Source organism: Cricetulus griseus, chromosome X (genome assembly GCF_003668045.3).
Source record: "Cricetulus griseus strain 17A/GY chromosome X, alternate assembly CriGri-PICRH-1.0, whole genome shotgun sequence".
Classification (NCBI taxonomy): domain Eukaryota; kingdom Metazoa; phylum Chordata; class Mammalia; order Rodentia; family Cricetidae; genus Cricetulus; species Cricetulus griseus.
This window is the reverse complement of record NC_048604.1, coordinates 115,779,581-115,919,347: the sequence shown is the minus strand read 5'-3', so window position 1 is coordinate 115,919,347 and position 139,767 is coordinate 115,779,581. Positions and strand designations below refer to the sequence as shown.

At 40.1% G+C, this 139,767-nt stretch overlaps 2 protein-coding genes across 7 annotated transcripts in view; both read left to right on the top strand.

Annotated features, from left to right (window-relative positions):
* Nucleotides 1-24,060, top strand: part of Rpgr (retinitis pigmentosa GTPase regulator) — a 47,824-nt gene extending 23,764 nt beyond the window's left edge. For 2 of the 5 annotated variants that reach the window (XM_027433138.2, XM_027433139.2), the window contains exons 12-18: nt 1,190-1,287; nt 6,168-6,233; nt 7,688-8,548; nt 18,084-18,470; nt 19,935-19,992; nt 20,690-20,778; nt 22,795-24,060. In XM_027433138.2, coding sequence (XP_027288939.1) covers nt 1,190-1,287; nt 6,168-6,233; nt 7,688-8,548; nt 18,084-18,470; nt 19,935-19,992; nt 20,690-20,778; nt 22,795-23,001 — 1,766 coding nt within the window. In that variant the 3' untranslated portion in view covers nt 23,002-24,060. The remainder of the gene's footprint in view (nt 1-1,189; nt 1,288-6,167; nt 6,234-7,687; nt 8,549-18,083; nt 18,471-19,934; nt 19,993-20,689; nt 20,779-22,794) is intronic. The other 3 variants (XM_027433140.2, XM_027433141.2, XM_027433142.2) reach the window with 3 other exon arrangements.
* Nucleotides 24,061-56,501: 32,441 nt separating this feature from the next.
* On the top strand, nt 56,502-133,185 carry Srpx (sushi repeat containing protein X-linked). 2 transcript variants are annotated; one of them, XM_027433278.2, is made up of 10 exons: nt 56,502-56,743; nt 106,386-106,445; nt 110,929-111,120; nt 113,110-113,286; nt 121,142-121,268; nt 123,100-123,221; nt 123,861-124,040; nt 125,701-125,834; nt 128,300-128,421; nt 132,626-133,185. In XM_027433278.2, exons 1-10 carry the CDS (start codon nt 56,641-56,643, stop codon nt 132,807-132,809), a joined length of 1,401 nt encoding a protein of 466 aa, XP_027289079.1. In that variant the 5' UTR covers nt 56,502-56,640; the 3' UTR covers nt 132,810-133,185. The 2 variants fall into 2 exon arrangements, with proteins under 2 accessions (XP_027289079.1, XP_027289080.1); XM_027433279.2 differs by lacking the exon at nt 106,386-106,445.
* The last annotated feature ends 6,582 nt before the right edge of the window (nt 133,186-139,767 follow it).

Sequence of the window (139,767 nt, the reverse complement as noted above, 5' to 3'; positions counted from 1 at the left end):
TCATGTGGCATGCAAGTGAAATCTTTCCTGATTCCCAATGTCCATATTAAGGATTAACAGTTACATTACCATTTCTTAATGAACACACACACACACATACACACACACACACACACACACACACACACACACCATCTGCCTCATGCCTTAAATATAGATAATTGAAACGCAATTAAATTTTCTTTGCATATTATCTCATGAAAAGAATGTAAATTAAACAATGTACATTTATTTATATTTAATTACAATCAATTGAAAGGATTTTTTAAAAAGAGCAATGAGTTTATACTGACATTTTTAATGGAGATTTCAAATCAGGGACCACCCCATAGATGTTCAGGTGACCAGAAAGGGCATAATGACAAATGGACAAAAGTATAAGTTCAATAGAGCAAATTGGTTTGAAATTTTCTCCTTTGTGATATTACCATTTTTTGAGTTCTAAGTGCTTATATTAATTTTTCATTGCTACATTTAAAAATGACCAAAATTTAGCAGGTCAAAATCATAGATATTTATTATTTGATTCATCTTCTAAGAGTCAAAATTTCAGGAGCAGCTTGGATGAGCATTTTATGCTCAGGCTCTTTCATGGACTTGCACTGTTAAATGGGATGGTAGCATCTGGAAGCTTGACTTCTAGCTCATTCATCTTACCGTTATCAGGGCACTTCACATCCTTGACATAGGTTTCTCCATAGAAATGTTCACAATATGGCTTCTCTTAGAGCAATGAGTCCAAAGCGAGAAATAAGGCACACATGTGTGACTAAGAAGCTATAGTCATGGCACAGTTATGTCCACTTTATTTGATTCATCATACACATTGAACTCAACCGCATATCATATGCATGGGGAGCTACCAGAATAGTGTGCATCACTGGGACTGTCCTAAGGCAGTACTTGATATACACAGCTCAGCTGAAAAGTACTTATTCCAAAGGAATAGTGTTTGCATGCCCTTGTAGATAAAGTTGTTGCTACATAATTGGCAACAGAGTAGTTAAACTTTCCATATGAGATTTGAAAATGTGCTGCTCCTGTGAATGACTGCCATTCATCTCCAACCACAATTAAAGAGCCTTGGATGCAGTTATAGCCCAGGATGTACTGAAGAGCAAGTTTTTGTTCACGTGCTTTTCTCATTTCTGTTAGATCTGAGCCTGACTTTTTGCTTTTATTCATTCAGATTATTTTGAAGATAAAATGAACAAAGAGACAGAGACAGAAAATTCTTCAGCAGTGGATTCAGAAAACCTTGGTGAAACTACTGATATCTTAAATATGGTAATTATTTCCTGACTATTTAGATATGAGTTATGTGAATTTTAGTTTCTCATAAACTTGTGTGTATATACCTTTTTATATTCCTTTATGTGTTAAAAGCTTGTTTTTGTTAATATTTAATAGTGCATACTAACCGGGCGTTGGTGGCACACGCCTTTAATCCCAGCACTCGGGAGGCAGAGGCAGGCGGATCTCTGTGAGTTCGAGGCCAGCCTGGTCTCCAGAGGGAGTGCCAGGATAGGCTCCAAAGCTGCACAGAGAAACCCAGTCTTGAAAAACCAAAAAAAAAAAAAAATAGTGCATACTAATATTAGTGGGTTTCACTGTAACATTTCCTTACCTTCATAAGCCAAGCTTTGACATGTGTATTCTCCCTTTGACCCTCTCTTACCCTACACTTACTCCCCTCTGCCAGCCCCCTCCCTTTTCCGTAACAGTCCACCTTCTGCTTTCAGGTTGTCTTTCCTTTTAGTTTCTGTTTGTGAGAGAAAACATGTAATATTTGTCTGTTAGATTTATAACGTCTGTCCTACAGTTACATCCATTTTCTGAAAATGACATGAGGTAATTATTCTTTATGGCTGAACACACCTCTGTGGTGTGTGTGTGAGAGAGAGGGAGTATTTTTCTTTATCCATCCATCTGTTGACAGAGTCTGTAACTTAGCTAAAGACTTCCTGCACTAAACATGGGTATACAGGTATTTCTTTGGTATTCTCACTTCATTTCTTTCAAATATAAACCTCAGACTAGTAGAATTAGATTACTTTAATGATTAGTAATACTTAATTATTAGTAATTTAATAATAGTTTAGTTCTTTTTAAATAATAAATAGTTCTATTTTTAGGTTTTTGAGGAACCTTCATACTGTTTTCCATCATGACGATACTACTTTCCATTCATATTAAGGTTTTGTGTTGCGTTTTCTCCACATTATCCCATTTTTATCTCTTTTTTTTTATTTGGATCTGTTTTCTCTTTGGTTAGTTTAGTTAAGGTGTTGTGCATTTTATTTATGCTTCAATCGTGTAGCTCTGTTTCATAGATCTTTTCTGCTGGTGGTTTAGTCTCCATTTAATTCACTTCTGATCTGATCTTTATTGTGTATTATTTCTTTCCTTCTACTGGTTGGATTGTGCCCTTCTTATTTTTCTAAGGCCTTGAGATACATTGTTAATTTTTGTGATCTCTTTGGCTATTTTGTTTGATTGTCTTCCTTCAGCACTCACTGCTATAAACATTCCTTTTGTACAGATATCTCTGTAGCCTACTGAAAACTATTCCACCTCCAAGTATTTGTGTAATGGGTATAATTTTTCTTTCTACTGATTTCTGTTATTTTCTTTTTATTCTGTGTGGTCTGATAAGATGTAAGAAATTAAAATGTTTTTGAATTGTATAAAATTTCCTTTATGGCCTATTTTGGAAAAAGTTGAATATGCTGATGCCAAGAAATGTACATTCTACATCTGTTGAAATATATGTAACATTAATGTGTTGAGTATTTGCTTGGGTAAGAGTAGAGTACAGAAGTCACCACTAGTATTGTGTTGGAGCATATCTTTCCCTTTATCTATAGTTGTATACTTTTCATAAAATTGGGTCCTTCAGTATTATATATATATATAATATATATATATATATATATATATATATATATTATATATATATGTGTGTGTGTGTGTGTGTGTTTGTGTGTTTGTATGGTTAACATATATACACATATGTATGTATTTAATGTCTTATTCATAAATTGTTCCCTTGATCAATATGTAGTAACAGTCTTGGTTTCTAATTTTTGACATTCAAAACATTTTGTTAGGTAGTGAGTAGTGTAGCTATTCCTGCTTATGTTCAGATTGTATTTACTTTGAAATAAATTTGCATATCTTTCAGTTCTCTGTATGTTTTCTTGATGCATTTTTTGCATAAAGCATATTGCTGTTTATTTTAAAGTACAGTCACCCAATTGGTGTCTTTTAATTGGTAAATTAGCACCATTTATATTAAAGTTATTATTGAAAGGTATGTATATGTTACTGACTTACTTCTTTCCAAAAAAATTATTTCTTCTTGACTTAGAATGTCTTCCTCCCATCCTAGAAGTTGTGGTTAACTATTTCTCATATGTATGCCTAGTCTTACAACAAGATGTATTCTTTTCAGTGCTCTCATGATGGTGCTTGCTCTCCTTTCCCTTCTAGGTGGAGGATTGCTTTATTGTCTTCTATGATGCTGGTCTATTAGTCATGATTTCCATTGGTGCATACTTATCTTGGAAGGTCTTTGTTTCTCCTTTGATTTTGAAGGATAACCTTGCTATGTGTCTTAGAATTACTATTGCTGTGATGAAACACCGTGACCAAAAGCAGCTTTGGGAAGAAAGGGTTTATTTCACATTTTACTCACAGTTCCATATAAAAGTTTATCATCAAAAGCAAGAGGACAGGAACTGAAGTAGGGCAGGAACCTGGAGGCAGAAAATGATGCAAAGGCCATGGCTTGCCCAGCCTGCTTTCTTATAGAATCCAGGATTAACACCCCAGGGGTGGCCCCACCCACAATGGACTGGGCCCTCCTCCATAATCATAAATGAAAATGCCTACAGGCTTGCTTAAAGCTGGATTTTCTGGAGGCATTTTCTCAATTGAGTTTCCCTCCTAGTTTGTGTCAAGTTGACATAAAACTAGTCAACATACTAGGTATGATAATCTTGATTGGAAGTTATTATTTTCTATTAATTGAAACACATCATTATTCCATTCTCTCTAGTCTTTAGTTTGTGCTGATAAATCTTGTGTTCTAATTGATTTGCCTTTAAATGTAACCAAGTGTTTCCTCTCATAACTTGTTTGTTTGTTGTTGATTGTTTTTGAGATGCAGAATGTAGCCATTCTGTCTGAGAATTCACTCTGTAGTTCTACCTGGCCTTGAACTTATGATAGTCTAAAGGTCACAGCCTTCATAGTATGTTTCTATGTTGAGATTTGCACATTTGTTATGAATGTGAGTTACACTATTGTGTGAATCCTCCTCAGTTAGCACCCCTTTCCTCATATATCTTGGGGTATCAGTTTGTCCTGTAGTGTTGAATTTAGTTGCAATTGGACTTCCTGCTATGAAGTTTGTGTGGAATATTTAGCAGTGATCAGTGAGCTTTGACATGATGTGTACAATGTGAGTCTGTGCACACACCTGGCTATCATGCTGAATCTCACACAACTCTTTGGTTCTCTAGTTTCTGAAAATTGGGGCTCCTGCTTTCAAAGAAAGCACCTTCTTTCTACTCAGCATTGCATTCTAATTTCCCACTGCACAAAATTCTCAGGGGGATTGTGTCAGAATATCTTCCCCGCAGGCCAACCTACCTAGGCTGATGCCTGTCAGACTAATGCAATATTGCCCAAAAACTGTTGTTCAGCATTTGTTTGGGACGCATAAACAAACACGTAACCATTCCATACAGGGAACTAAAAACAGACCAAATTAACAATACCACCAACGTCCAACTTGATAAACCAATGGTTTATTGTGGGCTACTTACAGGAATGTGTGTGAGAGGTCACTTACAAGTACATAGATGACTCCAAGGTCATCTATGAAAATCTTACCTCTGAAAATCCCATCCCAGTACATGTGACGCTGCCCCCAAATCCCCTCCTTGGAACCCCCTATATAGCTTGAAGGCAACTCAACAGGTCAGAGAGCCTCCTCTCACCAGTAGTCCTTATTGCTTATATAACCTGGAAGGAGGGACTGTGTGAATCTTACATGTTTCAGTGACTTCTTGAGACTTGTGATTTGTTTAATTCCTTAGTCTTAGTGAGCTTCCCTTCAAGATGGAATGTTTCCATTAGGAGGAAATTGCTACGCAACATGGTTGCAAAGATGGGAAATTATAGGAACCTTCGATTCTCAGAGCAGTTAAGCATAGACAGTAAAAGCCATCACAAGATGACTGCCCAATTACAGCACGCTGATAATAATCTTGGAAACACAGATAAATTCTCCAGAATGAGCTTACTGTGCTGATTTTAAGTGGCTTGTCTATCTAGACTATCTTCCCCAGCCCACGCAGTGTAATTTCTTATAGTTCTAAAGCTGATTGGTGAGTGGTAATTAGTGCCACAGCTTAGAGGAAACCAAATATAAGCCCACAAACTTAGAAAGACAGATAGCGCATTTTGTCACTCATGTGTGCAGTCTTGACTGAAAAGAAGAAACTCTGGCATGAAAGAGGAAGGAGAACTATGTTAGGGGGACAGGGACAATGGGGATAAGAAAGGGTGGTAGAGGGGGAAGTGTGGCTGAAGTCCATACTAGGCATGTACAAGAATGTTATGAGGCATAGTATTTTATTGAATTAATAAATAGTTTTATCTTTTTAAATCCAGGCCTACAGAGGCTAAATTCAGAAGTCTGTTAGCTCATGCCAGGATTTCCATAAACCCCGAGTACAAAATTCTCCCCTAGCATTGCTCACTGAGGCATCTTTGTCTTTCACTCTCACCATCCCTTTGTATGGCAGTTGGCCTTGAGACACCGCTTTTCTCACAGTTCTGTCTCCAAACTCCAACCATCTCTAAGACTCTGTCACTCCAGTATTACATTCCACCACTCTCCTTTACTCATGCATCTATCTACACAAGCAGGAAGGGCTCCTGTTTTGCTGCTAATATGGAAAAGCTGAAAGGCCCTGGGTCACTTTAAGCTGTGTCTTGAGTATCACCAAGCGTGGAGTTCTCAGCAGCCTTCCTATCCTGACATCATTAGTATGGCAGTTGTAAATATATTGTAGTAATGTCTGAGTTTCTTTGCGTACATTATTCACACATAGTTTTTCCATATGATCTAGAACATATATTTTTATTTATTTCAGACACATGTGATAGACCTGAGTTCCAATGAGAAGTCATTAAGCTTTTCAACAATTGAAGAACCACAGGTATAACATGTAGAGTTATTAGTATGATTATGGTGGGTAAGAACAGTTTTAATTTCCTTTCTTTGAAAATTTTTGGAAAGAAGACAAAAAGGTAAACATTCACTTATATTAATAATTAAAAGACAGGAATGCAATGTAGATAACTTCCATTTGGTTTCTTTTATTGGTACATATTTTCTCATAGAATTTTCTGGCTAGAACTTGCTCATCCACTTATTGACCTAAGTTATAATTATCCTTTTCTGCCAAGCAATAGATAGTCATCATAGCTCTTACTTGGGGAAGAGGCTACTGTTTATCAAAGTGTATCTCTTAATTTGGTTGTATATGACTTTGCTTGAGTCACTATGCAGACTTTGCTGGATAATGCTCACATCTTGCTAGCTCTACAATTTTGTGGATCTTTTTAGTGTAAACTATATAATCATTTACAAGATTTTGATTGGACTTTATTTATCAAGGAAGGATTAGCATTAAGCGAGATTTAAAGGAAAATTAGAAATTAGTAAGCAGCTGTAGATAGGTAAAAGTGTCAGAAGCAAAAACAAGTCTGTGGTTTGCACAACCCTAGATAAATGAAGACCTGCTCTTCATTATTTTACTTGTCCCGACGTTAGGGGCCAGTGACATAAAAATGGGAGGGTATTTAGAAGTTACTAAAATAAAGCAATTTACTTTAGAGTTTTGACTTTGGAAATCATCTAATTTCTATTTTCTGCTGCCTTTGCTACATTGTTAGTTTAAAAATTCTTAAAACCAGGTCCTGTAAAATGCAAGAAGACCTTGCTGAATTATAAAAAAACATATAGACAGCCCACTAAAATGAGAGGCATAGCAAATGACAGCCCATTTTTGAACATGGGAGAGCTATTCTCTTGACATGGCTGGCTAAGCTTATGAGAGCTCACTACCTCAATGGCTTACTGTGCCTCAAGCAGCCATTTTCCTGTGTCTTTCCTTCCCACTGTCTTAGATGCTAGGCTTGAATTTTCCTGGGTTGCTGTGAAAAGAAAGGCATATGCGGTTAGAAGTAAGGTCTGCCAGTCCAGTCTGTTTCCCTGAGAATTCAAATTTCAAAGCTTTCTAAAGAACAGACCTAGAAACAGTAGAAATGGGAATCTCTTCTTTGTAAATGGAAATGTAGTTCATATTTCACATACTTCTTTTATGTTTGCTCTGTCAGGCCTACTTTAGTGAGAAAAAATAGTTGTATTTGTTATGCTATTTCTGTATATTAGCCTGTTCATTTAGAACTCATGTTGAAATAATTTATTTGGCAAACTAATGAACCCCCAGGCCTAGTATCTATCACAGTTTGTAAAGTTTAAATTAGTGAGCCTTCACCACGTGTTAGCATATAGATGCAAATGTAAAATCTTTACAGTGATTTATATATAACTGTGACACCTTTGTCAACTCATAATGGTTTGATGGTTGCTTTAAACACTTTACAGAATCAAGACATGGTTGAGAAAGAGATGGAAAGTGCAACTTGTACTGAAATTGATGATAGTTATGAATATGAAGAGATGTCAAAAATAAAAGAAGGGACAGTATACAAACAGTATTTAGCAAAAGGGATTTTCATGATACGCCCACAGGAGATTATGGGAGCATTTTCAGATGAGGAAGTAGGTAATGACATAGACCTGGCAGAGCTTCAGCTCAACACCGATGAAAAGAGTTTACAAAAAGAGGAACTAGAACAGGAAAGTATTGAAGAAATACTCCCTGAGAAGAAAATGGAGGTGATGGAAATAGCAGGTATGACAGATATTAGCGAAAGGGAAGACGATGCAAAGTCAGATGCATTTTTTGATGAATTACAAGATACAGATGTGACTGCCGAGAGTGAAGAGAATAAAGATACTACACAGGAAAGGGACAGCGATGAGCAGAATTTGATCTTTGACAGTGAAACGGAAGTGTTAGAAGAACCAGACAGTTACGTGGAATGTGAAGGGCCAAGGCAGCCAGACAGAGCTGAGGAGCTGGAAGAGCCCAAGCCAGTAGAACCTAGTAGTGATGATAAAGATGACGATGAAGTGGAAACTGAGCATTGCTTATGGTACAGCAGGAAATGTGCTGAACAAGAAAGTGAGAGTGAAGCCAGAGCAACCAGATTTGTTGCAAAATATGATCTTAAGCATGACCACTTGTCAGGGATACCCGAGGAGCAGGAAGGACCAGAAGACATAGAAGGAATTGCAGTAGTGGAGCAAATGATTGAGGTACAAGAGGAAAATGTGGAATTGGAAGGAGAAATAAAAGAGGCGGAAACAGAAACCCTGTCAGATGTCAGTACAGAAAAAGAGGTGAGTGGAAGTGAGGGAGAGTCAGGGGGCGAGGTGGAGGATGAATCTGAGGATGAAAGGGATCAAATGTGTGAAAAGGATAGTTTAGGAGCACAACAGTGGCAGAGGGTGCAGGCAAAACAAGAGAGGAAGACAAGTAGGAGGAAAGGAGAAAGGCGCATCTTAGGTATGGAAGAGAAAACCTTAGAGGAGGAGGAAGGATGGGAGCAGGGTGGTGAGGGAGGAGAGAAAATGGAGAGTGATGAAGGAAACAGAGAGGAAAGAAACCAAGAGATACAAGAAAGAGAAGCAGCGGGTGAAGGAAGTGGAGAAGAGGAAGACGAGGAAGAAGGGGAGGAAGAACCAGAGGAGGGGAGGGAAGAGGAAGAAAGAGAGAAAGAGGGAGGAGAAGACCCATCAGAGGAGCAAAGTGGGGGGGAGGAAGGGGAGGAAAACAACAAGGAAGAAGATAGGAAAGAGAAAAAAAGAGAAAGGGAAGTGAAGGGAGGTGAAGAAGATGAGGGAGAAGGGTTGAAGGAAGGAGAAGAGGAAGGGAAAGGAGAAGAAGAGGGGGAAAGAGATGAAGAAACAGGAGAGGAGGAGGGGGAAGGAGAGGAAGAGTGGGAGAGAGAGGAGGAAGAGGAGAGAGACAAAAGGGAAGGAGAAGGGAAAGGAGAGGAGAAGGGGAAAGGAGAGGGAGACGAGGAGGGGGAAGGGGAGGAAGAACAGGAAGGAGAGGAAGAGGGGGAGGGAGAGGAAGAAGGGGAGGGAGAGGAAGAAGGGGAGGGAGAGGAAGAAGGGGAGGGAGAGGAAGAGGGGGAGGGAGAGGAAGAGGGGGAAGGAGAGGAAGAGGGGGAGGGAGAGGAAGAGGGGGAGGGAGAGGAAGAGGGGGAGGGAGAGGAAGAGGGGAGGGAGAGGAAGAGGGGGAGGGAGAGGAAGAGGGGGAGGGAGAGGAAGAGGGGAAGGAGAGGAAGAGGGGGAAGGAGAGGAAGAGGGGGAAGGAGAGGAAGAAGGGGAGGGAGAGGAGGAGGGGGAAGGAGAGGAAGAAGGGGAGGGAGAGGAGGAGGGGGAGGGAGAGGAAGAAGGGGTAGGAGAGGAGGAAGAAGGGGAAGCAAATGGAAGGTGTGATGACTGTGAGGAGGAGGAAGAAGCATATGGTGAGGAAGAAGGGGAATACAAGGAGATAGGTGGAAGAGAAGATGAAAATGAAAGTCAGGAAGATAGAGAACAGTCCCCAAAAGTGAGTAAAAGAAAAGGTTCTAGGACACATGGCAGATATGGGACCTATTCGGAAAAGCCCATTCCTAACCCAGGGAGAAGGGGAAAAGAGCAGAGGTCTAAAATGCCAGTGGAGTCAAAACAACTTTCAGATAATGGTTCCAAAAAATTCTGGAATAATGTTTTACCACTTTATTTGGAATTGAAATAACAGACTAAATTTGACCTGATTATGGACAGTGAAGTCATTTGCACGCCTTATGTATAATAGATATACTCACTCCAGATTATGAAACTGATCTGTTACTATGGTACTTTTACACATGGTTATAAAACAACTGATGTCAGTTGTATTAAGGTATCAAAGACAACAGGAGGCAATGTTAAGTCTTGATTCCTCCTAAACTCATATCTCCCCCCCCAAGTTACTAACCTATAACTAGAAACTATTACAAAGCTGTTTGTTATAGTTAATAATGTATATACCTCATGGATGATAGATATCTATACTAGAAGCATACTATAAGTACTATGTATATAAAAGTCTTTTTAAAACAATACAGATGCTTAAGGGCTATCAAAACTTCTGACTTTTTAATAAGTATTTTAAGTACCCCTCTTCAGTCTCTGTCACCTAGAATATTTTTATAATAATTGATAATGTTGATGGTAATTGAAGATAATCAATGATAATTGATGATAACTGAGGTGAGAATTTCCTATTTCAAAGGAATGACATTTCCCTTTACTTTTTTGTCCCTTTTCATGAAGATCTATGAAGCAACAGCTGTTTTCAGGCCTTAGAGGCTAATGATGTTATCTCTTGCCATTGCTACCTAGGCATATGACAGCATAGCTCATGAAATGGCAGTCAACTTAAACACATAATATAGGGGCTTGTATGAGTTAATGTTTCAAGGAAGAAAATTATATATTAAAATTCATTCTTCTGCTCTTAAAAATTATAACTTTAGTGTCTCTTGTGTTTTGTAATTGTAAATTTCTGAATCCAAGTAATTTCTGTTTTAACTCTACTGTCAGAACTTTCATTCTCCATGTGTGTTATGTGTCCTCAATGGATTTTCATTGACTTTTGTAATTCTGTTTGTCTGTTGCTTATCAGAATGTTTCAAGTCAAATAAAAATTAAATGTATATACTCAATATTGTTTGTGGAAAGAAAAATGGTCTAGTATTAGATAGTGAATTTTTGAGAAGCCAGGCTCCACTAGATTTATATAATGTAGCTAGTTTGGTTGTGTAATCTTAACTTCTTTTTCAATTGATTTCCTTTCTCATCCTGTTCCATACCTTGGGCATGAGTGATTTCTTATACATTTTTCAAGGAAGACTTTCATAGTAACATTTTTGAATTTTGTGTAGTTGAACTCCATACATTTGATTCTCTGTGAGAACGAGCATGAGATAAATTACAAGAATCACATGATATAGCATTTCCTTAGAGAAATCTGTAAATTATAAGTTGCTGCAAAGATAGTTGGTAGCATCCCCCAAGTAGTGGACTACATTGTTTTGACACTGCAGCCCTTGACCAAAGTCTGCCATATTCATTTTTTCTAGAGTAGAATTAACTGTATGATAAAGTACGTCTACCAAAGGTGATTATTTAAAAATAGATTTGAAAAGATTAAATAAGAGGGATGGCAGACATGATAGCCATAAAAGAAATTCTAAGAGAATTCCAAGGAGATGAGAAGCTAAACTTCGAGTTATTCATGGCTAAGGCATGGTCTTTCAAGAAGAGAATCAGCCAGCAATACTGAAGTCATGTTCTTGACTGCACCCATTTCACCATTTGAACTGATACAGATTGCTGCTTTTGAGCAGCATTTCTTACCATTTCTTTGTATTTCCCTGCCCCAAAACTTGGTGCACCCTTTAGAAGTAGTAGTTCTTAGAAGTTACAGTCAAGAGCACTTACATAATCATTTTGAGTTCAAGTCCCTATTGGTGTGTGCTTTCAAGCTGTGTGAAGTTACTACCTCTGTAAGGGTCCATTTTTTTTCTAGAAACATACAGAATTGGAATGGGAGACCTAATTGACAGGAGCAGCTTTGTTAGAGCTTTGTCACACCAGAATTTCTGCTATCCCTCTTCCTCAATTTAAAAAAGGCATGTTTAGTCCCCCAAATCACCCTAAACAAAGCATGCTAACTTTCTCTGTCCAGTGTTCAACTGCCACATACTAAATCACACATGTGGCAGGCCTAATACCCTCTAAAGTTTATGGATAGGAGTTTGGTGGTGGTTAGTGGTACATTGAGACAGCGTGAAAAAGAACATAAGCTTTCATAAGAAGAAGTTATTACATATGCATAAATCTCATCATTAGAAAAAAAGAAAAGTGAGGAATAAGACCACTTGATCCCTTGAGACTTGACAGCTGGCTACATAGATTTCAATAGCTAGTTGTTTCTCATTTATTTTGCTTTTGAGACAGAGTCTCCCATAGCCCAGGTCTGCTTAGTGTTTTGCTCACTAAGTAGCCAAAGGTGGCCTTGAACTTCTGATCCTTCTGTCTCTACTCTTCCAATGCTGGGTTTACAGTCATGGTAAATCTGCTAATTGCTCAGGTATTTGCTATAGTTTTCTAATCATTGCTGTGGGGAATGTGAGGTATTGTATATGTAGACTCCCTTGAGTTACAGTTTCCTAATGCAGACTCTGGCAGAAAGAGACTTTCAGGTAAGCTGGGGGGAATTTCTGCAGAACATCTGTGACTGCTCAACAGCAGCCATCAAGGTGAGTGACACTGAAGTATGCTTTGTTTGGTAATGATTCACTGTACAGATCAGCTTACATGGCATGTGCTCTCTCCCACCAATGCAGTAGTGAAGGAAGGTGCTCTAATCTTTTACTTCAATCTTTTCATTGTGAAAATTCAGTGTCATATGGTATGATTAGTTCCTATCATATAGTTTAATAGCTGGTATAAATACTTGGATAAAGTATTTATGTATCTGTCACCAAAAAATTGAGTGGTCTTCCTCAAGTCAGATAGACCTCAAGAAGTGAGGACAGGTTATAGTCCACTTCCCATGGCCCTCTTTTCCCCCATCGTAACTGCAGAAAGACTAAAGATATATTTCTCCAAAGAACATTTGGAAATGTCTCTGTCATGATTATTTCATCATTTATCATGTTTTTTCTTAATTATATGCATGACTATTTCTTAACAGTGCTGTTTGTTTTTCTATTCCCGTGTCCTTAGCCAAAGTCACCCTAAGATGAAAATTCACCTGCAAAATACATCCATGGCTTGCTTTTCAAAAATGAGCTAATTAAAGAAAAGAAAGGTTTTGTGTCTTGGTTCTATAAGACATGAGATATGCCCCCTGATGTCAGAGGACTCTATAAGCCAACAAGAAAATTCATTAGTACAATAGAGAGTATTAGCCGAACCACTTCAGCTCCCATGTGAAAGGGTTGAGAAGGAACTTGCCAGGAGTGAGTAAGGAAACTTTGAAATGAGTCGTGTTAATTAGAACTTAACAGGCAAAGGGCCTTACATATACATACATGATGTTACAGGAAAAAGAATAAGGTTTTATAAGGTTATTCTTGTGGCAATACAAAGAATGATTTGAAGCAGACAGGACCACAGGGATGGAAGTTAAGAGCCAATTATAGTAGACCAGGTAAAGAATGAAATAGACATGGGATAGGATAGTGGGGGTGAAGGATGTGGGGATATATATCAGGCAGTTGGAGGGCTTAGAACAAAGATGTAGCTAGCATGGAGAACTGAGTGAAAAGAGTGCTGTTCAGGGTGACTTCGAATAAGAGAGTAGGAGGAGTCCAGAAAGACAGTTCTGCATTTGCTAGCTTTTGATGGTATCCGGCAGATGTTCATGTGTCTGGAGCTCAGTAGAAGTTTCTGGGGATCACTAGCTTATGTGTATAATTAACTGGATCAAGTCAAGCAACCCTTTTGCGAGGAGAGCGCTTCAGACAGGATTCAGGGAAAACATCAGGAAGTGAGTGGGTAGAAGCAGTGGTTCTCAACCTGTGGGTCATGACCCATTTGGGAATCACATATCAGATCTCCTGCATATCTGATGTTTATATTATGATCCGGAACCAGAGCAAAATTACAGTTATGAAGTAGCAACAGAGTTTATGGCTGAGGGGTCATTGCAGCATGAGGTAGATTGAGAACCACTGGGTTAAAGAATAGTAATGAAGTTGAGGAACAAAACTTAGAGAAAAGATGTGGGGTAGATTCTAGGAAAGAAAAACGCTACCCAGGCTAAGAATGGGTTTCAAGGAAGAAGAATTGATAGTAGCAAAAGAGCGCTGTGGCCTGATAGACGGCTAGAGCTAACATTAACAGAAAAAAAAAAAAAAAAGCAAAAGAAGCCCAGGAAGTTTGCCTTGCAGAAAAATAGAATCCAAACTACACTTTACATTCTGAAAATGATCAGCCAGAGCTGCTGGCATGGTTCTCAAAACAGGATGGGAGGATGTAAAATGGATACTGCAGATAAGACTTCCTAACTTTTAATTTGCAGTTGATATAAACAATGAAACATGAGATGGGATGTCCTTGTTGGGAACTTAGGAAATAAAATAATCTGCAATGTTTGAAACATCAGTGAGTAGAGAAAACATGGCTTTTATGGTCTTTAAAATATTTGGACAGAATTGGTGAAGAACAGAGCCTTTACAGTCCAGCAGTCATGAACTCAAGCCCAGCCCTCCTTGTAGGTGGTACTGGGAAAGAGTTTTAGTTTTTAGTGCTTGAAGCACAGAGAAGTTGATCCCACTCATGTGGTTAGCATAAAATGCATGACTACAAAAAAGGAAATAAATTGTCTAAGGAAAAACAATGAGAATGGCATAGAATAAATGTAAATATTGGAATAAAAATGCCTACCACTGCAGGGTACAGTACTCTGAACATTACATTCACTTTTGTAGGCTTGCTTCTCCATCAAACTGTGATGTATACAGTAGTTACAGTAAAAGATTAGCAATGAAATAAGGAATTGTGTGTAGAAAGAAACAAGACTTTTTTGTGTATAAAGTCATGTCATAGGAAGATAAGAATCCAGAGATCAAACTGGTAGCTGGTAGGCCTAATCTGGCCTGTAGACTATATTTTTGCTTCCTGTACAAGTAATTTCTTTTAATTCAAATTGTTTGCCAGTATTGAAATAAAGCAGATTATATAATATATAATTTGAGAACAAATATTTAAATGTTTATTTGTTTTGTTTTCAAATAAATTATTGTGATAAATCAAGTCAAATTATTTTTAAAAGCAATGTTCTATAGATCACCTAAGCAAAAAAATAGCAAGTAAAATAAATGTTTGTTTGACTTAGCTCACCATCTAAAACACTGTTTACAGCAACAATGAGATGTTACTGACACTTGTTACAATTTCCTATAGCAAAAAAGCATTATGCTGAATGCTAGCAAGGATGAAAAGCCAAAGTAGCTTTGATTTTTTCATTAAAATACAGATTTTAAAATGAACAATTTGATACTTCTCTGCAAAATCTCATTTGTTGCCTTAAGCATCAAGTCACAATAATCAGTTTAAAAAATTGAACCTATAATAACTTCATTTTAAAAAACAAAGATTTCATAGTTATATGCCAAAAGTCTACAGTGTGTGATAGCATGTTAAAAAGCTTTAAAAGAAATTCCATAACTTTTCCCAAACTATTTTAAATTTTTGATTACAGAATCACTTTTTTGAGATTTTAAAATAATCACAAAATTTCTCCCTTCCTCTTCCTCCAAAACTTCCCATATACCACTCCTTACTCTCTTTCAATGTCATGGATTCCTTTTTCATTAATTATTAGTATATTATATTAGTATATTATTATTAATACATATAACCTGTCAAGTCCGTATAATGATACTCATATGTATGCACTCAAATGTATGTTTTCAGGGCTGACCATTTGGTATTAGATAACCAATTGGAGTGCACTTTGTTTGGGGAGACTAATTCTACTCTGAGGATTTCTCAGTTTCTTTGTGTAGGGTTGAGGCCTCGTGGACTTTTTCCTGTTCATATTGGCATGTCTATTGGTGTCCTTGTCCAGCTCATGTTTAAGCTGTCATGTTGGTGAGACTTTCTGGGTGTCACTTCTCACATTACAACAGACACAGTCTCAAAGAAACCTACCTGATCCTCTGGATCTTTTGGTCTTTCTGTCCCCTCTTCGAAAATGTTCCCTGCCCCTTAGGTGTGGAAGTATTTTATAGATATACCTGTTGGGACTGGGCTCGCCAACAGTGGGTTTTGATTGGTTGTGTTTTTTCTGTAATGGTCTCTCCATTGGTTTCAAAGAGAATTTCCCTTGACTAATGGTGAGGACTACATTTATCTGTGGGTATAAAGACAAATGTCTATATTGCTGTTAGTGATGGTTAATGGTTAGTTTAACAAAGTAATGCTTATAGGTTGTCCTCTAGTATCCGTGACTGTGCTAGCACTGAGTAGTTGGCTAGGTTTCCAGTATCAGCCATGCTTTCCCTCCTATTGATCAGGTCTTAAATCCTATTAGAGAGATGTTGGTTATTGCTAAGGTATGCATGCCACTATAGCACCCTTAGGGGGTTGTGGAGCCATGCTCATCATTGTTCTGGTTCATAGGCATCATAGCTGTCTAAGAATGTTGGTTACTTTTCCTCCTTTGGAAACTTGCTTGGTACCTTCTGGTACTATGAAAGCTCGTCCTCATGAAGTGTTTTCAAGTCGGTTCTAGCTCTGAGGCCTCTAAGGCCCTGAAATTCTGGCATCTTCAGCAATAGGAACTTACATTCCATTGCTTTGAGGCGAAAGGAAATAGCAACAGCCTATATATTTTGGGATTCTCTTGGGCAGCCCTGGCAAACAGTTCAAAGGAGGGCTTCTCATGTCTGGTATTGGGATTTTTGTTAGTTGAACGTTGACTCTCAGAGGGAGCATTGTCAGCTCAAATGAGAAATTTTCATTTAACATATGTATATATATATATATATATATATATGTGTGTGTGTATATATATATATATATATATGTGTGTGTTAATGTGTATATGTGTGTATACACATAATTACATGTATTGTAGATTCTTTGAGTTAATGGTATGATTCTTTTGATGTTTTCAGACATCCTTATTGTTGGTTTATCCCCTATTTCCTTATGTATTTACCTCTCTTCCCTTCTCCCTAAAGATCCCTCTCTTGGAGGGCTTCGGCCTCACTGAGCACTAAATTTTAAGGCTCCTGTGGCCTAAAGCTCTATCCCAGTGTACCCTATCTTCGTTGGTCACTGAGGTCCCATTGCCTTCTCCTTGCCTGTCTTAGCAGCCAGGGTACTAATCTAGAATAAGGATTTTGGAAATGAAGGGAGAAAATCTGAGTAGATAACTGACCCATTTTATAGTGATAAGATCTGGGACATTGTGGCAAACTAAATTATCAAAAGGAACATTGACATTTTTGATATCCCTCACAAGAAATACAAAGAATATTGCCCTGAGCCAAACCAAAGACCAGAGCTGAGTGTGACCAATGAAGTGATGGTTCAGTTGTATTTGTCTGACCCATTGACTTCTTCACTGTGATCCTAAGACAAGGCATGTGCTTGACCATTCTAGACTATCTTTCTAAGAATATACTTAAACTTTACCTTTTCTTTTTATAAAATGACAGTATTCTGCCAATCTCTCCTAAGTTATCTCAGTTTTAAAGGTAAGTGTTTTCTGTGGTTTATAGTAGTTATACAGGTATGTTTAAAATTTTAAATGTACTTAACAAGTTCAAAGTACTACAATCTATGTGACTTTTAGTGAAAAATACCATGTTTAATAGCATTTAAAGTATGTTCATTATCTTTTTCTGGGTCATAAGTAGCTATGCTTACCTCACTTATAAAAAATGAATTATAAATTGGGGATGGGAGGAACTCCAAATCCCTGTTGTAGAAAATGAATGTAATTCATAGATTTGACTATATTAGATTGTTGCAGTAAGGGAAAAGCTTTTTAATTTCTCTCAAACTTAAGATCATTCTTTGCATAAAGTCAAGAAGACATATTTATTTCCGTGTTGGCCTTACCATAGTTACTAACAAATTTTCAGGAACACTAGTAATTGTCATACAACAGCAGACATACCCAGAGCAACAGCCATGAAATCATTAGTGATGCAGTATCGTGATGTTCAGCATGGATTCTACATTATTTCATGTCTTCAGCTTCTAAATGCCATTTAGTAGTGTATACATTGATTGAGATTATCATATAAGTTACAAGAGCATTATCATATCTATTCATTAAAAAAGGAAATTATAATAATCACTTTTGTCACAGGATCAGCAAATTTCAGAAACTGTGGAACCCGAACCCGAACCAGAACCAGAACCAGAACCAGAACCAGAACCAGAACCTGAACACGAACCAGAACCTGAACACGAACCAGAACCTGAACACGAACCAGAACCAGAACCAGTACCAGTACCAGTGCCAGTGCCAGTGCCAGTACCAGAACCAGAACCAGAACCAGAACCAGAACCAGAACCAGAAGACATGGATGACCAAGTTAGTGTCCCAAATGTGGAAGCCATTGTAGAAGAAGAAGTGAAGGAAGAAGAGAAGGAAATTGTGGAAGAAAGCTTCCCTGAAGATAGCCCTCCTGAAACAGAAAGCTCAGAAACTATTGATGCCCTCGATGACAACCCAGATGAAATCATTAAAGAGGTATAATGACAAGGTTTTCTGTCCTAAGATAGCACCTAAGAGAAAAGAGAGGATGAATTGCAGTTTCCCATGGAGCAGAAGTATATCTATGTGTCATTTCATTTAAACTGAATGAGTAGGTTTATCTAGTCTAGGAATTAAGCAAACCTTGTCTCTAGCACACTTGCCACACTGCTAGGTAGTATTTTATTCCTACATGAGTAGAAATAGACACTGATAGTATACTCTTGGGAAGTGAACCAGAAAGTAGGGTATCTGTCTTTGAAATGCTTAGAATAAAAAGTTGGGAACCTAGGTGCTGGCTGCAGAAACAATATTTATTATGTGCATATATTCATGCATACACACATGTAAATGCAGAAGGCTGCAACAGTATTTAAGTTCATAACCTGTTTGTCATGAATGCAGTCTGCCAACATTACTAGGATTAATTTCAGAGGTGTGGAATGCTGAAAGCCAAATGGAATGGCATTGTGTTGTTTTTCACCTTTCTGACTACTTTCAGAAAATACTGAGTTAGTCATGGTTTCTAGTTAATGATATACTCTCATTCCTGCTCCATCAAATTCTTAAAAAAAAAAAACTCATTCTCTTTCTAACAGAAACAACTACCCAAACATAGGTAACCTTAAATTTGGATATGTACTTTAAAAGCATATATTGTGTTCCTATTTATTTTATTTTATTTTTCAATAGTGTCTCATAGCTCAGGTTGACACCAACCTCACTATGTGGCTGAATATGGCCTTGAATTCTTGATCCCCATGTCTCCACCTCCCAAGTGCTCAGATTAAAGATATGTTCAGCTATGTGCCTGCCATTTTTAATTTAAAAGCTGCTATTGTAGTGTAGAAGTTGTCTTTTCTTCGTTTCTGTATTTCTCAAGACTCTTTACTTTCACTGAGGAAAAAATTGTTCAGTTATGGCTAAAAAATTATTCTGCTTGTGGGAATTTTTGATAACTCAGGTTTTGGTTGTCAGTAAAAAAAAAACATTAAATACCCATTTCTTATTACAAATTTTTGACAGAAATTGTGTGCCATCTAGCATCCTTTAGTCATCTTATAGATGATGAAATCATACAATTTTCTTAAGTCCATAAACTTTTTATTTTTTAAAGACAAGATCTCGCTGTATAGCCCTAGCCATCCTCAAACTTGCTATGTAGACCAGACTGACCTTGAGCTGTGAAAACTACCTTCTTCTGCTTCCTGAAGATTACAGGCATGTGCCACTGTGCCTGGTTTAGAGTCACTGAGGGCATTAGCAATCACTGAGCATCTGAGGCTTCCTATTTCATAGTAGCCTAGCAAAGTGAAGCATTTATCACATACCTATGGTATTAATTAGAGGCAGGCTCTGGAAATGTGCTTTTAAACCAAAACTAGGGTTTCTAACAGCACAAATATGTGAGGAAAGTTCTTTTGTTAGTGTTTGGTCATACTGTTTCTTTATTGTTTATAGGAAGACAGTGTCAGCCTACTCAAACGGACTCTTCGTGAATACAATGAAAATCCAAAAGGTATGAGCACATTTGATTTGTAAATGGTATCTTAAATTCATCTTAATTTTAATTACATGTATATGTATATGTGTCTGTGTGGAAATCCTCAGGACCCAGACTTTCAAATGGGTGGACGTTGTCTGATGTGGCTGCAGAGAGCTGGATCTGAGTCTTCTACGAGAGCAGTATATACTCTTAGCTGCTGATCCATCTCTCCAGCCCCTCAACCCACTTAAGAATATTATTTTTGTCATCAGAAAAACCTGTTTCAACCTTAAGTGGAGAGCATAAAGGGAGACATCAACCATTGTCCTCTGGCCTTTGCACACACATACACACATGCATGGATGCCCCCACCCACAGACCTTTGAAAATGGTTTATATTTACACATTTTCTTCTAGTACTTCCAGTACATATATTTCACATCTCTAGAATTTCCTGATAACTCTTCATAGTAGGAAATATTTGGATACTCACAATCCAAATGTTTTTGTGTGTGTGTGTGTGTGTGTGTGTGTGTGTGTGTGTGTGTTGGTTAAGTTATTTTGGGTGCTGGGCATTGGTGGTGCACGCCTTTAGTCCCACCACTTCTCCAGTAGTGAGCTCTTTTTGTGTTATCTCACAACTTGATAGAGTTGATAGAGTTTTCCTGAAAACATCAAGACTTTTCTTTCTCTTTAGTTAGAATAATTTTTTACATGTATTTAATTGTAGGACACATGTACGATCGTATAAAGAGCAGTTCTTCCGAAATTCTGGGAAGTGTTGAACCAACAAGTAAAGACATAAAAAAGTCTAAAAAGGTAAGTCGAATGAATTTTTGCATTTTGATGTTAAGACTGAAGTATTGAATTCACATTCTGCTTTTCCTGTGCTAATCCACATAGTATGAGTTCCTTAATGAGTTTTATAACCCCAATATATACAAAGGGTTTAAATTGGTGATTTATGTGTTTAGTAAGTTACCTTTCTTTTGTTATCATTTGCCTGGTAGAAATATTTTACCCTTTTTTTTTTGCTTGTATTTTACATGTGTGCATTGTAAGCAGCCTAAACAGCTGGAATTTTACTTGGAATGTTTTCCCTGCACACCTAATGTCTAGAACTAACCAATATTCTTTTTTTTTCTCATCTAATAGCAAAATCTTAAAATAATCTTCGGCCTTGACATCCCTCCTTTCCTATTTTACAAATTACTGTACCCACAGTGTTTTGATTTTATTAATGTTACAAACCATGTTGTTACCTGTTTTTTTATACCTTTCAGGAATGCCACATTATGTAAGGGTTGGCTCAGTCCAATTCCCTACATTTTGTGAACTCAGAATTCTCAAAATCCCAGGATCTATGTTACAAAGTTAACAAATGCTGTTTCAATGCTCACCCCAAAGCTTGCTTCTTCTCCTTTTAGGGCCCATGGAGACTGTCTTTAAACTTTTAAGAAATTGCCTACATATTAGAAAGTTACACTTTGCTAACTTAGTGAGATTTTTTGTTGTTTTATGGTGGAAGTTTTTCAGGATGGGTACTCGCAGTATAGTAAGTAAAGCAGTGCCTCCACTTTAATCCATAATGCTTTTGCTAGAGGTCTTTATAGTTGCATTTTACTCTGGTTACCACCATCTTAATGTTAAATGTAAATTATTATTATTATTAGTATTATTATTATTATTATTATTATTATTATAATCTCCATGTTGATTTCTGAAAGAGCTGCACATATCCTCATGAAGTTTTCATTTCCTATGTTTTTCCTCATTTTGATATCTCATCAAAAGCATTTGTTTTGTTTTTTTGAGGCAGGGTTTCTCTGTGTAGCTTTGGGGCCTATACTGGCACTCACTCTGGAGACCGGGCTGGCCTTGAACTCACAGAGATCCACCTGCCTTTGCCTCCCAAGTGCTGGGATTAAAGGCATGAGCCACTAACGCCCGGCCAAAAGCATGATTTTTATGATAGCTCTTTGAATGATACTAATTTGGTCCTGGATAAATCTTCAAATGTCCTAAGTCAGATGAGACCTTTGTCCTCAGATGCCAGTCTTCCCGCTGTCTCATGCACATGGCCCCCTAGGTCATCGACTTCTTATTATATGTTCCTTCCCTGACCTCCAAGCTGCTTTAGTTTTCTAATTTTGACCCCACAACCTTCTGTCCTCAGGGCCAGATTACCACATCTGCCTGCCTCTCACTCATTGCTCCCCATCAACCTTCCTTAGAGTCTCCTCTGTGTCTGCCAAGGAGCCCTCCTGTCTTCATCTGTTATCATATTCTCTATGTCTCAGTGCTGGCCTCCCAGAGCAGTCCCCCATCTCTCCCACTGATGACTCACACCCACAAGCATCATACAGCCTTCATCTGGCAACTCTTAACAGTTTCTCAGAACTTCTAGCCTCAGGAATATGGACTTATGTCTTCCATTTCTAGAATATCATAGCAGAAATTATCTACAGTTAAGGTACATCAGTGATACCAGAAAAGTCCCCAAATGACCCAGTCTTCTCACATTTAAATGTCAACAGTGACTGATTTCACCCTTGTAGAAACATGATGGTATATTCTGAAGATATTTTTAGTGTTGAAAATTATATCCTGAAAAATCTTATTTTAGTCATGACTGCATTCTGATAAAAGGGAAAAAAATCTTAGTTTGGATGCTAAGGACATATCATATAATATATATATATAATATATATATATATATATATATATTAAATTGACTAATTTATGCTCATACCTGTTAAAAATTATATTCCTGTGTACTTTCTGAATATTTCACTTACTGAAATGAAATCTTTTTTGTTTGTGTGTTTTTGCTAGATTTCCTTCTTTAATCGGATGTCATTGACAGGTCAGAAAATGATGCAGAATACTAACGATCCACTTCCAGAAATAAAGCCAATAGGAGATCAAATAGCCTTACAAAATGATAAGAAAGATGCCAACCAGAACCACATGGGTCAAAATCTTCAGGATACTGCACCACCAAATATGGAGGGAAAGTCCAAATCCTGTACAATACTATAAATGTATGTTTATGTTTCCATGGTCACCGAGCACATTTGTTCTTCATACTTGAAAAATGTTATGTCTTCTGAAGGAAATTTCCTGATAACACTGTTAAAAAAAAAGATAAAATTAATGTTTGGCTTGGTTTAAACAGTTTTAATATTTATTTATGCTCATATTCTTAATAAGCGGAATACTTGTACCTCCAATCTTCCTTGACGTGTTTGGCCTTAACTGTTCAGTGTTGCATAAAACAATATATTTTTATATTTGAAAGCTGAATGAAGATATTTCATAGTTTTGCTAACACAGTTATCATTATTTGTAATTTCCTAAGCCAATGTTTGTGGTCTTACAACACTGGAACAGTTTTGAGTATATTTACAACATTTAAAAACAGGCATAAAATGTGATGCACTTATTTTAATAAATTATAACTGTTGGGTCTGCTGTTAAAATGGACAAGGTACTTGAACTTAACAATAATAGGCAAAAAAATCTAATTTTGAATATCAAAGGAGGGGGCTGGAGAGATGAGGCATTTGATGCTCTTACACAGGACGTGAGTTTGGTTCTCAGCCCCTACATGGGGCTCACAACTGCCCATAACTCCAGTTCTAGGGGATCTGATGCCCTCTTCTGATCTCTGCAGGTACCAGTCGGGCACATGGTTCACAGACATACATGTAGGTAAAACAATATAAAGAAAACAAATCTAGATTTTTAATCAAAAGGCACAAAATATCTTTAATCCTTAACAAAAATGTGGATCATCTGTAAAATTTGACCTGCCACCAGTTGCGATCCTGAGACCCCAAAACAGTCAGGCTTGCACATTTCATCTGTCTCTACCCATTTAATGACACATACTGCCTCATGACCTGAGCATCACAAAGTGCGCAGGACTGATCCATCTACCAATCTGCTCTGATGGGAGCTTTGCTTCCTTGCTAACATTGTATATTTAAAACAAATGGACCACACTCACTTCCCCCATCCTCCCTTGTAAATGAAACATGTCACTCTTTAGCCACAGTGACCACCTACAGGGTAAAAAAAAAAAAAAAAAAAAAAAAAAAACTGTTAATTTGGAGTAGATATGGCTTTAATATCTTAAAAATAGTTTTCTGAGTGGACATTACACTTAGTAGATTTCTTATTTTATTAAAGGTAAACACAGTTTCAAAACTTGTGTTGTTGAAGCTACAGTACCAGTAGGATGTTACAGAAGTATATGAAACATAAACTCTAAGGGCTGAGTGGAAGTAACTCAAAAATGCTACTAAACCATGCTATTTGTGGGAGGTAGAATTCTAAGGTGAGCCCAAGTTTCATGTTGGTGGCACATGCCTGGAATAATCCATTCCCTCTGAGTATGGGTGAAACTAGTGACCATGCTAGGACATCACTCCCTTGCTTGTGTTACCAGGGTCTCTTAGAAAGATTTTGCAGATGTAATGAAAATTCAGTCACTTGACTTTAAGTTAGACTTCCAAAGGGAGTTCATCACAGATGGCCCTGACCTAATCAGGTGAACCTCATCAAAGAGTCTTGAGAGGACCAACATAGAAACAGAACAATTCAAAGCAGCAGAGACCCTGCTGTCTTAGCAAATGCCGACTGCCATATTTATGGAGAACACATTATACCAGGGAGTATGGGGTAGCCTCGAGGATCTGAGGGCTTGCCATTCCGCGATAGTTGGGAACTGAATTCTACCTACAGCCAGTGAGCCTAGGAGAGGAACACAGTTCTCAGACTTGATCCTAACCCTGGCTGGCACATTGACTTCAGCCTTTTGAAAGAGACTCTGAATAGAAGACCCAGTGCAGCAGTGCCCACACTCCTGATCAACCAAAGTCGTGAACCAATAGGTACATGTTGGGAGCTTTCACCTACTAAGTTTATGGTGACTTTCTTTAAAAAATTGTTATAAAATTCTCTCTCTCAATCTCTCTCTCTCTCTCTCTCTCTCTCTCTCTCTCTCTCTCTCTCTCTCTCTGTGTGTGTGTGTGTGTGTGTGTGTGTGTGTGTGTGTGTGTGTGTAAACTTAGAAAGGGCTAAACTATAGTTACATACCAAATTTTGTCTGTCAACTTGTGATCTCTTTTTTGTTTTTTTTTCTTCTCTGTTCTAAGTGAAGTGCATTGCTTTGGTAAGAGAAAACACATTTACAAATAAATTTTGTTGAAATAATTAGGCCTTAGTTTTATCTTGGATATAACAATCACTAATTTGACATAAATTTGAATCAAGAAGTTATAATTTAGTAACCAACTAGAAAAATACTGATTCACCTGTAATATTTTCAAAATTTTCAATGCATAAAATACATGGTTAACTTCAGGCCAGTCAGGACTATCTGTAGTGATACCCTGCCTCCAGAACAAACAAAAGAAAGCAAATATAGAAGATACACCCATAAAATCTCACCAATATGATTGTATAAATGTGAGCTGAACAAAGATGACATCAATGAATATGCCAAACTGTACAGGGGAAAAATGTCCATGAGGCCTCAACTCTACATAAAGAACTATAGGCAACTGAGGAAAGCTGGGAGCGGAAGAGCTGGCCCTGCCCAGGGAAGAGCACACCAATTGCTTCATCAGTAATTGCCAAGTGATCTGCCCTGAAAACATACATACTAGTAACATTATAGTATCTTCATTCACAATCCCCAGACCCAGAAAGAACCCAACACCCTTCAACAGTGAATGGAAAGCAAAATGTAGCAGGTCTGTAGAACAGAGTACTTCACTGTAGAAAGGCATATACACTCTTGACATGAACACCCATCTATGCAAGTGAATATGAAAAGTATGCTGGCTTAAAGAAACTTTCTTCACAGCTTACCTCCTATATGACTCTGTTTCTGTGAGATTATCCCAGATACAAAACTGTAACAATGGGAAACAAATCCTTGGGCAAATGGGACTAAGGATGTGACTTCAAAAAGCACTGGACAGTAGTATTTTGGTGAAACTGGTCCCTATTCTGACCTGGCTGGTTACTATATGAAACTAAAATGTGTGCACTTCATAAAACAATAAAGCTAAACTGTTCCACTGGATAACATATTGATTTGAAAATCCATAAAACAAATAAAACCTTAAATAACTCAGTTCAATAAAGTAAATCAAATGGATCCAAAGCAATGAGGTCAGCCATAAAGCTCAAGGAAGTGACAAACATCTATGCCTTGCTTGATTCTAATCCAGTAGACAAATGAGTCATTTAGAAAATGTGTTCTTTGCATTAGCTTATGATGCAGCAATGTGACTAGAGAATCACCATGAGCTTCAAGAATGTTGTATCTCACAAGCTGACTCTTACTAATAATTAACAAAATGTCCATGTTATTGTCCATGAAAAAATACTTGTTGCATTAATGTATGTTTAAATGCTGTAACAAAGTATTTCCAAATCTGAGTTGTTTAGCATTGTAAACTTTGAAATGTGGGATATCATAATTCACCAAAGGTAAGAGCATGGCCTGGTCATTCAGGAACCTGGACTTTGATCATCCAGTAACTTTGGCATTTTCAAAGGGCTTAATCTACAGGCCTGAAAGTAGCATGTGTGCTTTTGTCCACATTACATGGAAATCTGCTCAACATTCTGCATGGAAAATCAGAAAACTTAGTCTCATTTGTAAGTTCAGGAAGACAAGAAAATTGTCATATATATTCTTACTCTATGTGCCAATGAAAAGTGAATCCATGTGCTTTCACAATAAGTTGAATAAAGTCGTACAAAATTCTCACTTTATATTAACTTTTACGACTTAAACTGCATTTTAAACGACAAAACATATGATGGTTAATTTCTAAAGCATAATTGTATTGTTGTGATTTTCCTCAAATTTGATTCTGAGATCTCTCTGGAAAACGACTGTAGACTTAATCCCACCGTCAAGCAAAGATGGCCATCGTTGTGTACAGTGTGCCTTTCACTGGATACTTCCTATTTGACCATGTGTTGTTCTAGAAGCTTGTTTATACTAGTAGTTATATTGGTGGCTCTAGTCTGACCTGTATCTTATCTGTAATTAAAAAAAAGCCACTCTTGGGGAGAGTCTTGACCTAGAAAGTTTTGGGGCTAGATGTGTGGCCTGGTGAGGCTCAGAAGGGGCACATGACAGATTGCATGCACACTTACAGACCCTCCAGAGAAGAGGGCAGTACACCCACCATCCATCCATAGCCTATGTTTTGCCAGCAATGAGAGAGAGACAAAGGGCCATAAGGACCACATCCTTTATTGGGGTCAGGACATTATCACCAATGCAGCTTTCCCAAAGAGAATGTGATAGATGGGGTGAATAGACTCAAATTCTTTGGAGTCCCACAATGGCTGAGCTGATCCCTGTAGCCTATCTGCACAGTTCCTGTAGGGTATGTGGGTGAGTAGAGCCATTCAGCAGCTGTATCTGGATGCCTCAAAACCAACAGCTATTTAAGCAGATATCTGGGTCAGCCACCCCATGGAGCTCTCTGAGGTATACAGGAAACTTGACATTGTGAGGTCTGAAGCCTACTAACATAACACCTGATTATTTCCTAGTACTCACGTGAAATATTTTACCTAGCAGGGTTGGTTGTTTGTTTTTCTAGCTGTTTTGCTCCAGGGTAGTCAATGAATATCCAAACAGATGTGTTTCCACCCTCTCTACCTCCCACACTGAAAAATATCCCACTCATTGCTGTTATTATAAAATGCAAGGGGAACCTTGGCAGATTCCATGGTAGATGAGGGTGGCCTAGAAGGAGGGACAAAGATGCCAGGCAGACAGCTTAAGTGAGAAGTTTTATTAGAAAGGCCCTATCCCAAAGGGTATGACAGACTCTGAAGATCCCCCATGGAAAGCCTCACTCTCCCTGGGCAGCAGAAATGGTATTGGATAGGTAGGCTGTTAATGGAGGACAGGGGAGGAGGGGAGGGACAGGGAACGGGGATTGGCATGTAAAACAATCTTGTTTCTAATTTAAATAAATTTTTAAAAAGGAAAGGGGAAAGGGAAGAGAAAAGAGATAAAGAGACACAGAGGACAGAAGAAAGAGGAAGACAGGAAAAGTCCTGTCTGCCCCAAAGGATCCGTGGGGGTGGGGGGAAGAAAGGGAAAAGAGAGCGTAAGTGAGCAGGGGTTTTCTTTTAAAGGGGTCCTTTACACCTGCATGCAGACTAGTACTCATGGAACCCTTGGCTGACCAGAGTACTACCTGAGTGCATTCTGACAGGTGAGAGGGGCAGGCCAGCATAATGCCTGAATTTTACAATTATTATTATAGCATGTGAAAATACGCCCAACACAAAACATGGACCATATGTCTTAGTGCACGTGGTTGACAGGATGAGCATCTCGGTAATACCCCAAGAAAATATTTTGGATATCTTTTACCTTATTCTTCACTCTCTCTTGAACCACCATAAAACCAATTTTTGGCTTGTATGGGAAATGTGAAAAACATATTGGGAGCACATAAAAAGAGACAATCCTGGAAATTGACTATATTCCACCAAGGAGGAGAGAGAAGAATAGAAATTGTCTATTCTCTGATCATTAGAAGACCCTGTGGCTTCCCTTGACTTCAACAGACAGCATTCACGGTGATTTGAAAACAGATTTTTATACCTGTATTCCAGGTTGAAAAGAGAAATGGAAAGAAAGCATGCCCCACCTCCAGAAGCTGGAGGAATGACTTTCAACATCTCTCATTGGCAAGAACATGTCATATTTCTACAAGGGAAGCCAGAAAGTGTAGACTTTTGTCTTGAAAGCAGTGTCCCTAATTAAAAATAAGGGATTTGTGTATTTATTTCCTGACAGAAATCAAAACCACTGCCTGTGCATGTACTCCAACTGCACAGCTAGCCCCTTAAGACTCTGATTAAGCTGAAGTCTTTGTCTTGCTCATCTTTCAGCTTAAAAAAATCCACAGATGTATGCAGTGACACACACCTGTTATTCCAGCACCCTGGAGACCAAGACAGGAGGATTGTTAGTGCAAAGCAATCATCTGGGTCACACGTCAAGACCTTGGCCAAACACACACACACACACACACACACACACACACACACACACACACACACACACACACACTTCATTGGTCTGATTTAAGCTGAAAAGTTAAAGAATGATAAAGTGGCAATATTTATTCCTGCAGGCATAATAGTAACAAGAGGTCTCCTTTTAAACAACCAATGAGAGATGGAATCCATGATTATCACACCCTAAAGAGCGACCCCCCCACACACACACACCCTATAGACCTTGAAAAGAATCCAGATGTGAGTCTGGATAGATGCAGCCTTCTGATTTGGGATATACTGAAGAACTAGCCTCCTCCATCTTAGGCTTGAAAGCCATCTGATAGTAAAGAAAAACTAGGTTCCCTCCTGTTTATGATTAAACCTCCATTTCTTGAGGCTTGGGCTCTGCCCCACCTGTAACCTTAACTACAAATGGTTCTGTACTGCCTGTTCTGGGAATGGCAATCATGTTTCAAAAGTTTGTTTATAGCCATCTTGCAACCATACCTTTGTTTCAAAGGTTTAAATGACAACCTATGACTACCTTGTCATGAACACTTTGCAACCATGTCTTCATTTCAGGATGTTGTTAGGGTTAACTTGTTAAATTTATGTTCTGCTCTTGTAACCCTGCCTATTTTGCCTACCAAATCCCCCATTTGGAAACCCCTACTGCTGATCTATAAAAACTGTCTTCTTCACCTCCAATGCTGACCTCTCAAACCCTGCCTTAGGAGAGGCAGCCTGTATGAAAAAAAAAAAGCTTGCTTTAATTAATTGCTTGTAGTAATTAATTTGGCCATGATGATTTGGGTCAGTGGTCTTTCTCCTCCCATCTTTGGGATTAACAACATCATCAGACTTCTCATATTTGATGAAATAAATGGGAAAGACCTCGCAACATCTATGTTAACAAAAGGGAGAATGGCCCCATGAAAGCTGTCTTAACCAGTTTTGTCTCGTCTAAATGTGGCTCTGCAGTTCTAAACTGCCCAAAAGCACTGGATGCATTAAAGAAAGAAAATATATTCAACCAAGTTGGTTGTAAAAATCTACCAAATATAAACTCTGATCCTAAACATTCAATTGCACACAAATGCACAACACACACACACACACACACACACACACACACACACACACACACACACACACAGCTAATGAAAATTAACCCTAGGTCTAGAGCTGAGCCTGATGAAACACACCACACTCACTTGAATACTTTTTTATCTATCCTATGTGGAGGGAAAAGCCTTCTTTGTACCCACAGGGCAGATTTGATTTGATTTTGTTGTCATACGGGTACTGAACCTAAGGCCTAGCAAACGCTAGATGTATGCTTTACCACTGAACCATATATCCATGGTTCCATGGAAGGCTGTAGAAGACTTAGTTGTTTTGTCCTCTAAGCTGTTTTGGCTTTGCTCTGATTACTCACAGATGTGAACACATCTGTTATTTAGCTTAGGAATCCTGTGTCAGTGACATATTTGCATACAGAGTGGGTGGCAGTGTGAAGGCTATTGCATAGCTGGCTGAACCGTGCTCCACTGGAAGTGTATTCCCGCCCAAAGCCCCAGCAGCAGTGCTCTGGTTTTGAGGGACACCACCTCTCACCTACCACAGACTGCAGGACTGCGGGACACCACCTGTCAGCTACCACAGACTGCAGGACTGGCTCTATCTGTGCTACCATCCCTGGGACCATGCTTCATCATCATGACGCAAGCTGACAATAGGGCATCAGCTGCTAAAGACAGGCCAAGTATTCTGTGATTGGCTGAAATTTGAGGTCTGGAAATGCTCTATAATCCGAGACTTTCTGTTGTAGGATGGGAAATTGACTACAAATCTTCATATCAAAAGCAATGACAGAACCTTCACTCTTAATGTTACTGTCACCATGACTACCCAGACATCTTGGAACTCTTATTTTTTAAGATTATTTTTTTCCTGTATGTGTTTGCCTGCCTGAGTTAACGTGCACCATGTGCTCACAAGAACTGGTGTTACTGGCACTCGTGTGCTGCTTGATGTGGGTGATGGGAATCGAACTTGTGTCCTTTGTGAAAGAGCAATTAAACTCTCTTAACCACTGAGCTGTCTGTCTTTCCAACTCCAACTTGGCCCTCTTGTTTGCATAATAAGGAGTTTGAATGGTTTTATTGAAAAGAGATCGTACAAAATGGCTTCTCTCCTATAGGGGAAATGAAACTATGTATCCCTTCCCACTTCCCACACTACTCACAGCTTTTGTAATCTCTCCTGCCACATAGACCATTTTATCTGTAGGTCATTCTCCAGTTCCCTTACCCCAGACCTCATTGTCAGGAGAATTTTGCCTGGATAGACACACACCTCCTCTTACCTAGAACCCTCATGTATGTCTTTGAGAAATGTTGAATGTTTCGTTCTTTTTAATAGAGAAGAATCTATTAAGAGAAATACACGTGATAATTTGGGTGACATGTTATTTATTATGTATTAAAGCTTGCCTGAGGGTACAGAAAGCAAAGTTAGCCACAAGCTATAGAGTTCAGGCAGTGGTGATACACACCTTTAATCCCAGCAGCCATTCTAACTAGCCATAGAGCTAGACGGTGGTGGCACACACCCTTAATCCCAGGATTCAAGAGATAAACAGATGGCTCTCTGTTAATTTAAGGCCACACTGAGCTACATGAAATTGATCCAGTCTAAAAGAGAAACAGCTCATACAAAGGTGATCTCAGCACTTGGGATCACAAACCTTTAATCCCAATAATAGGGAGGAATGAAAAACAAAGGGTCTCATGTAAAGATTTAATCTCCAGCTACGTTGAGGAGAGGCAGCAGTCTGAGGATTTATGGAGCCAGGATCACCTTTTCAGTCTGAGGTAGAGGTAAGAGTTTGTAGCCAGCTGCTTTGCTTATCTGATCCTCAGCTTGAACCCCAATATCTGTCTCTGAGTTCTTATTAACCGTGCTACAATAATTAGTGCTCACAAGGTGAAGCATTTATCACTGAGACTGCAGCCCTGGCTTTACCCCTTCTCAACATCAAAATCTTTGTCTACGGATGCTAAGCAGAGGTCCCCATTCCGATTTTCTAGTTGCTGAAAAAAATGGAAGCAGCAGTTCTCCCAGACCCTAATGAAGCCCACTTGGAGGTTACTGACAATCAATCTGTGCTTTGTTTGAAATTAAAATCATAAGAATATGATTTTATATTCTTATGCAGCAGCAACAGCATGTAGTTCTCAGTACTGTCTCTATAATAACTCATTTAATGTTCCCAACAACTCCATGGGGAAAGTTTTGCTATCCCCATGACTCACAGAGAGATAAGTAACTTGTGTAAGAACACACAATATATGTGTTTGGTTTCTAATTTTAAGAAACCTGTCCTCTTTTTATGAAGATTCATTTATTTATTATTTATACAGTGTTCTGCCTGCATGTATGCCTGCAGGCCAGAAGAGGGCGCCAGATCTCACTACAGATGGTTGTGAGCCACCATATGGTTGTTGGGAATTGAACTCAGGACCTCTGGAAGGGCAGCCAGTGCTCTTAACCTCTGATCCATCTCTCCAGCCTGAAACTTGCCCTCTTAACCAGCACATTTTATGTGGTGAACAGCACTATTTGATTTCTACACTGTTGTACCTCCTGCTTTTCTCAGTGAAAAATTGATGGTTATCCTAGCCAGACATTGCTAAAGAACTTATCTTCATTTTGATTCTTCTGGACTTAATTTGTGTTGTCAATGTCCAAATGATAAATCAACTTCTGAGTGTCACATTACCATCCCTGTTGGGATTTATTAAGATACGGTGTGTGTGATAGCATCATTTATCAACATAGCTAGCCCAAAGCTACATTTCCAAGAATTTCTTGTCCTGTGTGGTTCTTTCCTTATAATCAGCCACATGACTGGTGAACTTCTTTGATTTTTTTATTCTTTGGGAATTTCACATGTGAGTAGTGTATCTACATTATTCCCCTCTCCTTCTCTCTCCTCCAACTCTTCCTCATATTCCCACAACCCCCCAAAACTCATGACCTCTTACTCTTTAATAATGTTACATATACCACATATGTAGATACACATTAATTGTCGCTATTTTCTAAACATAAGTGTAAGGTGTTAGGCAATGCTGCAGGTTGTATTACTCCTGATATGCTAGCTGATTTTGTTGATACAGGACAGCAGCTAGGCTTATGAAATCTTCAACTCCTTCCTAACATCCTTCAGCTTCCTTGAATCGTGAGTCAGACATGGTCAGTTCACGACCTTCAGTCTACCAGTGTCTGAAGATGAAGATGATTCACAGCATTGAAGCTGGGGATAATGTCTAAAACCTAGTTTCCTGTTTGTCCTTATAGGTTCCAGATTGTCCTTGCTCTTTCTTACTCCATCTGTAACTTTTCTTTCTGACCACTGGACCCTACTATCTAGAGGGACCCCAGAGTTGTCACCATGTGACAATAAATGAGTATGTGGAACATCAAGGGTGTGCTTGAGGGTTGCTGTGATGCATTACTCACTGAATGACACAGGATGATAAAAATGTTGGCATCTTGATACTTGGGCTTTATTACTGCTAATGCAGGGAAACAGAATGACCATACGGCTCTGAAATGCTTTGCCTTGAAAATGATAAATGTATCCATGCATTTGGCACAAGCCTTTAGTCATGGTAAGGTAATTAGGAGTCTGAGGCAAGAGAACGGGAAGTTCAAGGTTTGCCTGGGTTACACAGTGAGCTCCAAGGCAACCTGATCTACATACCATTTGCCTATCTCAAAATAAGGGAGTGAAGTCCGGCAGAGCGGTGCCTGCCTTTAAATCCAGCACTTGCAAGGCAGAGGCAGAAGGATGTCTTGTGAGTTCTAAGCCAGTATGGTCCATCTACATAACAAGTTCAGAAAAGCCAGGGCGACATAATGAAACCCTGTCTCAAAACACCAAAATATAAAAAATAAAAAATATAAATCGGTTGGGGATTAGAGGATGGCTTAGTGAGTAAGAGAGAACTTGATGCAGCAAGTATAAGAAACCAAGTTCAAATCCACATAAAAACTCAGGTATGGTTTTACATGTGCTTGTATCCCTACCACTGTGAGAACACATTGAAAACGAATCACTAGGGCTTGGGAGCCAGACAGCCTAGCTTGAGGTTCAGTGAGAGGTCCTGTCTCAAAGGAATAAGACAGGTGTGACTGCACAGGAAACTGATAGCCTCCTTTGAACCCCTTGTGTCTGTGGGCCTGAGTACCAGAATACACACATAAGCACATACAACACATATCATGACATGAATATGAATACACAAAAGATCTCTCCCCCAAAGAAAACAATATTATTTCTTCAAACCCTTTGAGCATGTTGTCTTTACCCATAAAGGGTACTTGGAATCTCAGGGAACAAAGTATTCAGTGAAGAGTAAATCTCTCTGTCACGGTTTATATTTCTCCCAGTATTGCTTGCCCCCCCTTTCCCTGTAGCATATGCCACACTACATGTACTACTCCATCTTCATGCCTTTTATTGAACAGGCGCACACATTTCTCAGCCACAGTAAGTGTTGGAAAATGATTCACAGGAGATTCTGCTTATGGAATGTTGCCATTGTCCAAAGAAAAGGTCTACACTGACAGAAGATGATATGTGTGTTCTTTGGGGGGGGGTGAACTTCTACTGGACACTGAATAACATGAGGTTCTGCACATCTCTCCTTCACTATGTGTAGAGTAGAAACAACTAATCCAGGATTATTACACACTTCAAACTGAACTACTTCTGTGTAATGTCACATTTTCCATTTAAACCTTCTCCCTGAGTAATGCTCTTTCCTTACATTCCTTTATCCAGAGAAAAAGACTCCCAATAAATTATTTGAAATAAATTTAGATGATATTTCCAGAAAACATGATCTGAAACATTTCCACATACAAACTGCCTTCTGCCATCTCCTAAGAGAGTACACCAAGTACCACTTTGTAGATGAACCTAGCTCATATTTTTTTCCTTTTTAAATTAATTTTATTGAAATCAAAAACAATCTTATTCTACGTACCAATCCCAATTACCTCTCCCATCCCCCCGTTCCCCCCACAACCCCCCCCCATTTCACCCCATCTACTCTTCAGGGAGGGTGAGGCCTCCCTTGGGGGATCATCAAAGTCTGTCCCATCATTTGGGGCAGCTCATATTTTTTCATCTCTGGGTGATGCGTGGATGTCTTTACAGTAGAACCATTACTTGTTTTTCTTGGTGCAGAAAGCAAAGAAGAAAAACAAATTATCTGGCCTTTCTCTCCACCATATATTTAGCATGATGGTAGCAGTAAACATTGTCCCTACTAGGAAAGGAAAGGGACACGGAACAATCATTAGATACACTAGTTCCCAAATCTTATCCTGCAGATAAGTGGAGGCACTTTTGGTATAAGTGAAGAAAATTCTGAATCAGGCCCTAACACCAGGGGAAATCCTATTACCCACTAATCTTTATGGTCCTTAGATCTTCCTTTTGGCATTTCTTTCTTACATTCTGCTCTTTGTCATACATAGATTAGTTATTGAAGGTCATATATGCCATCTTTCCATATGTATAGTTTTTCTGCTGAGGTTTGACAACTAGTTAACCAACTGTAGTGTTAAATATGTATATACATATATAGTGCATATATATATTTATTTAAGTATATATGTTTGTGTATATACTTAAAAAGAAAATTATATATGCACATGTATACTTAAAAGACAAAAATTATAGTTTCAAGACAGTTATTAAGTCTTTAGTAGTCAAAACATTCTTTTACTGTTTCATTTGTTTTGCCAAAATTTGTGACTACTCCAGTAGTATACAACTCTTAAGTACCTGGTAGAAGGGCTGGAGAAATGGCTTAGCAGTTAAGAGCATTTGATGTTGTTGAAGAGGACCAAGGGTTAGGCCCCAGAACCATATAGAAGTCTGTAACTCCAGTTTATTAGATAATAAACAACAATGTCTTTTGAAGAAGAAAAAAATGTTCAGGGAGGGAACTCAAGGCAGGAACCTGGAAGCAGAAACTGAGGCATAGACCACGGAGGAGTGCTGCCTGCTGGCTTGCTTTTCATGCTGTTCTCAGTTTGCTGCTTTCTTGTGCATCCCAGGACCACCTGCACACAGGCAGTATTACCCACAGTGGGTTGGGCCCTCCTGCATTAATGATTAACCAAGAAAATGCCCCACCGAAATGCTCACAGACCAATATGATGGAGACAATTCTTCAATATATGTTCTCTCTTCCCAAGTAACACTAGTTTGAGTTGAAAAAACCCTAACCAGTACAGAGGAAAATGATTTTTTTCTTCAAGTATGGTATCTTTACTAGATTGAAGTTTCCTTCTAGTCTTATTTTGCTGAACTGTCTTACCAGAGATACAATATTTTGCATATGTTGATAGCATAGATTTCTTCTTTATTGATTTGTTAACATGGGTAATTATTTTGATTAAGTAATGAATAAAAATTTATTTTTATTACCAGATAAACTCCAATCGGTCATAATGATTCATTTTTATATTAAATATTTTTGTTTAATTTCCAAAAATTTAAGAAATTTTATGTACAATTACATAGGGTAAATTGGTCATGGTTTTCTCTTTAGTAATGTCTTTTGCTATCAAAATTACTCTGGGCTCCTATAACGAACAGAGAAACACCATTCCCTCTTCAGTTTTTTTCTGAGAGTTCATGAGAATACAAATCGTGCTTTAAATAATAGGTACAATTCATGAATAAAGTCAATTGGGTATGAGTTTTCCTTGTGGAAAGGCATTTAGCATCAGAACCATCTGTGTGGTTCCATTTAACTGAACATCCAGAAATATATGAGCACATGGATTCATTAAGTATCTGGGTCAACAGGCAAGAGTATTTATTGTGTAATTTGAACTCAAGACCTAAGTTCAAATCTGCAGCATCAGTGTGAAAATCCATGTATGGTTGAACATTCCTATAACCCAAACACAGTAGAGGTCAGAGACAGGTGTATCACTAGGGCTTTCTGAACATTAGCCCAGCTCCAGAAATAGTGAGAGATCCTATCTTAAACCAACAAGGGTGGGAGTGGTGGAGTATGATGCCCAATTTCCCCCTCTCGACTCTGCAGGAATGCAGAGTCCAACATAACTGTACACATATGTGTGTATGCACCACATGCATGCATACATGAACAATTTAAGAAAATTGTAAAAAAGAACACTTTATACATGTCTGGAGATGTATAAAAAGTTACACACACATTAGAAATTTCTCAGAGCTTGCTTTCATCTCTGCTGGTTTAGATCTCTGCTGGTTATTATGTTGATTTCTTCCCTCCAGGGCTCTACCAAAAGACCATACTTTTAGCGTGCAACTCTGAAAATAGCCCATTTCCTGAGCTATGGCTCTCTTCTCTGTTCAGTGGAAACTCAGTTTTCTACTCCTATGGCTTCTGCTTGACATTTATCAAGGACTTTATCCAAGTTTGGCTTTGGCAGGAAAAGAATTCTAGAGTAGATCCAAGATTAAAAAAATGGTTCCTTCATTTTATGGAAACACAAATACCATGATTCTTCCTGCCTTCTACTATAAATATTCCAGTGTCTGTGGCAGCTTCTCTTGGCTGCAAAACTGTTTAAATATTTCATATCTGCCAATATTTGGGCTCAAAAAGCCCACAGATATTTAAATGTTATTAATATTTTATGTTATTAATATTGATTTATCGTTCGTGCCAGATACCTTTATTTGCTCATGACTGATACTATATTGGAAACTGTCTTACTCAGGTATATGGCATGTGCAGCAAAAGGGATCCACTGTGTCTTAGGTTTCTGTTGCTATGATAAACACCATAACAAAAAAGCAACTTGGGGAGGAAAATGTTTATTACATCTTACAATTCCTAGGTCACACTCCATCACTTAGGAAAGTTGGGGCCGGAACTCAAAGCAAGAATCTGGAGGCAGGGACTGATGCAGAGACCATGGAGGAATGTTTCTTCCTGGCTTGTTCCTCCTGGCTTGCTAGTTTGCTTCCCTATACATCCCAGGACCACCTGCCTAGAGCAAGAACCACTCACAATGAGCTGGGTCCTCCCATTTCAATCATGAATCAAGAAAATGCCCTGCAGGATTGCCTACAGGCGAATCTTATGGAGGCATGTTCTTAATGGAATTTACCTCATCCCAAGTGATTGACTTGTGTAAGCTTGACAAAAAACTATCACACTCTATTTAGTTGCTTATTCAAGATGTACAATATATGCCTAGTAAATCTACTCTGAAATCCTCAATTTAGGGCATCCATTTCTGTTTGCAAGACTGCTGTTTGTCACCCATTATGTTCCAGCTAAGAATAAAGGGAAACACTCAGGAACACATATAGCATGGATAATAAAAACCCAGATACAGATATTGGAGTTCAAGCTGAAAATCAGAAAAGCAAAGCAGCCAAGTCAACAGAGAGCTCTTAACTCTACCAAGGCTGGGGAGATCCTGTCCTCAATGTCGATGGAGACTAATTGCCCTGAGACTGAATGCCAGCTCTGAGACCCTGCTCCTGTCTTGTATACCTCTCTAGTGCTGGGATTAAGGTGTAAGCTCTGTTTCTCTTTTAGATTGATTCACTTTCATGTAGCCCTTGGTGGCCTTGAACTCACAGAGATCCATCTGCCTCTGTCTCCTGAGTCCTGGAATTAAAGGTGTGTGCCACCACTGCCTAGCCTATATGACTGTGGCATTCTGATCTCCAGGAAATTTTTATTAGATAATAAACAACATATGACCATAAACACACATGAACTTCCTTTGTGGGGTTTTGCATTGGAAGTAGCATACTTTTGCTTACCTGCAATGACCAAAATTCAGTCTCATGAGCACATTAAATTTCAAAGAAGTATGAAATACCATCATGAGTTGAGAAACCTAGTGGCTGGCTAAAACAAGGGAGTTATGTTACTAAAGAAAAGGAGACTGGATATTAGTGAAATGAAGTAGGATTTCAGGAGTGTACAATGTTGACAGAAAAGCAGAGGGGAAGCTCTGGTGGGAGGGAGCATAGGACTGTTATGTAAGATCTATGGGAATAATTGAGGTGCTGCTATAAAAGTTCAAGGCAGAAGCACATGTCATTTCTTGGTTTGGGACCTAGATTCTAAGTCCAAGTGGCCAAGAAAATGTAGCTGCCTTGTGTAGTATAGGAGAAATAAGGAAAACTCAGATAGATGCCACCTTTCTGAAAATCCCTAATCTTTGGGGCGACAAACATTGTTCATCAATTAAGAATACATGTTGCTCTATACTCAAAAGAAGCACATTCATACAACAAGGACATCTGTTCAACGATGTTCATAGCATCACTATTTGTAATAGCCAGAAACTGGAGCAGCCTAGATGACCCTCAACCGAACAATGGATGGAGAAATTGTGGTACATTTACACAATGGAGTACTACTCAGCGGGAAAAAAAAAACAATGGAATCTTGAAATTTGCAGGAAAATGGATGGAACTAGAAGAAACCATTCTGAGCCATGTAACTCAATCGCAAAAAGACAAACATGGTATTACTCACTCATATGTGGATTTTAGACAGAGTAAAGGATTACCAGCCTATAATCCACACTGCCAAAGAAGCTAATAAACAAGGAGGTCCCTAAGAGAGACATACATGATCCCCTGGAGAAGGGGAAAGGGTCAAAATCTGCTGAGCAAATCGGGAGCACGGGAAGAGGGAGGAGGGAGCTAGGAGAATGAGAAGGGGAGAAGAGGAGGGATGCAGAGGACATGAGGGAGCAGAAAGGTTGAGTCAGGGGAACAATAGATGATAACAAGAAAGGAGATACCATAATAGAGGGAGACATTTTTGGTTTACAGAAAAATCAGGCACTAGGGAAATGTCTGGAGATCTACAAAGATGACATCAGCTAACAATCTAAGCAATAGAGGAGAGGCTACCTTAAATGCCCTCCCCTGATAATGAGATTGATGACTAACTTATATGCCATCCTATAGCCTTCATCCAGAAGCTGGTGGAAGTAGAAGCAGACACCCACAACTAATCACCGAACTGAACTGAAACCCAGATTCAGAGAAGGATGAGTGAAGAGCATAGGGGTCCAGACCAGGCTGGTGAAACCCACAGAAACAGCTGACTTGAACATCAGGGAACTCTTGCTCCCCAGACCGATAGCTGGAATACCAGCACTGGACTCATCCAGACCCCAGGAACATGGGTTTCTGTGAGGAAACCTCGGAAATCTACAGGACCTCCTGTAGTTCAGTACTTATCCCTAGCATAGGTGTGGACTTTGGGAGCCCATTCCATGTAGAGGAATACTCCCTGAGCCAAGACACATGGGGGTGGGCCTAGGCCCTATCCCAAAGGATACAATAGACTCTGATGACACCCTATGGAAGGCCTCACCATCCAGGGGGAGCAGAAAGGATATGTGATAGGTAGGGTTTTAGTTGGGGGGTGGATGGTAGGGGAGGACAGGTGGGAGAAGGGAACTGGGATTGTGGTGTAAATCAATCCTGTTTCTAATTCAAATTAAAAAAATGTTGAAACAAAAAAAAACAAAAAAAAAGAATACATGTTGCTCATCTTAAGGACTCAGGTCGATTCTCAGTTCCTGCATGGAGGCTCACAACCATCTGTAACTTCAGTTTCAGAGCATCTGGGATGTCTTTCTGGCCTCTACGGGCACTGTACACACATGTCACATAGACACAGATGCAGGACAAACACTTTTGCATACTCATAAAATAAAATAAATTACATTTAAAAGGTTTTTTATCTTTCACAGTTTAGAGAGAAATAAATTTGAGTTCCCATATCACCCTATTTTTGTATAACAAGGAGAACATTTTTTAAAAAGAACTGAGACACATTTGCAAGAGGCATATTACTATGACCAAATACATATCTGTTATAGCAACCACTTAAGATAGCTTCCAGAAGAATGAATGTATTGTCCACTTTCTTTGGTAGCTCCAAATACAAGTAAGATTGGGGCAAAGACATGACTATTGTACCACTTATACTGCCACAAACGAGATTTGGCTGAGGTTACTGTAATGATTTTTGTATTTTCCCTTTCTTCCCCTCAATTTTTGTATGTTTCCTAAGTCACATCATATTGGACTGATGATTTTGGCTAGAATCTTTTTTTATTATTTTGATTAATATTTTCCTATTTTTTGTTTTTATTCATCTATTTATTTTAGATTCTGCCCGCAGTCCCTGCCCCATCCTCCCTTTGAAGTCCCTCACTCTCATTGCTCCTTCTCACCCCATAATCCCCTCCTTGTAGTTGTTTTATTTTACTCTTTGGGGGCCCCACCACCCAGTCCCAAATAAATACAAGGAGAATTATTCTTATTTATGAATGCCCGGCCTTAGCTTGGCTTGTTTCTAGACAGCTTTTCTAACTTAAATTATCCCATTTCTCTTTAACTATGCTTTGCCTCTGGACTTTCTTTATTCTGTATATATTTCTCTCATTCTTATTCCATGGCTGGCTGTGTAGCTAGGGGACTGGCACTTGGCATCTCCTCTACTTCTCCTTTTTTTCCTCTCCTTGCTCTTTTCTAAGGTCTAGATTTCTCCTATTTATTCTCTCTGCCTGGAAGCCCCACCTATCCCTCTCTGCCTTGCTAGGGGCTGTTCAGCTCTTTATTAGACCAATCAGGAGTTTTATATAGGCAAAGTAACACAGCTTTACAGAGTTAAACAAATGCAACATACAAGATTACATCACATCTTTGCATCATTAAACTAATATTCTACAGCATAAACAAATGTAGCACATCTTAAAATAATATTCTACAACAGCTCCTCTTCTGTCTCCATCCAGGAAAGGGCAAATCTCTTATGAGTACCAATAAAACATGGCACATCAAAGTTGAAGTAAGATTAAGCATCTCCCCATGTATCAGGGCCAGACAAAGAAACCAAATATGAGATGTAGGATCCCAAAAGCCAGTAAAAGAGTTGGAGACAGCCCCTGTTCCTGCTGTTAGGAGTCCCATAAGAGGACCAAGCTATACAACTAATATATATATATATATATATATATATATATATATATATATATATATCTCCTAGGTCGATCTCATGCAGGCTCCCTGATTGTTGGTTCAGTGTCTGTGAGTCCCTATGAGCCCAAGGTTAGTTGATTTGTGAGCCTTCTTGTGATGTCCTTAACCCCTCTGCTCCCAACTCCTTCCTCTCCTCCTCCTCCTCCTCCTCCTCCTCCTCCTCCTCCTCCTCCTCCACAGTATTTCCAAACTCTGCCTAATGTTTGGTTGTGGGTCTCTGCATCTGCCTCCATTAGTTACTGGATGATGCCTGTCTGATGATAATTGGGCTAGACACCAATCTGGTCCCGGGAAATAACCAGTTCAGGCTACTTATTCACTATTGTTAGGAGTCTAAAGCTGGGTCCTCCCCATAGACTTCTGGGAGATTCCCCTGAGCAAGGCTTCTGCCAGACCATGAAATGTCCCCCAACAGTCTCCCTCAGCACTCTCTGCCTCCATGCCCCCAAAACAGATTGCTGATGTTCCCATCCCCACCCACCCTCAATCCACTCACAAAACCTCTTCTATTTCCCCTTCCCAGGGAGATCCAAGCATCCCCCCATGAACTTTCCTTGTTACCTCATCTCTCTGGGTCTGTGGATTGTAGCACAGTTATCCATTATTTTACAGTTGATATTTACTTGTGAGTAAGTACATACCAAGTTTATCTTTCTCAGTTTGGTTTACCTCACTCAGGATGATTTTTTTCTATTTGCATCCATTTGCCTTCAAATTTCCTGGTGTCCTTGTTTTTAACAGCTGAGTAATACTCCATTGTGTAAATGTGTAAATGTACCACATTTTCTTTATCCATTCCTTGGTAGAGGGGCATCTAGATTGTTTCCAGGTTCTGGCTATTACAAATAATGCTGCTATGAATATAGTTGAGCAAGTGTCCTTGTGGTAGGAGTGTGCATCCTTTGGATATATGCCCAAGATTAGTATAGCTAGGTCTTGAGGCAGAGTAATTTCCAGTTTTCCAAGGAAGCACCACATTGATGTCCAAAGTGTCTGTACAAGTTTACACTCCCACCAGCAATGGAGGAGTGTTCCTCTTGATCCACAACCTTTCCAGCATAAGCTGTCACTTGTGTTTTTGACCTTAGCCATTCTGACACGTGTAAGACAGAATCTCAGAGTTGTTTTGATTTGCATTTCCCTGATGGCCAAGGATGTTGAACATATCTTTAAGTATTTCTCTGCCATTTGAGAATCTCCTATTGAGAATTCTTTATTTAGATCTCTACCCCATAGCTATATTTATTTGAATTATTATTTCAAGTTTTCCGATGGAAGAGTTTTCAGAACTTATACAAACAATAGAATTGCTAACTAAATAAGTAAGTAAGAAAAATAGTTTTGAGGACCACCACATTCTCTTCACTGATTCTGAGTACAAGGACAATGATGAACAAATGGGACACTGTCTCAATTTGCAACCAATTTAGTACATTGGGAAATGCAAAGAAACAAATTCTATGATGGATTCAAATAGTTTGTACAAATAGATTCATGCTACAAACAGGGATTTTGGTTATCTAGTGCTGTGTATGAATCAAATGAAAATTTAATCATCACTGAATATTTCTGGACTGTAGGTCACTTTGGCTTACTTGGACAATTTTTACTCATAGCTTTTCATGCCTCTGCAGTGGAACAGTGATTGGAGTTAAGGTAATCTTGAGTATTTCCTTGTTCCCATGTCTCAATACTACGGAAAAGAATATAGAAACACTGCATAAGAAGAGTGGCAATGTCACACAGTAAGAATAGCATAAGGAGCTCTAGTGATAGCTACAGCCACTTTGGAAAATACACAGCATATGGCATACTAGCATGACCTGCTAGGATTAGGGCAGGTTTTCTGAAGAAACTTAATTTAAGATAAGATCTGAAAACAAGGAGATGTTATGCAGAAAGGGGAATAGGAAAAAACAGACAAAATACATGCAAAGACCTGGGACAGAGAGAAGGTGCAATATAGAGGTGGAAAGGATGGGTGAAGCAAGTTGGTGTTGTATAATGGGCACACAGACTCCAGATTAAACAGAACTTTCTTGTCTATGTTCGGAGTTTTGTTCTTTATTAACATAAACATATCAGAGTCCTAGTCAGGCACGTGGCTCTGATTAAACCAAGTGGAGAGCATACTGAGGTTGCAGTAGGAACAGAAATGGATGCAGAGAATCACTTAGGTGGCCATGGATGGCACTTCAGGTGAGACATGATTGGAGCTAGCATTGGCTAAATGCAAGCACTGTAAAGAAGAAAAATCAATGGGACTTACAAATGGGTTTGTGGATGGGATGTAGGGGGAGGCAGGAGTCAAGGGTGGATTGTGGTGCCAGCCACAGAGACACAGAAAAAATGTAGATTTGAAATGTTAAGGTTCAGTATATGTGGAGTTGGAGGCAAGCTTAAACAATCAAAATGAATATAATCAGTAGAACCAAGAACACAGGTGAGAGCCTGACTATACATATTTATGACTGCTTGTTGTCTAGCTGGTAATTAATGGCATAAGTATGGATAAGATGATGTAAAGAGAAAATAGACAGTATTTCTTGTGCAATACCTTTGATGCTTTTCCAGAGAATGATGGGTTGACAAAAAGAATGCAGAGGGAATAAATAGTATAGTTCGGTTTACTGAGAACTTAAAGCTGGTCATATTAGAAGTGGTAAGTTGTTCTCAGTGGTGAAAGCTCTCAAGGGGTATAGAAGAGTAATGATTAAAATATGTCTATGGGAATATCATAACAGCAGGGTTTTTTCTTAGGAGTATGATGCCAGAAGTTATTTTGCCATTTTTTCCTGAGGAAATGAACAGATGTGTATTCATTCCAGACCAGGCACTATTTATTGACAGACCAAAGAAACAATTCTATGCAAGTCCAGCTTGGTAAGCCAATGAGTTTAATTAAGGTTATTTAAAAGAGCATGCATGAGAAGTTGTTTGCAGGAGGCTAGGAAATTTGGGAGTGGCTATACCACTGGGAGTGGGGATCTCTTCCTTCCCTGGCACTGGTTTGCTGCTTGTAGATCCTGTGGGAGATACAAGATCTTGTGAGTCCCTTTCCCCTCCATGAAGGCATGCTAGTGGACCAAATTTTGTGCAGGTATTCACAGCTGCTGAGAGATGAAGAAAGTAATGGTCATATGTCATGTCCTAGAGACAGCCTTTCACAACAGAAACAAGGAGTTTAGACTGCTCCATTTAGGTATAGTTGAAGATGAACTGAGCAATGAGGCTATTGGAAATAAGATATATACAGACCCTGGATTTCATAGTACTAGATCATATGTGCTAAAAACATCATGGTATATTCTTTTTTAAAACAAAAGAGCATGAGGAAAATGGGGAACTGCATAGTATCGTATGTGACACAGACAAATGTAATATGGACCCACAATAGCCCTGGGCAAAGGTTGGATATACAGCAAATTATGGAAGCTTTAGGCCACTATATGAAAAATATTCTAATGTCAACAAAGATAACACCAAATCTTTATTTGGCTTCAGTGAGTTCAACTCTTGTGCAAATCATGTAAGTGTTCCATGATTCAACTTTGCTTTGGCTATTTACTAGGATCAGAGAACAACTGATCCTTGGAAAATGCTTGGAACAAAAAGTCCCACAGGATTTGGTTAAATGAAGCATTTGATTAGTTATCATTAACATCATGGTGCAAAGCCAGGAAGGACTATTAACTCATTGTTTTTAAACTTGGCTTCAGTTTTGTACTTGGCTTCAGCCCTTGGAGCTCTGTCCAAACAGCAGTATTTCTGTGTGTCATCTGTCTTCCCTGAGGACCTCCCAATGAGTCAGAGATATTCAACATCCAAGGAAAGTCTTTAGGAAAAAGGAGGAGAAAGGACATGGATGCAAGCATGAGTGGCAGCCTATAAAACATGCATACAGAGGAAGCAAGAAGAATGGAGTAAAATGGTAATGTACATTGCCTGTTGTTGCAGCTAGAAGCCCTTTTATATATTCTACAACTAATTTTCTAGCATAAGACCCAGAACTGATGATGACTTTTGGATTGATTACATAAAGGGGCATCAACATTTTCCATCTCCTCCAAATCATCTTTCTTTGACTTCAACTATGTAATAAGACTGTTGCTTCCAGAAAATTCTTTCTGGATGAATCATCATTCTAAAATGCTAAGCTCCAAGGGATGGACCAAAGCATCACCAGAATCAGGAAAGCTTAGGGGGAGCAGGGAGTTCGGGCTGCCAACTGAAAACAGTGGAGCTGCCTTCCTACAGAAGGCTGCATCCAACTGAGCCAATCCCATTAGACCTACAAATGTGCTTTGTATGAGTGTGGGGTGTGCAAATCAATATAATGATATCTACATTGAGACATACCTCTGAGAAAAGGCTGTATGCATAAAAGTCCTTTTCAAATTCAGAGCCCCAAGGGCACAAACTGATTATTTTCTCATTGCCATATTAAGCTATTTCTGCCTCTGAAGTGTTCTGACCTCCTGTTTCATTGCTATTATGATAAGAAAGAGGAGTAACTATGCTAGAAACCAAATTACAGCCTAGGTTGTATGAAGTCTTTGACGTTACAGTGCTCAATCTTTAATCAAGAAAGCATTTAGCCTACATTTCTTCACTTTAATCCATTTTTCTTTTATCCTTCCTGGCCCTAGACCATGCTCCCACATGTCCTTTGTCCTGAGTCATGTTCCCTTGTATATATTTCTTCGAGTCATATTTGGAGCCACACTGATATGAGATCAGATGTTCCTCCACTGTTGAGATACAGAAGTTGGTACTCATGATACCTTTCCTGTTTGGCTATCCTACTTTTCCCCTATATCTTTTCCAACATTTTCAAGGATCATGTGCACTGTGATGAGGACAGCTGTGACCTTCATATCAAACATTTCAAATATACGACCTTTCCCCATTCTACTGAATGTCAATTTGTCTTATTTCTAGATAGTCCCACATGGTTGTTACTTTGCATTGTAATCTTGAAATGTTCAGAATTAAATGCATCTTTTCTTCCATGGTGGCTCCTTAATGGCTTCAGTCCTAGACCGACCAGAAGAGCAAAATCAGTAAGAAGTACATGAAGCCAGTCTAATATGGGTGTGCTAAAGGCAACTGTTTTCAAAGAACTGTGAGAACTGGCTGGCAGGCCTCTGTATGGCCATTGTCTCTCTATTCAATGCCGAAGCTTGAAGATCATGGGACGAACAGTAGGGGAAGAAAGACAGTATAAAGTGGAGGAGATCAAAAACAGGTCAGAATGAACAAGGATAAGCTGGGACCCCATAAGGAAGAGCTGGAAATCAGGTTATTTCTCATTTCTGGTGGAAGTGGGATTGTATCTTGTCTTAATGATAAATGCATACTATGGCCTAGGAGTCTGAGACACAGAAGGGTCTATCTGGGAAAGGTAGATCATTTACAGGCCCTGTTGTTATTTCATGCCAATGAGCAGAGCAGGAACATGTGCATCTCAGAATGCCCAGAGCTTCTCCAATAGTTTCAAAATCCCTGATCCTTCCCCCCCCACCAGCTGATAACTGGAAACAAACAAGAGAGTGAATTCTGAGAAATGTACCTCAGATTAGGCTCGTTGATACATTAGGAAACCATTAAAATTTACCCCTAGTCAACCTTCAGTCCATACACATCTCCTAAATATATGTTTAATCTCTGAATAAAGAGTATTAGGGCCTTCAACTGCCTGATACAATTTTCCCTTACACAACTGAGAAAAAGTCTCTTTCCCTAAAAGAGATTACAAAATTCATTTTTATCTTTGAGTCATGCTCATTTTTTTTCCAAGCTGATTCACACTTTTCCTACGATATCTTGTCCCTTGCATATCTAAGTTGTGATGTCTTAAATAAACTTCCTAAGATTTTATTTTCTGCTAGTTAATAAGGTGGGGGAAACTGAAAGAAAATAAAGTATATGACTACTATATATGTAAATATGTTTGCATTAAAATAAAGAAGTACAATATTCCTTATCTCTACAATGCCCATATGCTCATCGATGATATCAATAAGTGCTTTCTTCCCATATTCCCCTTACTCCTTTTTGTTTTCAGCAAGTACCTCAGCTATTCATTGTTTTTCTTTTAATGGATCAGCAGGAAATATTGTTCCCCAAAGCTCTGGGCATATTAGCAGTATTGACTGAGTTGAATTATAATTTTCTATTGATTTTAATATATGACATGGGACTACTAAGAGACACAATTGAGAATATCCTATATTCCAGGCATGCTGTGTTATACACCTATTGTGTGATAATAGCAATCTAATAACCTCTGGTAGCCTTAAACACCCCATCCGGACAGCAACTTTCTTTCCTGCTTATTAATTCAATGCTATGCTTGCTGTATCTAGAGTGGCCAGGCAACAGTCTCAGCTTTCACTAAATGGAATTTGTGTTGGTCCCTTTGGAACTATAATCTCTTGACCAGCAGATATGGGAAGGTACATTTTGCTAGCAGATCATTAAAGGTAAATAGTAAATGGTGTCCAATTTTCCTTTCTTCCCTTCCCTTCCTTTCTGATCTCTTTCTTTTCTTCTCTTTTCTTGAGAGTCTTCCTTTATGTAGCTCATTCTGACCTGCAACTTGCAAGTCTTCCTGTCTCCATCTCTCAATTTCAGGGAATGTACCATGCACTGACATAATAACTCTCCCACTTTCAACCCTGGCCTCCTGGATTTATGAATATTGGCTAAGTGAGAAATAGCATAGAGTTCTAACTCATCTGAGAAGACATTGTCCAGGCCTGTAAGGTGATGTCCCCTATCTCATGCCAAAGCTATGTCTTCAGAGGACTAGTCCAAAGCTATGAATCCAGGATAATGAAAAAACATGATAAAACCCTTATATGAATATGGCCCATGGCTGAACCTCATTTGTTGTTATTTGAGTTTGAGTTTGGTATAAAACTTTTGCTCTGTAGAGGGTGACAGTGATCAAAGTATTCCATCAGCTTATAAATGGTAGTTTTGGCAGAAGCATTATGGGTAGAGAAGGTCAATCTGTGTCCTGTAAGAGACCATTCAAGTGACCAGGCAGGTATTCAAAATAGTGCTTATTGAGAGGAATTCTTCTGTTAAAATAAATCTTTCCACCAAAAGCCACCCGAGCCCCACCACCACGTGGGCACTTTCCGCCAGCTGCCCGAGTTCTGCCCGCCGAGTTAGGGCCCCAAATAATACTTAGAGCCTTATATTAGGTACAAATGCTGCTTGGCCAATGACTAGGATTTCTCATTTGTTAGCTCAGTCTTAATTATCATAAATCTATATATTTTATAAGACTTATCTTATTTAGGATTCCTTCCATTGGCGTCCTCATCCTGGGATCACATGGTGACTCTGGAGGAAGAAAGAATGGGCCCACTTCCTTCTTGCCCTTGTTTATGGGTCTTCCTGCTATGTTACTTCCTGCATGGATCACCACTTCTTTACTACATTTCCCAGAATCCTCCTTGACTCCTAGTCCCGCCTAACTTGCTACCTCATTGGCAAAACAGTACTTTATTTATCATCCAATAAGACAAACACATACACAGAAGCACTTGCCCCATCATTCTTCTGTCTGTCTCTCAGAGATGCTGTATAGGGATATAAATGGTGCTCCTATTTACTTTCAAGTAATGCCCTCAAGTCATTCAGAACCACCTGTGAACCGGACCTGCCATTCTCACCTTCAGTCAATTTGTCACTTGAACTCTGTGTAGCAGAAGTAGGGGTCATGAACATAGAGCTACTTCTTTGTGCACTTTACTTATGCCTCAGATCTGCTAGAGCTTCGTATCATTTTATCTGTGCCTTCCAGGCCTGCTGGAGTGTTATACCATCTATGCCTCTTCCATTTGATGCTGGAGTGATGCTAGGCATACGTAGACTTACTTCTTGGTCAGTTTAACAGTATTCCATTTATGATAGAGTTTGTGTAACTTGCAGAGTCATGTTCAAGCCACATACTTTCAAATGCATCAGTCTACCACTTCTAGCACTGCATCTTTTGGGGTGCGTGGCCTGGAATCATCTTGCACCCTGGCCTATACAAAACTCTTTATCTTCTTTTGAGCCCCCATTTAAAACCAGCATTTCCTAGATCACAGCCAAAAAGGAAGGTAAAAAGCATTCACTCAACAGTTTCTATTTTAAAGATCATTGAGCAAGAGTCCATCTATCTGGTACCTGGCCTGGAAGCCAAGTTATATTAGTTACCTGGAATAATTTATGTGTCCACACTTATGACAAGGGTTTGAAGGATCTGTGGTTGAAGAAATTCATAAATGGCATTGTCTTGGAAAAGAAATCAAAGTCTACCTGAGCCAGGATTAAGCTCCTACTCATCTTTACTCTCTTCATTCATAGAGACAATGTGTCTCCATTTCTTTAAGTCCTCCTCGAAATCTCTTAGGTAAAACTTTGAGAAAACACACAGGTTGGTTATATAATGAAACTGTTCATCAACATGCATTTTCAACTTGTATGCTTTACTGAACTGACTGTAATAGGCAGAATTCTAAAGTTGTTGTCTTTACCATTTCCCACTGAAGCTACTCCTATGCCTATGCTATCTTATGTGACAATAGGAAATGTTTTTGTGTAATTAAGATGACAAAGCATGTCCTCTGCTGTAAAGATGAAGCCGTCTACAGGATAGGATTCTGGTGGTAGAGTCAGCTTACTATGATAAGTTCTAATGTTGTCTTTAAATGGAAAGGACCTGACTGCCTTGGACCTGGGCCATGACCGATGTTTGCTGTAGCCACTGATGCTGGATGCATTTTGTTTTTGTTTCCTTTCTTGACTTTGTGCTTCCTCAAACCTCTTCGCTGTTTCATCAGCTCAGCTGAACTCCAAAAGCCTTGTGCTGCTGTCCTTTTGGTGTGGTGGTAATGTGTGGGGAGGGCATGTGATGTGTCCTCTGAAGGTTCAGTCTCAGACTTGTAGTGTGTCTGTGTCCTTGGGCTGCAACCTCACGAGTGTTTCTTGCTTTTTGTTTTGGTTTGCTTTGTTCTCTCATAGGTAATACAAGATGTAGCTAAGAGACCCAAAAGCAGGAATACACCCTTCCCTGCATGGAGTACGGCTGTGGTTGATTGAGCCTTTCCCTTTTATATAGAGTCATCTCTGGACACTTGGAATGTCCTGCCAGAGTAGGAAGGCACCTTGTTAGACCTCCATCATGGAACTGGGGCAGGACTCAGTTGCTATGATCCCCCACCCCCACTCAGAGCTCTATTCTCACGTTATCCGGTACTAAGTGCCCAGCAAGTTTTCAATTTGTTATTTAAATTATGGCCACAACATGTCTTCTGTTTCAGATTTCAGCTGTGATTCTCTGACTTGCCTGTCTTTTCAGGTGTTGTTGAAAGATGGCAATTTGTCCGGAAAACGCAGTTCTCTTTAGGGTAGAAGAAAAGTTGTCCATTTTTAGAGTATTCAGCCCTCTTTGGTTGAAGAGGTAACTATGACCATTTGTAAGCAAAAGACAGCCATCGCCAAAAGTTATTTACTTTTTTAAAAAAATATTACCTTCTTGCATGTCTCTATTCTCTGTATGTTTTCTTCCTTGTCTTTTATAAACAAAAAACATTTTTCTCGAATCTTCATAAAAACATCAACTGTTTCTGAAATTGATTTTGCTTCTCTGCTTTTCTATAATTTATTTTTATGTCACAGGTCTGTTTCCTTTGAATGTAATCTCTATGTCTTGTGTTTGGTCATTCTAAGTATTAGAGAAGAGAAGTCTCTTTAAACCAGAAGATTGTAAAGAGGTCTAACCCTTAGATTGGCATTAATTACTTTGAGCTGGACATTGGCATTCTCACCATAACCTCTCAGAGCTGGGGTTTTAAACAGAAACCAATAATCACAATATCAACCTAACTCACCCAATCTTGGTTTTTTAAATTTACTTTTTCAATTTCATTTTACATTCCAACCACAGTTCTCCCTCTCTCCCCTCCTCCTCTTCCTCTCACCTCCCCCCTAGCCCATACCTCATCCACTCCTCCCAAAGGGTAAGGGCTCCCATGGGGAGTTGACAAAGTCTGGCACATTAAATTGGGGCAGGACCAAGTACCCACACTGAGTTAAGTCTGAGCATAATATCCCCTCATAGGGGGTGGGCTCCAACAAGCTAGCTCATGCACCAGGGATAGATCCTGGTCCCACTGTCAGGGGCCCCTCAGATAGACCAAGCTACACAACTGTCTCCCACATGCAGAGGGCCTAGAAGGGTCCCAGGAAGGCTCTTCAGTCACCACAATTTGAACAGGCACATATGAAATCACCTCATACTTCTATTCTTTGGAAAGTCTAATACAGTGTTCAGGTTGTATAGGTGCTACTCTCTGAAGAGTTCTGTACTAACTGCAATAAGTATAGATACATAGAGTAAGAATTTAGGAACTGTCACAGCAATTCAATAATTACTTGATAGCTGAAAAGCTAATTTAAAAGTATTCTTTTTTAATGGTACATCAGATTTTATTTTTTATGTCAGTTCCATTAAACAATTTGTCTCTCAGATGTATTCAGTTGGCCATGGATAACAGGAAATCTTTATTATATATGCAGTAAACACTGCTAACAAGAAATTGATCTACTATACCCAGAAGACATTATTTCCAAGTTAATGGTGGCCAATAAATAAGTTTAGCCAAATATCAATCCAATATACCATAGCAAGCTCCTCTTATGGCCTTGTACTTGGTTTTCTATTTATTCCAATAGGAGTCAATGTTTTGGGTCTGTGTACAAACAAATTGTACAAAACAAAAGCTGGGATCATTGTGGCAGATCTGAATGTGGTGGAACCAAGGAGAGGTTCCTGCCTGTTACCATCGTGGCGACTCATTTTCTGAGGAATAGTGGGTGAGTCGCTTAGATTTCCCCTTTCCATCCATTCATCATGAGAAGATGTGGAAAGGGAGGAACTAAAGATCTGTTTTAAGAGGTGGTGGAAATTAGGAGGTGTGGAATTGAGGAGGATGGAATAAGGAAGAGCTGGCCTTGACTTTGACTTTCTTAGGCACCCCTTTCCTGCAGTACGTGATGACTGTCAGGTCCTCCTCCAATGCTGCCCTTGAGTGGACAAGTTCAAGGAAAAATAGGGGAGTGAATCTTGGGAATCCATCGCTTTGTTCTTCACTGAGCTCCATTCTGCTACGGTCCAGGGAACAAGACTGTGCATCTCGGCACTGTAGATGACTGTCATGTCTGTCAGACTGTGATAGCTGTGTTTCTTTCTCATTCCCTCGTCCACTTTGCCCAGGCTTAGGGAAATCTTCAGAAGACAGGACAGAGGTCTGTATACCCCTGAGGTGTCTTAAAATTTTCATGTGGGCAACTCTGTTGATCCTTTTCCCCACCTAGACAGGGTTCATATGTAGCCCAGGCTGGCCTTACACTCACAATCCTCTTGCCCCAGCCTCCTGAGTGATGAGATTGTTGATGTGCATATCATGTAAGCTGTGTGTTTTCAAAAACACTTTCAATCATTTATTTTTTTAGTAATAAAAAAGAAATGTCACACACTTAAACATTTCAATAGTACAAAGGATTTTTTAAATAATATCAAGTTTCCACTCTGTCTTCTCCATACTATGTTACCTTGCTTCCTCCACATCACAAAAGCCAGCCTAATAGAAGCATTATTTTATTCCTTGATATTTCATTATGCAGGATGTCTTGAGGGTATTTTGTATAAATACATAGGCATCTTGTTCATTTTTAAAGGCCACATGGTACACATGGTATTTAGTTACATACATACTCATAATTGATAAAATAATTCTCATGTTAAGGCATATTGATATGTACAGAAACCACTAAACATTTGCTACTATGCATGTTGCTAAATAAACACTTTACTCTCACATCTTTATATGCTTGGTGAAGAAAAACACTTGATTTCTAAAGGTCCTTGGATTTTTCATTTATAGTTGATCTTTAAAAATCTCAAACAAGGCATCGTATTTGTCTCTTTATGTTCTGAGGTTTCAAGTCAGTCCAGCATTCTTGCATGTGCAAGTATTTGGAAATTATTTACTACCCTCCTAACTTCATGTTAAAGACCACAATGCCTTTACCCCATTCACTAATAGGAATGTAGGATTCATCTGGAAATCTTTGAGTGTCTCTTTTTCATTTAATCAACTCATTAATCTATTATTTGACAGATTATGAACCTAATTAGCTATCATGTTGTCTGTCAAGATAGTGTTACATGGGTTCATAAACTCATTTCCTCGCCTTCCTTCTGCCCTCATTCCTTCGTTCTATCAGAAGAACGATAACAAGAGCATCATCAATAGCAATAACAATAATAAACTAAAATCCAATTACAATTTGGTCTGGTTAACAATGTGAGAGACAGGGTCTCCTTATGTAGTCCATGCTGGCCTCAAACTTGTGATCTTTCTGTAATTGCAGACATCTGGCTGAACTGACTTTCTCATTTCTTGTGGCTAAGACAGATTCAGGTGACAGAAGGGAGGGAGGGAGGGAGGGAGGGAGAGAGAGAGAGAGAGAGAGAGAGAGAGAGAGAGAGAGAGAGAGAGAGAGATATGTTCCTTCTTAATGAATGCTGATCTTCATGAAGATACCTCACTTTAAAGGCCATATCAGAAAGGAAGACCCCTGGACAAGGCTATGTTAGACCTGGAATTTAGGGTGCACATTCACCTTTGCTTGTGGTCCTAGAATAATTGTTCATAACTGGGAGCAATTTTGATATGTGGGACATTTGGTAATGTCTGGAGACAATTGTTGGCTGTCACAGCTGGAGGTTGGGAGTTGCTCCTGATAATCTGGTGTATAGGTTCTGAGTATACTGCTAAAAGCCTTTTAACGTTCAAGAAAGCCCTTTCCCAGGAAAGGAGCCTTCATCTCCAAATGTCAATAGCCCCAACTTGAGAAATCCTGGCCACGAGGTTCTCCTATTCTAAAACCAGTGCCACTGAGCAGTGATGACTAAAAAAGGTACACCGGCTCAAGCATTGTGTCACATCCCTGAGGATTCGGATTTCATTGGTGCAAGCTAGTATCTTAAATAGCGTCTTCATGAAGCTTCTTTGGGGTCTGGCCAACCTGTGACAGGACTGACAACTACTTTCTCTAGAGTCTGATCTGAGGGAGGCTGCGGAAGGGCCAAACCTTCCCCATATTTTTGCAGCTGGAGGGTTACTGAAGGAAGTAGCATCAATGGCAAAACCCAAAGGAAGTAGGAAGAAGTTTTCTCAAATACTGGTGAGGGTAATATGGAAACCCAAGTTTGGGGCTTTAGTGAGAAAAATCTTCTAGGTCAAGTCTATCCATCTCCCCACCAAAAATAAAAGAAAGAAAGAGAGAGGGAGGAGAAAGAAAAGAAAAGATCTTCTGGATCATTGCTCCCCAAAGACCTTGACCATGACAAGGAGAGAGATGTAGTTCTGCAGTCGGTATGATTCTTGTCTAGTCACATAGCTCTGTGAACCCAGTGGCAACTAGCTGGCTGTTTTCTTCTTCCACAAAAGCCTCAAAGAAACCATATTCAAAATGGGGGCAGCCTAGGAACCCTATCCTGATGCCGGAATGTAGCCACACCTGCCCACAGGGTGGAGCCTCTGGGCTCTTCCTGCTGTTCCTGGGGGTGGTTTCCAGCTCTGGAGATGGACACATCTGGCTGTAGGGAACTACCACTGAATCTGTAAAGGAGGCAGAGAACTTCCTGTGCCTTGTGCTCCCCATCAGCGGATCCTTAAATCCCATTCTAAATGGCAGCCTAGCACATGGTCACCAGGCCTAGCCCTTGGTTCGTTCCTTTGCAAAAGAGAAACATAAAATCCTGTAGTATGGCCTTGGCGCTCGTGAAATCGCACACCTTGGTTCCAAACCCAGGTCTATCCATAACATGTTTCTGAGCGGCTGTTGGTTTTTCCCTGGTACAGTGGGCATAATAATAATGAATTCCGGGCGTAGTCGTGTCAAACCAGCCAATGTGGCCATGATATACAGTTCTAGAGGGCAACTCTGAACTCCTAGGTTGCTTCTTTTTCTATTTGACCCACAAGGCCTTCAGCCTTCAATACACACGTATTTGTTCTAAGGGTCCAGGATCCCTGAGGTCCTGGAGATACTAGCTTGTGTGTGGGAGCTGAGGAGCAAATGGAGCAAAGGATACTTTTGGATGTATCCTTTGGGTTTCTAGGGCCTCTCGCTGGCGACCTTTGGCTCCGAAAGGAACAGCCCGCTTTCCAGAAAGAAGGAATGGAACAAAAAAAGAGGGGGTGAGCAATTGGTGGGGCGGGGAGCCCTGAACCACTCTGTGTTCCAGGGAGGAGGAGGAGGAGGAGGGAGGGCAGGCCCCAGACGGGAGGGAGGGAAAGAAAGAGGCCGAGGAGGAGTTTTCCAGCCTGGCCATAGCAGCTCTGGCTCACTGCACAGCCCTTTAGTCTCCAGGGTTCCTCCCGCCCCTTAAGCGCTCTGTGCAGCCTGCTGAACGAGGGAAGCGCAGGCTCGCCATGGGGAGCCCGGGACTCGGGTCGGTGCTGTTCCTGCCTCAAGCGCTGCTGTTGCTGCTACTGGTACTCCTGCTGCGTGTCCCGCCGAGCCGGGGCTTCCCAGGTAGGAGCTAGAGATGGGGGTGTCTCCCCGGCTTGAAGCCCTCTACTGAAACCCCTCTCCTCGAACAGCGGGAGGCGTGGGGGCGCCCTTTGTTTACTTTGAACTCAGTTTGCCCAGTCCCAGGGACTGAATACATGAAAGGGAGTGCTATCAGATCAAGAAGCTCCCAGAACCTGAGCCTGTGCACCTTCTGCTCCCAGGGCTCCGAGGTTTAAATCAAACCCTCTTGACACAGAAGGCTACGAAGAGAAGTTTGGCCACAGGCTCACTTGCTTCTTTCTCACCACACCGCATTGCTCCCCACCTCCCCGCCCTCACGGAGGATTTGATGGCTGTCAGCGCTGTGGGCCTGGCAGCTTATTTTTGGTAGGAGCCCCATATCTTGCCCCCGACTCTGGAGCTGCCCGAGGAGCCTTCACGTGTCCTCTTGTCCCGTGCCCTCCCCCTCTCCCCCGCCACTTCACTCCACCGCCCCGCGCTGCATACTCCGGAATTCCGAGAAAGTTTGCTTCTCTGAGGGAGAAGTGCCAGCTGAGAGTGGTGACATGTGGCATGCACTTGGTTAGCACCAGAGAAAGTGAAAAAGGCTCAGGGTTGTGCTGGAGGGCGTGGTCTCCAGCATCTAAGGGGACCCTGGTATTTACTGGGTTTTCACATGGCAGGGAAAATTCTCTTTGGAAATGCCTCTTTAAAATTCTCTAGTTAACAGGCCTTCTGGATGTGGGTGACAGTTATGTGGCTTGACTTCTCCCCGGTGCATGAAGTGTTTTTTTGGAGCCCATTCCCTCTGGTGGGATAGCTTGCTCAACCTTGATAGGGGTGAGCGGAGGCGGTTTGGTCCTGCCTCATCTTGGCATGCCAAACTTTGGACTCACCAAGGAAGGCCTTAACCCTTTTGAGGAGTGGGATGGGGGTGGGATTGGGGGAAAGTGAGGGAGCTGGGAGAAGCAGAGGGAGAGGGAACTGGTGTTGGTATGTAAAATGAAAAAAATAATAAAAAAAATCTCCAGTTAATGTCCTCACAATGAATGTTAGGTTAACAGAGAACTTCAGAGGAGCAGGGCACCCTGTGGCCTTGGAATGAAGAATCAATCTTTGCAGAAGTTTCAAGTTTCTGTCAATAGAAAAGTGGTGACATGAATTATAAGATATACAAATACTAGCCTGTGTGTTCGACATCACTGTGGGCAGTTTAAACCTGGAGCCTGAGGAGAACGGAGATAAAAAGATAAGTTGCCAGCGAGGGAGCTGGTGAGATGTAGAGGTCATGTTCAGAGTGAATGAATGAATGAATGAATGAATGAATGAATGATGTGTGACTTAATAGACAAGATTTGTGTTTTGATCTGATGCTTGCTGGTTTGACGTTTTGAAGTAACTGATTAGAGGCAAAATGCAAAAGATGCTTTACCTCCTTTGCCAGGGAATTGTCCTTTTATGATGTGAGTGTTCCCACTCCCACCTCCTTGACAACAACTGTGTTAAAAGGAGCTTAGAGGGGAAGGAGAGACAGACTAAAAGAAGAAATCTCGACTTCTGGCTGAGCCTATCCCAGGCAGACTCCCTTCCTTTTTCGTAGGCTTTTCCTCCTCATTCCTGCCCCCACCCCCTTTCTCTCAGCTTCTACCCTTATATAGTATAGCTTACTGCCAAGCCTCAGACACCCACAGAATCCTAGATTGGCCAGCTCAGGCACTTACTACTGCTTATGTTTTGGGACTTGCCCTTGGCTTGCTTGGCTCAGTTAGACAGCCTGAAGGTCCCTCCTCCCTCAGTCAGGCAGCTACCAGGTACCTCGTTGGCACTGTTCTGCTGATTCCTAACCTGCCACCTGCCTTTTCTCAGAAGCTAAGGAAGCATTTCTCTGAAGACCCCTCCCCATTTGTCTAGCATATTTCTAGACCGTTTCTTTTTTAAAATCAGTTATTTTATTTTTGATATAATCATACTATTTCCCCCTCCCTTTGCTCCCCCACTTCCTGCTATAGACCTCAGGCGCTCGCTTTCTACATTACAGAATACTACTCAGCTGGCGCCCTCTCTTGGCACATCCCAGAGGAGTATCTTGGGAAGTGAGCTCTGCAGGGCCTGTTGAATCCCAACAGAGGGGATTTCAGTCCAAGCCAGAGATTGTAAAAGTCTGGGGAATACGCCAGACTCGTACATCTGCAGGCAAATTGTATCCTCTGAGTTCACTACTAGTTGTGGGGTGACAGGTTTTAAAGGTTGACTCAGAGGCACCCCCTCAGTAAGTGGACAGACAGCATGTCTTCAGGAAGAGCCAGTGAAAAAAGATTTGGATCTGGAACCTCACAAAGAGGGAGCTAGGAATTTAGGACCCCATCAGCACCATGTGAGCTCTTATAGCAAATCTGTCAGAAAAAGGGCAAATCATCCCTGTTACCACCCAGAGAAGCTCTCTGGAGTTCTTCCAACCATTGATGCAGCTTTTCTGGGCCTCTGATGTAGTATTTGAAGTCTAGTAAAGACTTCGTGTCTACAGAAATCCACATAAAACATATGAAGAAGTGCTCCTAGCAAAGTTGCCTGTGTTTGTGTTTGGATCCTTTTGATGAATGGGACTTTTCATTAATTCTATTCTTAAATGAATTATTGAAAGCCTCTGTATGTCTCAGAGTTTGGAAGTTCACTCTACCTCCTGCAAACAAAGTTGAGGGTAGAGAATGAATGCTGTGGACACGGAGAAAGGCTTTGTGAGTCTTCCTAGTACTGGAAAAAACAGGTAATGTACTGTGGGTTCATTAGTTAGGAAAACTTAAACCCACATCAGACCACGGCAGTCGAAGCAGTCTTCAGAATTGCCAGCCACATCTGGAGATAAGTATTAGGAGCTGAGCACCTGGTTCAGGCTCTACAATTAAGGTCTCACCAGAAACTGGCTAGAAATTTCTATTTGTGTTTAAGGCATATAATCAACTGGCAAAATTACTCTGCAATATAAAAGGGGATCTGCTAGAGAGAAGAGGGCATTTTCGTCTGGCATTGTCTTTGTTGAGAACACTTCCCGTACAGTAAATTGTCGCCACTTCTCATTTCACAGATTTGTGAGTTGAACAAGGTACCAGGAACCATCATTAAGACACCAATTTCAGACCTTCCCGCCTCCTCAGTCCTTGCCCCATAATCAAAGTACATCCCTTCATCCCTTTCCTTCTAGATGACAACTGTAACAATCTCTGTTAGTCTCTCTGAAGCTAACTCATTGTCCTTTTTTGCCAGCCAAATACTGATCCTCCCTCCCTCCCTCTCTCTGTCTCTGTCTCTGTCTCTGTCTCTGTCTCTCTCTCTCTCTCTCTCTCTCTCTCTCTCTCTCTCTCTCTCTGTGTGTGTGTGTGTGTGTGTGTGTGTGTGTGTGTCTTGTGAAATCTATAAATTAGTTTCAGGTGTCTTCCTCTGTTTCTTTCCACCTTATTTGTTCTCTGAGGCAGGGTCTCTCACTAAACTGGGGGCTCATCAATTGGGCAAGACTAGCTGGGCAAAGAGGTACAGGAATCCTCCTGTCTTCTCTTATCCAGTGCTGGGATTACAAGTGTGTGTCATGATACCTGACTTTTTATGTGGATACTTCGATCTGAGCTCAAATATATGGCAAACACTTTACTGGTTGAGCTCTCTTCCCAGCCCCTAAATGGACTAATTTGTATGGGTTAGATGGTTCCAGCACAGTTTTCAAGTGTTCACTCTTGGCTACCTATAACGTAGTCCATATGCACTATGTGGCCCTATAACAGTTTAGTTAAGTTTTCTTTCTTTGTAGATGCCACTGCCTGTACCTTAGAGTGACCCACCTAGTCATTTGACTGTACCAAATTCTCCCTATTATCTGCAGCATCCACACTTTGATGAAATTAACTGACCAATCCTTCCTTCCTTCTTTCCTTCCTTCCTTCCTTCCTTCCTTCCTTCCTTCCCTCCCAGTGATGGGGATGGGACACATGACCTTGGGACACATGACCGTATGTATGTATGTATGTATGTATGTATGTATGTATGTATGTATGTATATGCTTTATGGCTGAGCTACACTCCAGCTCTTGAAATTATTTCTGGATCACTGAAAGGGAAGCCTCCTGTCTTTCTTTAAAAGCACAGCTCCCTGTGGCTGTTTTGTGGTCTTTATCACACATTCCATGAATTGTAAGTTATGCACTCCTTTTCTAGATTCTGGGTCCCTAAAAGCCATGCTTGTACTGTGTTTTACCCTTATCTGTATTCCTGAGAATACTTATCAGACTACCTGGTGCTGATGAGTATTTGTACTTATGGAATTTAATGGACCTTGAAACTCTGATGATCTGCAAGAAAGGTGCATGTATAGGTAAATGTATGTATACATACATACATAGAAACTATGGCTTGCTGGCCACAGAGTTTCATTTTAAATCCATGAGTACCCTCTGTTTAAGCAATAACTGTCTCTGTTGGGGGCTGTAAGATGAGACACTGAGTGCATGCATGAGCTGGAGTTTGCACTTATTTTTGTTGGCCACTTCATATATGCTACATCAATTCCCCTTTCAGTAAACACAACTAAAGCTAGTAATTGAAAGCAAAGAGAGTTTCAAGAGGTTTACTGTTGCCAAACTGTAACATAGTATGGAGTTTGTGGTAGTCAAGTTATGATTAACATTCAGGTTGAAGATTCTCTTACAAAATAGCAGTATGAATAATTGCCTCTCAAGTGCTAGTTTGTAGGAAGGTCCTTGAGCCAGCCTCACATCTTTAACTGTAAGATTTCGGAACTGCCAGCTTCAGTGGGCCTTCTGCTTTGAGAGGGGCTGCTCTTCCTCCGGGAAGTTTAAATTCTTCTCTGAAATAGAATTGGTTTTGGCCTTCTGTAATGAAATCTGAGCTTTACCCAGAGACTTCCTTTTTCAAGTGGCCAGGAATGATGAAGAGGTTCAGTGCTTTGAAAAGAGGGCTGAACAAGGTATTCGGTTCCTTCTTTTCAGTGGCTTCCTATCTTCTGGGGAACTAGGCACAGTTACCTAGAGTGACCAACACTGTAATGTAAATGTGTGATGGGCTCTGGAAATACCTAGGAGTCATGCAGGAACTTGCCAGCATGTTGAATGAAGGCTGAGGCTTGGAAATGCTGCTGCCTACATGGTGATGCTAAAGATCTACTGTTGCATTAGAATGACTTTGGGCTTCACTAAGAATATTTTGAAATTAGAACTATAACTTGAGGCAGCTATCTCCCCCTCCCACACACACATAGGGAAAAGCCCCTATCCCATCCAAATCTGCTATTCACTAGATGGACTTCCTGTCTTCCTGGGCTGAGAAAAAAATGGACACTTAAATAAACAAATAAATAGATAGATAAGTACACAAAAGATGAAATTACCAGAATAGGAGATCTTTTATTCAACCAATGAGTAGGTGGTAGTGGCCTCTCTAGTGAACACCAACTATACAGTTTCTAGTTCTCCCCATTTAAGAAGTAAAACTGGGCTAAGTGTAGATCAAAAAGCCATACCACATCCGATGCCCTAAGCTCAAACTCCAACAACCCCCCCAAATAAAAATAAATGATAAATAAAGAAAAATAGCAAACAAAGTAGATAGACTCATAGATTGAAATTGTTCCCTGCCCTTGGTTAGCACCATGTCTAAGGTCTGGGAGAGGATATTGAGCCAATCTTTGGGATATTGATGGTCTGAAGTAGTTGTGAATAAAACTCAAACTATTCAATTTTAAATATATTTGTGGAATTTAACGGAATTTCCAAGACTACTAGGGGGAAAGGAATGGAAGATAACAATATGTCAGTGAATATTTATAATATTCTGAATAAAAGTGCCAATGGGACAGGAAGAAAGTCAGGGCATACTTAGCTGATGAGACCTTTGCTCATCGAATTGCCCTAGGACATGACTCTAAGAGATTTAGTAGCTCTGGGAAGTTTGTAAGTTCTGAGGGTAAGGTTTCAGATAAAAATTTAAAAAAGAGAGCTTGCACCACATGTCTTTAGGAGTGCTGCTAAGCCACCAAGTGCTCTAGGTAATAATTGGTTACACCTGATCTTAGGAGCACATGGCACATTCTGGCCTCAGAAAGCTCCAGAGCTCACATTCCTCAGCCAAATGATACACTCAGCCATAATTCTTAGCTCATACTGGATGTTTCTCCAGAAGATAAATGGGTTTGGACATTATCCAAGAAACTTGGAGTTGTAAATTGAATATATTTGTTTAAAAACCTTTTTATTAACAAATTTTTTGCATTTATTTTATATCCTAACCCCAGTTTCCCCTCCCTCCTCTCCTTCCATTCTCCCCTCTCCTCCCCTCTGACACTTCCATCTACTCCTCCTCTGTTTCTCAGAAAGGGTAGGCTCCCCATGGGTATTAACAAAGCATGGCATATTAAGTTGAGGTAGGACTAAGCTCCTCCCTTTGTATGAAGGCTGGGCAAAGCAACCCAGCATGGAGAATAGATTCCCAAAAGTCAGCTCAAGTTTAAGGGACAGGTCTTGATTCTACTGCTAGGGATCCCACAAATAGACCAAGCTATGCAACTGTCATACATATGTAGAGGAGCCTAGGTTGGCTCCATTCAGGCTTCCAGGCTTCTGGTTCAAAGTCTGTGAGCTCCTATGAAGCCAGGTTAGTTGTTTTTGTGGGTTCCCTTGTGATGACCCCTTGGCTCATATAATCATTCCTCTCTCTCTTGAACAGAATTTCTGTAGTTCAGCCCAGTATTTGGCTGTGGATCTATGAATTTGTTTCCATCAGTTACTGGATGAAGGCTTCTGATGACAATTAGAGTAGTCATCAATCTGATTACAGGAGATGGCCAGTTTAGGCACCCTCTCCACTATTGCTAGGAATCTTAGCAGAGGTCATCCTTGTGGGTTCCTGGAAGTTTCCCTGGGGCCTTGTTTCTCCCTGCCCCCAAAATGGTCCCCCATTAAAACATCTCTTTTTATTACTCTCCACTTCTGTCCCACCCCCAGCCTGTACGATCCCTCATGTTCCCATCCCCTGCCCCCAGTTTACCCAGGAGATCTCTTCTATTTCCCATTATTAGAGAAACCCATGTGTCCCTCTTTGGACCCTTGTTACATAACCCCTCCAGGGCTGTGGATTGTAGCCTGGTTACAGCTAATATTCACCTATGAGTGAATACATACTGTGTTTGTCTTTCTGGCTGTGAGTTATCTCACTCAGGATGGTTTTTATAGTTGCATCCATTTGCCTGAAAATTTCATAGCATTATTTTTTTACAGCCAAGTAATGCTTAACTGTGTAAATTTACCACATTTTCTTTATTCCTTCTTTGGTTGAGGATCATTTAGGTTGTTTTCAGGTTCTGAATATTATGAATATCACTGCTAAGAACATAGTTGACCAAGTGTCCTTGTGGTATGATTGAGCATGCTTTGGGTATATGCCCAAGATTGGTATACCTGGGTCTTGAGTTAGAATGCTTCCCATTTTTCTGAGAAACTGCCATATCAATTTCCAAAGTGGCTGCACAAGTTTACAATCCCACCAGCAGTGGAGGAGTGTTCCCTTTACTCCCCATCCTCTCCAAAATAGCTGTCGTCAGTGGTTTTGATCTTAGCCATTCTGATAGGTGTAGGATTGTATCTCAGAATTGTTTTGATTTACATTGTCCTGACGACTAAGGATATTGAACAATTCCTTAAATGTCTTTAAGCCATTTGAGATTCTACTGTTGAAAATTCTCTATGTAGATCTGTACCCCATTTTTCTTTCTCTCCATTTTTTGTTTAAATTATAAAGAAGATTATTCCACATGTCAATCCCAGTTCTCTCTGCCTCCCCTCTTCCCCTGCCCCCCCAACTAACACCCTACCTCTCCCATACCCTTTCTGCTCCCCAGGGAGGGTGAGGCCTTCCATAGGGGGTCTTCCCAGTCTGTAATATTCTTTGGTATAGGGCCTAGGTCCACCCCTTTGTGTCTATGATCAGGGAGTGTCCCTCTATGTGGAATGGTCTCCCAAAGTCTATTCCTAATCTAGGGATAAGTACTGATATACTACAAAAGGCCCCATAGATTTCCGAGGTCTCCTCACTGACACCCATGTTCAGGGGGTCTGGATCAGTCCCATGCTGGTTTCCCAGATATCAGTTTGGGAACCAACAGTCTCCCCTTGTTCAGGTCAGCTGTTTCTATTTGTTTCACCAGCCTATTCTTGACCCCTTTGCTCATCACTCTTCCTTCTCTGCAACTGGATTCCAGTTCAGTTCAGTGTTTAGCTGTGGGTGTCTGCTTCCACTTCCATCAGCTGCTGGGTGAAAGCTATAGGATGCCATATAAGTCAGTCATCTATCTCATTATCAGGGTAGGGCATTTAAGGTAGCCCCTCCTCTGTTGCTTAGATTGTTAGTTTGTGTGACATCATTGTGGATCTACAGACATTTCCCTAGCGCCTGATTTCTCTTTAAACTTATAATGGCTCCCTCTATTATGGTATCTCTTTTCTTACTCTCCTCTCTTCTTCCCCCAATTAAAAATTCCTGCTCCCTCATGTCCTGCTCACCTCTTCTCCCCTTCTCATTCTCCTAGCTCCCTCTCCCCTCCCCCCATGCTCCCAATTTTCTCAGGAGATCTTGTCCCTTTCTCCTTCTCCAGGGGAACATGTATGTCTCTCTTAGAGTCCTCCTTGTTTCCTAGCTTCTCTGGTGGTGTGGATTGTGGGCTGGTAATCCATTGCTCTAGATCTAAAATCCATGTATGAGTGAGTACATACCTAGTTTGTCTTTTTGTGACTGGGTTACCTCGCTCAGAATGTTTTTTTCTAGTTCCATCCATTTGCCTGGGAATTTCAAGATTCTATTGTGTTTTTTTTTTCTGCTGAGCAGTACTGCATTATGTAAATGCACCACATTTTCTCTATCTATTCTTCAATTGAGGGGCATCTAGGTTGCTTCCATGTTCTGGCTGTTACAAATAATGCTGCCATGAACATAGTTGAACAGATGTCCTTGTATGAATGTGCTTCTTTTGGGTATATGCCTAAGAGTGGAATTGCTGGATCTTGTGGTAGACTGACTTCCATCTTCCTGAGAAACAGTCATAGTGGTTTCCAAAGTGGCTGTACGAGTTGGCACCCCCCCAGCAGTGGAGGAGTGTTCCCTTCCTCCACATCCTCTCTAGCACAAACTGCCATTGGTGTTTTTGATTTTAGCCATTCTGACAGGCGTAAGATGGTATCTCAGAGTTGTTTTGATTTGCATTTCCCTGATGGCAAAAGATGTTGAATACTTTCTTGTGTGTCTTTCAGCCATTTTAGATTCCTGTATTGAGAATTGTCTATCTCGTTCTGTACCCCACTTTTTAACTGGATTATTTGGTGTTTTGAGAGTACCTTCTTGAGTTCTTTGTAAATTTGGGAGATAGGCCCTCTGTCGGATGTGGGGTTGTTGAATATATTTTCCCATTCTGTGGGCTGCCGTTTTGTCTTGCTGACTGTGTCTTTTGCCTTACAGAAGCTTCTAAGTTTCAGGAGGTCCCATTTATTAATTTTCAATATCAGTGTCTGTGCTAATGGTATGTTCAGGAAGTGGTCTCCTGTACCAATTTGTTCAGGGGTATTTCCAAATTTCTCTTCTAATAGGTTCAGTGTGTCTGGATTTATTTTGAGGTATTCGATCTATTTAGACTTAAGTTTTGTGCATGGCGATAGGCATGGATCTATCTGCAATCTTCTGCATGCCAGCATCCAGCTATGCCAGCACCATTTGTTGAAGATACTTTCTTTATTCCATTGTTTATCTTTAGCTTCTTTGTTAAAAATCAGGTGTTTGTAGGTGTGTGGGGTTATTATCAGGGTTTTCAATTCAATTCCATTGGTCTACCTGTCTATTTTTGTGCCAATACCAAGCTGTTTTCAGGACTATAGCTCTATAATATAGCTTGAAGTCAGAGATGGTGATGCCCCTGGAAGTTCTTTTACTGTACAGGGTTTTTTTGGCTATCCTGGGTCTTTTGTTTTTCCATATAAAGTTAAGAGTTATTCTTTCAATGTCTGTGAAGAATTATACTGGGATTTTGATGGGGATTGCATTGAATCTGTAGATTGCTTTTGGCAAGATTGCCATTTTTACTATGTTGATCCTACCTATCCATGGGAGATCCTTCCATTTTCTGGTATCTTCTTTAATTTCTTTCTTTAAAGACATAAAGTTCTTGCTATACAGGTCTTTCTCTTTTTTTGGTTAGCATCATCCCAAGGTATTTTATGTTGTCTGTGGCAATTGGAAGGGTGTTATTTCTCTGATTTCTTTCTCAGCTCATTTATCATCTGTATATAGTAGGGCTCCTGATTTTTTTAGTTAATTTTGTGTCCTGCCACTTTGTTCAAGGTGTTTATCAGCTGTAGGAGTTCCCTTGTAGAGTTTTTTTGGGTCACTTATGTAGACTATCATATCATCTGCAAATAGTGAAAGTTTGACTTCTTTCTTTCCAATTTGCATCCCCTTGATTTCCTTTTTGTCTTACTGCTCTGGCTAGAACTTCAAGGACAATATTGAAGAGGCATGGGGAGAGTGGACAGCCTTGTCTTGTTTCTGAGTTTAGGAGAATCGTGTTGAGTTTCTCTCCATTTATTTTGACGTTGGCTGTTGGTTTACAGTATATTGCCTTTATTATGTTTAGGTACATTCCTGTTATCTCTGATCTCTCCAAGACCTTTATCATGAATGGGTGTTGGACATTGTCAACGGCTTTTTCAGCATCTAGTGAGATGATGATTTCTTTCCCAGTCTGTTTATATGATGGATTACATTGATGGATTTTTGTATGTTGAACCATCCTTGCATCATTGGGATGAAGCCTACTTGATCATGGTGGATGATTTCTCTGATGTGTTCTTGCATTTGATTTGCCAGTATTTTATTTAGTATTTTTGCATCAGTGTTCATGAGGGATATTGGTCTGTAGTTCGCTTTCTTAGTTGTGTGTTTGTGTGGCTTGGGTACCAAGGTTATTGAAGCCTAGTAAAAAAGAGTTTGGCAATGACCCTTCTGCTTCTATTGTGTGGAATACTTTGAGGAGAACTGTTGTTAATTGTTCCTTGAATTTCTGGTAGAATTCTGCACTGAAGTCATCTGGCCCTGGGCTTATTTGGTTGGGAGACTTTTGATGATTGCTTCTATTTCATTAGGGGTTATAGGTCTATTTAAGTTGCTTATCTGTTCTTGATTTAATTTTGGTAAGTGAAATCTATTCAGAAAATTGTCCATTTCCTTTTGATTTTCAAATTTTGTGAAGTACAAGTTTTCAAATTATGACCTGATGATTCTCTGGATTTCCTCCGTGTCTGTTGTTATGCCCCCTTTCCATTTCTGATTTTATTGATTTGTTCACTCTCTGCTGTTTGGTAAGTTTGGATAAAGGTTTGTCTATCTTTTTTTTAATTTTTTGAAGAACCAACTCTTTGTTATATTAATTCTTTGTATTGTTTTCCTAGTTTCTACATTATTGATTTTAGCCCTCAATTAGATTATTTCCTGGCATCTTCTCCTCCATGGTGTGTTGGCTTCTTTTTGTTCTAGAGCTTTCAGTTGTTCTGTCAATTCTCTGGTGTGACTATTCTCCAGTTTCTTCATGTGGGCACTTATTGCTATGAACTTTCCTCCTAGCACTGCTTTCAAAGTATCCCATAAGTTTGGGTATGTTGAGTCCTCATTCTCATTAAATTTTAGGAAATCTTCAATTTCTTTTTTATTTCCTCCTTGACCCAGGAATGATGCAGTTGGGCATTATTCAATTTCCATGAGTTTGTAGGTTTTCTGCCATTTATGTTGTTGTTGAATTCTAACTTTAAAGCGTGGTGGTCTGATAAGATACAGGGGCTATTTTATTTTTTGTACCTGTTGAGGTTTGCTGTGTTGCCAAGTATGGGGTCAATTTTAGAGAAGGTTCCATGAGGCACTGAGAAGAAATTATATCGTTTGTATTTGGATGGAATGTTCTATAGATGTCTGTTAAGCCCAATTAGACCATAACTTCTAATAGTTCCTTTGTTTCTTTGTTAAGTTTCTGTCTGGTGTTTCTGTCTAGTGGTGAAAGTTGGGTGTTGAAGTCTCCCACTGTAAGTGTGTGAGGTTTTATGTGTGATTTGAGTTTTAGTAGTGTTTCTTTTACCAACGTGGATGCCTTTGTATTTGGGGCATAGATATTCAGAATTGAGACTTCATCTTGATGGATTTCACCTGTGATAAGTAGGAAGTGACCTTCTTTATCTCTTTTGATTAATTTTAGTGTAAAGTCTATTTTGTTAGATACTAAGATTGCTCCCCCCCCCCGCTTGTTTCTTGGGTCCATTTGATTGGAAAATCTTTTCCCAACCCTTAACTCTGAGGTACATTCTGTCTTTGAAGTTGAGGTGTGTTTCTTGTATGCAGAAGAAGGATGGATTCTATCTTCTTATCCACCCTGCTAACCTGTGTCTTTTTATAGGTGAGTTAAAACCATTAATATTGAGGGATATTAATGACCCTTGAATGTTCCTTCTTGTTTGTTTTGGATTTGGTGGCAGTGATGAAATTATGTGTGGGATTCCATCCCCTTTTTCTTTTGGCTGTTGGTAAAGTGGGATTATCTATTGCCTAGTTTTTCTGGTTATAGTTAACTTCCTTGGGTTGCAGTTTTCCCTCCAGAAATTTCTGTAGGGCTGGATTGGTGGATATGTATTATTTTGTCATGGAATATCTTGTTTTCGCCATCTATATTGATTGAAAGCTTTGCTGGGTATAGTAGTCTGGGCTGGCCTCCTTGGTCTCTAAGTGTAGGTAGAATATCTATCCAAGACCTTCTGGCTATCAGAGGTTCCATGGAAAAAATCAGGTGTAATTTTGATAGATTTGCCTTTATATGTTACTTGACCTTTTTCCTTTGCTGCTCTTAATATTCTTTCTTCATTCTGTATGTTTGTGGTTTGATTATTATGTGGTGAGGAGACCTTTTTTTGGTCCACTCTATTTGGTGTTCTGTAGGCTTCTTGTACTTTCATAGACATGTCTTTCTTTAGGATGGGAAAGTTTTCTTCTATGATTTTGTTGAATATGTTTTCTGCACCTTTGAGTTGGGTTGGGTTTCTTCACCTTCTATATCTATTTTTCTTAGGTTTGGTCTTTCCACAGTGTCCCATATTTCCGGGATATTTTGTGTTAGGGATTTGTTGGATTTAAGACTTTTTTGATCGATGAATCTAGTTCTCCTAGTGTGTCTTCAACTCCTGAGATTCTCTCTTCCATCTCTTGTATTCTGTAGGTTATGCTTGCATCTGTATTTCCTGATCATTTGCTCTGCCATTCTATTTCAGAATTCCTTCAGTTTGTGTTTTCTGTATTGTCTCTATTTCAGGTTTCAGGTCCTGAACTGTCTGAATTGTTTCCTTCAGCTGTTTGATTGTATTTTCTTGCCTTTTCTTCAGAGATTTGTTGACTTCTAGTATTTTTTTCTTCCATTTCTTTAAGGGATTTTCTCATATCCTCTTTGAGGTCCTCTATCATGAAGATGTTTTTAAGGTCATTCTGTTATGTTTCTTCTGTGTTTTGATGTTCAGGTGTTGCTGGTGTAGGGTCCCTAGACTCTGGTGTTGTCATATTGGCTTTTCTGTTGTTGAATGTGTTTTTATATTGTCTTCTTCCCATTGCTTCTTACAGTGGGTGTAGAAGGGACCTATTCCTCTCCTGGTGGGTACAGGACCAAAGTTCCCTTCTGGTAGAGGCAAACAGACCCAACACTCAGATGTCTTTCCTCTTCCTAGTCCCATGGATGGAGGCAGGACTGGTACCGGGGCCGTGGCAGTCTCTGGATGGGCTGGATTCCACCGAATGGGATCCACCACTGTAAGAAGTCCCCCGGCCTCAGGTATCCCCCCTACACCCCATTTTTAATTGGATTATTTGGTATTTTGATGTCTAGTTTCTTGTGTTTTTCATTAATTTTGGAAATCAGCCCTCTGTCAGATGTGGGGACGGTGAAGGTCTTTTCCCATTCTGTAGCTGTTTTGTCTTATTGACAGTGTCCTTTGCCTTACAAAAGCTTTTCAGTTTCATGAAGTCCCATTTATTAGTTGTTTATCTCATTGTGTGTGCTACTGGTGTTATATTCAGGAAGTTGTCTCCTGTGTCAATGCATTGAAGGCTACTTCCCACTTTCTCTTCTGTCAGGTTCAATGTAACTGGTTTTATGTTGAGGTATTTGATCCATTTTGAGTTGAGTTTTGTGCAAGATAATAGATATGGATCTATTTGCATTTTCCTATATGCCAACATTTAGTTATTTCAGCATCATTTTTTGAAGATGTTTTCTTTTTCATTGTATAATTTTGGCTTCTTTGACAAAAAACAAGTGTTCTTAGGTGTGTGAATTTACATCAGAGTCTTCTATTCAATTGTTTTGATCCACCTATATGTTTTTATTTCAATACCATGCTGTTTTTATTAGTATAGCTCTAAAGTAGAGCTTTAAGTCAGGAATGGTAAGGCCTCTGGAAATTTCTTTATTTTATAGGATTGTGTTTAGATATCCTGGGTTTTTTGTTTTCCATATGATGTTGAATATTGTTCTTTTGAGGTCTGTGAAGAATTGTTTTGGAATTTTGATTGGGATTGCATTGAATCTGTAGATTGCTTTTGGTAAGATCACCATTTTTACTATGTTAATCCCACTTGAAGTTTCTGTCATACAGCTCTTTCACTTCATTAGTTAGAGTTACCCCAGGATATTTTATATTACTGTGGCTATTATGAAGGGTGTTGTTTCCCTGATTTCTTTCTCATTTGTATATAAGAGGTGACTAAGTTTTTTGAGTTAATCTTGTATCCAGTCACAATACTGAAGGTGTTTGTCAGCTGTAGGAGTTCCCTAGTAGAAATTTTTTGGGTCATTTATGTATATAATCACATCATCTGCAAATAGCAAAAGTGTGACTTCTTCCTTTCCAATTTGTTTTCCCTTCATCTCCTTTTGTCTTATTGTTCTAGCTACAACTTTGAATACTCTAATGAATAGATATGAAGAGAGTGGACAATTGCAGACTTTTTGCTTGGCTTTCAAATATCATTGCATTAATTTTTCTGTCCTGCTCTTATAGTGACCTATAGTGCTATTAGTCACATGTACCAGCAATTTGTTTTCTGGTGTCACCATCACAATTAACCTCCAGTTGTGTTTAGTGGACATATCTTCAATGAAGTTGCACCCTAGTGTCCTCTAATGATTGGCTTTGGTCTGTGACTTATTGTGTGGGTGACTGAGCTGAGTGACCCTGCCTGGTCCATGCTTCCAAGAATATTCAAGCACACCAGTTAAATTGGTGCCACAGGGTAAGAATCAAGCCAATAGTTTTCAGACATGTTGTGGACTGTTGAAGAAGTGATATTGTTGTTCACATTCCCCGTTTTCTGAAACTCAGCTGCCACACGGCCATTCCTTATAGGAACTCTGTAGACACATTGTCACTGACTCAGTATTTGTCAGATCTAGGCTGTGGTAAAATGCTGTTTCTTCTCAGATTTTTGCTCAGCTTTTTAGGGACTAGAATCATATCCTTTCAGTATTAGCTATGTGTGGATCTAATGCCCTCACCAATGTAGAGTCTTATTGATTTATCTATTGTCATAGCTTAGCAGGGAACCTGGCTCCAAGAGGGTAATAGTATACCAGTAGGGGATGCTTCTGGCCAGCTTCAACCCACACACCTGGATGAATGTCTCAGGCTCTATCTACATTTCTGTAGGAGTTTCTTTCCTTTATACCAAGGTTCCCCTGAGCAGAATGCCTATTTCAGCTGCTGTGGAACTTCAGGCAGTAAGGATGCCTCAGAAATGAGCTCTTCATGCATTTTAGGTAGGCGCCTCTCAGGCCTCGTCAGTTGGCATGTCTGAAGTCACATTAGGTAGTTAGAAGTAGAGCTGTAGTTAGAGCTCAGTGAAGTGAATTGCCTTCACTCCTGCAGGACTGTGTCTGAATTTATGTTGGGTGTGACTACTACACATTAAGCACTTTTCTGGGCTCAAAAACTAGACAAACTCCTCAAATGAATTGTGCTGCAACTCTCCGTGAGACCCCATCATGCATGAACTCAGCCTCATTATTTATATGAATCTTTGGGTGTACTCTTAGTCATCCATCATTGGTCAGGCTTCTTGGGAATTTCTCAGTGGTTTTTGAGAAGCTCCTGCCCCAAGATCAGCTCTTGATTTCTTTTGAGGGCATTAGGGTCCCATAAGCTTTGTCTATACACCACTTGTTTTGAGTTGCACACCTGATTTGGGGTGACATTTTAACAGCTTTACTGAGACATAATTCACCTACTACACCATTCACCCATTTAAACTGTGCACTTTAGTGGCTGTACTATATCCATAGAGTTCTGTTTCCATCTCCTTAACCAATTTTAGGGCATTTTTATTATTCCCTCAAAGAAACCTTTTGCCCTTTGGCTGTCACTGCCCAGACCCTTATCACTCTGACTGCTAGGCCTGTTTGCCTCTATAGATTTGTCTCTTCTTGACATTCTCTATAAAGTCAAGTTATACAAAACTTATCTTTTTGTGTGTTATGACTCTCATTTAGCACAGTGCTTTTAAGGTTCATCCTTGTTGTCACTTGGTTCCATCCTATAATTATTCCATTCTATGAATATATGCCACTATATTTACCTGTTGAATAGTTAATGCAAACATGGGTTGCTTCTACCTTAAGTCTCTTAGGAATAATGTTGCAGTGAAAATTTGTATACAGATCTTTGTGGGGACATACACATACCCTCTCTTGTATAGATGCCTAGGAATGGAACTTCTGGGTCATATGCTCACTCTAAGGTGAAACATCCAAGGACCTATCAAACTGTTTCCTAGAATGACTACCTCCTTTTACCTCTCCACTAATATTGTATGCTCTAACATCAGTACAATCTCAGGATCACTAACCCTTACAACTGATGGTCTCTTCTATTACATGGCATTGTATGATCCCTGCTCATTCAGAGTTTCCCCTCACATATTAAGTGACTAAACTGTGTCTTTTCTGCAAACAATGGAAGGATGTTGGCTGGAGAAAGCCAATTGTCTAGTCTTTCATTGCTGACTGGAGGAGTACTACTAGTCCATAATGAATCTCTCAATGAATTAGAAGAGGATGCCCTATTACATGGGCATAGAAATCTATCTTTAGACAGACTTTGGGCTAATTTACAAATAGGGGCAGGCCCAGAACTGGAGACTGGGAAAGGAAAGACTGGCTAGTGTGGTGAGCCTGGTTGCTCTTCTGTTGGATATTATGATGTGAGAAACTCCCTGGGCAGACATGTAAGCTGTGTTGAGTGATAGTGGTTTAGCCTCAAATGAGACAAAGCTATGGATCTGGTATTCTTTTAAAGCATTGATTATTTAAAAAGGAAAACAAAACAAAAAGCTGTGCTTGCATTTCAGCATGATCTTTACACCTTTGGCTCATCTGGAATCAAGTCAAAAATTCATCCATGTAGGCCTCCCCCAAAACTTGATGAATCAGCATCTACAATTTAACCAGATCCTGCTGAGGATCTGTAGACGATGAAATTTGAGTACTAGTCTGATGACTGAGCACAGCCCTTAGCCAAAAAAGATTGGCTTGTCTTTTTGGAATCACCACACAATGGCTCACTTCCTCTCCTCTCACTTTTGAGGTTGGTTTTAACTTCATTGCTGAATCTTCTGGACTTCCATTTGTAAGTCCTTTACATTCCCAAGATAAACATGTACACCTTTAGGTTTCTATTCCTTTCTCTAACTCAAAACACAAACTCAAAGCTTCAGGCCCTCAGCTCTTTGTTTTTTGTGGTATTTTTGTTTTGTTTTGCTTTCTCCCTCTCTTTTTCAGGCCCTCGACTATTTCATTTTAAGTCGCTGACCAGTTCATCCTCTGTCTGGCCTAACCCAGAAAAACAGCAAAGCATATATTTAGATTGACTGCTAACATGGGGCTTGTGTAGCTTTCCCTTGCAGCTAATAATTTTAGCTAGTTTTAACAAAGAACAGTAAGATGCGTTTAATGCCACAGCTCTGTACCCCAGCTACATGGAAAGCTAAGGCAAGAGTATTGGTGAATTTAAGAACTGCCTGGGCTAAAGAGTTAAGTTCAAGGTCACCCTGGGGAACTTATTAATAGCTTAGCTCAAAAAGCAAAAAGGAAATTGGAGATGTGGCTCAGGGGAAAAAAAAACAACGTTTTCCTTTCACACACAAGGTCCTAAGTTTAACCCCCAGTATTGAAAAGGGCAAAGAGGAAGGGGAAGAGGAGGGCGGGGGAGGCAGGGAAGAGGGAGAGGAAAGAAATGTAGACCAACCAGGGCTGCTTCTGCTCCTCCTCCTCCTAACAAGACTTGATTCTAATTATTCTCAGTATAATAGAACAACTAACTGGCCCTTAAAGCCTGAGGTTGAAATTACCTGCCTTCATACTAGAAACCAATGTCAATGAGGTTAGAGGAGGTGGCAGCTTGGAGGGTGGGTGAAAGGAAGACCAGAGGTTGGGAGAACACAACAGTGCCTTAATTTAGGCCCTGAAAATTCCACAAATTGGAAAGGCTAGAGTGATTTAGTTGTTTAATAGCATCTAAGAGGGTTATTTGTGGGTTATGTTGGGGTGGGCTTGTGGTTATGAACCCAACAATGGTCTCTAAAAAGACCCAATTGCAGAGTCTGGTGAATTTTAATTTGAAAGATCTGAAGCAGGGAATAGTTAATTTGAGTACAGTCTGCAACCTGGTCCAGGCATGCCACATTTGGCTCCTGTTTTCATATTATTAGTCGAGCAAAAGTTTTAAGTGGTAAAAATATTCAAAAGGAAATTAATAACAATTTTCCTACCATTGTAACACAGCTATATTAATTCCCTTGAGTGTAGTATGTGCCCATTTGGTGATATAAAGGTAATATTGACTCATCTTGACAGAGATTATGTCTTATGAAACTAAAAATAGTATGACTAAAAATTTTGCCAATGCTTAATATAAGGTCTTGCTTTTGAAAATGTAACTTGAGATTCAGCTTTAGAGAAATGTTGGATTTTGAACACCACTCCAGACCTATGAAATTGCAGCCTGCCCTTTTACCAGTGATGCCTAGGTATTTGGAATTGCTTCTTCCCGACCAGTAGACTCAACACTGGACTCATCTTGGAGATCTAGACAAGCATGTTACAACTCACATTATACTCAATCTATATAGCACACAACTGTATATCTAGCTTTCTAGGTTTGGGACTGTAATACCAAGATGTCTCAAATTCTCTACAAACTCAGTTCTCAATGGATTCTTTCCAGTCCTTGGCTAATTCCCAGTGTTATAATCCAAGTTGGAAATGGCCTGGCCTTTGCTACCTGTTGACAGATTGCCTTGATGTTGCCAGGGTTGGAGACTATGGACGCTGGTTTCTCTGGATGCATTGCCCTGTCAGGATCTTGCTATATGATGGGCCTCAAAGCCCTCTAATGTCTCCTACATACTTCTTTGAAGCACTTCCAAGAGATGCATAGATATCTCCTGTTTATGCATATTGCTTTGTCATTAAGTTGAGACATGCTCAGTGCTAAGGCCTACTACAGTTTGTCCCCCTCCAAAACTCAGAATGAAATTTAGTTAGCATATTTGGATATGAGACTTTAAAGAGATTCATAGAACACCAGGAAGAATTAATGCTGTTCCCACGAGTGGGTCCTTACTTTCATAGGACTGGATCAAGTATAGTGATTTTGGATTATTATAAAGCAAGGCTACCTCTCATGTGGCATCTATACACACATACTTACCCGTCTCATTCCAACTAAGGATTGTTATACCACACTGTCTCCTACCTTGGACTTCCCTGCCTCCAGAACCACCAATCAAAATAAGTCCATTTTCTTTTTCCTTTTTTTTGGGGGGGGCGTTTTGAGACAGGATTTCTCTGTGTGGCTTTGGAGCCTATCCTGTCACTCTCTCTGGAGACCAGGCTGGCCTTGAACTCACAGAGATCCACCTGCCTCTGCCTCCAATAAGTCCATTTTAAACGACCCGATCTCTAGTGTTTGGCTGTAGCAACAGAAAGTGGTCCTAAACACAAGGTTGTGTTTCTGTAGCACAGGACTCTCAAAATCATCAATAATGTTAATGTAGCTTGTTACCCTCTTGTAAAGAACAGGAATAATCATCTCAAATCATGGCTCCCAGACCACTTCCTGTAGCAGTACCACCCAAGTATGTGAGGTATATAAATTTTCAGGCCCTACTGTAGGACTACTGAATCAGAGACTGGGTCCTAGGAAAGTTGGAGTCCAGCAGCCTGTTTTAACAGACACTCCAGGTACTTCTCAAACAGTTATGTATGAGAATCATTCCTGTGGACAATTTCAAATCAGTTTTTCAGAAAATCTAACTCGATAAGTGTTTCACATGTTGTTTTTAATGAGAACGGCTTATTCATTTTAAATTTTAGAACAGGACCTTGGGAAACACCATCCTGGCCTTACTGAGCAGAAACAAACACTGCAATCTTCAGGAGTAACCCCTGTGTTCAATCATCTCTGTGAGATTTGTCTCCTGAGGCAGTTTGTATGTACACTTGGCTTGAAAAAAGTTCCCCAGGTCAAAAAACAGTAGCAGATAGTTGATGCAAGCACATATTCTTTTTTGTTTGCTTGTTTTTATGAGACACGGTTTCTCTGTGTAACAGCCCTAGCTGTCCTGAAACTAGCTCTGTAGACCAGGCTGGCCTCAAACTCACAGAGATCTGCCTGCCTCTGCCTCCCAAGTGCTGGGATTAAAGGTATGCGCCACTACTGGCTGACTCAAACACATGTTCTTTATAGTGTGTTTCTGCGTGCTGAAATGTGAAGAAGGCTGAGGAACAGACTTGGGGCTTGTCCTTCTCCCATGCATAATTCATCCTTTCAGGATCTGACCTGTGGGTGACTGTGCTAGTCCACAGGCAGTGAGTCTCTGACCTGTGGGTCACAGTTGTAGTCTGCAGGCAGTGATTCTTGGGCTCAATGGTTGCCCTGTGGTTTAGAGTTCAACTCAATCCTTCTCATTCCAGAACTTCGCACATGGGGTCTTTATGAGGGCCAGAGGTGTTACAGCCTTAGTCCCTCTAGGAAATGTTCTTTCTTCTTTGCTTTGCAGTAGATTTGTATCTGTCACATTGTCACTTAGTCTGAAAGTTCAGTGACAGAGTCATTTTGGTGTCTGGACAAAATGGAAGGAACCACTAAGTTTCTGTACTTCCTCTGAGGACTGCAAAGAGAAAACGAGAGGAGTTTGGGGTGAGAAAACCACTCTGACCTTGATTTTCAGTGAGAGCAGATGAGACAGCTGACAACTCCCATTTCATACTCCTTTGGGGAGAGACAATGAAACTCTTGTGCTGTATCTTACTTTCGTCTGCCCTGCAGTCTGAAAAATTAGGCTTAGCTTTAAAACAGGCCATTTGATGTTGTAGAGAAGCTAGGACTCTGATGAACACACTTAAATGATGCTTCTAAATGTGATGGAAAGAAATTGCAGATGCAGCTCGGTGGTAGAGGACTTCCTGTTAAGTGACTGTTAAGTCACAAAAACCTGAGTTTGAGCTCCAGCACAGAAGAAAAAGTAAAGCAAATGGCATTTATTGTGAAAACCCTCAGAGACCTGAAAAGCTGGAATTACGTTCACTCTTCATTTTCCTCTGGCCTCCCATTTTCTCCCTAAAATCACTGCTCTAAGCAGTTTGGCATAAACTTCTAGACATTTTTTCTCTGTGTGTGATTATTGTAAAGACACAAGAGGTTGTGCAAAAATAATGAGTTACCACATGGAGCAACAATGATGGTAAATACATGCAATCATCTCATTTGTCAGGAAACAGAGGCCCATGAGATGGCCTTAGATGTGAGCATGGTCAGAGAGGAAATGTCTCTCTAGCACAGAGGCCAGTGAGATAGATAGCCTTAGATATGAGTGTGGTCAGAGAGGAGATGTCTCCCTAGCTCTCTCCCATGCTCACTACCTCAGATACTATGAGTCTTCAGACAGTGCCTTGGTCCGTAGCCTTGTACAAAGCCTGGCTGCAGCCTCCCCTCCATTATTCAGTTTTCATTGTGTCCCTGGCAATCTGTGTGGACAGTTAAACCTTTGTAGGACCATATGACACAGCACAAATTGCTTTTGTTCCGTCATCTGGTTTTACTTTAAAGGGTAGCCTTCTTCCTTCTGTGTGTGTTGAGTGGGAACAGTTAGATTTCAGAGCTTTGGAAATGGTCCTGAGTGGAAAAAGGAGCTGGCATTAGTTAAGGGCCCCTGCTTTCTGCTGACGTCCTCACTTTTAGGTACCTGTCGTTTTCCTGCTTCTCCTCTGTCTTTAAGATCTAAACAACTGGCAGAGGCACATTTGATCCTTCAAACTATTAAGCAATAGGAGCCTATACTGGAAAAAGTGTTCTTTCCCTTTGAGTAATGCCTTCAGCTTTCTTTTTCTTTTTAAGATCTAAAATATGACTGCAATTAAAATTTCACAAGCCACATGCTGTCTTCATTGTCTGTGCTAATTAAAAGCAGAGGGCTTGGAAACTAAGGATACCATCGACACTGCCTAGAGTTTTCCTCTGGGGGCTCTTCAGCAGAAGTGCTTGACTAGAGGGTAGAATGCTGTCCTAGATGAAGCAGCTATAGGAGCAGGGCTGACTCTAAGAGTTCAAGCTACACAGGGACTACTTTCTTATCCTCCACTTTTTTTTTCTTGATGAAATCAAGTTAAAATGGACATATAGGAGCAATCTTTTGTTTTGTTTTGCTTTTTGTTTTTCGAGACAGGGTTTCTCTGTGTAGCTTTGGAGCCTATCCTGGCACTCACTCTGTAGACCAGGCTAGCCTCGAACTCACAGAGATCCACCTGTCTCTGCCTTCCAAGTGCTGGGAATTAAAGGCATGTGCCACCAACGCCCAGCCAATAGGAGCATTCTTGATGGAGAAAAATTAACATAAGTACAGTGGTTGGGTAAAATTCCTCAGTAAGATGGAACTCCAATCACCCAAAGTGGTAACCCTCTTCAGTTGCCAACTAAGTGGTGTCATTTTGGCCTATACTTCCTCATTACCTCTCTTTGTCTGCCCATAATTATGCTTTCTGGTTGCCTCCCAAAATAAACTATTTGTGCCCTGTTTTAAGGCCTGCTTTGGGAGAAGACAAACATTGGCTATGCTGGAATTTAACCCAGGGATTTGGTTTCAGTCCTGAAGTTATTCAACTGTTAAGTTGATAGCTGCTAAATAGAAATGTGTGATAGGGGTTTTTGTGATAGAAGCTTGAGGGTTGTTTTCCTTATTATTATTATGTAAGCAACTACCTAAAATTTGGTGATTTAAATCAGTGACAACCACTTATTTGCTCATGATTTTATAGTTTGGTCAGGGTTCAGTGTGGAAGGCTCATTTCTCATTGGCAAGCTGTTGGTTCTATGGCTATATCCTGGGCTGCTGGATCCAAGATGGCTCCTCTTACATATTTGGTATTTCATCTGCAATGCCCAAGACACCCAACCTCCACCTCTTTCAGTCTTTCATTGATCAGTCTAGTCTCTATATTTCCCAGCTGTCTAGCAAGATAAATGGACATCTTTGTATTCTGCTAGCTTTCGATAGATCCTGTTAAGTTCATGCTGTAAGGCATAGGTCACTGGAATTGACATAGCATCACTTTTGTTGAACTTTATTAGTTAAAGAAAATGACAAGACAGGCCAGGTTTTAGGCTGGTGGTAACAGTAGATAGATTCTCACACTTAATAGACTGAAGTAGTAGTACAAGTGGAAGAAATTGATGATAGTCAACTTTGAAGGAATTCTATGTCAGGACTGATTTGGGAATGGAAGTTAGAGATATGACTTTAACCTTCTGGGTATGTTCTGATTCAGGGATGGGCTCCAAATTAATTATGCAATTGTTGTGGCTTGGGTATGAAATGACCCTCATAGGCCATGAGTTGAAATTTGATTCTCAATGCAATGCTCAGAGGTAGGACTTTGGGGAAGTGACTAAACAATGAAGCCTCTGACATAGTCAGTGGATTAAATCATTGAAAGTTCATAATGTGATGGCATATTGAGAGGTAATGGAAGCTAGATGGGTCTCATTGGAGTAAGTGGACCACTGAAAGCATTCTTTTGAATGATATATCTCATTTCTGTATCTTTCCTCTCTTGCTCACTATCTCCTGACCACCATGAACTGAGAAGCTCAAATCTACAATGCTCTCTTGGCCATGATGTTCTGCCTTACCATTAAGTAATACACTAAGTATACATTTGGCATACACCAAAGTGGCCAAATGGCCATGAATTGAAACATCTGAGACCATAAGCCAAAATAAATCCTTATGTTGTCCATCTCAAGTATTTTGTCACAGTGATGAAAAGGGGCTAGCACACCAATGGTATTAGACTCATTAAGTAGAATGCAGAATGAAGACAAAGAATGTATTCAGGGACACTGCATATAACTGAGTCAATCAGCATCTCTTTCCCAGTGGTTACTAGTACTATCACCACCTACCTCCCCTTCCCTCAGATTTTCTCTCTTCCTTCACCAAGGCAAAACATGATTAAATGGACACTTACTAAAAATAGAGCATAGACTTAAAAATGAAACTTTTAAGATTTCTTGATGATAACATCAGAGAAACTGTATGAGTGATTAAGGCAATGGCTTCTTAGATATGACATCTAAAATGATCCATAAAAGGTACATGGAATGATGTACTTCATCCCAGTTACAATTGTTTACTCTTTAGAACACGCTGACAAGGGAATGAAGAGGTAAATCACAGAATGGAGAAAATCTTCTGAAATGACATGTCTGGTTAAAGAGCTTTCACCCTGAATGCATCAAGAACTCTCTAAACTCATGAATAAGAAAACAAGCCACCCCATTATAAAGAAGTTAGAAGGTTTGAACAGACACAAAAAAAGGATATATGAGAATATGTTGAATATTATCATTCACCTACTGACAATTGGATGATCATGGTTGATAAAACTTCTGCTTTCATTTGCCAAAAAAACGTGAACACCATCTCTTTTTGGAAACTGACTTTCCCTGTATTGTGCAAATATAAGGTGTGGTTATTACAAGGAATTTGCACACTTTTCCAATCCTGGTGTAGAGCTGACTAGCTATTTTATGTTTCCCTTACTAGAATTTATGAGACACACACCCACAAATTGCTAGCCAGGAACTTTAAGTAACCACTGGCCACCAGCAATTTGAAGCAGATCATTTACTGTAAGCTCAAGAGGACATGGGTGTCTCCCACCATGCTTTTCCAAGCCCGTCTGGTTGCTAGGGCTCCCTAAAAGCCTCCCTTCATCTACTTTTTCTGTCCTAATGTACCTAATTTCCTCTCACTTTAAGGAACTTGCATCATTTTGGCCTTATGGCATGTCTTGATACTACTTTAGTGTCCTTGATACTACTAATACATAAGAGATTTATGTAACCTTGAATTTTTTCTTTGAATTCACCTTATACTCAGTATTAAAGTCTGAAATGTATTATTTTACATTTTTTAGAAACAAATGCTAAATTAGAATGCTAATTACTGCCGGGCATTGGTGGCGCATGCCTTTAATCTCAGCACTCGGGAGGCAGGCGGATCTCTGTGAGTCCAAGGCCAGCCTGGTCTCTGGTGCGAGTGCCAGGATAGGCTCCAAAGCTACACAGAGAAACCCTGTCTTGAAAACCGCCCCCCCCCCCTCAAAAAGAATGCTGATTACATGAAGAATAAGAAACAACCTTTTTTCATCTAGTTTGTATATTTGGAAAAAGCATCCTGGTTGAACAGCTGCAATGTCCCAAACAACGTTCCATTTCTGTGATTCCTAAAGGCCCTCTTCATGCACTTAACATTCCAGAAATTCCTAGAATGAAAAAAATGAGAACATGCTGAGGTTTTGTTTAGAGATGCATGTATTTGTGTATTGTATATTTATGTATGTATATTGTTTATTTGCAGTAGACATACAAAGTAACAGGTTTCATTTGACTATGATATTTCATACATACTTTGATTTGGTTGGCCTTTCTTCCCTACTCTTCCAGATCTGCCTACACCTACCAGTCTCCTGCTTGTACCCCAGTAGTGCCCTATCTACTTTGATGTTTCTTGTATTTGAGCACCCTCTTTTATCCATCTGCCGTAATCCCTCTTCCTCTCCTCTCATGATCCTGGTTTCATGACATATGCCCAGCCCACACATACATATATACTTACAAAAATTCAGTTAGGATTCCCATATGAGAGAGAACATGTAACCTTCATGTTCCTGAGTCTCAATGATCCTACCTGATATCATACTTTCCTGATTCATCCACATTCCTGTGAATTTCATGAGTTATGAAAGAAACATAAAATGAATAAGAACCATATATCAAATGCAGATGTGCTTCTAATTCATTAGCTAGCTCATCTGAGTAATGAACAAGCCATCCCTCCTGTAGCCTGAAAAAAGGAAATTGGGGAATTGGGAAAATTCAATAAAAGATTCAGTCAAATCTTTCATGCCAGTTGATTGCTTTTTTTGGCCTGTATTGGAATTATCACATATTAGACACCTACTAAATGCACCTGAAATGCTCTACTTGTCCATTAAAGAGCTATCTGTGAGGACCAGGGTGGTTTCCTGTGCAGTGAAGCCAGTCACACCACTTCCTGCAACAGACCATACGGGTCATATGCCAAGTGGTGCTACTTCAAGTCTTAACTCAACTTTTTGTTCAATCTAAGGAATTTCTTTCTTTAAATTTTTATGTATTTTTAGGTATGATTGCTCTATCTGCAATTATGCCTGCAGGTCAGAAGAGAGCCCCGATCCCATTATAGATGATTGTGAACCACCATGTGGGTATTGGGAATTGAACTCAGGACCTTTGGAAGAGCAGTCTGTGCTCTTAATTGCTGAGCCATATCTCCAGCCCAATCGAAGGTATTTCTAATCAGGAATAAACCAGCCTTTTTTCTTTGAAAAAATTTACTTATTTTTATATCATGTATATGAGTGTTTTGCCTCCATGTATATAAGTGCACCACATGTATGCCCTAAATATTGGGGGCCAGAAGAGCCTCTGATGCCGTGGTCCTGGAATTACAGATGATTCTTGGTCACCATATGGGTGCTAAGAAGCAAACCTGAGTCTTCTGTAAGAGGACTAGGACCTCGCAATCACTAAAGCTCCTCTCCAGCCTCAGCCTCATGTATTTATGTTGAGCAGACAACTGTTTGAAAATACCTTCTGCTTAATTCCAATGATAGCTGAGTTTCAGAAAACAAAATTCCTGTAAATATTCCGACTTTATTAAAAACATCAGGAGAAGTCATAGGCTCTAATTTCATGGCTTCCTTTAAACCAACTAGGTGGACATGTGTTTCATCATTTGCTCATAAAAAACAATTCAAGTTTGTAAATTACCATTAAAGCTTAAATTTGAGAGCATCTGTGGTTGTTTGAGTGAGAATGCTAAGATATTGAATGTTCAGTTTCCAGTTGGTGGACTATTTAGGAAGAAGTAGGAGGTCTTGTTGGAGGAGTTATGTCACTGTGGGTGGCCTTTGTGGTTTCAAAAGACCCTGCCATTCCAAGCTACCTCTTTCTCCACCTGCTGCGTGTTGATTAGGATGTTAGTGTCTACTTGACACCATGGTTCCCTCCCTGATGGTCGTGGATTGACCCTCTGAAATTGTAAGCAAGCTCCCAATTGAATGCTTTCTTCTAAATATTGCCTTGGTCATGGTATCTCTTCACAGTAATAGAACAGTAACTAAGATAGCATTTAGCCTCATATCTGAGACCTCTTCTCATCTTATCTCTCTCTTCATCTGTTTCCTTCTTACACTCTTGATATAAAGTCTTTCCCTTTGTTACAATGCCTGTGTCCTAATTGTAAAGATATTCAATAGGATGTACCAATTCCTTATGCACTCCAAACTTTCTGAAATCAGGTGAGGGTGGCCAGTCATAAAGCAAGGTCATAGGGTAGAGCCATAAGAACTCTTAGCATCCCACTCTACTGATTTTTTTCAATTCAAACCCAATGAACAATACTTATTTATTTTCCTTTTTAATTAAATTTTTCATTTATTTTACATAGCAACCAGTTTCTCCTCCCTTCTCTCTTCCCGTTCCCTCCCCCTACCTCCTGTCTATCCCCTGCATCCACTCTTCCTCCATTCAGAAAGTGGCAGTCCCCCCATGGGAGTCAAAAAAGCATGTCATAGCATATCATGTTGAGGCAGGACCAAGCTCCTCCCCCTGTACTCTACTGATTTTTATAGAAAACCTGTGTGGCATTCTCAGAATCTTTTTCAGAGGATAGCACAGTGAGGTATTATTTTTTTTTCAATTTTTGTGTGTTTAGTGCTTGAGTGTGTATACATGCACATGTATTATGCACATATCGTTTTTCTGCCTTATCCATTGATACCACCTATCAGTTGAATCCAGAGCTTGATGATAGGCCTAGTCTAGCTATCCACCTTGCTCCAGGGTTACCCTATCTCTGCCTTCCAAGTGCTGGAATTACAGGAAGTTCACCACACTTACCTGGCATTTACCTGAGTTCTGGGGATATAAACTTATGCTTCCCTGCTTACACAGCAAGCCCTGTAATTGCTGAGCCATTTCTCAACTGCTCACTGAGTTTTTGATTCACTCATAATTTTTTTTCAATTCCTCAGAAGTATATGCTAGGAAACCAAATTGCTATGCTAGAACTTAGGATAGTGGTGGGATCTGGTCACATTCTATTTATTGATTTGAGTGATGTTACATAGGTATGTTCTGATTGTAGAAATTTATTTATTGACTTGTGTGTTTGTAAAAGAAAATGGAATGTTTAGAGCTATGGGCCTGCTTCAGTTGTAGAGTTCTTGTTTATTGTTATGTTGTTATGACATTTGAATGTAAAATCTCCCTTATATACTTATGTCTGAGCTCTTGCTCCTCGGCTGATGGTATGGCTTTAGGAGGTCGTGGAACCTTTAAGAATAAGGTGGAAGTGGAACAAAAGTAGTAGACTTTTGGAAATTCTAGCCTAGCCCTAGTTCCAGTCTTATCTCTGCTCCCTGATCAGCCATAATATGAGAAGCAGCAGTCACCTTCCCCCAAGCACTGTGGAGCCACTGCCACCAAAGACACCTTTCTTGCTTTTGGTGGAACTGGGAGCCAAAATATACCACTCTTTCTTAAGTCATCTGTTAAGTGTTCTATCACAGCAAAGAGAAAACTAACTAACACACCTGAATTTCTCAAAGCCCTGGATTCCTCCTCTGGCACCATAAAAAGTTGTTAGACCTGTGGCAACCGGGCATTGGGGGGTCATCTCTACAACACCGGCACTCTGGAACCTGGAGCAGGATTGTAGGGTTGAGGCCAGCCCTTATAGAGAGAGTTCCAAGCCAAACCAAGCTATAGAGAAAGAACCTGCAGGGGGCAGGGAGGAAAAAATACACACAGAAAAGGGAACCATTTCAGTAGTGAGTGTGTTAGGGAAAGTTGGGAAGACCAGTGGATTATGACCGTGACCCCAGATTTTTAATTGAACTTCTTGGAAATATTTACTAATGCCTGTGTTGTGCAACAAATCATCTCTCCTCCATCAGGCATTCACTTTCCTCCTGCAGCCCTTTTTTTAAAATTCTGCTCTCCAGAGCACGTTTCCGTCCTGGCGCCAACATGATGTTTGTGCCATGAGTGGTACAGCATCTTACTTGAGAGGAGGCATCTGTCACAAAGCACAGTGATAATCAAATGGTGATCTTGGCCACCACCCCAGGATGCTCACTTATTTAATATTCACTATCTGTGCTTCCACAAGCCAGGGCATATCTGTCTCTCTCTTTCCTGCAAGTCTGTACTCCAGGCTCCCAGCAACATGTGCAATGAAGAGCTTGAAACTAATTTTCTAAATGACAGCTCCCAACCCTCTTGGTTTTTTCTCTCTCTCCTTTTTAAACATTAATTCCATGACACACGAAATTAGTAACCTCCAAGGATTACCTCTCCTCTCTCCCTGTCTCCACAGCACAAAAGGGACAGGAGCCTGTTTATTACCACTAGTCCTCCCTGGGACTGAAGAAATTATCCTTCATGGGTGTCTTTAACTTTACTTCATTTTTTCTCTCTCTCATATTTTAAAGTTATTTTTTTATTTCTTAACCTTTTCCTCCCAAAAGCTCACCATTTCCTCCCAAAAGCCTAATTCTCTGTAATACACAGGTCAATCTGGCATCTGTGTGAGAAATATTGACACTAGACTTCCGTAGAATCAATCTTGGAGTTAAGAGTTCTTTCTCATCCCCAGTGCAGCAGCCTTCCCTCTCTTACCAGCATTCTTCAGCCTTAGGGAAAGCTTTCTGGTAAACTTAGCTTGGATGGCAGCTCATAGCATGTGGCTTTACTTTGGGATGAAACAAATTCAGCAAAATTCTAGCTGCCATCCTTGTCCCTCCCTTTTAGGGCCATACAAAGGTACATTCCTTTTGCTCTCATGTTATTAATAGGATAAAAATAAAATTTCGGAGTTAAATATTAGGAAATAAACCTGTGAGATCCATAAAGCAACAGGGAATTGATCGAGCCCCTCTTCTCCACTTTCCCTGATTGACAAGGCATTTCCCTAGTCCCCTCCTTATTGCTTCTATGTATCTTCCTCTTAGTCCACCAGAAAACTCTGTGGTCCACTCTGGCCAGCTGAATGTGGACTCCACCCTCCGAACCAAGGTCAGGACTCGGTTGGTGATCTCAGAGCAACAACACAAACAAATAGCCCTTAACACGATGGCCATTAAGTGGTCAGAACACGGTGATTATATTTCTATTAACTCTGATTTTCTACAGGGTATACATCTAATGTTTTTTCAGCATTTAATAAACTACTTATTTTTTACTTGTTATAAAATCTAGTTCATATTGTTTTGTTTTGAACATTTGCTTCCCTTTATTTGTGTTTTGAGTCAAACTCTTGGTATGCTGTCCAGGCTATCCCCAAACTCCTGATCAGTCTTTCTACGTCAGCTTCCAAATAACTGGGAGATAAATGCTTGCTGTGAAGCTAGCTACCGTTTTGTTTTTGTTTTTGTTTTTTTGTTTGTTTGTTTTTTTTTTTTTTTTTTTTTTTTTTTTTTTTTTTTTTTTTTTTTTTTTTGCTTTACATCATGGTGTCTCTGTCCTTAAGGTCTAGCTCACTGAACTTACTTCCACAGTCTCACATGGTTGATTCTGTTCCGGAAAAGCCAGACATTTGTAGTTTAGCCTCTGTCCTCTTGCAGATCACTGTTGCTTTGCTTTCTCCTTTTTTCTTTCCAGAAGCTGCTATACCTTCATTATGTGGGTAGCTGGTTAGCTGGCTGCTCTCTCCAAAGTCTTTGAAGGTAAATCTCCCTGCATTAAGCTGTGTGTACAGGCTTATATTTCTACTAAACTCCTTCCCATGTGTTTAAAAAGCAGTGCCAGCATTAGTGATTTGTTTGTGTGTCAGTTTTGAGCATCTGTAGCCAGCACTGACAATGCCCTCAGCTGAGGTGGGCAGTTCCCATGCATGCTTATGGTTCGTCCCTCAGATTTTTGCAAATCTCAGAAGCTTTCTTTCCAGGCTTTGTTCACTGCCCTGAGATCTTGATCAGCAGGAAGTTATGGAAGAATTGGAGATTAGTACAACTGTACCAAGAAGAGGCAGGAGTCAGTAGACAAATACCTCAACTGCCGTGTCCCTGGGTTGCATCTCCTGCATTTCCTCAGTGGAGACTAATCCAGGTTACCTCTAGAAATATCATGCTCAGAACACTCCTTTCATGAGATTCCCCCATTTTCTTTTATCATGTTCCCTACTTTATTGCTCTGCTTCCAAGTATCACCTTCCAAATGGACTACCAGCATTCTATTTCTTGTCTCAGGTAGAGTCCACTTTGGGAGAAAAAAAAAACCAAGAAGGTATCCACTCTGATTTTCTTCCACAGTTTTACTTTTCCCTTTCCAGTTCTTATTCTTTCATTCAATAGAACTACACAGAGATCTACAGAATACATCCTGAGAGCATAGGACCCACTAATGGGTTGTGAACTTTGTTCAGGGAGTATTAATCAGTGTTTTCCCAAGACTAAATGGATTTCAATATGAAAAAGCATCATACTTCATACAATGGAAATCTAAGTTTTACAGAACAACACATGAAGTATGATGCATACAATAAAAAGATAGAAATAAATATTGTTCTCTGCTAACATAATTCACCAATTGGTACTTCCTTAAAAGATTAATACACATTTACACATACTGCACTTACTATATCAAACCTGGCATTCTCTTGAGTAAATCAAGTAAATAAATGACTTTGGTGTGATTTGTCCTTTTTTATTTTTAGTTCTCTTGCTTTTGGGATTACAGTAAAATTACAGGATTTCTCCTTTCTCCTTCCTCCCTCTAAACCCTCCAATATACCCTTCCTTACTCTGTTTCAAATTCATGTTGTCTTTTTCATTATTTGTTGTTATATACATATATGTATGTTTATATTCCTAAATATATAAATTTAACCCTCTCAATATGTATAATGTTACTTGTATGTATGTATGTATGTATGTATGTATGTATGTATGTATGTGTGTATGTATATTATTCATGTCATTTTTAAACCCATAAAAATTCAAAATGATCATCATTCTAAAAATATCGTACAATTTTGGGGGCCATAATATATTTTCAGGTTAAGTCTAATGTTTGAACTGAAATTTTTATGTCTGTAGTTCCCATGTTTTAACAGCTTTGAGATGTGCCTACCCCTTTGAATTCAAGGAAGTAAAGGGAGGGATTTCACTGTTCACTCTTTATACTTTCAGGCTTACAGTTGTAGTTTCCCTGGAACTGGAAATTTGAGTTCAAAAGAAGTAACAGTCTGTGGCATCAGTGCTATTGGTGTCTTTTTCTAGCACATATGTTAAATGAGAAAGTTGGGGGGCATCTTGAGGAAGAAATTTAGATTGTCCCAGAAGAAAACTGTTGCTAACTGCTTGTGAGTTAGCTGTATTGGCTGTATTTCCAAATTGCTTTTGCACCAGAACAGTCTCCATCCTTGATGTTCTTGCCTGCATCAGATGATCCGCAAAAGCATTTACAGAGCTAAGACTCTAAATTTATTGGCAAACATGACTTCTGCTTGGAAACCCAAATGGTTCTTCTTAAGTACATCTAGGAGAGATAAATTTTGATAATTGCAAACAAACGATAAACAAAACTAACAAGCAAGCTCTTTGAATCAAAACTATTTAAATGGATATGGTCTAATTAAACATCAAGCAGAACAGAAGAATATTTATATAATATGTCTCTATTTTGATTATGGCACTAGGGATTGGATCAAGGACCTCACATGTGTTAGGCAAGTATACTATCATTGACCCATCTATAGATTATTTATATAATATGAATAAGGTAAGAATGCAGCAAATATTGCTATGCTTATTGGCTAATTTAATAAAGGCATAGTCTCCCAAAGAATGTAAAGTCTGACTTTGTAGTGTTTTCTTGTTCTGGCTAGATGGTATGCTTTCCCCTGCTTTCTCAGGTGTAACCAATATCCTAAATTCTGCAGTTACCATGTCTTAATTTTCTTTATGTTATTACTGAATATATTTATATTTCAAATGATATGATTGAAAGCATGCATTAGTACAACTGGACTCATACTGACTGTATTTTTCCTACAGTTTACTTTTAGTTTCATTTACTATCATATTCTTGGAATTTATTCATCTTGTTGCATGACACTGTGACTTAGACAAAGAACACTCATATTACTTGGGGAAATCTCATTGTGTAAATATGTCATAGTTCGTCTATGTTACTCCTCATGGTTTTATGAACTTATAAACAGTGGTGTTAGTAAGAATACACGTCTAGTTCCTTGGTAGAATACACAGGATTTTCCAGAATTCATTTTTTTCCAGGAGTGAGTTTCCTGGACCATAGTCATGCACATCTTTGATTTTAGCTAGTATAATATCAAGTTGTTTACTAATGATATTATATTAATGTGAATTTGTGCTACCAGTGTGTGCTTCCAATGCTTGACGCCCTTTGTCAACACTTGACAAGATATTTACTGCATGTTTTGAACCAATAAATGTGAAATAACTTTGGCAACTGGGGGAGACCAGAGAAGGTGGGATGTCTTCTCTAATATACTGACTTGAATGGTCTCTTAAGTTTGTCTTCTGTAGGGGACACAGTAACCACGCCTGTTAGGGGCTGGCTACAGGTGTGCCTGACGATGCCCTCAGGTGTGGTTACGGTGTCCCCTACAGTCTTCCATCATCCAGGGCTCACCAGTACACAGAAATCATAGCTCTGTCTTGGCAGTTGTTGTCATAGAGAAAGAGGAGCCTCAGTATCTGGCTAGCCTGGCCAGATGCCTGATGCTTTAGTAGTTTTGGTCTCTACATGTCCTCTGCATTTTTGCAAGCTCAAAAGTAAAATTTGAAATACCTTTATGTTTTGTTTTTCTCATCCAGAATTTTTAGCAGCTTTTCTTCTTGAGGTCAATTGTGTCATTACATTACCTGAAATAGGCTTCTAATGTCTTGATTTTGAAATTGATTCCTTTTTAGCTTATAGTTTCTTTTCATTGTATTTCATGGAACTGGGTGAAAGTAATCTAGTAGTTTGGTGTGTTGAAGGACACACTACCTCCTGTAACTGTCTTCCTCTGATTCACAACCTAGAAATTTATCAGTGGAGATGGATAACCAACCATTTCATCAAGAATTGATAATAAAATTAAATTGATATTTTGGTAATATTTGGAAATTGTGTATATGTTCATCAAGAGAATAGAAAAGGTCTGGCTATTATGGTACCCATTCAATGCTTGCTTTAATTTCTTCCTTATAGTTCCTTGCTCAGGATGTCATTGAAGTGAAATTGGCTCTAGGAAACATCAGTATTCTTGATCCCTTGGGAGAGCACACTAGATGTCCATCATACCTAGAAACCAGAAGCTGTAGGCACTGTCTGGTGTGTCTCCACCTCCCTTCACAGATGTTGTAACAGAGTCTACAGATTATCACTTTGGAAACCAGAATTGTCATCAGTTAAGTTCTACATTGTTTTTTAATTTCCACCAGAGTTTGAGTCTCAGTGACCATCATGAATAGCATCAGACAGTATTTGACTGTAAGTTTGAGAACATTGAATGAAAAATGGATGCTTTCAAACAAGAGAAACTTTCCAGAAACGAAACCATGTACCTCTTACTACAGACAGAGCTGTCTTAAAAGTCTTTCATGAAAGACTTCAAGTGAAGTCCAAGTCACAGTCCAGAAAATATTCCAGAAGAAAAAAATCTTAGATGTTCTTTAGCTAAGGAGGCTGTAACCTGTCACTTACAGGCATTTCATAATGTTCATTTCAGGGATTTGGAGGAAGCATCTTTCCACACAGTCTCTTCTCTTTCTCTGTACCATTTAATCTACTGCATTAAAATATCGCTCTGTAGCTGGTAATTAAGGGCTGCTGCCTACCACTCTAGGAACATAGCTCAGTGATTTTACTTTACTTCCTTAGTACCTTTCGTCTCTTCAATCCAGTTATTCTCAGTTTTGCCATGATCTGCCAGAATTTTGTAAATTATAGCACTGATTGACTGCCAAGAACTATGTACCCATTGCAGCTTTATTTGGGCAGTGTTTTTGAGCCTTAAATACAGTATCTGTTTCTGTAAGTACACCCTTCATGAAGGAGACGAATGTCTCTTTTTTTTGACACTGGGCGAACGCTTGAGCAAGTGTGTGTGTGTGTGTGTGTGTGTGTGTGTGTGTGTGTGTGTGTGTGTTCACTAACGTCTTAAGAATTCTTTCAAAAGGGTCTTGTGGAGAGGGGAGCTTCACTATAAGACAAAGCAACCTCTTGTCATATTCCCTGAAGTGTTGGAGGCTTACCTGCTGAGACAAATCCTATACTCTTCTGAAACAATTTCTGAAAAACTTAAACAACATAGACTCAGTGCCGATGCATAACTGTCAACAGAGAATCTCAAGGGAATGGCACCTCAAGAGAATTGAGTTTTACAGTTTGGTTAGAGCATAGAGCATGGAGGCCCACACTTGTAATTCCAGAATTTGGAAGGATGTGGCAGGAGAATCAAGAATTTGAGGCCAGACTGGGCTACATAGAAAGTTTAAAATGCTTGATCATTTCAGGAGTCCCTGCCTCAAAAATTAAAAATGATTATTGGAAAAAACAAACCAGAATAACTAGGTTTTGAAATATCCTTTAAAATAGAGAAGATAGTCTGGAAAAATGTCTCAGTGATAAGAAATCTTGTTGCTCTTGTAGAGGACCCAGTTAGATACCCAGCACCCACATCGTGGCTCACAACTGTCCGTAATTCTAGTTCCAAAAGATATGATGCTCTCTTCTGACCTCTGTGTGCACCAAGCATTCATATGGTTCATATAAACACTCATATGCATATAATAAATGAAAAGAAACAAAGGGTAGGGGGCTGACTTTCATGTGGCCCATACAAAAGGACAAAGATGTATATATTGATGTATGATAGGATTAGCAAATGATAGCCACTAACATTTGAAACAAATATCGTAAATTGAAAGAATTAAGTTCATTTAATTGATACTGAAATCTTTCTGTGAGCTGAGAATACAGCTATGAACAAAGTAGCTAAGAGCCTCTTCCAGGATGGCATCCAAGTCATTGACTGACACCTACCAAAAAGAACAAGGTTTCACTGAGGACTTAGAGTCAATATATGAAAGAACATTTCATTTATATGAAAGAACATTGTGGCTTTGGAAATTGTACACCATGCTAGTTGTTTATTGCTTGTTGGGGGATGAGAGCACAAGTTGATTCATTTGACTGCATTTTTTTCCAGCTGCAAAGGCTGAGGATAAGAGTGTTCTAAGGGAACACAAATTGAAATTCACACTGCACCCTTCTACATGTCCCTGCATCCCATTTTTAAAAGAAGGGAATTGAAGCTCATAAACAGAAGTTCCTTCATTCTGGGCCATACATTTAGTTGGGAATAGAGACTTCATACCATGTCTCTCAACATTGTTTCCTAGTAGAGAGGATGTCAAAGAATAGACAAGAAAGCATAGTATCAGCCTTATGTTATATGGGACACACCATCTAGGTGCAGAATCAATCAGATAGAAGCAAAGCCATCCCCAGCCAGCCGCCAGAAGCCCCTCTGAAATCTTTAGAGTCTTCCATTCTGAACAACAACAACAACAAGACCAGAGAATTGCCTAGACAAATCTGTAGATCTCAAGATCTTTGAAATCACCATTTTGGTAGCTCATTTCACTAAGACACACAGCAAGGAATAAACTGCTATTGTGACTTCTTGGCAGGGTGAATACATATTACTAGTTCAAATGAGAAAAGTTTTGAGTGTTAAATCAAGTGGTCTTAGTCATAATGCTGAAGGAGAACCACATGGGTTGGTGGACATGTTAATTAAAACTGGGCTGTGGTGACAATTTCACAATATGTCCAGTGTAATGATAAATCTTTCTGCCAGCTGTCCAAGCCCCATCACCACGTGGTTGCCCAAAATAACACAGATAGATTAATATTAGGTACAATGCTGCTGGCCAATGACTAGGATTCTTATCTGCTATCTCTGTCTTAAGTATCAACCATAATTATTAATCTTTACATTTTATAAACTTATCTTATTGAGGACGCTGGCAGCAAGCATCCTGTCTTCCTGGGCTCACATGGAAACTCTCCCTCTAGTACATTTCCCAGAATCCTCCTCGACATCTAGCCCCACTTATCTTGCTTTCCTATTGGCCAATAGTGCTTTATTCATCAACCAATAAGACAAACATATACACAGAAGCACTTCCCCCTTCAGTCCACCTTAAATAGATCATTGTTATGGATCTCTAACTTGGTAAAGATGGAAAAGATAATGTTGTACCTAAAGGCCTAAGATAGGACTGTGATGTGCAGAGAGCTATATAAATCAACCCCAAATGCACAAATCAGTGGTTTTCCTTGTTTCGTGTTATGCACTCTGACACTTTCAATTCTATTTTTTTTCTTTCCAAAACTACTACTTTTGAGTCACTAAACAGTGCATACTATTGTGGTTGCTACTGTTGCAGGAGAGGAGTCTGGGGTGGTAACAGAAGATAGAAGGTGGTATATGAGCTCATTACACTGGAATATTCTAGTGAACCTTCTCCCATCAATGGAAACATTGTCAGTAAGCATTTTCTTCACTTGTTCCTTGTGTTTAGTGAAGGGGTCTCTGGATGCTTTTGTTCAATGTATAACAAGGATCTTCCCCCATGTGCATCCCTCTGCATCCTTACCTTTGGGGTTTTGTCTGTTAGTCTGCTTTGTGATTATGATTCAGCAGACTAGAGCCTGGTAAACAAACCAAGGTTAAAATAGCTTCTTTGATTTTAATATAGTATTTTATGGACATATTGCACAATGAAATATTGTTGGAGTAGTTGAGGTTTAGACAGATGCTGTCTTTACTTGGTTTCTTGGAAGGAGAAATTCAGATTAAAATGTCACAAAATGCTATGTTTTTTAGAGGGTTTGGAGGCCTACCTTTAATCCCCTTAAAGGGACTTTTGTATGAAAAAAAGGTACATTCTGTTGCCTTATTAGCTTAACAACAAAGAATTCTATAGCCACATCCTTGGCTTCATCTTTAGATAATGTTTCCTTGGAAGTGCCCTGTTTTTTATCTTTGTTCAGAAGCGAATGAAATATGTTTTCCCCTGCTCAGCAGACAGCATGGTCCCAGGTGTTGCCTGAATCTTTGAATTGTACAGACTCTCTCTATATTGTTTTTACATGTACATACATGCCTGTGATAAATTTCCAACTTATAAATTATGCAAAGGGATCAACAATTTTGGAATAGAATAATCATAACTATACTATAATAAGTTATAGAATAATCACAACTATTACCGTTAAGTTATGAAAATGTGATTTCTCTTAAACACATACTTAATGCTCTGCTCATGCACCTATTGGTGATATGAAGCAAGCCAATGCCTATGTGATGAGATGAAGTGAGCTGAATGAGTAAGCTCTCACTCATGAGCTGCTTGTAGTCTCTGCATCTGGAGGTAGTACAGCCTTCATGATTTCCTGGATAAAAGATCTGTTGCTGTTATAGAGCACAGAAGCCTCACCATAGGAGCTTTAGCTTTCCTACCTTGTAAACCTTAACTCTTTAAGAGAAAAACCTTACCATTTCTTTTTGGTTTATTCAAGTTGCCAGCCCCTGTGTTTTGAAGCCACTATTAAGTAAAATAAGGCCACATAAACACAGGTACTATGATACCATAACAATTGATCTTAAAGCAAATAACTCCCGAATGATGAGTGGGTGAATATTATAAACAACATGCATACTCTGGATAAAGATGATTCAGGTTCGAGGTCAGACCATGTGATTTTTGTCATGCTGCTTAGGATGGTATGCAGTGTAAAGTCTCAGGTTAAGCATTCTTGGAGTTTTCCATATAATATTGTTGAGCCTTAGTTGCGCATGGCTGACAAACTGCAGAAAGTAAAATATTCACTTCCTCAGTCATAATAATCACATTTAAAGTGTCCAGCATCTGCATGTGGCTACTGCTTACTCCATTGGGAGCTGTAGATACAGGCCATTTACATCATTATAGAATGTGTCACTGGATATCACTTGTATGGCCAAAATCAATCTGATCTAATGTAAATAAATATTTCTTTTGCTGCTTTTCTTTTTTTGTTTTGTTTTGTTTTGTTTTGTTTTGTTTTGTTTTTGTTTGGTTCTTGACACATGGCCTCACTGTGTTGTCCAGGCTAACTTTGAAATTATGGCGGTTGTTCTGTCTTAGCCTCCCAGGTGCTTGAACTGGAGAGGTCACAATGTCCAGCTTCTTCTTGCTTTAAACATGTTTTCTTGCCTGCCCTACACTAAAAAGACTCCAGAATTAAGGGGGTATTACATATCTAGAAAATATGTTAGCACATGTCATAGTAAAGAATGCTATAAAAGCATGACTCTTAATATTTTATGTCACAGAGCCTTTTTAAACTCTACTTAAAGCTTTTCTTCCAGGAAAGTGGGTTCATATAGTAAAAGTGTGTTCAAGTTAATTCTGCAGTAGTCGATGGTACTGAAGTGAAGCATCCCCAGCACACAGTGAATTCTATCTACTTTCTCAGTGACTTCAGTATAATTTTAAGTATAAAAGATTAATGATGCCGAATGAAGTACAAAATTATTAAAAAGCAAATCCAATCCTTTTGATTGATGACATAAGACAGAACCAGTACATCTGCCAATTTGGATTATGCATCACGTTGAATGAATAGATCCTTGTAGCCAACTAGCTAGGTTTTCTATCAGTCTCAAACCTTCCCCCAACTCCCCACTGAATAGTAAGAAACTGTATACAGGAAAGGAACACCATAGTCATCTTCCAAACTCTAGATGCCTCATGTCAATACAAACAGTGCATATTACTTCAAGGCCTCGATGATTTTATCTATGTAGACATTCCAAGTAATAGGGGGAAAGCCCAGGAAGACCCCTCCTTGAACTGTGGTGAAGTTGTGAGCAGTTACTTTGAAAAGACCTTTAGAATTAGAAGAGATTTCTGCAAGGACAGCAGAATTACAAAGGGAATTGGCTTTAGGTATAGTCGAGGGAATCATCCACAGCTTTGAATTCCTGGTTTCTGAGCAAACTTGCCTTTGTGTGGAAGAAGCACTGGAGGAGCGGGTTTTCCAGAGTGGTAATCAGAACCATCTGCAGGCTGAAATGATTACGTCACATTAGACCTCAATTAAGAGATCTCTAAAGGGATCACCTTTTATATAGAGACCTAATGAGAAAAAGCCTCTTCTGCTCTATCCCCTGTCAGCTTTTCTTCCCTTCTTTCTTTCTTCTTTATTTTCTCTCTCCCTTCCTCTTTTCCTCTTTCCCTTTCCCCCTTCCTTTCTTCCTTCTTCCCTCCCTCCCTCCTTCCCTCTTTCTTTCTTTCTTTCTTTCTTTCTTTCTTTCTTTCTTTCTTTCTTTCTTTCTTTCCTTTTCAGGTTTTTTGAGACAGGGTTTCTCTGTGTAACAGTCTTAGCTGCCCTAGAACTCACTTTGCAGACCAGGCTGGCATTTGCTTCCCAAGTTCTGGGGTGAAAGGCCTGAGTCACCACCACCTGGTTGTTTTCTTCCTTTCTTATCCTGTGAAAAATTGCTAATGTGTATGGTTCTTTTTTGATCCGGTATTCAGACTTCCTGAATACATTGAGTTTGTCTTTTACTTTAATGTCTCCCTTGGGATCTCTATTTTGTAAACTGTTCACCAGGTGTTTTATAGAAGTTGATCTATATATTCAGGTTGAACAGAAACTGGAAATGTTTTTAGAGTAACAACTAATACCGATTTATTTCTTTGATCTTTTTCTGAAAAATTAACAATAGATAGGAAGTCTCCATTCATGTTTATATTAGTTTGGATGTATTCATCTGCAAGAAACAAACAGTACTATGCACAGTGACTTATACTGAAAGAACATTTATTGCTGCCAAAATAAGCACAGAGGTCACTGATATCTAAAGAATATTTAGTAGCCAAGTGAGATCACCAAAGACTCCAGAGTTATTGGTTTATTCACCCATTCTTCCATCCTCAGCTGAAATCTGCAACCCTAAGACTTTGTGTCTCATGATAACAAAATGGCTGCTACAGTCTCAACCATTATCCATAAACAATATTCTCCAAAGCAGGAAGGGAAGGAAATAAGGAGATTTTGTGGGTGGCCTGGGGGGTGGATGGGTATAGGAATAGGAGGGATCAGGTAGTGTTTGGAGGATGGAGGGAGAGAGTGCTGGGATAGACTGCTGGAATTGGGCAGGGTGATGTAGAAATCTAGTGCAGTGGGAACTCCTTGGAATCTATGAGAATGACCCTAGCTAAGACTCCTACTAATGGGGGATAGGGAACCTATCCAGGCCATCCTCTATAACCAGATAAGGTTTCCAGCAGTGAGACAGGGACATCAAACCAGCCACAAAACCTTTGACCTACAATCTGTCCTGCTTCCATGAAGTACTAGGGTAATGGGGGCACAGAGCTTGTAGAAGTGGCCAAACAATTACTGATCCATCTTGAGGTACATGCATCAAGAAGGAGTGACTGAATGGCCAGGAACAAGAGGCTGGATGGCCCAGAGACCTAGGATAGAACCAAACACAACTGGCAAGAAAAAAAAGGTCAAAGAAATTATTCTTAATGATATTCTGCCATACTCATAAATTGTTGCCTAGCCCAAGGGTCATCAGAGAGGCTTCATCCAGCAACTGATGGAAGCAGATGCAGAGACCCACTTCCAAACATTAGGCAGAGCTTGTGGAACCCCACATAAGAGGAGTAGGAAGGATTGTAGGAGCCAAAGGGATCAAGGACACCAGGAGAACATGACTCACAGAATCAACTAAGCAGGGCTCATAGGGGCTCAGAGACTGAAGCTGCAACCACAGAGCCTGCTGGGTCTGTACTAGGTCCTCTGCATATATTATGATTCTTTAGCTTGGGAAATTTTGTTGGATTCCTAAAAATGGGAATAAGGATGTCTCTGATTCTTTTGCCTGCTCATGGGACCTATTTCCTCCTATTGAGTTGCCTTGTCCAGCCTTGATATGAAGGTTTGTGCCTGGTCTTGTTGCATCTTATGCAGTTTGATTGATATTACTGGGAGGCATTTTTTAAAAAGGGAAACAGAGGAGGAGTGGATCTGGCGGGGAGAGGAGTTGGAGGGAGACTGGGGGAGTGGAGGGAGGGAAAACTGCAGTCAGGATGTAATATAAGAGAGAAGAATTTAAAACAAAAACAAAATAAAATCCTCATTCAGCCCACCCACATAAAAGTCCCCTCTCACATTGTCAAAAGATTTGGAGGTGGTAGCAGTTACTAAGAGAAAGCTGCTCAATTCTCTCTCTCTCTCTCTCTCTCTCTCTCTCTCTCTCTCTCTCTCTGTGACAAAATAATTGAGAAAAAAGCAATTTAAAGTATAAATGGATTCTCTTGGATCACAGTTTCAGTCCAGGCCAACTATCTCCATTGTGTAGCAAGGCAGAGCTTTATTGAGAAGCGCATGGGACAGAGAAGGCTGCTTACTTCATAATATCCAAGAATGGGAGGAGGCAGGGCTGGAGTCCCACAGTGTTATAATCTTCTTCAAGGGCCCACTACCAATGACCTAAGGACCCTTCCCATTCGGCTCCATTTCTTAACAGTTTAACAACTTCCCAATATTGTCACCCTGAAGAATAAGTTTTTGGACACACAGGCCTTGGAGAACATTTCAGAACCTAACTCTAGCAGCAGAAAAAAACACATTCATCACTTAAATATTTGTCAAGGTTTAATGTAGGAAAAAAAAATCCTCACTAGGTATTTTGGGCAAAAGGAAAGTAGATGAAAGGAATAACAAAATCAGATGGACTCTAACAAGGGAAGTCAGGAAGTCTGTATCAATGTCTTGCCAGTGTGAGTTTAGGAAACTGTTGTTTCTTTGACTACTACCGCTACCAGTGTCACATTCTGTCGATCCCACAATGCTGGTGAGAGGACAGCAGACATAGCATCTCACTGCTTCCAATGTACACACTAGAACATATTTCTTGCATCACATGCAACTGAGGAAAAGAGTAATGCCTTCCTTAAGACCATCATTGACTAATGGGATTTCATAGAATGTAAAAGCTTCTGTCCAAGAACCAGGCCCCCTGAACATGAATGTCAGTTAGGAGGCCTGGGCAATCTATGAGGCCTCTGGTAGTGGAACCAGCATTTATCCCCAGTGCACAAATGGGCTTTGGAGCCAATTCACTGTGGAAGGACACTCTCTCAGCCTAGATACAAGGGGGAGGGCCTAGGCCCTGCTCCAAATGACATGACAGATTTTGATGATCCCCATGGACGGCCTCACCCTCTTTTGGGAGCGAATGGAGAGTGGGATATGGGGTTGATGGGAGGACTGGGAGTATGGGAGGGAGAGGGAACTAGGATTTGTATGTAAAATAAGATTGTTTATAATTTAAATAGAATTTATTAAAAAGGCATTTTAAAAAGCTTCTGTCCAGCAAACGACATCATTTGAGCAGAGTCAGGCCACAGAATGGGAGGAAAAAAATCTTTACGTCCCATAGAGGGTTAGTATCTAGATCATATATATAACTCAAACAACTAAGTATCAAGAAAACAAATGATCGAATAAAAAATTGGGCCACGAACTAAAAGAGTTCCTAAAAGTACAACAAATGGCCAAGAACTATTTTTTTAAAATGCTCTGCATCCTTAGCTATCAGGGTGATGCAAACTAAAAATACATTGAAATTTCATCTTTCCCCAGCCAAAATGGTTAAGATAGAGACAACAACAACAAAGATTTGCATGATTTAGGAAAAGGAGAACATTTATTTACTCACTGAGGTGGAAGTGCAAACACTATGGAAATCAGTGTGGAGTTTCCTCAAAAAGATAAAATATATGAACCATATGATCCATCTATACCACCACCATACTCTCAGAGGACTCTATAACTTAACACAGCGATATCTGACCATGTATATTTATTGCTGCTCGATTCACAATAGGCAGGAAAATAAAATAGCCTCGATGGCCATCAGTTACTGAATGACAAATTAAAATGCGCTACATTTCCCCATGGAAGAGTATTCAGTTATAAAGACAAATGAAAGCATGACATTTTCAGGTAAATGGTTGGATCTGGAAATAATCATTCTGGGTGAGATATGCATGTTGAAGTTGAGGTATCTCTAGAAGTCAGAAATAAACTAAGGGATCATAGTGTGGGGGCGGTGTCTCAAGAGAAATGGGTAGAACACAAGTGGCATAAAAGGGGAAAGGGGGATAATGGAACAGGAAGGGCTAAAAGAGATGGGGGATAGAAGGACAGGGCAGAGAAAGGGATACAAGGAGAGGATAACTAACCTGAAGGCCTTTTGGAAAGTTATATGAAAACCCACTACTATAAAAGCTTTCTATAACATGTGCCTACATAAAAAAGACTTTACATAGAGCTACCATACATATAACAGGGTGCCTTAGGGTTACTATTGCTGTGATAAAACAGCATGACCCAAAGTGACTTGGGAAGAAATGAGTTTAGTTCACACACAGTTCCATATAACAGTTGGATCATTAAAAGCAACGAAGACAGGCATTCAAACAGGGCACCAACCTGTATGCAGAGTGGCTGCAGAGGCCATGGACGGGTGCTGTTTACTGCCTTGCTCCTCTTGGCTTGCTCAGCCTGCTTTCTTATAGAGCCCAGGACCACCAGCCCAGGGATGGCACCACTCACCATGGATTGGACCCTCCCCATTGTTCACTAATTAAGAAAACATCCTACAGGCTTACCTAAAATCTCATCTTATGGAGGTATTTTCTCTCAGCTGAGGCTCCCTCCTCTCTGAAGACTCTACCTCGTGTTAAGTTTATATAAAACCAGCCACCACACAGGATGGCAATGTTTCCAAAATGCCACATGCTAAGATATAAAAAGCCCAGTTCTTGAAGGAGTCATCTCTTTTGGATTTATTAGCTAGTGTACACCTGTAGATCTCCAAACATTATAAGCTATCGCCATTGTTCTTAGTTATTGTCTCAAAATTGATTATAAGACCTTATTGTTGAAGATACCATATTGGGTCACAGGGCATGAAGAAAGCAAGCTAGTATTGACGTGGGTGTTTTATTCCTAATGAGTAGCATTCATATTGCTGGAGGGTTTAATGTACACCACATGGGGAGAAAAGTAGTTAACACTTTTACCCAGCTAGGAACACTGTGAAGCATAATAACACCTGGCTTGGCAAGACATTCCCACTGGTGCAAATAATGGCACAAATGTTATGGGAGTAACCAGCTATTTTCTGATTGTATTTAAAGCCTGCTTGACAATCATATAGTTTACCATTAACTGAGCCTAAACCTATGGCTAGGTAGGTCATAGGTCCTTGTGGGAGAATCTAATACTATTATTCTGCTAAATGGATAAGGGAAACTGCCTCCTAAGTCTTCTCTTTAGGTCCATAATGCATCTTTCAACCTTCACCAGAGAAGCTTCTTTCTGTAGTAGGTGTTGATGAATATAAATAATTTTTATTGGTCCACATACAGAGAATAATACTGTGGTGTGCTCAGTCCTAAATGGGATGTATGTACCACACTCCTGCAAGGCTCAGGGATCATTTCAGAAGTTGTGGCTACATACACAAAATCAAGGCAGCCAAAATTCCAGCATTGGTGATGGAGGACCCATCTCCAGCTGAAGTGCTCTTGGAATTGATGACTTCCTTTTGCAGGCTTTCTTGGATTGCCAGACTCCAAATCATGACACAGAGACTTATTATTAATTATGAATGCTCTGTCTTAGCTTAGGCTTGTTTCTAGCTAGCTATTTTAACTTAAATTAACCCATTTGTATTAATCTACGTGCTACTCTCATCAACATACTTTCCATCCTGCTTTCCTGCTTCCTCCGTGCCTTGCTGATTGGGCCCTGGCTGCCTAATTGGCTCCTCTTTTCTCTCTACCCTCAGGTCCCACCTATCCCTCCTCTGCCTAGCTAATTGGCTGTTCAGGTTTTTATTATACCAATCAAGTACCTTAGGCAGGCAAGGTGAAACAGCACACATTTGTTTACATAGTTAAACAAATGCAACATAAACAAAAGCAACACATCTTTGTGTACTTAAACAAATATAGTATAAATGCAACACCTCGTTACATAGTAAAACAATTTTTGAAACACAAGAAAATACAGCACATCTTTACATAATTAAACAAATATTCTATTCCACAACAACTTCTGTGAGAGGTAGAGTCAGGTTTCTTCAGGGATACAGGCCCTGAGAGGCTGCCCATCCTCCAGTAAATGGACTTTCATCCATTTACATACATGCACCACAAAATGGAGTCAACAGTGAATAAAAGGAAGGAAGAAGGGGAGGGAGGAGGATGAGAGATCACATGAAGTTGGAAGAGAAAAATGGTAGCAAAAACTATAAGATGGATTGGAAGGAAGGAAATGGGTGGATATTATCAAAACACATTACATGCTTGTGTGAAATTCTCATATAATAACAAATACATAAAAAGTAATGCCTTCCCTTTCATTTTCCAAATCTTTAAAATGTAAACTTGCCCACAGTCTATGAGTAGGGGAATCTAGGAACTGTGCTTTGTAAACTTCCTACCTCCATAACACTGAGAAGCAGTGAAACAGAAGATCCTGTAAATGGAAGCACCTAAAGAAGGTTTGGTGTGGCTCATCTATGCAGAGTTATCTATGATAACTTCTTGCACAAAGGAAATACCTCTTTGTGGTTTCTGGTTCTCTATGCCTTGGACATCTAGTGGTATTATTATGATACACATGACAAAAGTGCCTTCCACAAAGGATTTTCAAGTCCAGATCAGCTAAGAGATTTTTACCTAGGCACCAAGAAGTACAAACATTGCACAAGACAATTAGTATTAAGTGCTGTGGGCAGTGGCATTATAGTGCTTGGGAGATAAGGAGTTCCTGGGGGAGCTGATGTTTCCTCTCTCAGGACCCACAGAATAGTAAGAACTAAGAATGATTGGCTTGGCTGTTGACATGTTTTATTGTAGAAAAGATCAACCATGCAGGTTATATTTGGTCATGAGACATATACTTCAAATTTTGTCCAGGGTAGTTGTCAGTGATATGCTAGACATGCATATATTCCCAGAATTTGTGCAAATGTTTGAGTTCTTCAAACCTGGCCCAGAGACTCAGGTATGTGGAATTAAAGGAATTCTTCCTAAGGGGGAAGTATAGCCCATTCTAAGGACCTTGGAATTTATGGTTTGGGGGTTATTTTCTCATTGTATTTTGGAGCCATGAAAACCATTAAACTTTTAGCTTTTGAAAGTTTAAGGCTGGCAGTAATGGCTTTTTCATAAGCATATGGAGACAGTTAAAGTGAACTACACGGATAGGATTGGTCTGGGGGAAAGTGTGGAGAAAAGGACATAATCTGGAGCCCCAAGACACACTTATGTCTACATGGCAGACTGATGAGAAACTGTGTCCAGAGACTTCAGAACAGAAGAAAAACTAAGGAAGCCAGTGTGAACAAAAGTTTACGGAATGGGTGGGTATCAATTCATGCTGAACACTCTGGACTGTAAAACTAGGGTGCCGAGAGGAGTGTGTGTGTGTGTGTGTGTGTGTGTGTGTGTGTGTGTGTGTGTGTGTGTGTGTGTGTGTGTTCACTGCTCATGGTGTTGTTCCCTTTAAAATCTCAGGGATGAAAGATTCATGTGGAATTTTGCCATTTCCTTAGGATAGACTTGCATCAGTGGAATGACTGGATCAAGTGGTCTAAAGACAGGCTTTTGCTTTATGTTTCTAAGTTGCTTTCCTAGGTTTCATGTTCACACAGTCACTATTTGACATGGAACAAAAGAAAAGTCTGTAACTTTGCACAGCCTGGGTAGCTCAGGGGTCAGGTGAGGAGAACTGCAGCTGAGCAGAACAAAGGGATGGCCTTCTCTGGCTGGGCAATTCTCTCCAAATGGTCCCAATTCAGCTGGCCTCTTCTCACTGTTTATTTCCACATTCTCCATTTCTCATCAAGAACACCAGTGAAATGGGGCCCACTAATTATGAGCTCCTCCTACACAGAGGTTCCAGGAAGCTCCTAGGAGAGATTTTCCTTTTCTAATTTGGTGGAAGGTACCTGGGGAAGTAAATGTGTGGCTAAAATGGTGCAAAGTTAAAGGTTGGTGAGCAGACAGAAGTACCAAAATGTATCATTGCTGGTTTCAAATCTGAGATTTGCTTACTGTATCAAGTGTTAAGGATCCACTACTTCTAATATCCTCAAAATGACTTGCCTTTAACTGCCAAATAAGTTCATTGCAAATAATCCCATCTCCCTACCCCAAGCTATAGGCTTTGAAAGTAGGGGAGAAACTGAATAAACACCCAGTTCCTCAGTTTCAACCTTCATTTCCTACAGATATCCCAAGGCAGCTGTCTATTTCTTTTGTCATTAAGATAAGACATTTGATTTCCCTTCTTGGCCTCCACCCACTTTCATTTCAGCAGACGGACCTATTTCAGGTACTGCAAAAACTAGGTTCTACTGGATTGTCTTTGTCTACTGGAGGAACTGTGGGTTGAGTCTGAGTCACACACATTTTACAGTGTCTGCTCTGGCTTGAGCTTCATATACATTGGCATCATCTCAGAGTGAAGTTGACTCTCTTTTCTTTCCTGATTCCAAAATTTTTCAGATGGCCCAGTGTGATTCCAAAAATAGTCTGTGGCTCATTTTGATTGGCTTTAGCCATCACAGCCCAGCCAGCTTCACTCTGAGAGGTTCCTGTCCCTTCGTGAATGGCTACAGTAGCTTCTGCTCTTGGTTTTGCATTCTAATAGCACACCTTGCATGGATTATGCTGAAGCAAAGCTTGGAAATAATGTGCCCTTACTGTGTGGCTTTTCTTGCTGCAGTTCCTGTTCTTTTTTTTTTATTGTAGGATCTGGAGACTCACCACTAGAAGATGATGGAGTCTGGTACTCACACTCTCTATATAAAGGTGAATGCTTTGCTTGTGTGCTGACGAGGACCTGCTGAGGCCAGGAGAATTTTTCCTTAAGGCTGTGCAGAGCAGACCATAAGGAAGTGACCAGACAACACATTGCATTTCTAATTCTCTGTCCAGGAAGATAAATATTTACAAGTAAATGTGCATAGACAATCATCCTTCCCAAAGGAAAGCAAAGGGAAGAAAAAGGAATTCTGGGAGTGCTGCCTTTCAGCCCCCCATGCTCATTTGAGTCTCCTAAACCTCTTTACTGTCCTCACTTTTGCAAAGGCGAGCTGGAGCTGATGAAAATGAAAATCAAGCCTGATTCATACATTACAGCTACAACTGTCCAGAGCAAGCCCCCAAGGGCGACTCTGCACCCGATGCTGCTAATGTACAGACTGAATGGAGAATGAGAAACTTGATTTTCATGAGCTTATCTCATGCTCTCTCTGAGCCCAGTGTTGCCCCTAAAATGATAAGTAAAGTGTGTCATTGTTCAAATGAAGTTTGGCTTAATTATAAGAAATCCAGCTCTACACATTTCCACCAGTAGCCACTCCCAGCAGGTATAGAAAGCCTAGACAAGAATCTTCTATGCTGGCTCAGGTAAGTATATCCACAAATACTCCTGCTGCTACTTCCTTGAAGTCAGGGAGCTCAGGGCGGAAATGAAGGTAAATTTAAATGTTTTTTTTTGTCTGAAACTACTCCTTCCTATTGCAAAGGGAAACTCTGAAGGAAATAGACTAGTAAAGCTCCGTTTTGACATTTGGCTCAAGAATGCATCCATACGCTGGCAAGAAAATACTCCCCTAGACTGTTGTGACCTTTCTCATCTATCAGGGAATTGAAATGGTTCTGGTTAGCCTTTGCCTCCAGTTTTTCAGAGAAATGGGAAATCTTTCTAAATGATACCTGGTTCCCATGCCCAGGTGTGTTTCCACATTTGCTTGGATTTCTGAACGCAAAAGCCCACTTGTCAAATATTGTCTCCTGTCTTCATTGTCTTGGCATTAAGGAATCCAAGCAAGCACAATGTTTTCGTCAGATGTTTGTAATAAGGAGACACTCTGATTCATAAAACTTCCTGAAAGGTTTTTTTGAAAGCTTTTTGAGTCCCTAGTTGAAAAGCATTCCTAAAATGCATGCAATATAGAGAGACTCTCTACTTATATAGTAGGGATTGCCTCATGACCTTAGAACATTGTGCTCAGTGTCTGCCCTCACCTCATGGTAGAGCATACACCTAAAAATATGCCTATCCCAGGACCCTCCCTGGATGTCTAAGAATAAATATTTTCATGATTATTTCTGTTTCAGTTCAATAGCTTGCTGTCAGCAATCATCACACTATACATTTCATTTGTATGTATACCAAAACACGTTAACAACCTTCAGTTTTCACAGTAGAGAGTTGGGTATTTTTCTTTTTAGTACTACTGTTACGATGAGGATTGAGCCTTGGGTTTTATTCATGCTAGATAACTGCTCTATTCTAGAGTTACACCTCAGCTTTTAAATGTCACTAATGTTAAAAGTTAGAGGTCACTCATGATTATCTCTGAGGTTGGCTATGAAATATTAAGCTCCTCAGTGTCTGGCACAGAGCATAAACTCAATAACTGATTTGAATTAAATCAAATTTTAGGGAAGAGAGAAAGATTAAGTAGCATGAATTGGGTTCCCAGGATGTGACATTCTCTTTATTGATTTGTTTTTCTTTGTTTGCTTATTTGAGTGCTGGGGATGGAATTTGGGCTGAATGGTTTTACTTGCGATGCCATAATATATTCACGCTAATCGAGGGAAGGAGATGGTTCATGTGTCAGTATTATCCCTTGTTTATAGAAGAGAGAACCAGGGGTTATAGAGAGTAGGAAGTGAGTCCAGTCACTCACTCAGCTGACCGATGCTGCACTTGAGTCTGAACAGGTGTTTTGGCTCACATCCATAACACACTAGTAATTCCTCATTAGTCTGCTGCACCGTGCTGCCTACACCACAGACTCCATTTGATTCCAGTGCTTAGCAATTGGCCGAGGAGGATGCAAAGGCTTTCCTGATTAATCAATTTGAATGTCTTCTTGGTAAACCTTGTCTTCACTTCAACAACACATTATCTTCCTTCCTCTAAACCTCTATGTTAAACATTTTGTTAATACACTTTCAGTCCCCCATGGTGTTTATGTACACTTTAACTTCAAGTCATTCACTCACATTTCTATTGCTGTTACCAAAAAACTGTTACACTGTCAAAATATCTTCCAAAGATTTGTCTTGGAAAGTAATAAAAAACATTCATTTATTTTGCAAATAAATGAATACAAGATTTTTCCCTAGGATTGACATGTAAAATAAGATTGTTTCTAACTTAATTTTTTTAAAAAGGATTTTTTTCTTCCACATGGTAACAACAGAACAACTTTTGGAAATGTGGTCAGCATTGATAGAAGAATTTGAAGAGCCAAAATAAGGGAGAAAAATCTGCTAATTTCATGCTGTATCCAAACCTGTAAATTTGTGATTTATGAAAGCACACACAGATCTTACTCACATAGAACACAAGTATACATAGTACACAAAGACTGCATGTATAGTTTCTTCCAGAATGAAAGAGTTCCAGGAAAGTCTGTAGGCCTGATGTGGGCTCTGTACATCTATAGCCACCTGGTGGAAGTTAACAACCTCTATGGGAAGCTCTCGTCAATCTACCTAGACCATATAGGGAATGTTACTTGAGTCTTGAATTTCTGATCCACTAGCAACTTTCTGAAAACCTTTATATGACACAAAGTATTAGTGAAAGGGAACCTGAAAGCATCAGAGTAAAATCAGTGTTCTGTTGCCAAAGCCTGGACTTCACCAGGACAGTCAGCAGCTTGTTATTAGGAGAGAATTCCTGGGCAAAGAGGAGCAAAGCCAGTTCCTTCCTGGCCACATGATGGCGAACTCACTCCATTTACTGTCAACACAGGTGCCTGTCGGGAATTAGGAGTCAGGCAGTTGTAGGAAAGTAGTGCTTGTTTAAATTAACTCCACCCCACCCCAAGATGTGAGGGGCCTATAGCTGGCCCCAGACAGTGTGTGGAACTGATAGACTGGCTACTGCAGGAACTCTCCCACTAAGAAGGTAGTCTTGTCCTTTAGCATGGCTCTCAGAGATCACCTTTCAAAGACAGGAGAAGTTCAGCATTATTAGTGACATCCTAAGTATGCTCTGGCCTCTGGCCAGCTGTCCTAGTTTGCTTTGGTCAGTGGTAGAAACTTGGGGAGGAAAGGCTTTTTTTGGCTTACAGGTTACAGTTCATCAGCAGGGGAAGCCAAGGCAGGAATTCAAGGCAGAATCCTGGAGGCGGGAACTAAAGTAGATACTATACAGGAATGCTGATAACTGGTTTGTTCTCCATAGCATACTTAGCTTGCTTTCTTACACAAAAAATCCAAGACCACCTGCCTAGATTTGACACCATCTGTCCCTGTGATCTGGGCCATTCCTCATCAATCATTAAATAAGATATGCCCATAGGCCCTCTGTTCTCAGCCTGTGGGTAGCAACCCTTTTGGGGATTGCATAATAGATATTTACATTACTATTCATAACAGTAGCAAAATTGTAATTATGAAGTAGCAACAAAAATAATTTTATGGTTGAAGTCACCACAATGTGAGGAACTGTGTTAAAGGGCTGTAGCATTAAGAAGGTTGAAAACCACTGCCATTAGCCAATCTGATGGAGACAGTTCCTCAATTGAAGTTCTGTCTCTCATAATTCCAGTTTGTGTCAAGTTCACAAAAACTACCCAATGGAACAACTATGGGACCACTATCAAAGCACCCTGCAACTTTTCTATTTGAAAAGGGTGTCACTGTCTTATCTAAATGGGGCATAACTGGGGATGTAAGAGAAGGGGAGCAATTCTTCCATGAGTGTGAGCCAAAATGACACTCCGTTATGAACACTGGTATAGCTTAGTTCAAATTAGTAAACAAGAGTACTATGATTCTCTTTATAGAGAATATGCATATAGCTGGGAGGAAGCCAAAGTTAATTGTCTCAGTGTGCTATGCATAGATGGCTAGGGGAGAAATTCTCTACGGCATCAATTGATCTCAAGAGATTGGGATATCATGATAAGGGAAATACTAGAAGGAACAAGCATTTATTGAACATTTACTTTGTGCACAGCACCATGCTAGGCAATGAATATACAGTCTTTATCTCTTATAACAATTGCCTCTTATCATTGACAAGGTACTCACTCAGAGACTTGAGGTAGCTTGTCTACATCACTCAACTAATTAGAGGCACTTGGATTCATACTTAGTTATGTCTGACACCCAGTCTTATAGTCATAACATCCTTATCTACAGATATCTAATACACAGTACACCTTTGGAAGTTCTGAATCTGGACTGTAACCAATCTGAGAGTACAAGAGTGAAGGGCTGCATTGCCTAAATGTCTCCCTTCATTTGTTTCTGCCTGTAGACACTCCATGGTGCTCCCCCATCAAGGTGAAGTATGGGGATGTATACTGCAGAGCCCCTCCAGGGGGATACTACAAAACAGCCTTGGGAACCAGGTGTGACATCCGCTGCAGGAAGGGCTATGAGCTTCATGGCTCTTCCCAGCTGATCTGCCAGTCAAACAAGCGCTGGTCAGATAAAGTCATCTGCAAACGTGAGTAGACCAGATGTGTGTGCTGAGTCTTCATGGGCAATACTGTTTTTCTCTGAGATGAAGCTTTTCACCGAGTGGTGATTTTTTAAGCCAGTTGATTTCACTGTTATAGCAGAGTGTTGTGTGCTTCTTTTTGAAAGAAGGGTATGGTACACTTTGGGGGGAAAAATGTATGAGACTTCCCCCAGCACACTGGTGATATTTGTTCAGTAAATACAGGGTTCCAAAACATTGCTGGTGATTTAGAAGCAAATAAGACACTTTCCAGAATACCACAGAGGTAACTGGGTAGAAGTGAAAGCCATGCGATAGATATAAGAAGGGCCCTAAAGCAGTTGCCCCTGGCAGTAGATTAAATAAAAGGAAAACCAGAAAAAATGTTCTGAGGAGTGGGACTTGGGCATACAAGGATGAGTCACTAAAGAAGTGGTGCTTAATCTGTGTGAGGGATTGGGTCTGGGAAGAAGCTGAGGTTGCATTTCAGGGACAATGTCTAAAAGCTGGTTTGTGAAGTTCCTTGCTTGCTGGCTAACTCAGGAGGCAGGCAGACTACCTTCAAAACAAGTCCTCCTGCATTAAAATTGTAGATGCTACAGGACTGGTGAAACCAGTTTTGGATACCTTTAACATACAAAGTTGCCATCCCTTATTGGTTGCCCAATGTTTTCTAAGTCTTTAGCATACATTCAAGTTTTGCAGAGTATATGCTAATTTGGTTGGGGAAACTGAGGCTCAGGATTGTAGTCATGTGGTCTAGAATATGTAGATGATATAACTGGATCTGTGAAGTGTACACTTGGCAATGTTTCACCAGGTTTCCTGCTATCTTCCCTCACCTTCTGAATTCCTTGTTGTTGGTTTTCCTTTTTTGTTTTTGTTTTTCTCTAGAACCGGGATGTGAGCCCAGGGCCTGGCAAATGCTGTGCAAATCTGCCACCCAGCTATATCCCTAGCTTTAAAAGCAAACAAGCTTTTCATTTCGAGGTAGGATCTCACCAAATAGAAAGGCTGATAGAAACTCAGTTTGTAGCCCAGGCTGGTTTTGAACTTGCCATCTTCTAGCTTCAGTAGTTGGGACTGTAGGTATGTGTCACCAGACACAGCCACACTTGCCCGATTCAGTTTTCTTCAGAGAAAAAAAGGAAACCTCTTACAAAAAACTCTTTCTTCCCCCTGCTTCTCTACTACATTTCTTTATTTATTTATATTTTATTTTGGTTTTTCAAGACAGAGTTTCTTTGTAGCTTTGGAGCCTGTCCTGGAACTCACTCTGTAGACCAGGCTGGCCTCGAACTCACAGAGATCTGCCTGATTCTGCCTCCTGAGTGCTGGGTTTAAAGGTGTGTGCCACCAACGCTCAGCTTATTTATTTATTTATTTATTTATTTATTTATTTATTTATTTATTTATTTGGTTGTTTATTTAGTGTAGTCTAGGAAATCCTGCCTCAGTCTCCTGCATCTTGGAATTACAAGTGTGAACCACCAGCCCTGCTTTTATTTTCTTATTTTATTTTTTTCTTACAAAGGAAAGGCTCTCCTATGGGCAGTCTGTCCAATGACTGAGTGATAATGGATGCTTCCAGGTGTCAGGGCTGAATGGGAACTGCCATCTTCCCATCAGGCTGCCCCTGAAGTAGGAAGCTGAGGCTAACTCTGCTATCCATCACCCTCTGTTGGTGCCCTCCTCATCTTCCTCCCGTTTCCCCATTTTTTTTTCACTGTCTCCCTTGGCAACACTTTCTTCCAAAAGTCTTAGCATGTAAATCCTTCTCTCAGGGTTTGCTTCTGGGGAATTCCGTCTAAGACAGTGAAGCCATCTATTGTGATATGAAACTTAATGTCTTCTGTGTGGCCTAGAAGGAGCCATTGTTTAATGTCACATGTTAGATTGTAGCAAACTGCTCACTGCATACTCTCAGAGTGTCTGGATTCTGAACTTGTGGATAAAAACAAAGAAACATGGAATATCTGACTCTTTCCATTTCAGAAAAGCGATGTCCTACCCTTGCCATGCCAGCAAATGGGGGGTTTAAGTGTGTTGATGGTGCCTACTTTAACTCTCGATGTGAGTACTATTGCTCACCAGGATATACATTGAAAGGGGAACGGACAGTCACGTGTATGGACAACAAGGCCTGGAGTGGACGACCAGCCACCTGCGTGGGTAAGTAAATGCCACAGGCCTCAGGTGACACATCTTGGGAGAGGAGCAGTGGGTCTTTGTTGGTACAATACACACTAAAGTCAACAACATGTTTGCAACCTAAACAGCCAGCATTGCATTCAGTAGCTCCTCGGATCTTAGGCCCAGCCCAAGACCTCAGTCTCTATCTTAGCTGACTTCAATGCAGCTTGCTTCCAGCTGACCTTTGTCAGTTCCTAGACCTGCTGCTGTCACTCCTGAGAACTAATGAGAAATGTGAATTCTCATGGCCTTCTCTACTTGAATTTAAAATTCTGGAGGTGGGTCTCAGCACTTTGCATTTTCAGAGGCCTTCTAGGAATTTTAAAGTACGCAAATAGAGGGCCACTAATCTCAGGTACTGCTTCTCAAATTTTCAGTACCTGGGAATTTTCTGGGGACCTTGAGAAAAATGCAGATTTGAACTCAGTAGGTCTTGGGGGTCGGCCTTAGGGATTTGTAGGTAGAGTTTTCTTCGCCAGGATCACTGGCTCCAAAATAAATACACGGAGACTTATTAATTAATTAAAAATGCCCGGACAATAGTTCAGTCTTGTTACCAGCTAACTCTTATACCTGAAATTAACCCATATATGATCTACATTCTGCCAGGTGGCATTACCTCTCCTTCATTTTGTACCTCCTGTTTCTTCTCTGTGTCTTGCTGGTGACTCCTTTGACCCCATCCTTCTTTCCAGTGTCTTTAATCTGGTTTTCCCGCCTCACCTTATCCTTTCCAGCTATTGTCCAGTCAACTTCTTTATGAAACCAATCACAGTTTAAAGTGTAAAGGAATATTACACAGTGTAAAGTAATATTCCTCAAGGATTCATCCTGTAAGAGAAGGTTTCTGAATCTCGGAACAGCAGACATTTGAAGCCAGACAATTTTGTTCTAGTCCTTTACCCTTTGCACCATGTGATACCTAACAGTGTTCTTTAGTTTTTTGTCTTTCTTTTGGTTTTTGGTTTTTCGAGACAGGGTTTCTCTGTGTAGCTTTGGAGCCTATCCTGGCACTCGCTCTGGAGACCAGGCTGGCCTCGAACTCACAGAGATCCGCCTGCCTCTGCCTCCCGAGTGCTGGGTTTAAAGGTGTGCGCCACCAACACCCGGTGTGTTCTTGAGTTTTAACTCACTAAGTTCTTAGTGACAATATCCCCACACTCTTGCCCCAGCCTGTTATGGCTATCAGAAATGTCTTTAGACATCTTTTCAGTGGCTCTGGAGAGGAAAAATAACCCTTCCATTGACAACCACTTGCCTAGGTGCAGTGGGTTCTCACCATAGGTACTTATAATTGCCACCTGGGTACCTTTTAGTGACATACCTTAGAGATTCTGATTTAACTAACCTGACAAAGAGGCAGCTGGAAGAGAACAGTGGGTTTTAAAAGCTTCTCAGATAATTTTCCTGCTGGAGATCTAGGATCACTCTCTGAAAGTAACATTAGAAATTCCCAAGAAAAATGCAAATTCCCTGCCCACCTGAGATGGGCAAGCTTAGAAACTCTGGAGTTGTGCCCAACAATCTGCTTCCATAAAAGCCAGCAAAGATAATTCTGATGTGAGCCAAACATGGAAAACCTGTTTTAGGAGTTCAAATTTAGGAAGGAGTTCAATACCTTTTTACTCAAAAATACTGTCCTTGGATCAGATGCATCAACCCCCGGAGGAAGACTGCTAGGTAAACAGAATCACAAGATCCCTACAGATGTAGAAAACCAAAAATCCACCTTTGGATTCTGGTATTTCTTTAGACAATGAGGTTCAGCTCTAAGGCTGAGCATAGGCCAGTAGAGCAACAACAGAGGAATGGTAGTGTCGGCCACAACTCTACCCTCCCATGTAATTGATACCATGATGGATGAGAAGGAAAATCTCAGGAAATAATCATTGAAGGTGCTACCAGAAATATAGTGCTTTCTACTGCCTTCCTGCCCTCTATCTCATGTCAGTGAGAGCTGTGTGGTGCTCAGCTGACAAAGGAATCTACACAAATATTGTTTTAAGACTTAGTGCTGGCCCCAAAGGAGACAATATGGCAAAGCTGAGTGCCAAGAAAGTATTTGGTAGAAGCACCTTCTCTGAAGATGTGGGTGGCATCTCTACTGCTGATAAGTCCTGCTTGGTGAAGACAGATAGAACATATGCCGGGGGTGGTGGTGGTGATGATGAGATCTGGAAATGCCAGTTGCCAAATCCATGTTTTCAGATGCTGCCTTTGGTATAGATCTTCTTGTCCTTTGCTGTGTGCAAAGTAACTCTTGAAAACAAACCAAAGAAAATCAATCAAATCTCTGTTTCCTTATACTGGAGGGAGCAGAGGTCACGGCATAGGAGAGGAGAAGCCCAAAACTCTTTCTGCTAAGCAAGCTTTGGCAGAGCACTCTGGGGACATATTGTTCAGATTTCCAGATTGTGCACAACAATGGAAAGAAAATGCTGATTGTTCTCAAAAAGCAACAAGCATGTCTAAAACCAGACCAGATGGCCCTGGAACTTGCCCAGAGGGAGAGGGAAGGAGCTAAGAAATGAACCCCAATTTCAGGCAATTTATCTTACTCTTTGCTGGGATAACTTTCAAGTGTATTGGAAGACTGGAAACTGTAAGCAACTAGGTGGGAATGGGAAGCGGGGTGCTGGGTATGCAAGAACTTAGAGCTCCAAGGTAAATGAAAAGGATAGAGTAAGCAGGCATTGCTTACTCTGTGACTTCAATGACAAGCTGGAGTTTGTCCCCAGTGACTTTTACTTCAAAGCTATCATTTACTTTTTTTGCTTTATTAGTAAGTTTGTTTGTGTGCTGGCAGGAACAGGCTTCCTTGAGCATAACTCAGAGCCTCAGCCTATTATAGGAGCTGACACATGGCGCTTGAGTTGTTCCCAGGTTTCCACACAACCTTAAACAGCACATTTTGGCCTGAACTGTGCTGAGTGCTGAGAAAGCTAACCCAGTTCTCTTGCAAACTGGGAGGGAATGGGAAGGCTGGACTTTCTTTGAATCCAAGGTGGTCAGTTCTGAGGTCTGGCTAATTTGTAAGTGCCACAAGTCAAAATTAATTCTCTGCCTCAGACTAAAGTCAAATTCAGGTATTGAAGCAATGAATAAGCCCATATGAGTGGAGGGAAGGCATACTGTAAGCTGCAGGGGAGTGAAGTTCACAAGCCCTTTCCTCCATTGACTGAAACTAGCATTGTGTGCTGAGATATTTTAATTTCTGTCAATTTTTATTTTTTTGGTTTTCTAGAAAAATGGACAGTAAGAGTGAACACAAATCCTCATTGAGAGACCTCATTTTAAGTAGACGAACCTCTCTGCTATGGAACAAAACATTTTCCTACTCCAAAACAAGAAGAAAAAATACAGTTTTAAAAGCATGGTTAAAAAACATTTAAAATGCCTTTTGACATGAACAGAATCCCTATTTTGTTGCTTTACCAAGGGTCAAATGTACAAACCAGCTTGGTTGTTGGAATTCATCTCTCTTTTTTACATTTTCTGCAGAGTGGACAGTGATTCATAACACTCATTTTAAATCCAGGAATAAAATATATCTTTGAGACCTGAGATACTGAAATTGATCGCAAAAATTTTTGCTGTCTGGTGGCTTGGTTAAATCAGTGACCCATGGAGATATTTGGGCTTCATGTCATTATTTCATTGCTACAAACTTCAGCAGGGTTAGGAATAAATGCACCAATATATTGTTATAGATTATTTTATACAAATTTTTCCCGGGCTGGTAAATACACATACCATCAGGAATCTAATATCAGTTTTGCATCTGCTTGGTTGATGGAAATTCTGGTCCCATTTTTGCCTCACATGATTTGCCACTGTCACTGAAAAGACAGACTTTCATTGAGTGATCTTCTGTAATATAAATGAGTTTATAGTTGGGCACCTTTGGCTGTGGTGCTTGCTCATTGCTTCCCTTCTTGTTTCATTTTTTTGTTTCTGGAAAGTTCCTTGAAATCTTGTAGCGCCAAATAGATGGAACCACTTTCCAGAGGCATCCACAGGGATTCGTCCTCTGGCTGGAGAAAGGCAAACAATTGGGCAAGTTTTCAGAGACAAGTTGTGTTCTGCCCTTGGCAGCCATTTGCTTCATGTGCCCCCAGGAAATAGATTGTTTCTGGCCTCCATCACCACTCTCACACTCTTTTTAAAAATATACTTTTATTTGGAATACAGTTGTATAGTTTAACCCCTCCCTTCCCTCCCTATAGCCCCTCCCAGGTACCTTCTTTCCAGTCCTCAGACTCTTACGTTTGTCTCACTCATCTGTTGTTGAGCAACGGACTTCCCAGAACTAAGTGGCTTCAAACAGCTCAATTATTGATCAAAGAGACACTGTGGGTTGGAAATTTAGGTAGTGTTCCATGGCGATGGCTACTGGCTGCTATCCATAATGGCTCAGGTGATAATGATTAAGGGACTGCAGTATCCAAGATGGGTCTCCTGCACATATAAAACACTAAGCTCAGGAAACCTATATTGACTAGAGTCTGATGGAATCTCAGTATTTCCCTCTTCTTCTCCCTCCCCCTCTGTTTTCTTACCACTCACCATGAGCTAAAACCATTTGAATTGCTTTGCATGACAACTACCTCCAAACTAGTGAAATCTCAAGGTGCCATAGCAGCCTAGGTTTGAAACTGACAAAGACTTTTTGAGTTTATTGTTAGTTGTTGACCAAGTCTAGGTTCGAAACTGCCACTCTTTCGTATTTCACACACCTGTCTGGTAAAACATATAAAATTCCTGGGTAAATAGGTCTGCTGCCAAGGTTGATACAGCACAGTAGATCTGATTATTGTATTTTCTACTCAGAAAGGAAAGTGGAATACAGATAAGGGACACGATTTGTCAAATATCTCCAGTGAATGGGACAGAGAACAGATAGGAGTTTCACAGAGGCTTCAGGATTTCCATACAATAACTGACTTTGCAGGCATCTGGACTTCAAGGGGAATAGTAATTACGTTTCTATAGTAACTTTCTCCATTTCATTCAGGGAAATGTATCATAACTATAAGAATCTATGGTGGCCATGTGTAACTGGGGAATAAGCTTAGCTCTCCAGAGTACCAGCATCCACAGGCTGCTCCTGTCAACTGAGAGAGGGGACAGTTGTTTAAGGAGGCTCTAGAATTCAGTCTTTCTGATGCTCTTTGAGGATTTATATGGAAGCTGTGGCAAACAGTCTCAAGAGAATACACATATAAAGGTTGGTTGCAAACACCAGGTCAACAACAACAGCAACACACACACAAAGGGGGGAGCATTTGAGTTCTTAAAATATGGGATGGTATATTTAAATAGCAGAACACAAAGAACTTCCAAAAGAGAAGACACACTTTCCAGTCTATAAATGGGAATGCTAGTAACATTATGTAGTTGCAAACTTAGCACTTAACATTAGGTATGAACATTAGTTGAAAACTTAGTACTTAACATCAATGAAGTAATGCAGATAGCACTTAGGCTTGCATGGGCACATAGGCTTCATAAAATATTGCTTCCTATATGGTATGACTTATATTTGTTTTGTGTTTAGAGAAGCTCTCCTTTTGAACAACTAGGCCACTTTTGACAGGTCATTGTTAGGCATATACAAGCTGTCTTTGGGAAGCTCTGAGACTCTCCCTGTTCCCACATCACCTACATTGGAGTGTACTTGCACTGCCAGCTCACAGAGTTGACACAAGAAAAACAGTGTATCATCCACATTTAGTTTACCTGATGTAGAGATCAAGAATCTCTCTTCACTCATAAATGACACAGTGCAATTCTATGTGGAAATCAGTAACCCATCCTTAGCTCCTTTTCTGCTATACCTTTTATGTAAGCATATTTTCTCCTTTTTTTATTAGAAAGAAAATTATTTAACATGTCAATCCCAGGTCCCTCTCCCTCCCCTCCTCCCCTTCTCCCCAGCCCCCCCCAAACTAATGCCCTACCTAGCCCATACCCTTTCTGCTCCCCAGGGAGGGCAAGGCCTTCCATAGGGGGTCTTCAAAGTCTGTCATATTCTTTGGGATAGGGCCTAGGCCAACCCCCTTGTGTCTAGGCTCAGGGAGTATCCCTCCATGTGGGATGGGCTCCCAAAGTCCATTCCTATGCTAGGGATAAGCACTGATCCACTATAAGAGGCCGCATAGATTTCCAAGGTCTCCTCACTGACACCCACATCCAGGGAGTCTGGATCAGTCCCATGCTGGTTTCCCAGCTATCAGTCTTGGACCAAGAGTTTTCCCTTGTTCAGGTCAGCTGTTTCTGTGGATTTTACCATCCTGCTGTGGACTGCTTTGCTCATCAGTCCTCCTTCTCTGCATCTGGATTTCAGTTCAGTTCAAGGTTTAGCTGTGGGTGTCTGCTTCTACTTCCACCAGCTGCTGGATGAAGGCTATACGATATCATATGAATTAGTCATCAATCTCATTATCAGGAGAGGGCATTTAAGGTAGCCTCTCCTCTGTTGCTTAGATTGTTAGTTGGTGTCATCTTTGTAGCTCTCCAGACATTTCCCTAGTGCCTGATTTCTCTTATAATGTCTCCATCTATTATATTATCTCTTATCTTTCTTCTGTTCTTCCCTCAGCTCAACCTCCCTGTCTCATCATGTCTTCCTCACCCCTCCTCTTCTCCCCTTCTCATCCTCCTACTTCCCTCTCCCCTCCCTCATGCTCCCAATTTGCTCAGGACATCTTGTCCCTTTCCCCTTCTCCAGGGGACCATGTGTGTCTCTCTTAGGGTCCTCCTTGTTTACCAGCCTCTCCGGCAACCTGGGCTGCAGGCTGGCAATGGCAAGCATATTTTCTAGAGAGCAATTGCCAGCTAGCTCTGAGCAGTGGACAGCAGCCATTCAACACTTGTCTGATTCACCCAAAATGTTGAAATGCTTGCCTGGATTATGAAAGCGTGTCTCCTATTTCCTAGCATAGTAATAAAAAAGATTATTGGAAAGAAATTAGTAACCACAAATTATTTCAGATAGATATAATATATTCCATATCTTTGTGACACATATATATTATTTTATCAATTCTTAAGGCCTAGTTTTCATATTTTAATGTCATTGGAGCTGGGATGAATCTTACAGTTGGTCATGCCTTAAATTCAATGAAATATGCTATTCAATTTAAGATCAGCGTAATGAGGCTGCAAATTCACAGTCCATTGAAGCATAACGTAGAATGAAAGCAAATTTGGATAAAAAAGTAAAGCTGTTTCAAAAACTATTCAAAATTCATGATTTCTTATGCTACATAAAATGAGCAGTCCTTGGATAAGATACCGGGAAAATACATGAAGGAATTTACTTGATGCATTCAGTCTCTGGGAGATGTGATTCAGTAGCATGAGATTCACTTTCACCTCAAATGCCAGCATTTGGATTGACAGCCTTGGATATAGTTGACACTCATGAAAGATTTGTTGCATTGAGTTGAATCACAGTAGGTGATAGTGTTGGTACATTTGCTTGGTATTCAACAACACTGTCTTTAAATCAGGCAGTGTCACCACAGCTGAATGGCTTCTGGCTTTAGCTGAGTAACTGTGCTGTTGCCAAGTCAGCACGCAGAATTAGGAAGCATACACCCAGTACATGTAGCAATGGTAGAGAATGACAGGTCTGTTTTTGTGCAAGTGAGTCCTGAAAGGTCTTTAAAACTCAGCAAGGTAGAAACGGCAGAATGAAAAGGATAGAGGAGAGATCCAGCGGGAACAATCTTTTCAGAAGTGGCAAGTGTCTAGAGGTCTTGGTTTGTCAGACTTTGAGTGTTGACCACCAGTTTAACAAATCATTTCTTGATTGGGTTATGTTTTCAAGATATGGAACCTCCTAGAATCAAGTGCCCAAGTGTAAAAGAACGTATTGCTGAACCGAATAAACTGACAGTCCGGGTGTCCTGGGAAACCCCAGAGGGAAGAGATACAGCAGATGGCATTCTTACTGAGTAAGAGAAACTTACTCTTCTTCTCCCTTTTCCTTACTCCTCCCCCACTCTCTTTAAAGCCTTATATGTTATAGGAAAGCATGGGTGCTGAGCTACATTACCAGCCTGTTGTCTCTTAGGAAATGTTCTGACATTTCCTAAATGTGAGAAATTTACTACCCAAAGTGGAGTATATTTATGCCAGTCTATTTATGTTTCAGACCTGGTCACTCTGGTCACCATCTAACATACTATGTAGTTTATTTGTACATAAAAGCATAAAAGACATAGTATTTATAGTTTGTTTATTGTCTGTCTTTACTACAGTACATTCATTACCTTAGCCCTAAAGGCATATAATCAGTTCTTAGATTTCTGCAACAGTTGAAGCCTAGTATAATAAATTCAAAACATAAAATATCAGGTCACCACATGACCCCTTTTGTCTAAAAGCTTTTCAGTTTTGTGGAGGATCTGCTGCTAGGGTTAGAATTGACGTTTAACAAAAGGACCATGGTAGACCCTGACCTTCTGCTCAGTGCAGCTGTCTGTCTCTAGAGTTCAGCAGCTTAGATACAGTCCCACAGACTTGGAGCAGGGTACCAGGAGGAAGGCACCGTGGTAACCTAGGTTCAAAGAAAGCTGACCTGTCCCCTGAACAACTCATGCTTGGGTCCCTTGCCTTCCTACCATATAGCCTATGACACCCCTCCCCAGTATCTAGCCCAAGCTACTTTAACATGGTCTGCATCTATGGGGAAGGGGGTAGTGGCAAGCTCTGACACAGGCATTTCTTTTGAGTCCCCTTGATGACTTCTGTGATTTTTGTAATGAAATGGAGTCTCAGAGAAGTGAGCAGCCACTCCTATTTGAAAGATTACTCTTTCCGGGTTCATCAGAATTTATATTTGCTACCTAAGGATCTTAAGATCTTAAGGCATTTGAAGTCAAATGTGACATCTCTGAGTGGTGGGATTTTCCATACTTTCCCAAGATTCCTCAGTTCACATGCCTTGTTATTGTGCCCCACATATGTGTAACATGTTCCTCAATGGTGACAATGATAATTCCACATGGCCATTATCATCATTCCTAGGAGCTGCAGTGAGAAAGTGAGTTTTCTATACATTACAAACTAACCAAAAGCTGTCATTTTCTTATGTTATACCAACTGGTATTGTTGTCAAATAGCTAAGAAGATAGAATCTATAGTCACCCCTTGCTGTGCAATCTTGGCCAAGTTCCTTAGCCTTTCCTGCAAAAATGGAGACTTCTACTTACCTTGTAGGAATTCTCTGAGAATTATTAAATTAAATAATAAATACTAAACCATGCTTGATACATGTAAGATTTGTATAAACCAGATGACAAATTTCGCTTTTACTAAAATGGTATTAGGATCGTCAAGGATTCACAGAGAATTTACCATTTGCTCAGAAAGGTCTTCACTGACCCAGGTAGAAGAAGCAAAGACTATTCTAGTACCTGTTGCAAGCCCAAATTGCCAAATGGCTAACTAAACTGTACTCTGAATTTTGCCCATAAAGCATTGTGTTGTCTGCCCAATAGGGAAGACATTCAGGCTCAGCCCCCAAACCCTGTTCTATCGTTCAGCAACAAAGAATGAACAAACAAAAATGCACATCTCCCCTTAGCTGAGATCAAGTTACTCCTGTGACATGAGGGAAGTTCAGGAGACAACTGCTCATAGACCAGACCATCTGTTCTGGTTAAAGGGCTCAGTTGCTGCTCAGTAGCAGCATTTCCCTCTGTCCTGTGCAGACTCAGAGCTCAACAGCCACTCTTTAGGTACACAAGCATAATCCTGTGTATTTCTGCTTCCTTTCTTAAGTGTTATTCTAAAAGGCCTCCCTCCAGGCTCGAATTTTCCAGAAGGAGACCACAAGATTGAATACACAGTCTATGACAGAGCTGAGAACAAGGGCACCTGCAAGTTCCGAGTTAAAGTAAGAGGTGAGACTGTTGCTTCCTGGTGACTGCCAAAGAAAGAGGGACCAGGCTCCCAAGCCAGAATGTTCTGGATGCCCCCTGTAGTAGGGCTCCTGCCAGCTTTGGATGAGGCTTTGGTGATGCAGAGGGAAGAATTCCATCTTAATGGCTGGATTTCAGTATGGGTGTGTCATGTAGGAAACAGGTCTAGTTTCACAGGAGCCCACAGCTGTCTGTCCAAGAAGACTGCAACTTAATAATTTTTCCATCTCTGAGCTATTACCTCCAATACCTGCAGTAAATAAGCAGAGTGACTAGGAGTCCCCTCTTTCAGGCCACCAAGAGGCTATGCTCTTTGTCTTTCAGACTTTTGGTCTATCTGAGAAAATATTTTTTGAAAACTTTGTGTTTCATAGTTTGGAAAGGTAGTCAGTATCATTTGCTATTCAGGGCTCAGGCTTTTCGTCTGAGGAGGCTAACACCGCTATCACAAGGATCTCATTGGTGTGGGTGTTGACCATTATTTACCATTAGGGAATAGTCATCCTTGCCTTCCACTAGTTCACTTATAACTTCATGACAAACCTAGGGCCTCACCTTGTCTGGTTACTTTATGGAAGAGTGCTTAGGGATAAGGCTATTCTGGGTTTGTGTCCCCTACAGTCAGACGCTGTGGCAAACTCAATGTCCCAGAGAATGGTTACATGAAGTGTTCCAGCGATGGTGACAACTATGGAGCTACCTGTGAATTCTCCTGTATCGGTGGCTATGAACTTCAGGGTAGTCCTGCCCGAGTATGCCAATCCAATCTGGCTTGGTCTGGCACAGAGCCCACCTGTGCAGGTATGTGTGCACTTCACCATCAGAACCTGAAAGCCCCTGACTCCAGAGTGGGCAAAGCAGCTTTATTTCCTGTACGTCATAAAGTTCAGTGCCTTCTCTGCCCATCAGAGGTGAAAAGGTGTCAAGTCCATGCTACAGCTAATCTCACCTATCTCCTTGTCTTGCTTTTGCCTGTTCTCTGATCCTTGCTTCATATCTTCTAAGAAACAACCTGGAGGCCAGACCTCAGGGCTAGCCTTTAGTGACATTAAACCAATACACTGTTTACTTACTTTTATCCCTCTACTTTAAGGTAGGAGGAGGATCGAATTTTCAATGCTAGTACACTGCTGTGTTTAAACAGCATAATTCCTGCCTTGCATCATTGGCTTGAATGTCATACACATCTTGGGCATTTGAAATCCTTCCTTCCATGTAAAATGGGGAAAATCATACCTCTTCTAAATGTGATCATCTACTGAATGCTATAATAGAGCAGTGCCTGGTGCAGGGTAAGTTTCCAACACATGCCAGCAGTTCTTACTGATGAGCCACAATTGGGCTAGGCATAGCTGAGAGTGTGAAATCTAGACTGCCTAGGAAACTCTAGACCAATTTTTTATTTATATGCTTCCCCTGTTTTTGATGCCAGATATCTCTTCCTTTGCCCCTCCTTTAACCTTACCATTCAGAACAGATGGATGAAGCTCTTCAATTTCATACATTAAAGTAGAAAAGCCACGTATGTCTCAGACTCCTCAGTTAAGTGCTTAATGTCCATTTTTGTGACCCTGAGGCCTAGAGTATATTGTCAAATAATCTCATAAATCTATATAGCTACTAGCCATATACGGGCATGAAGCACTTGAAGTAAGTCCAAATTCAGGTATGTTGTCAGTGTGAAATATATACCAATTTAAAAGTCTTGGCACAATAAAGAATATAAAGTATCCATACTTTTTTGTATTGATTGCATGTTGAGATATTTGGATATGTTGGGATGACATATAAAACTATTGTTACATATTTGTTTGTATATTTATAATGAAGCTACTAGAAAATTTTTAATTGTACAGTTATATAAATCTATTTATATTGAGCAAGGCTGTCCTAGACTATGAGCCCCAAAGGCAATGTTAGAGATAAGAACTGCCTCTCATTCAGAGAAATAGCCCAGAAATTGACACATAGCTGTCACTCAGTGTAGATGACCAAATGAAAATGTTAATGAACATTTTTTAATGCTAACCTGAAGTTTAAAATATTAGCACCAAGTTCATAAAACTTACATAGTTTGTTTTTATTTTTCTTCTGTAATTTCAGGGGCCAGACTGTTTGCTGCTCTGTGTACTAAGCCAACCATTCAGGGCTGTTTGTCATTGATCAGTTTCCATGAAAGAACTATAATGAAACTACCTTGACTCATGTTCTCCACAGCTATATTGAAAGAACAATGAATTTATGTTCGATTAAGCCACTAAGTTCAATGTGCTTTGTTACAGCAGCAAGAGAAAACTAGGACACCTCATCTGTCTATTACTGGTACTTCATGTACTCAAATCAACTACTTAACATTTGACTTCTCATCTCAGCGTCTACTTAGGGTTTTGTATTTGCTTGGCTAAGTTAAACCAGAACTTAGGGAGGACTTTTGAACTCATATGACCATTTCTGATTACAGCTATGAATGTCAATGTCGGTGTCAGAACAGCAGCCGCCCTTCTGGATCAGTTTTATGAGAAAAGGAGACTCCTCATTGTGTCCACTCCCACAGCTCGGAACCTCCTCTACAGAATGCAGCTGGGAATGCTTCAGGTGAGGCCTTGAGGCAGAGCTAAATTGGGAGGGAACTCTCTAACAGGAGGAAGACAGGCATTTCACTAAAAGCAAAGGCCAGACTCAATGCCTAATCTGTTTAGGGTGAGTTTAAGGGACCAGCACTTTAGAGACAGTCATTCATTTCTGGTGCTGGTGTATAACCTTATTAACATTGACTCCCCAGAGCTAACCCAATCATTCTCCAACCAGTGAGCTTTGTCTGTCTTTGCTAATAAGCTTAATTGACATGTTGTCCAGGCCCAGCCAAAGAACAATTGTCTTTGCTGATCCTGTCCAGCACATTCTTAGGCTGGAGATGATCAATCAATTATCTTTTCAATAGACTAGCTAAGGAGACAAAAGGCATCCGAAAGCCTCAAGGCACCATATTCCTCCTGGGAATTTCACCTACTCTAATGGAGGTGAACTCTGCAGCTACTGGATGAGACAATCAGCATGTTGTGGGAGGGTAGAATCTGCAAGGATCACATTAGAAATTGCCTGCTTTTGTCTTGAAGTTGCATAGCAGTGAGTGGACAACTTGACTGAATTCTAAAGAAGCAGGCTATGCTGCACTTCTTTTCTAGAATCTCTCATTCATTTATTCCTGTTAGAACAATCTCAGGTTTAGTCAATGGCAGCCATTTACTATTCATATCAGTACAAATAGAACAAACAAGTCTTTCTTTCACAATTCTTTGTCATCTGAACGGGTTGCCCATGAACTGTGAAGAGCCACATGAAATGTTTGGACTACCTTGATAAGAACCAAATTCACTAAACCTGTTTCATAAATCCCTATCACCTACCTGCCCTCGTATACCGCTCTTTTAGGGTTACTATTGCTGTGTTTGTTGAAGCACCATGACAAAAAGCCACTTAGAAAGGAATGGTTTATTTGGCTTACAATTCCACATTCATAGTCTATCACTAAAGGAAGTCAGGACAGGAACTCATGCAGGGCAGGTACCTGGAGGTAGGCGCTGATGTAGAGGTCATGGAGGGGTGCTGTTTACTGGGCTTGCTCCTCATGGCTTGCTCAGCCTGCTTTCCTTTTTTAAATAAATTTTTATTTAAATTAAAAGGAATCTTATTCTACATACCAATCCCAGTTCCCTTTCTCTCCCATCCTGCAAAGCCCTCCACCAAACCCCCCATCCCACCCCGAATCCACTACCCAGGGAGGGTGAGGCCTTCCATGAGAGATCATCAATGTCGGTCACATCATTTGGAGCAGGGCCTAGGCCCTTCCCCATGTGTCCAGGCTGAGAAAGGGAATGAGCTCCCAAAGTCCATTCGTGCACTAGGGATAAATACCAGGGCCAGAAGCCCCATAGACTGCCCAGGCCTCCCAACTGACACCCATGTTCAGGGGGCCTGGTTTGGTCCTATGCTGGTTCCCCAGCTGTCAGACTTGTGTCCGTGAACTTCCACTTGCTCAGGTCAGCCATTTCTGTGGGTTTCCCCTGCATGGTCTTGACCCCTTTCTTAGAGCGTCTCAGACCACCAGACCTAGAAGGGCACGACCCACAATAAGCTGGGCCCTCCCCCATCAATCACTAATTAAGAAAATGCCCTACAGGCTTGTCTACAAGTCTGATCTTATGGAAGAAGATCCTTAATTGAGGTTCCCTCCTCTCAGATGACTTTAGCTAGTGTCAAGTTGATATAAAACTAGCCAGCACAACCCCTTACTCCCCATAAAATGCAAATGTATATACTTACCTGGTTTTTATGAGCCTTGGCATAGCAGCATGGCATGGCCACACATCTCTTCGTATCCCTAGAAAAATGAATAAGCCAATAAACTTGCCTGTCTTCTATATCAGTAAACCTCGGCTCATGACCAATTTGGCCTATTTTTGCTGGGTTTTGAAGTTATGGGGAGCATAGGGTAGGAGTATGTGGAGGGTGGATAATTAGTGAAGAAAAGGGAACTCTGGAATATATTCTCTTCTTTTGGTTTTTGGAGACAGGGTTTCTCTATATAGCCCTGGTTGTCCTGAAACTCACTCTGTAGACCACCAGGCTGGCCTCAAACTCACAGAGATCTGCCAGCCTCTGTCTCCTGAGTACTAGGATTAAAGTTAAGCACCACCACCTCCCGGTTGGAAAATAGTCTTAATTCCTTATAAGAATGAAGTTAGAAACCTCAGGGTGGGGATAGGGATAAGGTCGTGGATGCTTTTTAGGAAATACCTCAGAGTACCTTATATACCTAGAAGTAACTTAGAGTAACCGTTATGTTATGTTTAGGTGTTCAAAATCCCATTGCCAGGCTGTTTTGGGTAATTCCACTAGGAAGATGTTTAGGATTTATAGGCACCAGATTAGCCTTAGGTTTTCAACTCTTTTCAGAATAATTTGGAGTAAGCCAAGAAGCACCCACAAGAACATTGCTGGGGTGCCAGGCTGCAGTGACTTAGTTATCTTCACACTTCTCCTGTTGATTTCTCCTCCAGCAAGCACAGTGTGGCCTGGATCTTCGACATGTCACAGTGGTGGAGCTGGTAGGAGTGTTCCCAACCCTCATCGGCAGAATCAGAGCAAAGATAATGCCTCCAGCTCTAGCTCTGCAGCTCAGGTAAGGGGGTGTTCTCTCCTTAAATTTCGTTTCTTGTGAGTACACTCGGATCTCACCATGGCTGCTCTTGTATCTATCTGGTCAGGTTCCCTGACTTTTTTTCTATTCAGTATTTAGTTCAGGCAACCTTCAGTGCTTAATTGCTTTTATTCTGGGAGTATTATTATCATGCTAATTGGCGTGTTCCTGCATGTTCAACTGAATTATGCAATGGAAAATTGCTAGTGTTTTCTTCTTCCCCCTCCAACCAAGCCTATTCTCTGTCTCTGTCTTGGCTTCTGTCTGTCTGTCTGTCTGTCTGTCTGTCTGTCTGTCTCTCTCTCTCTCTCTTTCTGTGTGTGTGTGTGTGTGTGTGTGTGTGTGTGGTGTGTGTGTGTGTGTGTGTGTGTTGTGGGGGGGCATTTAAAAGGAGAGAAGAATATGAAAACCAAATAATCTAAGCAGCAGTCCTTGCTTCTATTAGGACAGATACTAATTAGCCCTTTCAGGCTTGATCTCTTTTTTGTCCATCTTTCCAGAGCACTTGTCCAATCCCTGTTTCAACAATTGTATCTCTTTTCTGTCATACTTATAAAGCTAGAGCCCTGATAGTCAGACCCTGATTAATGTATTAAAGTGAGATTTAACAGCTAAAAGTCAATTTCAGAATAACCTACATTTTCCTTGTATCTCTTGGTCACCTTGAGATGGGTAATTATGGTAAACTAACACTCCCTAAAAATCTTCCTTTCTTGCCATGCTTTTATCTTTTGTATACTGCAAGTCTCTGTTCTCAAGGCCCCAGAAGCCTCCTTGTCTTTTAGAGTCCCACATGGCATCATCATCTCGTACATTATTATCTGAGATATGCATATCCTTTCAGTTTTCTCAAAATGTGAAGAAAGTAACAACAGACAATGGTATTAGTCAGGTTCTTGTTATTATATCAAAATACCAAAGGCAAGTAACTCCTACAATTCTTTCTTTTGGCCATAATTCTAAAGGCTACAATCAGAGATGGGCAAACTCCATTGCTTTGAGTCTCTAGTGAAGGTCACCCATCATGGAGGGAACGTATGGTTATGTAAATTGCTTATATCAAGAGCCGGAAGACAGAGAGACAAGGAGACCAAGGTTTCATAATCCTTCTCGAGGAGAGGCCTCCAAATGGCTTAAAATCCTCATGGTAGACCTCACTTCTCAAAGAGTCTGCCATCTCCCAGTAGTGCCACTTAAGTAAGCCTTTAACACATGGACCTTTGGAGGACCCTTACCAACCAAATTACAGCATACCTTTCAGTGTTTACCTTGGAAATGTTACACATTACTTATACCCCCAGTCGATTGGCCAGAACTAATCAAATAATTACAATTGAACTTCAAAGGAGGCTGTGAAATGCAGTAGTTTGTTATTTTTATGAAGACAATGAAATGGCATTTGGTGAATTCTACCAAAGGTGTTCAAATAAGTTCACAAAGATTCCCTAAGAGTTGTATCACAGAAAGATGCCCTGGTTAGTTTTATGTCACTTTGACACAATCCAGCATCGTTTGGCAAGGCAGAACTTGGAGACATGAACTGAAGCGGAGGCTATAGTGGAATACTAATTATTGGCTTGCTTCCCCTGGCTTACTCAGCTTTCACTTTTATATCACACAGGGCCACCTGCCCAGAGGTAATACCACCCCCAATGATCTGTCCTCCCCACATTAATCATAAATCTGGAAAATTCCTCACAGACTTGTCTACAAGTTAATATGGTTGGATACATTTTCTCAATTGTATTTTCTCTTCCCAGATGACTCTAGCTTAGAGACAAAACAAAAATAAAAACAAACAACAAAAACACCTTTCCATCATACTATATATCAATCACCAAAACAAAACTTGTTGCAGGAGACTGAAATTCAGTGGACAAAGTGCTTGCCTCATAAATGTGAAGACAAGATCAGATCTTTAGAACCTAAGTAAAGTCTAAGATGACATGATGGGCCTTTGTGTAACTCCAGCCTTCGAAGACAGAGTCTGGGATCTCTGGAGCAAGATGGCTATCTAGATTAGACCTATCAGTGAGCTCTGAGTTCAATCAAGAGTCACTAATTTGATGAATAAGATTGAGAGTCATTGAGGCAGTCTCCTGATGTCAATCTTGGGCTACCACATCCACGCATATGTGTATGTGGCTGTACATAGATGGTATACCCACACACATGCAAACACAGACACATATACACCACATACATATTCATACATGAAAATAAAATTTGTTTCAGAGTTTTTACAATTACTTTTTTAGAATAATAGATAGATGGTAGATACAGATACACATATACACTATAAATACATATACAACAATAATAAAATCTCTATGTAATTTTAAACTGTTTAAAAAATTAATAACAGAGCTGACAGGAACCAAGGACATCACTTTAATAATCATATTATTCTCAGACTTCCCTGGAAGGTGACCCAAGAAGAGTTCCTTCCAATCTAATAATAGTCATGTTGCTCAGAAATACTGCCAAACTCACCTTCAAACCAAACCCACAATCCATGAGATACCCTATCACCCATCTCTGAGATGTCTGTGGTCTCTCAGCTCCAGTGAGACCCACTCCTGTTGCTGTTACTAACATGACAATTTCTCTTTTCCCATGGCAGTTGTCATTTCTTATACACTGTGTTAATCAAGGTATAAGAGTCACATGAAGAATGTATGTAGTAGCCACAGGGATGTTACCATTTTGGCCTCATAAGCGTTATAAAACCATGTGGTGCAGTGTTTCATCCAGCTATCATCCCTACAATATTGCGGGAACCTTTGTCCTTCCAGTCCTGCTTAGTTTCTCAGTCCTTTACTTTCCTGGAAGCCCCTTGTGCTTGAACTTACCTCAGATGCTTAGAATGTGTAATACCTGGTGGAGGCAGTGTAGTCATCTTCTTTTGGATTTCTATTCACTAGATATCAATTAGCAAACTAGCTCTCCACTGTGGAAAATATTAATTATCCCCCATTTCACAAAACTACTTCTTGAAAAGTGTACTCAGTTTATATTTTATGCAATGGTATCTTTATTAATTTTTCAAGTTAGCATGAAAATGAATGGGTTTCATTAAGGCATTTTCATGCATGTATGCTATTGTATTTTCTTCTAATTCATCCCCTATCTCTGACTGCCCAAATCATCTCACTTAACTTTTCTTAAAAAAAAAAAAAACCCAACAACTTGGAACCATTAATAAAAGGAAAAATCACTTTAAATTCATATGGCAGAGTATGTTCTGCCTGTTACACAACCTCAAGACATTTCAACTCGAACAAAAACCAGGAGAGGAGGTTGGGTGGCCTCATTATTTCACTGGGCTCAGCTGTCTGCTTACTTTCCTCTTGGCTTTCTTATTTAGACATTCTGGTATTGATATAAAGCATCTACATAGATGAAATACATATGTTAAAAAATACCACATAGTTGAAACCATGCCAGAATATTTTGAGAAATTATTTATGGTACTAATTATAAGCAAATAAGTAAGAATGTCTGGGAGCCCAGACAGTTCTAATTGCATTCCTGAAACAGTCATCACTATATGATTTGAATGTTATTTTAATCAAGTTTTCTTGTTCAGGCCTCTTCAACCTTAGACCTTTTGATACTTGAGGCTGGATTTGTCTGGTTAGATAACTGTCCTGTGTACTGTAGGATAAATATATCAATATGTCTGACATTTATCAATTAGATGCCAGTAGTATCTAACTCCCTTCTTAGGACAATCAGAACTGTGTTTAGACATGGTCAAATGTCCCCTGAATGGTAATACTCTTGCTGATATGTATCACTGTTATAGTTCTGACATCTTCTAGTCTTGTTCTACTTGCTGGGTACCAACTTTTGGGTTATAGTACTGTAGCCAGCCTGAGATCTTCCAAACCATAAAAATCTAAAGCTAAGTTTTTTTCTTCTGAATACCAATTATCTGGAGATATTACAAATAATACAGATTCTCATTTGTTAGGAATAAGGTCAGATATGAACAAGTTCTTTCTGAGTAAGTTTTCATGCGATGCTATGGATCCAAGGTCCACACTTTGAGTAGAGGGGCATAAAAATGATCCAGCCCTTCATGACATCAAGCATTCCTCTTGAAGGCTTTGCTTAGCTTACCCCCTAGAAGTCTTCGGGATCAGGATTTAACATAACCAAGTCTTCTTTTTGTTTATTCCAGGCTGTTGCTTCGAATCCCACTCTACTCCTTCAGCATGGTGCTAGTGGATAAGCATGGCATGGACAAAGAACGCTATGTGTCCCTAGTGACACCCATGGCTCTCTTCAACCTCATTGACACTTTCCCCTTGAGAAAAGAAGAGATGATCCTGCAAGCTGAGATGGGCCAGACTTGCAACACCTGATGTGCTGTTACAATTGTGGTGGTTCCTCATCTCTTTTTACATAGAGCTGTGCCTTACATAGTGCCCGTTTCCTGGGAAGGCCTTAAAAATACCCTTGATGTACAGATTCTCATTTGTAATTTTTAAAGTCTATTTTATTATGTGCTTTCTTTGCCCTTAAGAATTGGCACAATGTTTTTTTTTAAACTCTGAAATGTTTCAAAATATTTGAATATATCTACTCTTTCTAACTCTCCTTTTATTGTGGCTGGTTAACTCTATTATTAGAAACTACAACCACACACGAGCTCTCAGCTTATTATTCATTGTGCAACATACTTTTCTTTCCTTTTATTGTTTATATAAGACATTTGTTAATAAAATATTTTGAAGCAAACTTACTAAAACTCACTTTTTAAAAACAACTCAAGCCGGGTGTTGGTGGCGCACGCCTTTGATCCCAGCACTCGGGAGGCAGAGGCAGGTGGATCTCTGTGAGTTCGAGGCCAGCCTCGTCTCCAGAGCGAGTGCCAGGATGGGCTGCAAAGCTACACAGAGAAACCCTGTCTCGAAACCCCCCCAAAATAAATAAAAACAACTCAAGAATGAGGTTTACTTGCTTCATGTGATCAGTGGTTTTAAAAGTGTGATTTTGTTGTTGTTGTTGTTGTTGTTGTTGTTTAGGAAAGGAAAACTGTAGTCCTGACATGGGATTGACTGAGATGGGAGAGGGCTAAGACTCCAAGTGACAGAATAGCAAATTAATATATTAATCCAAAAATCAAAGAATGAAATCTTTAACCTCTTGCTAGAGGAAGTGTTGACTCGCCTTATTCCATTTTCCCATGGAACAATGTACTTACCTTGTATGAGGAACTGTAAGTAATGGAGAACTGATTGAAAGCATACAGGGAGAAAACATAACATAGGTTTAGGCAACCATAATGAGGTTTTATATAAACAGTTAAATAGCCACAGATCGGGCTGTGTCCTAGAACCATTCACTTCTGGAGTGTGTATGTGAAGATGAGGTGAAACATTGTGCATCTTGGTGATTGTTGATAGACGCAGCCTCAGCCAAATGGATCTCTCAGTTATATAGAAGCTGGAATCTGGTTGAAGTTTAGGAGTGGAAATGTCCTGTCTCAGAATCCTGAGAACTGTCTTCAAAGACCTCCATTTTCTTCTACTCTCAATAGGAGATCTTATGAGAGATGTTTGAAGTATATTCCTCCTCAATGGACATGCTAACAATGATAGAGAAATATCACAGAATACCACTCCTAGACTACATGCAACTAATGGCTGCTGAGAGAAGGAGAATTAGCTTCTCCCAGGGATGATCCCTCTAATGGGTTACCCAATACAAAGTGGTCAGCCTGAAACCATGCAACACAAGCCACACTGAAGGGACTCAGCAGGTTGTATTTATTTTTTATGCATATATGCATAACAATAGTAATAAAAAGAGGCCATCAATTTGAGAGGGAGTGAGGGGGAAACGTGGAGTGTGTTAGAGAGAGCAACATGGGGGGAGTGGAGAAAGAACATGGATGGGAAGTGATATAATTACATTTTAATTAAAAAATTTTTAATTTAAAAACAGATATTCTAGAAATGAAGGTGCTAGAATTGGGAACGTAAATACACTTGGACTTGTTTATCCTTGGTACCTACTGCTTCTGTGGATTCAATTAACCTTGGATTGAAAAAAATCAGACAAAACTACATGATGCTATATTGAAATTGTATAGACTTTTCCCCCTCACTACTTCCAAACCAATGAAGCATAAAAACTATTTCTAAGCATTTCCCTTCTGTGGAGTACTATAACTAATTCAGAGATGTTTAAAGTATACAAGGAGATGTACATAGATTACAGGTAAGTACGATGCCATTTTATGTCAGAAGCTGAGTAACTTTTGGGTCCTGGAACCAATCATTCCTGTTCCTGAGTTTGTGTATGAAAAAGCATGATTGGCCAGTAGGGCTGAATTCTCAACTGCAACCCAGCCACCAAGGTTTCCACTCACTGGTTGCCTAACAGATCCCTTTGTGGGGAGGTCAGCTTTACTTAGGAGGCCTGCATTTGTGTTTGTCAGTGGTTGAGCCTGAAATATCACACCTTGGAATTTAATGAGGAGTTAGAGTGTACTCCTAGGCAAACATTTCCAAATATTTCTGGTGTCAGTTTGGCCCATAATCTATTCTTAAACAAAATAGTGAAATGATAGAAAGTCCAAATTCCAACATCCAGTGGTTTAAAACAGGAGGGAGGTTGAGCGGTATTCTCAACAGTAGATTAGACAGAGTAAATGCTAACCTTGAATAGATTTACACTCTATGTAGAAGAATGGACTGTTTTTCTCCTGTATACTAAAAGCCACTTTTTAGTTACTGCTTCCTTTATATGCATCAGATTAAAGTAAAAGCACAAATGGAAGAGGAATGTCAAATGGTGATGGAACTTTATACAGTACCTTATGCCATGGGACAGCCTGAAAAGAACTTATCTGATTTACTCAAACCAGTCTTTCTAGTCACTTTGAACTATTATAGCACTTTGACCTTCTTCACCAAATATACAGATTATTTGAAGACGAATGGAGGAATGGATGACCTGTAATGTTTTAAAATTAAATACTCTACAAAAATATGTGGAAAACATTTTGGAAAAGTTATCAATTGCTTTCTCTAGAATGCAGGTTTCTCCCTTGATATTTCTCAAGATTTTTTAAATATTCATTTTGCAATCCTAGAAAGAAACAACTAGAGTTAGGGAGATAACTCAGATCACTTGGTAAAGTGCTTGCTGTGTAAACACGAGGTCCTGAGTTCAATCTCCAGCACCCATGTAAAAAGTCAGGAAAGGAGGCTCACACTTCTCAGCCTCTGGTTTCCACATCCAAACATGCATAGGTGTATGTATATTTTCACACACACACACACACACACACACACACACACACACACACACACACACACACACACACCTCATTCTTACTTGCTCATATGCTATGCTTTCACACACATGTTTCGTGTGCATGAGAAAGAGTTGGGGGGCCCTTAAAGGATACACACTCTTGGACATGTGTATAGGGAAGAAATAGCCATTTAAATGAACTGAAGTCAAATAGAAAATGCAGTATGCTCAGTAGATGACAGCAGAAATCGCCTTTCAATTCTTTGAAGTTCACAGGCCTGCTTAGGATCTATTCTGGCTCCCAAACCACACTTGCCTGTTCCACTGGTCAATTCGAAATGCAAACAGTTTATCTAAAGAACCTGAGGCTCAGCATCTGGCTCTTTTCTGGCCTGTAACTCATCAGTGTTCAGTTGCTATCATTTCTCTGACTTCATCTTTTAAAATAAAAAGATAAGACATTTTATATCTTCATTTAAACCTCCTCTCACCTCTAACCCTTAATTTGCACTTAATCAAAGATCCCAAACCTGAAGTTTATTATGACTATATTCTAGTTTGTCTGTTTTTAGATTGTCCTTATTCTTTTAAGATGGTTTATATTTTTTATCCAGATATGGTGATTTTCTATAAGTGACTGACTCAATAGGAGTTTCTTAACCCTTATCAAAAAGCTAATGAACAGTGAAGTAGGAGGTGGAGAAACTAGGTATTTCCTATGGAATTACAGGCTTGACCACTATAAGCTTTCAACTGTTGGATCTGAACATACATAGCTGGATGATGAAGGAGAAGAAAGGCAGTAAGGTCATTCAAAGCAGGTTGATCCAAGGCTAGGGTGAGTATATCTATATTGATCATTTATTGTTAGAATGAAATTATTCTAAAATTTAGTAGCTTGAAGAAACAAGCCTTTTATTATCTCACAATTTCTGTGTCAGAGATTTGGGGGGTCTGTATTGAAATCTCTGATGAAGCTGTAGTCACTTCATCTGGGATGGCAGTCATCTGAAGACTTGACTGGGGCTAGAGGATATACTTCCATGGTGGCTTTCATGACTGGTTCTTGGAAGATGCCTCTGCTCTTGCCCACATGAGCTTCATTACAGAGTATTGCATTGTTCCAACCATGACAGTTGGTTTTTTCTAGTGGAGCTGACCCAAGAGTGATCAAAATAGAAAGGGAAATATCTTTTATGACAGAGATTCAAGAGATACCCTACTGTATCCAATATGCCATACAGGTCAGCTCTTTTCAATGTGGGAGGACAGTATAAAAGGGCTTGGGTACCATGAGACAAGAATCACTGGGAGTTATTTTGCAGGCTAAATTCCGCTAGATACTGTATTTCATAGCAAATTCTTCATTGAAGCCATGCCTTCTTATGCTAATAAAAATAGACTTTGGAATAATTAAATATAATTCTTATTGTGAACCCCTGCTTTTGTAGACAAACTCCTGATTTCCTAGCTTCTTGGAAGGTCTATTGGTAGTCCCGGGTATTTCAGTGAGTTTTTGAAATCTCATCATGAAATTTGCATTTCTTTTTAAAAATTTTTTTATTAGTTCAAGTTAGGGAACAAACTTGTTTCACATGTAAGTCCCTTCTCCCTCTCCGTCCCCTCACCCCCATCCCTCCTCCCCCACCCCAGCCTACCCTCCACCCCATCCACCCACCACTCACTAGGCAGGGCAGGGCCCTCAACAGGGGCTCTGCAAAGTCCACCAAATCCTCCTGTGGTGGTCCTGGGCCCTTCCCCATGTGTCCAGGGCCAGAGTGTAACCCTTCACGTGGGATGGGCTCTCAAAGTCCCTTCTTACACCAGGGAAAAATACTAATCCACTACCAGAGGCTCCCTGGAGTGCAGAGGCCTCCTTATTGACATCCATGTTCAGGGGTCTGGATCAGTCTTGTACTGGCCTCCCCAGACAGCATCTGGGGTCGATGTGCTCTCCCTTGTTCAGGCCAACTGTTTCTGTGGGTTTCTCCAACCTGGTACAGACCCCTTCACTCTTCATTCCTCCCTCTCTTCAACTAAATTCCAGATTTCAGCTCAGTGTATATCTGTGGATGTCAGTCTCTGCTTCCCTCAGCCATTGGGTGAGGGCTCTAGGATGGCATAAAAAGTAGTCATCAATCTCATTTTGGGGGAAGGGCTTTTAGGTTATACTCTCCACCATTGCCTGGATTGTCAGATCGAGTCATCCTTGTAGGTCTCTGGAGATCTCCCTAGTTCCAGATCTCTTCTTGGACCTATAGTGGCTCCCTCTAATATGGTATCTCTCTTCCTGCTCTCTTTCCTCTATTCTTTGAGTTGGGGGAAGAATAGAGGAAAGAATAGAAATTTGCATTTCTTTAGTCTTCTGTTCCACATGAAACTGAAACCGTATGGAGCAGATTCTGGTCCTTGAGACCAAGACTGGAAAAACACAGACAGCAAAACTGAAAACTATCTTCAAACCTGTATTTTCAATGCTTGTTTACTTGCAATCTATAATTCACAGAAAATTTCAAGTACAATTTGGAGAAATGTCTTATCAGGCATGGTGTAATCAGTTGGCATTATTGTCTCCTCCCCCCATCAATCCTGGTGGAGAAAGGGAAGGTATGTGTGGTGACTAATCTAGGGGTAGATTATTGTCGTGAAGGCATGGTGGCAGTAAACGGTTAGAGTTAATTGTAGCATCGATGAATCATGTGATTGCCCACAAATGCAAGGATCCATCTGAAAAGAAATAAAAACAGTAGTGTGACAGGCATATTGAAAGACTGTGAGAAACAGCTGTTGATCCTAAGGCAGTTAAAGAATCAAGTAAATACAGAAATGGAATGGCTTTAGGAAGAAAGCATCATTGAAATTTGTGATGTCAGAATGACTGGTATGTTGCCTCCATGAAGGATGAGACTTCTCAGGATACTAGCAAGAGTTAAGACAGAGGTGGCAAGTGAGAATCGAAGTTCAAAGGCATGCATCACAGGGGAGGGAAGATAAACGTAAGTGACTAGAAGTAGAGGATATGAAGAGTGTTAGGGTAAGTGGTAAAAATCACAGACAGAGTATTTCTATGGACAAGGAAAGAATTACAGATTGAAGGGAACAGGTAAAATTGGGAGAGACTTGCTATTAACTCTCAACCTAGATACATTAGCATTTGGAAGGAAGGACACCTGTGATGTTCTAATCCTCTTGCCAGTGACTATTATAATCCTGAAAACCATGTTTTAAAGTTGTTTGAATGCACTGGTGATCAATCAAAAGCAAAAAGAGACAAGAAAAGCTCTGAACTTAAAGAATGCAAGTGTAAGTTATGTATGCTGCTCAGTGGTAGAGCACTTATTTATCATGTGCAAGGCTCTGGGTTCAATCTTCCCCATCATCACAAAGAAAAAATAATAGAAGAACATTGTGGGAAACCCACTTGGTTGTTCATTGAAAGGCCCTTCCATTTACTGGGTGTTCTCACTTAATCAGAAGGTTAAAATCTTACTGGGTTGAGAGATTAGAAGACAGAGAAGTAGGATAGCCATTTATGCTCAGAATTCAAGTGGAGATAGAGTGAAAGAGAAAAGTACAGAAGTAGGGGAGGACCCAAGCTTGAATATAAATGCCACTCACATTCTGAAGTGACCCCTAAGCTGTGCAAGCAAATAGTGAGACACCAAATAGTTTAGGAGGGAAGCAATGATGAACTCAGTAGACTTCAGCAGTTGATCAATGCTGAAAGACTGAGTTCAAAGGTCATTTCATGTCAACTTAAAGTGGCTTAGTGAACACATTAGACAGCTACTGAAAGTCTAGGTCCATCCCACAAAAGTAAAGGCTAAGCCTGGTGATTAACTTGAAACAACAGATATGAAACAATGCCAACAGCCAAGCTTACACATTATCAAACTAGTAAATTGTTTCTCTGGGTGCCTGTAAGGATGAAATAAAAAATATTTGCTCTATGATATTTTTTTGAAAAAAATTGAGTACACTTCCAGAACAAGAATGTAAAATGCGATACATTAGTTAGCATTTTAGAAAGTTCTTCAATATCTGGCATCAAAGAGG

Bases quoted from the DNA above. Each gene is read 5' to 3' on its own strand.
- Srpx (XM_027433278.2), top strand. From the start codon at position 56,641: ATGGGGAGCCCGGGACTCGGGTCGGTGCTGTTCCTGCCTCAAGCGCTG. The intron at 113,287-121,141 runs GTAAGTAAATGC...TATGTTTTCAAG, and splicing joins ACGACCAGCCACCTGCGTGG to ATATGGAACCTCCTAGAATC. The intron at 125,835-128,299 runs GTGAGGCCTTGA...TTTCTCCTCCAG, and splicing joins TGCAGCTGGGAATGCTTCAG to CAAGCACAGTGTGGCCTGGA.